The sequence below is a fragment of the Giraffa tippelskirchi genome, chromosome 2 (assembly GCF_054371585.1).
Source record: "Giraffa tippelskirchi isolate mGirTip1 chromosome 2, T2T-mGirTip1v1.2.pri, whole genome shotgun sequence".
In the NCBI taxonomy this organism is placed as follows: Eukaryota; Metazoa; Chordata; class Mammalia; order Artiodactyla; family Giraffidae; genus Giraffa; species Giraffa tippelskirchi.
Window position 1 is genome coordinate 120,411,800 of NC_137276.1, and position 105,109 is coordinate 120,516,908.

Sequence of the window (105,109 nt, forward strand, 5' to 3'; positions counted from 1 at the left end):
CTATGTGTCATGGGGGAAAAACTGACCCAGACACTCCCTCCAAGGAAACATATAATTTGAGGAGTTCCCACTAGCTCATTGGCTATCTTTTCATTATAGGTTGTCTTGGGCCAACTTTAACAAAGTCTTGGGCCAGCCTTTAACTTAGGCTTTGTCAAAGAGATGCATTTAAAATAAATGATTATGTATTTATGTATTTGGCTGTCCTGCATCTTAGTTGCAGCATATGGGATCTAGTTCCCTGACTAGGGATTGAACCTGGGCCCCCTGCATTGGGAGCACAGAGTCTTAGCCACTGGTCCACCAAGGAAGTCCCAAAGGGATGCATTTTGGAAATAATTTTACTCCTCATACTATTTTCTTATTATCTGAATTATATTCACCTATTTAAAAATTATTTTTCTATATTGACTATATTCTGAAATACAGTTTCTTATAGTGTTCCTGGAATAAGGTAGAGTATAAACAAAATATACATACAAGATCTTTGTTGTCTCACAGGAAAATGAAACAGTAGAATGATCATGATAAATTACTTGGATTAAGTAAAATTTTAATTATCCTTTGGGTATTTTCTAACATAGCTTTAAAAAAGGACTGTGCAGTTTCTATGTTTATAAAAAATTACCATTAAAGTATAATATTTGTTTCTTCAAAATATAACATTGGCATCCAAAATGTTACCAATTTTATTTAGATACATCTGTTGAAACAACTTAGACTCTGAACACTTTTGCTTTATTCATTCACTCATTTTTCATAAAGTGGTAGTACATTTACCAGTGAAAATCGGAATAGAATTTCACGAGATATTTGTTTCCAGTTCACTAAGAAATAGTGTGCATTTAATTTTTTGACTTATTTTGTGGCTCTCTATTTAATAGAGTTTAACTTTCTACAGCTTTTCTTGGGGAGTAGAAATCCGGTTTTCTTCCTCTTTCAAAATTCTTATTGGCAATGACTAAATTCCCTTGTTTGAGAGGCTTCTATTTTCGTTTTCCAAAAACACGCCCATACACAAATACAGGAAAAGGACTGGAAAGAAAGCACAACATTAGAGATGGATATCTCCATCTAGTGAGACTGCTTTCAAAATCTTTATGCTTTAGCGGTGATCACTTTGTAACACGCAGAAACATCCAATCACTACGCTGTGCACCTGGAACTAACATAGTATTGCAGGGCAAATATATGTCAACAAAATACATAAAATCTTTATACAGTTGATCCTTGAACAGCAGGTGTTCGAACTACCCAGGTCTACTTGTGCGGGGAATTTTTTTTTTTATTAGTTTATTTTCTATTTTTTAACTTTACAATATTGTATTTGTTTTGCCATACATTGACATGAATCCAACGTGGGTGTACATGTTTTCCCCTTCCAGAACCCCTCTTCCACCTCCCTCCCCATCCCATCCCTCCGGGTCATCCCGGTGCACCAGCCCTGAGCACCCTGTATCATGCATCGAATCTGGACTGGCGATTCGTTTCAGTGGTACCACCACAAACTCCTCTGTTCCCAAGTGTGTCGGATCCACAGATGCAGAACTACAGATGCTGGTCTAGAGGAACTGTGGCACCTGAGGTGTGCTGGATGCAGAGAAGCTGAAGGTAGGGAGGGGTGACTAAAAATAATACTCTCTCTCTCTCCTTTTTTTTTTCTAGTATGTGGAGGGTTGGTGCCCCTTACTCTAATTGTTTGTTCAGGGGTCAGCTATATTTTTCTGTAATCTCGCATCATTTCTACAGTGAGTTGATATGACTTTTTGGTTTTTTGCCCGCCCCTTGTGGCTTGTGGCATCTTAAGTTTTTGGAGTCATGTACGGAACCCAGGCCCTCCACAGTGAAGGTGCAGAGTCCCAACCATTGGACTGCTAGGAAATTCCCTGGTATGACTTTCGTTAGCAGGAAAAGCTAGCAAGGAAATGCACTCTGGAATACACTGCTCACTCACTCTTAGAGCTGCATGGAGGCCAATACACTGGACGTGTCTCTTATGTTTCAATCCCCTAGAGCTTTGCTGACGCTGCTGCCAGCTTTACCTGAAGCAAAAGTTTTCATTTCTTCTTTTTTTTAAAAAATAATTTTTATATATTTTATTATTTATTTATGGCTGGGCTGGGTCTTCGCTGTTGCAGGCGGGCTTTCTCTAGTTGCTGCGAGCAGGAGTCTGGTGCATCCGCTTCTCACTATGGTGGCTTCTCCTGTTGCGGAGCACAGGTTCTAGCACGCTGGGGCTGCAGTAGTTGTGACTCTCCGGCTCTAGAGCCCAGGCTCGGTAGTTGTGGCACACGGGTTTAGTTACTTCTGGGCGTGTGGGATCGAACTCGTGTCCCCTGCACTGGCAGACAGATTCTTATCCACTGCACCACCAGGAAAGTCCACAAGTTTTCATTTCTTTAGTCATCTGTTACACTAATGTACGTATATGTATCTTCTCAAAGATGATAATTTTATCTGTTCAAAATTGTATACATAAAATGTAAAATATGCATAAACACAACAAAATGATAATCCTGAGATCAGGAATAAAAGAATACAAGGATTTGTTGTACTACTGTAAGCTTTAAGTATATCAATAATTCCTTTGAAATTTACAAATGGACAGTCCTACACATTTAGAGTGTTTTCTTCTCCCTCAATTTATGCAGCATTACTATATGACAATTTTATGGCTAGAAGAGTTTAATTTTTTTCTCATATCAAACTGTAATTGATTTATAATATTTTATTATTTTCAGATGCAAAGTGACTTGGGTATATATAATCTATGCATTCATCTATATTCTTTTAAAAATTATTTTCCATTATAGGTTATTATAAGATATTGACTATAGTTCCTTGTGAAAGTGAAAGAAAGTGAAAGTGAAGTCGCTCAGTCGTGTCCTACTCTTTGCGACCCCATGGACTGTAGCCTACCACGTTCCTCTGTCCATGGAATTTTCTGGGCAAGAGTACTGGAGTGGGTTGCCATTTCCTTCTCCAGAGGATCTTCCCACCCCAGGGATTGAACCTGGGTCTCCCACATTGTAGGCAGACACTTTACTATCTGAGCCACTAGGGAAGTCAACAAATCCTTGTTGTTTAGCTATTTTATATATGGCAATGTGTATCTGTTAATCCCATACTCCTGATTTTCCCCTCTTCCCCTTCCCCTTTGGTAATCATAAATTTGTTTCTATGTCTGTGAGTTTGTTTCTGGTTTGTAAATAAGTTGATTTGTACTATTTTTTTAGATTCCACATACAAGTGATATCGTATGATATGTGTCTTTCTCTGATTTGCTTCACTTAATATGATAATCTCTAGGTCCATCCATGTTGCTTGCTGCAAATGGCATTTATTTCATTCCTTTTTATGGCTGAGTAATATTCTATTGTATATATGTACCATATCTTCTAGGTTGCTTCGTTGTCTTGGCTATTGCAAATAGTGCTACTCTGAACACTGAGGTATATGAACTTTTGAATTAGAGTTTTCATCTTTTCCAGATATATGCCCAGGAGTGGGACTGTTAGATCATGCTGCTGCTGCTGCTGCTAAGTCGCTTCAGTCATGTCCGACTCTGTGCGACCCCACAGACAGCTGCCCACCCTCCCCCGTCCCTGGGATTCTCCAGGCAAGAACACTGGAGTGGGTTGCCATTTCCTTCTCCAATGCATGAAAGGGAAAAGTGAAAGTGAAGTCGCTCAGTCGTGTCCGACTCTTGCAACCCCATGGACTGCAGCCTACCAGGTTCCTCCGTTCATGGGATTTTCCAGGCAAGAGTACTGGAGTTGGGTGCCATTGCCTTCTCCGTTAGATCATATGGTACCTCTATTTTTAGTTTTGTGTTTATTTTTTTAAAGAATCTCCATGCTGTTCTCCAGCACGAAGCGGCTGCACAAATTTACATTCCCACCCACAGTATAAGAGGGTTCCCTTTTCTCCACACTCTCTCCAGCATTTATTATTTGTGACTGGAGTGGGGTGACACCTCATTGTAGTCTCAATTAGCATTTCTCTAATAATTAGTGATGTTGAGAATCTTTCCATGTGTTTGTTGGGCATCTGTATATCTTCTTTGGTGAAATGTATATTTAGGTTTTCTGCCCGTTTTTTTTGATTGGGTTGTTTGTTTTTTGATATTGAGTTGTATGAGCTCTTTGTATATTTTGGAAATTAAGCTCTTGTTAGTTGCATTGTTAGCAAACATTTTCTCCCAGTTAGTAGGTTGTCATTTTGTTTATGGTTTCCTAGAAAAGTTTAATTTTTTTGAAGAGGTTTTTATTGTGAAAAATGAGAAAAAAATACCCTATGAATTAACAGAGTGGATTATTAAAAAAAAAAAACCAAGCTTACTTTAAACAGCCATGTGAAAAAACAGGCATTGATAAATAAAATCTATGGCATATCCCAATATACTTTGGGATGCAGATATCCGAAGTAAAATTTATCACTGTTGTTGTTTTTAACAACTGAAACCCTTAAATAACAACTGCCTTTAAAAAATTTTTTATAGAAGTTCGTTTACAATGTTGTGTTAGTTAATGGTGTATAGTAAAGTGATTTGGTTATACATATATGTTTTCTTTTTCATATTCTTTTCCATTATGGTTTATTACAGGATATTGAATAGTTCTCTATACTATACAGTGAGACCTTCTTGTTCATCTATTTTATATATAACACTTTGTATCTGCTAATCCCAAACTCCTAATTCATCCCTCCCCCACCCCCTTCACCCTTTGGTAACGTAAGTTTGTTAAAGGCAGCTTTAAAAAAAGAAGGTGGTGAATGGATTAATACCAAGGCCAACCCTCAGTCTCCCAGTAGCTCACCCACTTCCTGCGGCCCAGCACTCAGCCCTCCCTGGGACACCTCATCCTTCCACTCCTCCTGTGCCCTTCAGCCCTTCCCCATGCTTCCTCAGCAGCCTCTGAGTAGGAAAACAATATGATTTAGTCCTCACGCTGACTGATGAATAACTAGCGGCTAGATTTACTTCCTCTTGCCTCACACACTTAGCACCAAATCTGTTATTCACTGTAAGGAATGGCCCCTCCAACAGAGGACTCTCCCAAGAACAGAGAACTGAGAAGTCAGGGAAGTTCAGGAGAGGTCAGGGCTGGGCATTCCAGGCTTTAGGGTTCTCCACCTAAAGACTCTCCCCTCTGCTTTCTGCTCTTAAGTAATTTTATCACTGAGCAGAGGCTGCTGTGCTGTCCCTGCAGATTCAGCAACGTCCCTCCTGCCTCCCCTCAGAAGGGGAAAGACAGTGGTCCCATAATCCTCTGCCAGTGGGAGCCCATTATGGTTCCCCAGGGAGAGGCAACTGCCTGAGGTGTGGCAGGTGGGAGAAGAGCAGCGGCCGTCTTCGCTCACTTCTGGCAGGAGGGTGGCCTTTGGAGGATGGCAGTTGCTTGCCATTCCTGCATTGGAGTGTGAGTAACTCCTGCCACTCTCTCCCTTGGTGCTGCTGGCTTTGTGGCTTCCTGAGATACCCTCATTTTACCAAACAGCAGGGCTGTTCCTTGGCCTTCACTTTCCCAGCCTTTCAGGAGGTTGTGAAAGCAGCTGCTCCCTCCTGCTTTCTGTTTTTCTGATGGAACTCTGACTGATAAATAAGGCCTTTGGCAGACCTACTCATTCTCTGTTGTCCCCAAAGTCAGTGGTTTCATTTTCTGACCAAGAGTGCAAACCAGGGACGACTCAGGATGTGCTCCAAATTTGTAATAAAGCCTATTTCTTGGTATTCCCTCGTCATTGTATACACTTTTCTTGAGATCTCCCACACTGCCTCCCAGAAAAACACAACAGAACAAACGAAAGCACCATCGTCATTCGTTAAATGTTTTCATTTATCATAGCTGCTATTGTTGTTATTATATCTTGCTTCATACCAGAATTGTGACAAAGGGCAATTAGTTTTAGAGAGAGTGAAGAAAGGTAGGAAGGTTGCTTTAATTTTCCCCAAACCTGGCTGGAGGGGAAATTCACACATCCTTCCAGTTTATGAAACAGGCGTCGGATCTTTATTAAACTGGCCAGCAGAAGAAGGTCATCCCCGTTCAGGTATCGGAGTGCTGGAATCTCGTTAGCATTTGGCAGCTTTTCAGCAAAGAGAAAAAGAAAGGAAGCTCAGGTTCCATGTGGAAATAGTGACTGCAGAAGCAGGAGGTGGGAGGAGGCGAGAGGCAACACTAGTTAGGTGCTGGAGTCCCTTGTGAGTCTAGTTACCTATAAATCGGGGCAGTGGTATTAATTCTGATCTGAACAGGAATGAGCTGAGATGCTCTGGAGATTTGAGAGACTAGAGCAGACCAGACCAAACAGAATTTGCATACTTTCTTTCAAATGCTTACAATGTATTCAAGTCATTATAATAGCATATACTATTACAGCAGCATCTACTGAGGAGGGCACAGAAATGCTATAGTTATCCTGTCCCTGGGACACACCCAGTGTGGAGTGAGTGCTGGCCTGGAGGCTGGGAAGGCTGTGGGGAGCACCTGAGCTGGGCTTTCCAGAAGGCCCTGGGATGACTGACACTCCTTTTCTTCTCCTGAAATGTGCCCCCACCTCCAGGAGACAGCTGCACACGAACATTCCCAAGACCCTTTCTTGTCCTCTGTGCTGCCCATGTCCTCTCAGCCTTGGGTGATTCAGGCTGATGCTGTCTCCTCGAGCTGCAGGAAGGTCAAGGGTCCCAAGCCTTGCCTGGGATGTTTCTAAGGCTGAGCTTTAGGACCAGCCCAGGAGGGGCATGTAGCCTTAGAGGGGTGGGCTAAAACAAGCCCATCTGCTACCTCTTGCAAGCAGAGTGACCACTTATTTACCTGCCAGAAATGTGAGATCACATTGTCCTTCTGCATTTTCACCCCTCCCCACGTTGGAAGGAAGGGAGGGAAGAAGGAAGGAGGGATGGGGGAAAGAGGTTGAGATAGCTGTGAAGTAAAGGGTGAATCACCATTTTTAGTTTTCCTTCAATCCTACATCCCATAAAATGGGAAACATTTTCAGAGAGTAAATCAATAGGAAATAGGAAAGATTTTTTATCAGCAGGAATAATCTTAAGGAATTCCTGAAAATTGAGAAGCAGCTGGGAGCATATCCACTGAGAGACAAATGATCAAATGAAAGCACTAGTCCAGAACACACATATTCTGAGCTCAAAGTCCAGTGAATATTAGGATGGCATTTCAGGCAAAGAACATTAAGAGGGAAACATATTAATGATGTTAAATTTTTTTGTTAAAATAGAAACAAAAACCCTCAGTGATACTCTGAGTCACATAATGGACACAAAGCTGAAAGGCCAATAGCTGAGCTGGCCCAGGGGTAAAAGGTGTAACTCACCACGAAGAGAACACCTTGAATTTCCTAACCATAGAACTTCAAGACAGATAAAGCATAACCTGATAGAAATTATGGAAAAAATGGACAAATTCACAATTGTACTGGGAGATTTTCATACATGTCTCAGAAATAAACCAACAATATAAGAAGAAAAGGATATAGAGAGAAGTATGAATAGAACAATTAAACATACATTATACAATTTGTGCCAATAAACATTAAACCATTTCGGGGGTCAAATATACATGGAACAGTCATCAATTATGTCATCAACTACAAAGAAAATACCCCTGCATTCTAAATAGCAAGAAAAAATGCAAGCCATATTCCTTGATCATTTAGAAGTGAATGAGAAAAGGTAGCAAACTTAAAAAACCTTATTTGAAAGTTCACTAACTACTGAGTTGAAGAAATCAAAATAGAAATCATAAACTATATAGAAGTGAAAGAAAATAAGAGCAATATATGAGTGCCACGGTGGGGTGGGGTGCTGGGAGTTTACACAGGGTGATCAGGAAAGGACTCTGAGACCAGAACCTGAGGGAGGTGCTAAGTGGGGTATGGGGCATTTTAGGTTGAGGGAACAGCAAGTGCCTGTGGCAGTGATGTGCATGGTATTGTCCACAACAGCAAAAAGGCCATGGTGGCAGTGATGTGCATGGTATTGTCCACAACAGCAAAAAGGCCATGGTGGCTAGAGCAAAGTGGGTAGGAAAAGAGGACTACAGAGAAATATTTAAAAAAAGGAAGTCCAGATCATGTATAGTATTGTAGGTGTTTTATAGGATCTTGGCTTTTACTCTGAGTAACATTAGAAGTCACTAGATAGACCATTTTCATTAGTCGCTAGGTATTTTTTGATTTCGTCTTTGATTTCTTCAGTGATCCAATGGTTGTTTAGTAGCATATTGTTTGGCTTCCATGTTTTTTACAGTTTTTTTTTCTTGTGGTTTATCTCTAATCTCATAGCTTTGTGATTGGACAAGATGTTTGATATGCTTTCAATTTTCTTAAATTTACTGAGGCTGACTTTGTGGCCCAGCATGTGGTCAATCCTGGAAAATGTTCCCTGTGTACTTGTGAAGAATGTGTATTCTGCTGCTTTTGGATGGAATGCCCTATAAATATCAATTATGTTTTCAAAGTATCACTCTTACTATCATGATAGAATTGACTTTGCAAAGAGTGGAAATAGGGACACTTGGGAGGAGGCTATTGTAATAATTTAAACGGGGTGACAGTAATGAAGGATGCAAGGAGTGTTGAAATCTGGTGACATGTCGGTGATAGCGTTTAGAGGACTTGCAGATGAAAGATGTGGGGTTGCAAAACAGAGAAGAGGGGACCAACTCCAAAGTTTTGGGTCTGAGCAACTGAAAGAAAGGTGTTGCCATTTCCTGAGATGGAGAAGACCGAAGGTAGAACCTGCCTTCCAACGTCATTTTGCTTTGTGAAGTTTCTGATACCCTTTAGATGCCAGATGGAGATGCAGGGTTGGAATCAGAGATATGCAGGTTTAAAATTCCTGGGAGATCCACCTGGAGATCAAAGGAGGGGTTATCAGCAAGCAGATGGTATTTCAGGACAGAAAACTAATGAGATCACCTAGGGAGTTAGTACAGAGAGAGAAGAGATGAGCCCAAAGACAGGCCCTGGAGCCTTTCAGTATTTAAAAGAGGGGAGGTGAAGAAAATAGGCAAAGGAAAAAAGAGAAGGAGTAGCCCCTGAGGTGGAAGTAAAATCAAGGGAGAGTAGTTCCTGGAAGCAAGAGAGGAAATGCTTCCAGGGGGAGGGGGGTGAGAAACTCTGTGTGCCCACTGCCACTGAGAGGACATTAGATTTAGCATACAGTAACCACAGTAAAGTATGTCTAGTCAAGGCTATGGTTTTTCCAGTGGTCATGTATGGATGTGAGAGTTGGACAGTGAAGAAAGCTGAGCGCCGAAGAATTGATGCTTTTGAACTGTGGTGTTGGAGAAGACTCTTGAGAGTCCCTTGGACTGCAAGGAGATCCAATCAAACCATCCTATAAGAGATCAATCCTGGGTGTTCATTGGAAGGTCTGATGTTGAAGCTGAAACTCCAATACTTTGGGCACCTCATGCGAAGGGTTTGACTCATTGGAAAAGACCCTAATGCTGGGTAGGATTGGGGATGGGAGGAGAAGGGGACGACAGAGGATGAGATGGTTGGATGGCATCACCGACTTGATGGACATGGGTTTGGGTAGACTCCGGGAGTTGGTGATGGACAGAGAGGCCTGGCGTGCTGCAATTCATGGGGTCGCAAAGAGTCGGACACGACTGAGCGACTGAACTGAACTGAACTGAACCACAGTAAACGTGTAATACTATGCAACAAACCAAATAGACACATTTACTTGGATATCTAGACATGAAAGATATTCCATTTAACTTTTGTTAAAGTTCCATTTGTTTGTGGAAAACAAAAACAAATAGAACAAGTCTAACAGCAGAATCAGTGTTCAGTTCAGTTCAGTCGCTCAGTCGTGTCCGACTCTTTGCGACCCCATGAACCGCAGCACGCCAGGCCTCTCTGTCCATCACCAACTCCCAGAGTCTACCCAAACCCATGTCCATCGAGTCAGTTATGCCATCCAACCATCTCATTCTCTGTTGTCCCCTTCTCCTCCTGCCCCCAATCCTACCCAGCATCAGGGTCTTTTCCAATGAGTCAACCCTTCGCATGAGGTGGCCAAAGTATTGGAGTTTCAGATGCAATTTTTATTTTAAAAAAGATATATATGAATAATTTACAAATATATAAAAAAGAGAAATACACACCAAATTTTCAATGTGATTACCTTTGAGAAGAGGACTAGAATAGAAGAAAGGATGGAAGGGAATAATATCATTTTTAACTCTTTGATGAATATATTATTTGAATCTTCAAATATAACAGTGTATTCACATCACTTTTGCAATTTTAAAAAACTGAAAGGGTAATTATGAGGATGATGAGAAAAGCAAACGTTTTTAACATCAAATTCTTTCTTTTGCACCAACTCTTTTTCTGATTAAAACTCATTTTGAAGGAGAGAGGTGAGGAGAAAGAGAGCATTTTTGACATTTTTGGTAAGGATGCATTTACCATGAATGTATCGAACCAAAAAGAGGCTATATTGTAAATTTCTAACCAAGGAAGAAACTTGTTTGGATCTACCAGCTGACTGCAGTAGCTAGATCGTAGCACTGTGTGGACCCTCGATCTCTGTTGACTGAATCTGAAGTCTCACTTTTGTTTGGTGTTTATGAAATATCCCTGCCTATGTGGAATCCTGAAGTCATATTTCCACTTACTTAAATGCATAAACATTTTAGAAACTGAAGGTGTCTTTGAAGTTTGGAGCCATCTCTTCCTTGAATAATTGATGAAACAAGGTCCTCAGAGTTTAAGATACTTACGCAAAGTCACATACTATGTATGTTCTATATATAGTCACTCAGTCGTGTCGGACTCTTTATGATCCCATGGACTGCCACACGCCAGGCTTCCCTGTCCATCACCAACTCCTGGAGCTTGCTCAAACTCATATCCATCGAGTCAGTGATGCCATCCAACCATCTCATCCTCTGTTGTCCCCTTCTCCTCCTGCCTTCAATCTTTCCCAGCATCAGGGTCTTTTCCAATGAGTCAGTTCTTCTCACCAGGTGGCCCAAGTATTGGAGTTTCAGCTTCAATATCAGTCCTTCCAATGAACACCCAGGACTGATCTTTAGGATGGACTGGTTGGATCTCCTTGCAGTCCAAGGGACTCTCAAGAGTCTTCTCCAGCACCCCAGTTTGAAAGCATCAGTTCTTCAGTGCTCACCCTTCTTTATGGTCCAGTTTTCACATCCATACATGACTACTGGAAAAACCCATAGCTTTGACAAGATGGATCTCTGTCACCAAAGTAATGTCTCTGCTTTTTAATACACTAAGTTGGTCATAGCTTTTCTTCCAAGGAGCAAGTGTCTTTTAATTTCATGACTGCAGTCATCATCTGCAGTGATTTTGGAGCCCCCCAAAATAAAGTCTCTCACTGTTTCCGTTGTTTCCACATCTATTTGCCATGAAGTGATGGGACCAGATGCCATGATCTTAGTTTTCTGAATGTTGAGCTTTAAGCCAACTTTTTCACTCTCCTCTTTCACTCTCATCAAGAGGCTTGTTAGTTCTTCTTCACTTTCTGCCATAAGGGTGGTGTCATCTGCATATCTGAGGTTATTGATATTTCTCCCGGCAATCTTAATTCCAGCTTGTGCTTCATCCATCCCAGCATTTCACATGATATACTCTGCATATAAGTTAAATAGGCAGGGTGACAATATACAGCTTTGACATACTTCTTTCCTAATTTGGAACCAGTCTGTTGTTCCATGTCCAGTTCTAGCTGTTGCTTCTTGACCTGCATACAGATTTCTCAGGAGGCAGGTAAGGTGGCCTGGTGTTCCCATCTCATTAAGAATTTTCCACAGTTTGTTGTGATCCACACAGTCAAAGGCTTTGGCCACAGTCAATAAAGCAGAAGTAAATGTTTTTCTGGAACTCTCTTGCTTTTTCGATGATCCAACGGATCTTGGCAATTTGATCTCTGGTTCCCCTGCCTTGTCTAAATCCAGCTTGAATATCTGGAATTTCACAGTTCACGTATTGCTGAAGCCTGGCTTGGAGAATTTTGAGCATTACTTTGCTAGCATGTGTTGAGTCGTATGGCTCAGATGGTGAAGCGTCTGCCCGCAATGCAGGAGACCTGGGTTCAATCCCTGGGTCAGGAAGACCCCCTGGAGAAGGCAATGGCAACCCACTCCAGTACTCTTGTCTGGAAAATCCCATGAATGGAGGAGCCTGGTAGACTTTAGTCCATGGTGTTGCAGAGTTGGACATGACTGAGCAACTTCATACTTGGCTAGCATGTGAGATGAGTGCAATTGTGCAGTAGTTTGAACATTCTTTGGCATTGCCCTTCTTTGGGATTGGAATGAAAATTGACTTTTTCCAGTCCTGTGGCCACTGCTGAGTTTTCCAAATTTCCTGGCATACTGAGTGGAGCACTTTCATAGCATCATCTTTTAAGATTTGAAATAGCTCAACTGGAATTCCATCACCTCCACTACCTTTGTTCGTAGGGATGCTTCCTAAGACCCACTTGACTTCACACTCCAGGATTTCTGGCTCTAGGTGCATGATCACACCATCGTGGTTATTTGGGTCACAAAGATCTTTTTTGTATAGTTCTGTGCATTCTTGCCACCTCTTCTTAATATCTTCTGCTTCTATTAGGTTCATACCATTTCTGTCCTTTATTGAGCCCATCTTTGCATGAAATGTTCCCTTGGTATCTCTAATTTTCTCCAAGAGATCTCTAGTCTTTCCCTTTCTATTTTTTCCTCTATTTCTTTGCATTGATCACTGAGGAAGGCTTTCTTATTGCTCCTTGCTATTCTTTGGAACTCTGCATTCAAATGGGTGTATCTTTCCTTTTCTCCTTTGCCTTTCACTTCTCTTCTTTTCTCAGCTATTTGTAAGACCTCCTGAGATAACAATTTTGCCTTTTTGCATTTCTTTTTCTTGGGGATGGTCTTGATCACTGCCTCTTGTCCAATGTCACGAACCTCTGTCCATAGTTCTTCAGGCACTCTATCAGATCTAATCCCTTGAATCTGTGTATATGCATGTAATCCCTTTTATATACATGTAATTTATTTATAAACATGTAATTTTTATACATCTAATCCCTTGAATCTATACATGCTGCTGCTGCTGCTAAGACACCTCAGTAGTGTCCGACTCTGTGCGACATATTTCAGCTTTACTGAGATACAATTGACAAATTGTACATCTCTATTGGGGCTTGCTTGGGAAATTCCATGGACAGAGAAGCTTGGTGGGCTACATCCATAGGATTGCAAAAGAGTTGGACCAGGAGTTAGCAACTAAACAACAACAAACATCTCTATCGAGATATCATTTATTAAGTAGTTGGTGCCAAGAAACATGCTAAGCACTTTCTATTCTCATTGAATCATCACAGCAATCAATAATATAATGGAGGAATCTTCCCTGTTTTATAGAGGAGGGCACTGAAGTTCAAGCTCACCAACTTAGCTAAGTGGCACAGTTGAGGTTTGAAACTATGTCCTATAACCTGAAGTCTGTGTTCTTAACCATTGTGCAGTGTTGCTGGTCACTGAGAGTGTTCTTTGAGCCATGCCCTGGGTGGTGTAGAGAAATCAGTAAGAAGGACATTCTATCCTGCAGGAGCTACCATCCAGTAGGAAAGGCAGCCATGAAGGCAAGTAAGGCGCATAGTTCAATAGTTCAGCAAGCACACAATGCACAGAGATGAGTACATGGACAACCTAGAAAAGGACAGATTGACCTTGTTTGGACAAAGGGCAAGGAGGTCTGGGAAGTGTCTCTAAGGAAACAGGGCTTGTGTTGGGGGTTGAACATGGTCAGAACCCAGGTCTCCTGACTCAGCCAAAAGCTTTCAGCTAGAACACAGAGAAAAACCATACAAAATACTAAAACCAAAACCTCAAAGCTGCCCTACTCATAGAGTAGACACTCAGTAAATGTTATTTGGAATCAAGTTTGAACTAAAAAGGAATTTGAGGAGGAAGAAACAATAAGGCTGTCTCAATTCCATATGAATTCAATTCAATTCCATATAAAACTTTCACTGTTTTTTCCTTGAATTTCAAAATTCACAATGGTGCACAGTAGATTACACATGAGTATAATCTGTCAGTAATAACACTAACAAACATTATTTTACTCTTATTATTCTAAATGCTTTAAAATGTTTATAAAAATGGACCTACCTTCACTTTGGTTCCGACACTGATTCTTGCCTGTTGGCCCATTGCTAGAAAAGTGATTGAAATCTTGTCTTGTTCTAAGATGCGGATTCCAACATAATGGTTCAAAGCCAGAAACACAGGTTTAAATGAAACAAAGGGTGAGGAAGTGACGGAACTTGACCAATTCCAAGCCCTGACTCTGTTGCCAGCTTGATCTGAATATTGACCACCCAAGATATTGATGTATATCCTGAGGAGAAAGGAAATTAAAAATCATAAACAGGAACATTATAGTTCAACCTTGAAATTAGCTCTGCCACTTGCTAACCAAAGAGAGTGGCAGTTTCTACTAGCCAATAGCCTATGGCTTCCCTGATGGCTCAGCGGTAAAGAATCCACCTGCAATGCAGGGGACACAGGAGGCACGAGTTCAATCCCTGGGCCGGGAAGATTCGCTGGAGTAGGAAATGGCAACCTACTCCACTATTCTGGCCTGGAAAATCCCATGAACAGAGGATCCTGCTGGGTTACAGTCCATGGGGTCACAAAGAGTTGGACACAACTGCACACACACACGACGTGCACAATAGCATACGAATAGTGGAAAACCTCATATAATCATAGGAGCCATAATACTGTGACAGAATTCGATACTAATTTGAAGTACTGGGTGTAGTTTAAGACCTAGTGATAAACCAAAATGTGTCCAGAGGTGGAATCAGGATGATAAAGGGATCTGGAAAATGATGTGCTGGGGAGGATTAAGAGGGAGCAGGGAAGATTTAGTCTGGACATGAAAAAACACAAGCAGGCAGGCTCTGCCTGGAAGGTGGGCAAGGACTGGTGCTTAGACTTTTCCTGTGCCAGCATGGAGACCGTGAGTGTGAGCTCTAGGAAGGCTGTATTGGCCTCAGTACTGAGACTTGTTGTCTAACAGCAACTGGGGGGCCAAGACTTCTTCTAGGATATCAAGGCTGGTGTGGGTAGAAAGGGCTCAGGGAACGACTTTGAGATCACTGTGGCTGAGAAGAGCCCAGTAATGGAGTGGAAGGGGGAACTGACACCAGCCAGGCTCCCCAGTCTCTTAGAGTCACTAATGCCACACTTGACTACATTACCAACAGAAGCAGCCCTGTACCGAGATCTGGTGTCACTAGTGACTGCCATTCTAGTCCATGAGCTCCTCTGCACACTCGATCATATTCTTCCATCTCGGCTCACCATGTGTTTCTCAGGGAGAGAGGATAGGTAGGGTTCTAGGTACTTAGAAAATTGGCTTAGTTTGATAATTATTTTTTAAAATCAGATGAATCGGCCATGAGGGCCCCCTAGAGTAAGATAACTCACATCTTATTTTCCCAATTTTGAGTAGCAGCAGTAATCTAATAGCAAAAATACAAATGAGAAATTGAGGTGGTTATTTTATTGTTTCTGGGAAGGAGATTTAGTTTTATCGTGCTATGGGGGTGAAGAAAACATTTGGTTAAAATTATCTAGATAAATTGTTTATTAAATAAACTTTGAGTCCGTGCCATTTACATAGTATGCAGTGGCAAAGATTCAGGGTGTGCCTTTAAGGAACTTCAGTCCTGCAGGAGAGGTGGGCTTGCTACACAAGAGGCTATGAGGGTGTTAAGGAGCCATGTCAGGGGGCCCAGAATTCAGTTGGTGGGTAGGAAGGCTTCATTGGTACAGAAGAGGCCTAGAAGCCAGTGAATATTTGGTGACAATTAATATTGTGCCTTACCAAATAAATGTGATACAGAATTGCTGCTGCTATTGTTCAGTCATCAACTCGTGTCTGACTCTTTTGCCACCCCACAGACTAAGGCCTGCCAGGTTCCTCTGTCCATGGAGTTTTCCAGGCAAGAATACTGGAGTGGGTTGCCATTTCCTTCTCCTGGGACTCCAGAGACTCGAACGCGAGTCTCCTGCATTGGCAGGCAGATTCTTTACCACTTAGCCAGCAGGGAAGCCCCACAGAATTGCTACTGAACCCTGAAGGGTAAGTAGAAATTCTCCAATATAATTGGGGATAATGGTTCGACTACTCCTTTGAACTAAAAGGGGGCTTCCCTGGTGGCTCAGATGGTAAAGCGTCTGCCTGCAATGCAGGAGACTCGGGTTCAATCCCTGGGTCAGGGAGATCCCCTGGAGAAGGAAATGGCAACCCACTCCAGTACTCTTGCCTGGAAAATTCCATGGACAGAGGAGCCTGGTAGGCCACAGTCCATGGAGTCACAAAGAGTCAGACATGACTGAGTGACTTCACTTCACTTGAACTAAAAGTGCAATATTAATAGCTCCCTGTGTCCTAACTTTCTCAAGCAACGGCAGAGTGTTCAAACTTTTGTCAATTTATTGGCAGAGTTTCTCAAGATGAGATTGTTATACTTGTAAAGAGTTTAAAAGCAGAGAATATCTCTTTCTGAAAAACTTAAAAAGTTGAAATTGTATTTGAAATTAGAACCCAAATTTCACTTTCTCAGGCTAAATGAAATAATACAAGGTCACAGAGCATATAAATAGTAGATCAAAGGCATCAGGACCTTAATCTCTAGAGATTTTGTTTGTATATTGTTGTTAAGAATTAATTTTTAAAGAATTATATAGTTGCTCATAGGAAAAGTGTTGTTCATTGTGGCTATGGGGTGCCTTATTGTTTAGTCACTAAGTTGTATCTGACTCTTTTTGTGACCCCATGGACTGTAGTCCACCAGGCCCCTCTGTTCATGGGATTTCCCAGACAAGAATACTGGAGTGGGTTGCCATTTCCTTCTCCAATGGGATGCCTACTTGTTAGGACTATATCTCAAACAACAACAGAGTATGAGAGGTGTCTGTTGCGAATTATTTCCATTGATGAGGCCAGCATATAGGCTATAGAGAGACTGCTGGGTTTATATCTCACATCCCTAGAGTGGCCATATAATTTAACTAGAGGTTTTTTTTTTTTCTAATATTAAAATTGTACACCTCATATTTTCTTGTTGCTTATAGGAAAAATATGATGAGCTTTGTTTTATGTAACTTCCTGGGATTTTTTCACTGCATATGGGGTGACATAAATAAAAAACTTCTTTGAAATGAACATTCCTATCCTACAACCACTAATTTAAATAAATCTTCTTAAATTCATTTTTGTCTTTCTAGTTATAAGATGAATAAAATCTGGGGATCTAATGTATAGCATAGTGATTTTAATTAACACTGCAGTTATGTAGTTGAAAGTTGCTAAGACAGTGGATCTTAAATGTTCTCAACACAAAAAAGAAATGGTAATTATGTGACATGATGCAGGTGTTCGTTAGTTAATGCTAGAGAGGTAATCATTTTGCACCATATAAGTGTATCAAATCAACAACCATTGTACATTTGTAACTTACCCAGTGTATGTCAATTATATTTCAAAAAAGTTGAAAAAATAAAAGGAAAACTAAAATTTCATGAAACTTGAGAAACAAAATGACTGCAGGAGGAATCTAGAAGCCTACCAGACATTTCCATTGGGATGATAGCAGGAACTTCTACCAGAAGAATCTAGCAACGCCAGGATTGCAGGGTTAGTGGGCGTGTCTTCTTGGACTATACAAGTGAAACCATTAATCTTGTTGGGCACTCGGATGATGGCTAGGTTTCCAGATGGGTAACTGAGATCAGTTAAGGTCATTTGAGTTATTCTGATGGTCTTTGACTAGCCTGAGAATAAATTTAATTTATGAGGGAGTCCTTTGAAACTATAAAGCATTCTGAAAATGAATGGGGAGCACCGTTAATTACTAAAAAATTTTATGCTTTCTGTGTGAATAAAAATATATTTATGAGACACAAAAATCCTCACCAAAAATACCAGCAAATGGTATCTAGCAAAATATAAAAAGGATTATGCGTACAATGACAAACCAGAGTCTATCCCAGGAATGTAAGGTTGGATTATCATCTAAAAATAAATTAACGGAAACATACTAAATTGATAGAAAAAAGAGCAAAAATAGAGATGATCATTGCAATAGACACAGAAAAAGCATCTGACAAAATCCAATACCTTATCGTGATAAATGACTCAATGAACTAGGAATAGAAAGGAACCTCCTCAACCTAATAAGGCATGTCTAACAAAAACCCACAGTTAACGTCACACTTAATGATGGCAGACTAGGTGTTTTCCCCCTTAAGATCAGGAAGCAAACAAAAATGCCCACTCTCCCCACTTCCATTCAATCTCATTCTGGAGGTTCCAATCAGGAAAATATTATGGAAGAAAAAGAAATGAAGGCATCTATATTGGAAATAGAAGAAGTAAACTATCTCTAATTGCAGATAACATGCTCTTGTATACAGAAAATCCTAAGGAATCTACAAAACAATGTCATAGAACTAGCAAAAGAGTTCAGTAGGGTTGTAAACTAAAAGGTCAATATATATAAAAAAATTTGTGTTTATAAGCAGTGAACATTTTGAAGATGAAATTAAGAAAATAATTCCATTTACAATAGCATCAAAGAATAAAATATACTGAGGATAATTCACGAACTGTTAATATTCAGTCCTATCTAAACTGATTGGAAGTCCAGCAGTGAAGTAAACACAAAATTGATTCTGAATCATTTTGAAAATCAGCCTTAGTCTTCAAAGGAGTGAAAAAGAATTAAAGCCAGGGCAGGAAATAATAAGTAATGATACAAGTTGGAAAGTTATTTAAAAAATTTTTGATATAATGAAAGAAAGACCTACTCTCTTTCTCATAGGGCCTGGGGAACTAAAACTTCCTTACTCTTCTTATGCCAGGAAAGTCATTTTTCTGGGTTCTTGATGGGGTTTGACTAAACATTTAGGCAACTATGGCTAAAAATGACTTTCTCCTACAAAGTGAGGCCCTTAGTTCACCAAAAACTCCTCCTAATTTCATAGCTTTGTTTTACTTTCCCAGAGGTATTAAATGGCCTTTGTGTCAAAATAGTAAATGGCCTGGCCATCAGGCAGAAGTTCAAATGATCAATAACTTAGTGTTCCATAAAATGGCTATTGAATTTTTGTATTAAAAAACAACATACTGCTCAAGGATGTGTAAACTGGTACACATTTTCTGGGGGACAAAATCTATTAAAGCTTTTTTCTTACCCAGAATTTCTATCTCTAGGTATTTAATTCAAGGAAGTAAGTAATAAATATGCAGCAAAGTATGCACAAAGCTGTTCATTTAGCCATTGTATAAAACAGCCCCAAATTGTGAAACCACCTTTGATCAGTAATAGCGGATAGATGAAAGGAATTATAGTTCCTCCCTATGATGGAATACCATATGCATATAAAGATGGTGTAGTATCTCTGTATTTATTGCATATTATATACTCATAATGTTTATGAGTATTTATTGTCTAATATTATTATGTAAAGGGAGAAAGTTATAAAATATGAAGAACTTGTTTAAGAATTAATTTTTAAAGAATTATATAATTGCTCCTAGGAAAAAATAAGGAAAGATGTATAAACAGATGTTAATAGCTTTGCTCTGTGTGATAGGATTTGGTCATATCTATCTTTTTCCTTCATATTTTTTTATCTCTTTTTTTTAGCTTTCTTTTTGTGAAGAAATAAGCTAATGAAAATAAGCTGTTGAAAGAAAGGATACAATATTTGCGTTGTCCCATCTGGAAATGAAGTCAGAAACTTGCTCCCATGTTTGTAGTGCTTTTCAAAGAGCTCATTCGTCACGATCTACACATCACAGAAAAGAAAAAGGATGGTTATATGATGACTACAGACATCCTTTGCCTGCTGGATAGTGATACAAACCATTTCTTAATTTATATTTTTAGTCCTGCATCAGCAACAGGGGACAATCCTTAGGAATCATTAAAGATTGTCCCTAACCTGTGCAGATAACTTAATAAAATCTTTCTGGCAGGAATCTAACATTACTTATCTGTTTAAAGGGCCTGTGTTTTTTGTCTTTTTTAATTTATTTAAAAGTTTTAAAAAATTTGTTCAGTAGGGCAAGATAGAAGAGAATGCTTAGGCTTTAGTCAGGATTATATTTTAAGTAATTGTTCTCATCAAAACAGCAAACATGGTAGGTATTTTTTTTTAATTGAAGTATAGTTGATGTACAATACTATATAAGCTTCAACAGAGTGATTCACAATTTTAAAGGTTATATATCATTTATACTTATTATAAAATATGGGCTGTATTCTCTGTTTTATCCTGTATAAATATGGGCTGTATATAAAATATGGGCTGTATTATCCTTGTAGCTTATTTATTTTATACATAGTTGTTTGTACCTCTTAACCTCCTATCCCTATCTTGCCCTTCCCCACTTCCCTCTCCCCACTGAAAAATACTGGTTTGTTCTCTATGTCTGTGAGTCTGCTTTTCATTATATTCACTAGTTTATTTTCTTTTAGACTCTACATATTGGTGATACAATGCAGTATTTGTCTTCTCTGACTTATGTCACTTAGTCAAATACCCTCCATCCATGTTGCAACAAATGGCAAAACTTCATTCTTTTTTATGGCTGAGTACTATTCACATCTATCTGTGTTAGTCATTCAGTTGTGTCCAACTCTTTGCAACCTTGTGGACTGTAGCCCACCAGGCTCCTCTGTCCTTGGAATTCTCCAGGCAAGAATACAGGAGTGGGTTGCCATTCTCTTCCCCAGAGGATCTTCCCAACCTACGGACTGAACCTGTGTCTCCTGTCTTTCAAGCAGATTCTTTACCATCTGAGCCACCAGGGAAGGCCATTCATATGTATCTGTGTGTGTGTGTGTGTGTGTGTGTGTGTGTGTGTGTGTATGTTGCATCTTCTTTATCCGTTCATCTGTTGATCGACACTTAGGTTGTTTCTATGTCCTGGCTATTGGACAATAAATAATGCTGCTATGAGCGTTGTGGTGCATGTCTCTTTGAGAATCAGTGTTTTCATTTTTTCATGTATATGCTCAAGAGTGGAAGTGCTGAATCATATGGTAATTCTATTTTTAGTTTTTTGAGAAAACACCATACTGTCTTCTGTAGTGACTGCGCCTGTACATTCCCTCTAACAGTGTATAAAGATTCCCGTTTCTCCACATCCTTGCCAATATTTGTTATTTGTATTCTTTTGGATGACGCCATTCTTGACAGCTGTGCAGTGATATCTTACTGTGGTTTTAATTTGCATTTCCTTGATGATTAGTGACGTTGAGCATCTTTTAACGTGCCTGTTGGCCACCTTTATGTCTTCTTTAAAAAAAATGTCTATTCAGGTCTTATGCCAGTTTTTCAATCAAGTTTATTTTTTATTTATCTACTTTTACTTTATACACATATTGCTGTTAAAACAGAAGATAAAAAAAAGACAAACCAGCCCTAGCACAATGGAGATATCTTATATCCTGATTGTAGAGGTGATTATATAACTATCAAAATTAATGGAGCTGTACATATAAAAAAGGTGAGTTTCACTATAAGTTATACTTCAATAAAATGACTACACTCTAGTATAAGCTGTAGCATCTGGTGTCTCTTCAAGGTTGCTCTTGAAATTCATTTGAGCAAAATACTAGTGAAATATGGGAAGATGAAGAAAGAAGTACTGAGAGATATTCTGTATTATACCTCTAAGCTTAACTATTTTATTATCTAGGTAATACTCAATAGGAAAATGAATTTGTACCCAACAATGTTTTATAATGAACTAAAAATTCAGTTTAATTCTATTTCTTCCTAATCTTGAATTGTAATAAAATGGATATAAGAATTCTTAGGGCTAAACAATGAAATAATCTAAATTTTCAAGTAAATGTTGCCATTTATTTTGAAAGATAATATGTTTCTCATTTTTATGAAATACAAAATATATTCAGAGAAGCACTAACATATGCTATTTTGTTAATGGATCGTTATAACATGAACACCCATGTTATCACCATCTGGGTCAAGAAATAGAACAGTGCTAAAACTCTAGAAGTCCCCTGTGTGCTAACCCAAAGTCAGTGTTCTATAGTCTCTAAACAATATAGTTTCTTTCCCATTTTGAATTTTATGTAAATGGAATCATATAATGGGAATTTCTTATATTTTGTTTCTTTTAATCAACATTACATTTGTAAGATTCATATGTGTCCCGGTGTGTAGCCATAGTCCAATAGCTTCCATTTGTGTATAGTATTCTATTGTATGACTTCATCATTTGTTTATCCATTGTATTTTTAATGGATATCTGGGTTGTTCCCAGTTTTTGGCTTATAAATAATGATACTCTGAACACTCTTATGCATGTATGCTGGTACCCAGTTCCTCTCAGATCTTATATCCAGAGGAAGAATTGTTGAATTCCACTTTACAAAAGGATATATGTCTTTCACTTTACAAAAAACTGCCAAAATGATTTTCAAGCTGTTGTACCAATTTGCATTCCCACTAGAGGTTGAATTGTAGTGACTGTTATTCTACATCCTTTCTAACACTCAGTAGTATCAGACTTTACAATGTATTTATTTATTTATTTTGCCAGTATGATAGGTATGTACGTGCGTGTGTGTGTGTGCTTGGTCGCTCTGTCCTGTCTTGTCCGACTCTTTGTGACCCCATGGACTGTGGCCCACCAGGCTCCTCTGCCAGTGTACACTGATCTCTAACTGGTTTCTAACTGGTTTCTCTAACTGGTTTCAGTTTTCTTCTCTCAGGTTACTAATGAGGTTGAGCACCTTTTCATATGTTTATTGACCATTTGGATTTTCTCCTTGGACAAGTGGTCAAGTTTTTTTTAGTTTATTTTTTTCTATTAGGTAGACTTTTTTTCATGTTGATTTATAAAAATTCTTTATACATTTAGGATAAAAGCCCTTTGTATATCATATGTGCTATAAAATATCTCCCTTCTTGGCTTTTCTTTCAAATTTTAATTTATCAATTCCTTTATGGATACTGCTTTTTAGAATTAGTAAATCTTTCCCTAACCTGAAATAATAAAGCTGTTCGCCTATTTTTTAAAAAATCACTGTAGTTTTACATTTCACATTTAAGTCTTTAATCCACTGGAAATGAAGTATTATCCCAACTTCATTAAAAAATATGGATATCTAACTGTCCCAACACCAGGTGTTGACAAGATTTTCCTTTCTCCATTACCTTGCAGTGTCACTGCTGGCACATATCAGATGTCTTATGTGTGTGCATAAGTTTGATTCTGTATCATGGATTTTTTGTTTATCCTGCCCCCAAGCTACACCATCTTAATTACTATACTTTGTAATGTAGTTGTTGCTCAGTCGCTCAGTTGTGTCCGACTCTGTGACCCCATGGACTGTAGCACGCCAGGCTTCCCTGTCCATCACCAACTCCCAGAGCTTGCTCAAACTCATGTCCATTGAGTCGGTGATGCCATCCAACCATTTAATCCTCTGCTGCCCTCTTCTCCTCCCGCCCTCAATCTTTCCCAGCGTCAGGATCTTTTCCAGTGAGTCAGCTCTTTGCATCAAGTGGCCAAAGTATTGGAGCTTTAGCTTCAGCATCAGTCCTTTCAATGAGTATTCTGAGTTGATTTCCTTTAGGATTGACTGGTTTGATCTTCTTTCAGTCCAAGGGAAGGCACCACAGTTCAAAAGCATCAATTCTTTGGTGTTCACCCTTCTTTATAGTCCACCTCTCACATCTGTACAGTGACTACTATATGAAAGTGAAGTTGCTCAGTCGTGTCCGACTCTTTGTGAGCCCATGGACTGTAGCCCACCAGGTTCCTCCATCCATGCGATTCTCCAGGCAAGAATACTGGAGTGGGTTGCCATTTCCTTCTCCAGGGCATCTTCCCGACTCAGGGATTGAACCCTGGTCTCCCACATTGCAGGCAGACGCTTTACCCTCTGAGCCACGAGGACCTTTGACTATATGACCTTTGTGGGCAAAGTGATGTCTCTGCTTTTAATACACTGTCTAGGTTTGTCATAGCTTTTCTTCCAGGAGCAAGTGTCTTTTATTTCATGGCTGCAGTCACCATCTGCAGTGATTCTGGAGCCCAAGAAAATAAAGTCTGTCATTGTTTCCATTATTTCCCCATCTATTTGCCATAAAGTGATGGGACCGGATGCCTTGATCTTTGTTTTTTGAATGTCGAGTTTTAAGCCAGTTTTTTCACGCTCCTCTTTCACCTTCATCAAGAGACTCTTGAGTTCCTTTTTGCTTTCTGCCATTAGGGTGGTGTCATCTGCATATCTGAGGTTATTGATATTTCTCCCAGCAATCTTGATGCCAGCTTGAGCTTCATCCAGCCCAGCATTTTGCATGATGTATTCTGTATACAAGTTAAATAAACAGGCTGACAATATACAGCCTTGATGTGCTCCTATCTATTTAGCAATAGATCTCAGTATCTGATAGAGCATGTTCCCTTTCCTCCCAGTCTTCTTCTTCAAGAAAGTCTTGGTTCTTCTAAGTTTTTCATGCATGCTGTGCTAAGTCACTTCAGTCGTGTCTGACTTTTGTGATCCATGGACTGTAGCCGGCCAGACTCCTCTGTCCTTGGAATTCTCCAAGCAAGAATACTGCAGTGAGTTGCCATGCCCGCCTCCTCCAGGGAATCTTCCCAACCCAGGGATTGAATCAGTGTCTCTTACATCTTCTGCGTCTCTAATGTCTTCTGCATTGGCAGGCAGATTCTTGACCACTGGGGCACCTGGGTTTTTTATATTTCCATGTAAATCTTGTCATCAACTTTTCAAGACCTTCCTTTTCCCAACACACACAAATCTACAATCTTGTTAGAATTGAATTATAGTTGCATTAGATTAATTTGGAAAGAATGTCATCTTTAAAATATTTGATCTTCCAATCCATGAACATTAGGTCAAATTTGTTAAACAGGCTGTTCAAACATTTTATTGTATTACTGCTCTATTTTTTTTTTTTTTGGTCTAATAGTCCACTCAGTTATTGAGAGAAACAGGCTAAAGTATCTCATTATGATTATGGATTAAGTTTTCTTTTTTTCCTTTTACTTCTGTGAAATTTTGCTTTACATTTTTTGAGACTATGTTAACATGGAAAAATATTTTATAACATTATACCTTCGTGGGGGACTAAAACTTCTGTCACTATAAAGTGGTCTTCTATCTCTAGAGATGTTCTTCAGTATTTTCATGATATATCATTTTTGTTTATTTATATTTAATCTTTCTGTAACCTTATATTTTAGATATCTCTCTTGTAATCAGTATATGGTTGGATTTTTTTCCTTAAAAATTGTCTGACAGACTTTATTAACCGAAGAATTTACTCTATTTACATATACCTACTGATATTCCTTGTGTTCTATTTGTCTTCTGTTATGTATTTTTTTCCCCTTATCCTTTCTTATCTTTGGGGGATATTTAAAATAAATTATTCTTTTATTTTTTCTCTACTTCTGATAGCTGGGAAGTTATACACTCTGCTTCTGTTATTTTTCTGGCTGGCCTAGAAATTTTAGCATGCAAATTTAATTTATCAAAATCTGAGGTTAAGCTATGTATTTGTTTTCTCCCAAAGAACTTTTAAAACACTGTAACTGCATTTAGCTTTCTTCCCAAATCATATACTAATTTTTAAAACATTTTTACTCTATACTGTTTCTTGAAACTCCATATGTCATTATCATTATGATTGTTTTATCAGTCAATGTTTAGTTTTATACATACAGTGCATAATGCTTCTTCTTCTATGCAATTCTATGAGATTGCATAGAATCTCACACTATGCAACTACACAAAAAATATTCTTTAGAATTTTTTTTTAGTGAGAGGCTACTAGTTCAAAAAGATAGGACACTGAAAGATGAACTCCCCAGGTCAGTAAGTGCCCAATATGCTACTGGAGATCAGTGGAGAAATAACTCCAAAAAGATTGATGGGATGGAGCCAAAGCAAAAACGATACCCAGCTGTGGATGTGACTGGTGATAGACGCAAAGTCCGATGCTGTAAAGAGCAATATTGCATAGGAACCTGGAATGTTAGGTCCATGATTCAAGGCAAATTGGAAGTGGTCAAACAGGAGATGGCAAGAGTGAACGTTGACACTCTAGGAATCAGCAAACTAAGATGGACTGGAATGGGTGAATTTAACTCAGATGACCATTATATCTACTACTGTGGGCAAGAATCCCTTAGAAGAAATGGAGTAGCCATCATGGTCAACAAAAGAGTCCAAAAGGCAGTACTTGGATGCAATCTCAAAAACGATAGAATGATCTCTGTTCGTTTCCAAGGCAAACCACTCAATATCACAGTACTCCAAGTCTATGCCCCAACCAGCAATGCCGAAGAAGCTGAAGTTGAACGGTTCTATGAAGACCTACAAGACTTTCTAGAAGTAACACCCAAAAAAGATGTCCTTTTCATTATAGGGGACTGGAATGCAAAAGTAGGAAGTCAAGAAACACCTGGCGTAACAGGCAAATTTGGCCTTGGAGTACAGAATGAAGCAGGGCAAAGGCTAATAGAGTTTTGCCAAGAGAACGCACTGGTCATAGCAAATACCCTCTTCCAACAACACAAGAGAAGACTCTACACGTGGACATCACCAGATGGTCAACACCGAAATCAGATTGATTATATTCTTTGCAGCCAAAGATGGAGAAGCTCTATACAGTCAGCAAAAAACAAGACTGGTAGCAGCCTGTGGCTCAGATCATGAACTGCTTATTGCCAAATTCAGACTTAAATTGAAGAAAGTAGGGAAAACCGCTAGTCCATTCAGGTATGACCTCGATCAAATCCCTTATGAGTACACAGTAGAAGTGACAAATAGATTTAAGGGACTAGATCTGATAGACAGAGTGCCTGATGAACTATGGACAGAGGTTCGTGACATTGTACAGGAGACAGGGATCAAGACCATCCCCATGGAAAAGAAATGCAAAAAAGCAAAATGGCTGTCTGAGGAGGCCTTACAGATAGCTGGGAAGAGAAGAGAAGCAAAAAGCAAAGGAGAAAAGGAAAGATATTCCCATCTGAATGCAGAGTTCCAAAGAATAGCAAGGAGAGATAAGAAAGCCTTCCTCAGTGACCAATGCAAAGAAATAGAGGAAAACAACAGATTGGGAACGACAGATTGGGATCTCTTCAAGAAAATTAGAGATACCAAGGGAACATTTCATGCAAAGATGGGCTCGATAAAGGACAGAAATGTTATGGACCTAACAGAAGCAGAAGATATTAAGAAGAGGTGGCAAGAATACACAGAAGAACTATACAAAAAAGATCTTCATGACCCAGATAATCACGATGGTGTGATCACTCACCTAGAGCCAGACATCCTGGAACGTGAAGTCAAGTGGGCCTTAGAAAGCATCACTACGAACAAAGCTAGTGGAAGTGATGGAATTCCAGTTGAGCTATTTCAAATCCTGAAAGATGATGCTGTGAAAGTGCTGCACTCAATATGCCAGCAAATCTGGAAAACTCAGCAGTGGCCACAGGACTGGAAAAGGTCAGTTTTCGTTCAATCCCAAAGAAAGGCAATGCCAAAGAATGCTCAAACTACCGCACAATTGCACTCATCTCACATGCTAGTAAAGTAATGCTCAAAATTCTCCAAGCCAGGCTTCAGCAATACGTGAACCGTGAACTTCCAGATGTTCAAGCTGGTTTTAGAAAAGGCAGAGGAACCAGAGATCAAATTGCCAAATCCGCTGGATCATTGAAAAACCAAGAGAGTTCCAGAAAAACATCTATTTCTGCTTTATTGACTATGCCAAAGCCTTTGACTGTGTGGATCACAATAAACTATGGAAAATTCTGAAAGAGGTGGGAATACCAGACTATCTGACTTGCCTCTTGGGAAACCTGTATGCAGGTCAGGAAGCAACAGTTAGAACTGGACATGGAACAACAGACTGGGTCCAAATAGGAAAAGGAGTATGTCAAGGCTGTATATTGTCACCCTGCTTATTTAACTTATATGCAGAGTACATCATGAGAAACGCTGGGCTGGAAGAAACACAAGCTGGAATCAAGATTGCCGGGAGAAATATCAATAACCTCAGATATGCAGATGACACCACCCTTATGGCAGAAAGTGAAGAAGAACTAAATAGCATCCTGATGAAAGTGCAAAAGGAGAGTGAAAAAGTTGGCTTAAAGCTCAACGTTCAGAAAACTAAGATCATGGCATCTGGTCCCATCACTTCATGGCAGAATGATGGGGAAACGGTGGAAACAGTGTCAGACTTTATTTTTTTGGGCTCCAAAATCACTGCTGATGGTGATTGCAGCCATGAAATTAAAAGACGCTTACTCCGTGGAAGGAAAGTTATGGCCAACCTAGATAGCATATTTAAAAGCAGAGACATTACTTTGCCAACAAAAGTCCATCTAGTCAAGGCTATGGTTTTTCCAGTGGTCATGTATGGATGTGAGAGTTGGATGGTGAAGAAAGCTGAGCGCCGCAGAATTGATGCTTTGAACTGTGGTGTTGGAGAAGACTCTTGAGAGTCCCTTGGAGTGCAAGAAGATCCAACCAGTCCATCCTAAAGGAGATCAGTCCTGGGTGTTCATTGGAAGGACTGATGTTGAAGCTGAAACTCCAATACTTTGTCCACCTCATGTGAAGAGTTGACTCATTGGAAAAGACCCTAATGCTGGGAAGGATTAGGGGCAGGAGGAGAAGGGGATGACAGAGGATGAGATGGTTGGATGGCATCACCGACTCGATGGACATGGGTTTGGGTGGACTCCGGGAGTTGGTGATGGGCAGAGAGGCCTGGCATGCTGCAATTCATGCGGTTACAAAGAGTCGGACACTACTGAGCGACTGAACTGAACTGAACTAGTGACAAAGTCTGTTTTGCTAGACCATGTCTTTTGGGGCACATTTGCTTGAAAGATACTTTAACTGGGTGTAGGCTTCTAGATTGACCATTATTTTCTTTTAGCACACACTGAAGACATTCTGTTGGCTTCCGTTGTCACTGTTGGAAGGTTATCTGATTTCTAACTGTTCTCTTTTAAATATAAACAAAACTTATTTTTCTCTGCTTTTAGATTTTCTTTTTGTCTTTGTTGTTCTACAGTTTCACTGATGTGTCTAGAATTTTTTTGTTTCATGGAAAGGCATTTTATTTTAAATATAGCAGTGTGTACATGTCAATCCCAAACTCCCAATCTACCTAGGATTATTTTTTAATTCATCCTTCTTGGGGCTCATTAGGATTTCATAAACCCATCTATGAATGGGTCTCTTTTATCAGTTTTGGAAAATAATCATCCATTATCTCTTCAAATACTGCCTCTGTCTGATTATCTTTTTCCTCTCCTTCTGAGATTTTGAACAAATACATTTTATACCCATCATTCTATTTTCATATTATACAAACTTTTCTGTATTCTTTACCTTTTTTTGTAAAAGGTAAATTTACCCCATGGTAAATTTTGATAGGTTTTTTTCCAACCTTTCTTCCAGGTCATTAGTTTTCTCTTTAGTTGGGTCTAACCTGCATTTAACTTTCATCTTTTAAGTTTTGACTTTGCTGGTGGCTCAGATGGTAAAGCATCTGCCTACAATGCAGGAGACTCAGGTTCAATCCCTGGGTTGGGAAGATCCTCTAGAGAAGGAAATGGCAATCCACTCCAGTATTCTTGCCTGGAAAATCCCATGGACGGAGAGTGTGGTAGGCTATAGTCCATGGGGGTGCAAAATGTCGGACACGATTGAGCAACTTCACGTCACTTTTCAGCTTTTAATTTCAGTTGAATTTTTCATTTCTATAATATCTTTTTTCAAACTTGTCATGTCACTTTATAATTTTCTGTTCCCTCCATATATCTTCAAGCTGACCATTTGTTTTCATAAACATACTTAAATTACTTCAGTTTTTGAAGGCTTTGTAAGTCTTTGTAAGACTTTTCTCATTGGATACTAGTCCTCTGAGTTTTCAGTTATGGTATTGCGTTTCCTTGTGTTTTTATTACTTTTCACTGTGTGCTGGTACTTGAACTTGAAAGGTAATTTGTAGAAGTAATTTGAGGGCTGGATAAGTGACCTTCCTTCAGAAAGGATTTGGATTTGATTCTGTTAGCACCAGTTCATTGCTGTCTCTTAAATTCTAAATCACCCAGGAGAGACAAAACTGTTCTCGGGAGTTTGATTTCTAGGGATCTATTCAGGGAAACTATACTCTTTAGTTGCTCTTTGCTTTTTGTCATTATCTGAGGTTGTTGATATTTCTTCCAGCCTTCTTGGTTCCAGCTTGTGAATCATCCGGCCCAGCATTTTGCATAATATACTCTGCATATTGAAGAAGGGAATGGCAACCCATTTCAGTATTCTTATCTGGAGAATCCCATGGACAGAGGAACCTGGCATGCTACAGTCCACAGAATTCTCCAGCTCAGAATACTAGAGTGGGTAGCTGTTTCCTTCTCAAGGGGATCTTCCCAATACAGGGATTGAACCCAGGTCTTCCACACTGCAGGTGGATTCTTTATCAGCTGAGCCACCAGGGAAGCCCAAAAATACTGGAGTGGGCAGCCTATCCCTTCTCCAGCAGATCTTCCTGACCCAGGAATCAAATTGCATTGCAGGTGGATTCTATACTTATATAAAAATAAATTTATACAAAAAGATATTCAAAGCAACATTATTTAGTAAAACAAAAGAACTTTTAATAATCTGTATTTCCAATACCAGTAGAATGGTTAGATACTATATGAAAAGGCTCATAGATATTAAAATGATGTTAATGTAACCTATGGGCTTTCCTGGTGGCTCAGTGGTAAAGAATCCCCCTCCCAATGTGGGAAATGCAGGTTTGATCCCTGAGTTGGGAAGATCCTTTGGAAAAGGAAATGGCAACCCACTCCAGTATTCTTGCCTGGGAAATCCCATGGACAGAGGAGCTTGGAGGGCTACAGTCCATGAGGTTGTAAAAGTAAAACTTAGCGACTAAACAACAGCAATGTAAGCTATATAATATCATGGGAAAATTGTTGAAAATTAAGTTAAAAGTAGAAAAAATTACATATGTAATATAAGTACAGGTCTGTTAACAAAAACCTATGCTTAAAAACTCTGGAACAGTGCTGTCTAATAGAACTTTTATTGACCATAAAAGTTTTCTATAACTGCCCTGCATTATGGTTGCCATTAGTCACACACAGTTATTTAACACTTGAAATGTAGCTAGTGTGATGGAAAAGTTAAATTTAAATTTAATTTTATTTTAATTCCTTTAAATTTGGATAGCCATGTGAAATATTTGTTACCACATTGGGCAGTGCAGATCTAGACAATATTGAAATATTAATCATGATTTTGGGGATGAGGCTAAGACTTCTGGTGATTTTCTACCATTGATTTTAGGTTTCTAAAGGTTTCCAAATGTTCCTCACTATACAGTGATCACATTTTAAAGTAAAAAGGCTTTAGCCAAAATAGCCCCTCATAAGACACATGTATTGTTATACACAGGTATTGTTATAAAGTCTGCTTGCGTGCATGCTAAGTCACATTAGTCTTGTCTGACTCTTTGTGATGCTATGGACTGTAGCCCAGGCTCCTTTGTCCATGGGATTCTCTAGGCAAGAATACTGGAATGGGTTGCCATGCACTACTCCAGGGATCTTCCCAACCCAAGGATCGAACCTGTATCTCCCACAGTTCCTACATTCCTACAGTGGATTTTTTACCACTGAGCCACCAGGGAAGCCCATTATTCTAAAGTAGAAGTTAAAAGGCCAAGTCTGTACCAATTCTTTATGACTAATAGTTAAATGTGTCCTGTAACCAAGCTGCCATCTTCATTGAGACAGCTTTTATAATTTTAGGTAAAACTGGTTTTTAAAGAGTAGCAAATAAAAAAATTACAAGCTAATTACCTTTCCACATGCTATCCTAGAATCACAGCAAACAATGGATATATTTCTTTTGTCCAGTTGATAATCAATTAGTTCTTCCTTAACTGACTCTGCTTCTGGAATATCCACGGAAAGTTGATAAGAAATTGTTTTATAGTGTTTTGCATCTAATGGGATAAGAATCACACGAAAATACATATATGTTTAAAACTTTCCAAAATCTCTCTTCTAAAATGAAATTTCAAACTCTATTACAAATGCATTGATTCATCAGACACTTTTTTCCATTGGACATTTTTTTTTAATGAAAGAAGAATGAGGAGCTTCATTAAATTAAATCGAGGGGCCCTCTTTTGTTAAAAAAATGAGAACATTCTCATTTCATTGGAAGAATAAAAATGATGATTTTCATTATGTGGAATTTTTTGGCTGTAGGAAACAGTTGAATCCCAAGGAACTTTATACTATGGGTTGAGTTGAAAAAAAAAAATCTTCTCAAAGTATCTTTTCAATAACTCTGAGTTGCAGAGGAGCCTGATGCTCAGAAATATTAAAAATAAAATTTAACCCCAATTTTGCAGCCTATAAGAGAAAAGCAAGAATATAACTCTAGAACTTCTGATTCTAAAATTGATGCCCCTTCCGTTGTGCTAGTACTGTAGCTATACCAGCCAGCTGACCAATGGGGCTCATGTATAAGAAGGGAATCTGATTTATTTTTGACAGACTTTTCATATCCTAGCTTGAAACAAAATGGAATGTATGTTTTACTAAAAGAGAGACAATGAACTCAAAAGCTCTTTCTAGCTCTCTGTGCTAAGTCGCTTCAGTCATGTCTGACTCTTTGCAACCCTATGGACCACAGCCCACCAGGCTCCTCTGTCCATGGGTATTCTCCAGGCAAGAATACTGGAGTGGGCTTCCATTCCATCCTCCAGGGGATCTTCTGAATGCAAGGATTGAACCCACATCTCTTATGTCTCCCGCATTGGCCAGCGGGTTCTTTACCATTAGTGCCACCTGGGAAGCTCCAAAGTGCTCTCTGGTGGTGGTGGTTTAGTCACTAAGTTCTGTACGATTCTTGCGACCCCATGGACAGTAGCCTGCCAGGCTCCTCAGTCCATGGGATTCTCTAGGCAAGAATACTAGAGTGGGTTGCCATTTCCTTCTTCAGGGGATCTTCCCGACCAAGGAATTGAACCTGGGTCTCCTGCATTGCAGTCAGATTCTTTACCAACTGAGCTACGAGGGAAGCCAGTTGAAGTCAGTGCTCTGTACATGCTGCTAAATTATTTCAATCAATAACAGCAGTGAACTGAAGACTCAAAACTTCAAAAGCTAGGTGATAGAAAAGTGGGGTTTTCTGACTTTCAGCCATTTTGACTGAGGCATTGACCAAAATGAAAAATTTTAATATTATTTTTAGAATACATCAGTTTTTGCCCTTGGTCAAACACATGAGCTCTCCGATGTACAACTGATCTATAACATCAGCTTTGAGGAACTTACCTTCTTCAGAGAAAGTAGGCTGTTCTTTTGTTAGTATTTCATAGTGTCTGGCCATTTGTCGCTCTTGTTTTCTACAAAATTAAAAACATGATGCACAAGTCTGAAATGCATTCCAAGTTTAAAATAGTATACTATAGTGTCGTGGGAGAAGGAGGAGGTAGTGGTGAATCGCTTATAAATGACTCTGAAGCAGGACCCAGAGCCCAAATTCCAGGAGGATAATGGTCATTCATGAGCAAGAAGGAAAGACCTGAGACATGGAATCAGTGGTTATAGCCTCTGAATGTGAGTCAGCAGGCCCTGAGAAAGGGGAATACTTGCCACCAGGCCTTCATTCAACTGCAGCCACTCCAACCACTCCCTATGGTGAATTTAGAGGAAACTCTGAGAATGCAGGATTACAGGCCCCAGTTAGCTAATGGCTATAAGAAATCCAAGCCAGTCGCTTGGCTTTTCCCACCCCCACCCCGACAAACCTCATATGTGTTTCATCGGATAAAGCCTTCTCTAACTGTGAGATGCCCCGTGACCTGCAACCAGAGGATTACATTCTGAAAAAGACATTATTCAAAGGACTATCTCCAACCTGGACAGAAGGACCCTTATCAGATGACACAGATTTACATCAAGAAAACGATGATGTGCAGAGAAAAACCCATGCCCCCAAAGAGATTACAGCCACTCCTCCAAACAGATCCAGCATGAATAACTACAAAAGAGCCCCAGAGCCCCTTAATAGAACAGGGCGAGAGCTCCATGACCCCAGCTAGGTAGGGTCTATGAGTCCCATGTAAGCATGAAAGAAGTTACAGAAGACTGACCATCTGTCCCTCATTACCCCAATAAAGATTTCTTGGGCTTCATGTCTCAAGGAAAATTTGAAGTAGGAAATAGATGGGTCTCTGGACTGAACAGCTGGTGATTTTCAAACAGAGCAAAACTGAAGTTTGTCCTCAGCCAGACAAGAATGACACGTATTTCCCTTCCTCCATTGATATGGAGGGAATAAACTAATGGGGGAATTTGTAGCAGTGAAAAGGAATGTGTTTTTCTTTTTCACTCCTCTGAAAGCAAAGAAGGTAAAACAGTGAGCAGGCCTGAACATTCCTAGTTTATTTTACTTTTCAGTTCAGTTAAGTTCAGTTCAGTCCCTCAGCCGTGTCCGACTCTTTGCGACCCCATGAATAGCAGCACGCCAGGCCTCTCTGCCCATCACCAACTCCCGGAGTTTACCCAAACCCATGTCCATCGAGTCGGCGATGCCATACAGCCATCTCATCCTCTGTCGTCCCCTTCTCCTCCTGCCCCCAATCCTTCCCAGCATTAGGGTCTTTTCCAATGAGTCAACTCTTCACATGAGGTGGACAAAGTATTGGAGTTTCAGCTTCAACATCAGTCCTTCCAATGAACACCCAGGACTGATCTCCTTTAGGATGGACTGGTTGGATCTTCTTGCACTCCAAGGGACTCTCAAGAGTCTTCTCCAACACCACAGATCAAAGCATCAATTCTGCGGCGCTCAGCTTTCTTCACCATCCAACTCTCACATCCATACATGACCACTGGAAAAACCATAGCCTTCACTAGATGGACCTTTGTTGGCAAAGTAATGTCTCTGCTTTTAAATATGCTATCTAGGTTGGTCATAACCTTCCTTCCAAGGAGTAAGCGTCTTTTAATTTCATGGCTGCAATCACCATCAGCAGTGATTTTGGAGCCCAGAAAAATAAAGTCTGACACTGTTTCCACTGTTTCCCCATCTATTTCCCATGAAGTGATGGGACCAGATGCCATGATCTTAGTTTTCTGAATGTTGAGCTTTATGCCAACTTTTTCACTCTCCTCTTTCACTTTCATCAGGAGGCTATTTAGTTCTTCTTCACTTTCTGCCATAAGGGTGGTGTCATCTGCATATCTGAGGTTATTGATATTTCTCCCGGCAATCTTAATTCCAGCTTGTGTTTCTTCCAGCCCAGTGTTTCTCATGATGTACTCTGCATATAAGTTAAATAAGCAGGGTGACAATATACAGCCTTGACGTACTGCTTTTCCTATTTGGAACCAGTCTGTTGTTCCATGTCCACTTCTAACTGTTGCTTCCTGACCTGCATACAGGTTTCTCAAGAGACAGGTCAGATAGTCTGGTATTCCCATCTCTTGAATAATTTTCCATAGTTTATTGTGATCCACACAGTCAAAGGCTTTGGCATAGTCAATGAAGCAGAAATAGATGTTTTTCTGGAACTCTCTTGGTTTTTCAATGATCCAGCGGATTTGGCAATTTGATCTCTGGTTCCTCTGCCTTTTCTAAAACCAGCTTGAACATCTGGAAGTTCACGGTTCACGTATTGCTGAAGCCTGGCTTGGAGAATTTTGAGCATTACTTTACTAGCATGTGAGGTGAGTGCAATTGTGCAGTAGTTTGAGCATTCTTTGGCATTGCCTTTCTTTGGGATTGAACGAAAACTGACCTTTTCCAGTCCTGTGGCCACTGCTGAGTTTTCCAGATTTGCTGGCATATTGAGTGCAGCACTTTCACAGCATCATCTTTCAGGATTTGAAATAGCTCAACTGGAATTCCATCACCTCCACTAGCTTTGTTCGTAGTGATGCTTTCTAAGGCCCACTTGACTTCATGTTCCAGGATGTCTGGCTCTAGGTGAGTGATCACACCATCGTGATTATCTGTGTCGTGAAGATCTTTTTTGTACAGTTCTTCTGTGTATTCTTGCCACCTCTTTTTAATATCTTCTGCTTCTGTTAGGTCCATGCCATTTCTGTCCTTTATCAAGCCCATTTTGCATGAAATGTTCCTTTGGTATCTCTAATTTTCTTGAAGAGATCTCTAGTCTTTCCCATTCTGTTGTTTTCCTCTATTTCTTTGCATTGATCGCTGAGGAAGGCTTTCTTATCTCTCCTTGCTATTCTTTGGAACTCTGCATTCAGATGGGAATATCTTTCCTTTTCTCCTTTGCTTTTTGCTTCTCTTCTTTCCCCAGCTATCTGTAAGGCCTCCTCAGACAGCCATTTTGCTTTTTTGCATTTCTTTTCCATGGGGATGGTCTTGATCTCTGTCTCCTGTCCAGTGTCACGAACCTGCTCCTAATTCTGCACATCTGTAAATTTGCTTTTCTGCCCTCTAACTCTGCAGGACCTACACTTCACTCCACGCTAAACACATCCCCTATCCAGTGTTTACCTTTACAACAGCCTTTCCCTTGTAGTTACCTGTCAGAAAGAAGGCCTCAGAGCCTCCAAACTGCCAGATGCAGTTACTGGGTTACTGATGCCAGTTTATGACTGTCTTTGAAACAAAGCAAAAGGAAGAAATCTAAATCCTATATCACGTTTGTTTCCTCATCACCAACTCCTGACTGTGAGCACTTGCCTTAGGGGCACAGTTCTTGAGGCAGGAACATACTGTGTTCCCCTCTCCGCCAGTTGAGAATAAAAGCCACCATTCTATTTCTTTCAAAAAAAGAAGTATACTATAATTTTTACTGTTTGCATGCCATTCCTTATTCTTTGTATCTGTTATTACTTGTGAACCCAGTCATTTAATCAGTGCATGTGTGTTTCTACTGTACTTAGTGGACAAATTTCTCTAATATATTAATAGGAATTCCCAATTGCCCTGAGAATTTGAGATGGGTAAATTTTCTACTCTAAAATTCAGTGAGCTCACTGAGTTCCTGACACCTTCTGACTCTCATAACGTCCACCAGGAACTGCACGAGGTTTGCTTTAGCCAATTTTTGTTTCTTCACTGGGAATGCATCTACAAAATTATCTGCTTTGAAAAAATGAGGTTTGTTTTACAAAAGGATTTCTAGGGCTTCCCTGGTGGTCCAGTGGTTGAGAATCCAACTGCCAATGCAGGGGACATGAGTTCGATCCCTGGTCTGGGAAGATCCCACATGCCACGTAGCAACTAAGCCCTCAGATCACAACTACAGAGCCTACAGGACACAACGAAGTGCTTGCACTCTAGAGCCCACACTGTGCAACAAGAGAAGCCACCACAAACAGATGCCTCTGCACCACAACAAGAGAGTTGCACCCGCTTGCTACAACTAGAGAAAGCCTGAATGTAGCAACGAAAACCCAGGACAGGCGAAAATAAATAAATAAATAAATCTTTTTTAAAAAAGGCTTTCTAATTAAGTGGGCCTATCTGAGTTCCAATATCAAAGGCTCACTGTTACCTCCGCAAAGCTTTTTCTTTCGCTTTGAGTCTGTCAACTTCACTGCCGTGGGCCGCATGAGGGTCAATACTGATTAATTCAGCTTTAGAGCTCTGGATTTTTTGGTTTTCTTCATAGATGTAGTCGACCAGATTTTGGAAATAACTACAACAGGAGGTCTGAAAAACAAAGATGTTATTTTCATCTCCTCAGCCCTAGATGAAGGTAATGACAGGAGGGGAAAAAAATAAAACCCAAAATGGCTAATGGGGTTTTGGATAATAATCTATCATATTTTTGGGGGGGGGGCGGCTAACAGCTTTATTGAGGTATAATTCCCATATCATACAATTCACCCATTTAAAGTGTACAATTCAATAATTTTTAGTATATTCACAGAAGTGTGCAGTGATCACAACAATCAATTTTAGAACATGAAACCTGTACCCAGTAACAGTTACTCCTTCTCCTCTACCCCACGTGGCTGCCGCTAATCTATCTGCTGTCTGTAGATTTGCATGTTCTGTACGTTAACATAAATGGAATGTGGTGCTTTGTAACTGGCTTTTTTTCACCTAGCATAATATTTTCATTTATGTTGAAGCATGTTTAAATGCTTCACGTCTTTTTATGGCTGCATAAGATTCCATAGTATGGAAGGAGGAACAAGATGACAGAGGAGTAGGTGGACGTGGAGTACATCTCTCTCCATGGATACATCGGGAATACACCTTCAGACACAGAAGTGCATGCAGAACACCAGCTGAGAGCTGACAAGAGTACCTGACCAGTGGAAAAGAATATACAGAACCATGCAGAACTCAGTAGGACAAAGGAACTAGGGGGAAAAACAGGAGTGTTAGTAGGACTGGACCCGCCCTTGGCGGGTGGGGGAACTGAAGCAGGAGTCCAATCCCCACAGCGGGGCAATTGTCTGAGTCAGAGGAGAAATATTAAAGGCTGAGAGTGAAACAGATGATCTGTGGCAGCCTAAATGGAATCAGATTCAGACAGTCCTTGCTGCAGCCATACATACCCCAGACAGGGACACAGGTCCCCTGGAAGGCGCAACAGCTGGGAGCTGGAGTTTAGGGATTGTGGAGCAATCCCAGGGCAAGGGCTGCTATTGACTGCATAGAGACGGATTAAGGGGATGTGAGGGATGAGACTGTGATGGGAAATGCCTGTGGAGGAAAGCTGGGCAGCCATGGAAGCAAGGTGATACTGCTGAGTCATGTGTATGGGGTGGAGCCATCACCATAACCTCTCTCTCCCCACATGCCAGCATCAGCAGCTGAAAATAGAGAGGCTGGCCCATCAAACGCCTCACCACTGAACTACAGAGTAGGACCCCAGCCAGGGGCGGTCCCCTCTATGTGTCTGACATGCCTAACAATAGAGAAGGACCCCAGGCAAGGGAACCCTCTAAGTGCCTGAACAGGCAGAGCTACAGAGAAAGACTGCCCAAAGAAGCCTTCTGATTGCCACCTATAAGAGGCTTGAAAAAAGACTCTGATAGGGCCATAACTCCTGCAGTGGAGGTAGTCCGTGTCCCTGCACACTTGGCGCTGCTAGGGTCCCTGCAAGCCAAGAATATGCACCACCTTCATGCTCAACCCTCACTGGGGCAGAGCTGCCACAGGCAAAAAAATTCTTGCATCTATGCATGCAGGGTCACTTCGGTCATGTCCAATTCTTTGCAACCCTGTGGACTGTGGCCTGCCAGGCTTCTCTGTCAGGGGGGTTCTCCAGGCGAGAATACTGGAGTGTATTGGCCAATACTGGTTGCCACACCCTTCTAGAGTCCTATATTTCCTGCTGCCCTAACCACCAACTCCTCTGAGTACCTGGTGCTGCCAGAATCCCTGCTACCCAAGCAGTTGCACCACCTCCACACCTGGCCTTCACTGGGGCAGACCCAAATCCTCCAGGGCAGCCTCAGAAGCAAACCCCAGTGGACGACCCACACATTTGGAAATAAAAGCACAATTGAAACCCAGGGTAGGTGTGGTTAAGGAAGAAGACCTGAAACCTTCCCACCAACTGTACAAGCTGCAGATTAAATTCACATGATCAACTAGGCAGACTCTGTGTCTGCAGAATATATAAAAGGACATTGAGAGCTCCCACAAAAGAAAACGCACTAGTTCTGATAGCTGTGGACATTGGAGGCAAGAACTCACAGGAGTAGGACCAGATAGAATCCTAGGGAGGTGAGGTAGATTGTGACTCCCCGCGAGGGAAAGGACTCTGACAGCAGTAACTCAAGAAAAACATTTATTATTCTTATGTTTTGACTTGTTTTGCAGATTCTTTTGGATTCTTTTTTTTCTTCCCCCTCCTTCTGTTGGAGTTGTCAATTTTATTGGCACTACGAAATCTAATTAAGCTTTTGAGTTTTTTTTTTTCTCATCACATTTTTTATTGTTGTTATAAACTTCTGTCTCTTCGTGGGCTTTTGCAGTTCTGGGGAGTTTTCCTTTTTTTTTTTCTTTCTTCTTCCTTTTTTTTTTCCTTTTCTCTTTTTTAATTTTAATTTTCTTAAACCTATGATTATTTTTTCTACATTTATTCTTTTGTTTGCTTTTCCTACTGTTTTTTTCCCTTGAAGTTAATCTTTAATGTATATAAATCTTCTTTATCTACCTCTATTTATCTTTGCATATCTATTCTTTCTTTCTTTCCTTTACTCTCAACATATTTGTTAGTTTTGTTTTCATTGCTTTATTCCCAACTTGGCACTTTGATTTAGTTTTGTTTTCCAGTTTGTGCTTTAGTTAGTTCTGCTGTTAACTGGTAGATATAATTTTTGGCTTCCTTTGTTCACCAGATCAATCTGTTGTACTTTATTTTTGTTGGACTGTTTTGATTTTGCTTATGGGTGTATATTCCATTATTTTAATTATTATTTGCCTGATTTTGTAACTGCCATTTGTCTGGGGTTCATCTTTGGTTTCTCGTTTTTGCGTATTTGTTTTCATCTCACTTAATGCCATAACAAACCACTTGTGGAATCTTCGTTCCTGACCAGAGATCAAGTCCTGAGCCTTTGGAGTGGGAGCACTGACTCCAAGACCCTAGACTACCAGAGAACTAACCCTAGGGAGTATCAAATAGTGAGAACTCACACAAAGGAAACCTCTTGAATACAAGACCTGGCATCACCCAACCAACAGTAGCACCCTGTGCAGGACGCCTCATCTAAACAACAAACAAAATGAAAATTCATCAGCAGACAGGATTAGCACCGCACTCAGCCTTACCCATCACAGGGAAAAACAAAGAATAAACAAAAACTCAGCACAAATCTCACCCTATAGGAAGCTAACACAAACCACTGGAATGACCTTAGGAGGGCAGAAACCAAAAGGAACAAAGAATTCAACCTTGAGGCTTGGGAAAAGGAGACCTCAAACACAATAAGTTAAAAAAAATAATGAAAAGGCAGAGACATACTACACAAATGAAAAAACAAACTAGAAACACAGAAGTCCAAATAAATGAAGAGGAAATAGGCAAACTACCTGAAAAACAATTCAGAATAATGGTAGTAAAGATGATCAAAAACCTTGAGAACAAAATGGAGAAAATGTAAGAATCAATTAACAAAGATCTAGAAGAATTAAAGAATAAACATACAGAGACAAACAACACAATTGCTGAAGTTAAAAATACTCTAGAAGGAATCGATAGGAGAATATCTGAAGCAGAAGAACAAATTAGTGAGTTGGAAGATAAAATGGTGGAAATAACTTCTGAAGAGCTGAATAAAATAAAAAGAATGAAAAGAGCTGAGGACAGTCTCAGAGACCCCTGGAACCATATCAAATGCCCCAACATTCAAATTATAGGGGTCCTAGAAGAAGGAGAGAAAAAGAAAGGGCATGAGAAAATTTTTGAAGAGATTATTGTTGAAAATTTCCCCAACTGGAAAAGGAAATAGTCAATCAAGTCCAAGAGGCACAAAGAGTCCCATACAGGATAAACCCAAGGAGTAACATGCCAAGACACATACTAATCAAACTAACAAAGACTAAACACAAAGAATATTAAAAGCAGCAAGGGAGAAGCAACAAGTAACATACAAGGGAAACCCCATACACTTAACAGCTGATCTTTTAGCAGAAACTCTGCAGGCCAGAAGGGAATGGCAGGATATATTTAAAGTACTGAAAGGGAAAAATCTACACCCAAGATTACTTTACCTGGCAAGGATCTCATTCAAAATTGATGGAGAAATCCAAAGCTTTTCTGACAAGCAAAAGTTAAGAGAATTCAGTACCACCAAACCAGCTTTACAACAAGTGTTAAAGGGACTTATATAGTTAAGAAATACAAGAGAAGAAAAAAGATCTACAAAATCAACCCCAAACAATTAAGAAAATGGCAATAGGAACATACATATCAATAATTACTTTAAATGTAAATGGAGTAAATGCTCCAACCAAAAGATACAGAATGGCTGAATGGATAATAAAACAAGACTTATAAATATGTTGTATACAAGAAGCCCACTTCAGACCTCAAGACACATGTAGACTGAAAGTGAGAGGATGGAAAAATATATTCCATGCAAATGGGAAGCAAAAGAAAGCTGGAGTAGCAATCCTCATATCAGACAAAATAGACCTTAAAATAAAAAAGACTACAAGAGATAAGGAAGGTCACTACATACTGATCAAGGGATCAATCCAAGAGGAAGACATACCAATTGTAAATATCTACACACCCAACATAGGAGCACCTCAATACATAAGACAAACACTAACAGACATAAAAGGAGAAACTGACAGTAACACAATAATAGTAGGAGACTTTAACAACCCACTCACACCAATGGACGGATCATCAACACAGAAAATTAATAAGGAAACATGTCTTAAATAATACACTAGATGAGATGGATCTCACTGATATCTTCAGGACATTCCATCCAAATGCAGAAGAATACACCTTCTTCTCAAGTGCACATGGAACATTCTCCAGGATAGACCACATCTTGGGTCACAAATCAAACTTCAGTAAATTTAAGAAAATAGAAATTGTATCATGCATCTTCTCTGACCACAGTGCTATGAGACTAGATACCAATTACAAGAAAAAAGCTGTAAAAAACACAAACATGGAGATTAAATAATACATTTCTAGATAACCAACAGGTTACTGAAGAAATCAAAAGGGAAATCAAAAAATTCCTAGAAATAAATGAAAATGAAAACTTAGTAACTCAAAACCTATGGGATGCAGCAGAAGCAGTTCTAAGAGGGAAGTTTATAGCAATACAACTCTACCTTAAGAAACAAGAAAAACATCAAATAGACAGTCTAATTTTACACCTAAAACAACTGGAAAAAGAAGAACAAAAATCCCCAAATTAGTAGAAGGAAAGAAATCATAAAAATCAGAGCAGAAATAAGTGAAAAAGAAATGAAAGAAACAATAGTAAACATTAATAAAACTAAAAGGTGGTTGTTTGAGAAGATAAACAAAATCGACAAACCTTTAGCCAGACTCATCAAGAAAAAAAGAGAAAAGAATCAAATCAACAAAATTAGAAATGAAAAAGGACAGGTTACAACAGACAGAAATACAAATGCAGAAATACAAAGGATTATAAGAGACTATCATGAACAATTATATGGCAATAAAATGGATAACCTGGAAGAAATGGACAGATGCTTAGTAAAGTTCAATCTTCCAAGACTGATCCAGGAAGAAACAGAAATTATGAAAAACCCAGTTACAAGCACTGAAATTGAAGCTGTGATAAAAAATCTCCCAAAAAACAAAAGCCCAGGACCAGATGGCTTCACAGGAGAATTCTACCAAACATTTAAAGAGCTAGTGCTAGCCTTCTAAAACTCTTTCAAAAATTGCAGAGAAAGGAACACTTCCAAACTCATTCAGTGGGGCCACCATCACCCTGATACCAAAACCAAACAAAGACAACACAAAAAAAGAAAACTATAGGCCAATATCCCTGGTAAACATAGATGCAAAAATCCTCAACAAAATTTCAGCAAACAGAATTCAGCAACACATCAAAAAGCTCATACACCATGATCAAGTTGTGTTTATTCCATGGATGCAAGGATTCTTCAATATAAGCAAATCAATCAATGTGGTACATGATATTAACAAATCAAAAGATAAAAACCATATGATAATCTCAGTAGATGCAGAAAAAGTCTTTGACAAAATTTAGCACCTGTTTATAATGAAAACTCTTCAAAAAGTGGGCATACTTCAACCTAGTAAAGGCCATATACGATAAGCCTACAGCAAACATTATTCTCAATGGTGAAAATTTGAAAGCGTTCCCCCTAAGGTCAGGAACAAGATAAGGGTATCCATTTTCACCATTATTATTCAACACAGTCCTGGAAGTCCTAGCTACAGCAATCAGAGAAGAAAAAGAAATAAAAGGAATCCAGATTGGAAAAGAAAAAGTAAAGCTCTCAATGTTTGCAGATGACATGATACTGCACATAGAAAACCCTAAAGATAGTATCAGGAAATTACTAGCACTAATCAGTGAATTTAGCAAAGTTTCAGGATACAAAATCAATACACAGAAGTCACTTGCATTTCTATATACTAACAATGAAAAATCAGAGAGAAATTAAGAAATCAATCCCATTCACCATTGCAACAAAAAGAATTAAATATCTAGGAATAAACTTACCTGAGGAGACAAAAGAACTGTACACAGAAAATTATAAGACACTGATGAAAGAAATCAAAGAGGACAAAAACAGATGGAGAGATATTCCATGTTCCTCAGTAGGAAGAATCAATATTGTGAAAATGACTATACTACCAAACACAAGCTACAGATTCAATGTGATCCCTATCAAATTACCAAATGGCATTTTTCACAGAACTAGGGCAAAAAATTTCACAATTCATATGGAAACAGAAAAGATCCTGAATAGCCAAAGCAGTCTTGAGAAAGAAGCGTGGAGCTAGAGGAATCAACCTTCCTGACTTCAGATTATACTACAAAGCTACAGTCATCAATACAGTAATGATACTGGCACAAAAACAGAAATATAGACCAATGGAACAAGACAGAAAGCCCAGAAAAAAACCCATGCATCTATGGGTACTTTATTTTTGACAAAGGAGTCAAGAATATACAATGGGGCAGAGACAGCCTCTTCAATAAATGGTGCTGGGAGAACTGGACAGCTACATGTAAAAGAATGAAATTAGAACACCTCCTAACACCATATACAAAGATAAACTCAAAATGGATTAAAGACCTAAACATAAGACCAGAAACTATAAAACTCTTAGAGGAAAACATAGGCAGAACACTCAGTGACATAAATCAAAGCAAGATCCTCTATGACCCACCTCCTAGAGTAATGGAAATGAAAACAAAAGTAAACAAGTGGAACCTGATTAAACTTAAAAGCTTTTGCACAGCAAAGGAAACTATAAGAAAGGTGAAGACAACCCTCAGAATGGTAGAAAATGATAGCAAATGAAACAACTGACAAAGGATTAATTTCCAAAATATACAAGCAGCTCATACAATTTAATAACAGAAAAACAAATAACCCAATCAAAAAAATGGGAAAAAGACCTAAACAAACACTTCTCCAAAGAAGACATACAGATGGCTAACAAACACATGAAAAGATGCTCAACATCGCTCATTATTAAAGAAATGCAAATCAAAACTATAATGAGATATCACCTCACACTGGTCAGAATGACCCTCATCAAAAAGTCTGCAAACAATAAATGCTGGGGAGGGTGTGGAGAAAAGCAAACGCTCTTGCTCTGTTGGTGGGAATGTAAACTGATACAGCCACTATGGAAGGCAGTATGGAGATTCCTTAAAAACTAGGAATAAAACCACCATATGACCCAGGAATCCCACTCCGAGACGTATACCCTGAGGAAACCAAAATTGAAAGAGACACATGTATCCCATTGTTCATTGCAGCACTATTTACAACAGCTAGAACATGGAAGCCACCTAGATGTCCATCGACAGAGAATGGATAAAGAAGTTTTGGTACATATACACAATGGAATATTACTCAGCTGTAGGAAGGAACATCTTTGAGTCAGTTCTAATGAGGTGGATGAACCTAGAGCCTATTATACAGAGTGAAGTAAGTCAGAAAGAGAAAGACAAATATTATATTCTAACACATATATACGGAATCTAGATCTAGAAAAATGGTACTGAAGAATTTATTTACAGTGCAGCAGTGGAGAAACAGACATAGAGAACAGACTTATGGACATGGAAGAGGAGAGGAGAGGAGAGGGTGAGATGTATGGAAAGAGTAACATCGAAACTTACATTACCATATGTAAAATAGAGAGCCAACAGGAATTTGCTGTGTGGCTCAGGACACTCAAACAGGGACTCTGTATCAATCTAGAGGGGTGGGATGGGGAGGGAGATGGGAGGGAGGTTCACGAAGGAGGGGATATATGTACACCTATGGTTTATTCATGTTGAGGTTTGACAGAAAACAACAAAATTCTGTAAAGCAAATATCCTTCAATTAAAAAGTTAATAAATTTTAAAAATAAAATAAAATTAATGATCTGAAAAAAAAAGATTCCATAGTCTGCATGCTCCACATTTCTTTACACTATCTTGATGAGCATCTGGGTTGTTTTCACTTTCTAGCTGTTATGAATTATGCTGCTGTGAACATTTATATGTGTTTCTGGGTGGACATATGTTGTTAGTTTTAATGGGTATATACATAGGAATGGAATTATTTGTTGGGTTATATGGCATCTGTATGTTTAACTTTTTGAGGAACTACTGTTTAGACTTGTCCAAGGTGGCTGCATCATTTTATATTCCTCTTTAGCAATGTTTAGAATTCCAGTTTCCCTACACCCTTGCCAACAGTTGTTATTATCTGTCTTTTGGGTTATAGCCATTCAAGGGGTGTGAAATGGTATCCCATTGTGGTTATGATTTGCATTGCCCCGAGAGCTAACACATAACCCTTTTAAGAATGGCAATTCATGGAATTCCCTGGCAATCTAGTGGTTGGAATTCCAGGTTTTCACTGCGGGGGGGCCCAGGTTCAATCCCTGTTCAGGGAACTAGGGTCCTACAAGTCATGCAGTGTGGCAAAAAAAAGGTGAGGGGCGATGGAGTGGGAAGATGCAGAAGAGCATGCTGCCTATGTTTAAAGTAATGTCTAAAAATAACACTATTTCCTCAGTAAACCTGCTCTAGAACTTACATGTTCTGGCAGTTCAGAGCTGCTGTAATCAGACGAAACATCCACATTGGAGAGAAATGTTCTTAGGTCGCTCCCACAGAATTCACACTTGGGCGATACCTCCTCCTCTTCTTCCTACAGAGAGGAGAGAAAAAATGAAGATATGCCCACATGGAGGCCCAGAGCCTCTCAGAGCAGGAGAAGCCAGAGCCCTGGGTAGGGCCAGCAAATCTACACTTCAAAGAGTGTGTATGGAGAAGAGAGCTGGCCCATCATCTGCCACCACCCCGAACCTAAACCAGTCTCAGAAGACCTGAAAGGTCTGTCTGGGATTCAGGTGGAACCAGCCCTGCCCAGGGACCAGAGCAGGGACAGCTCTGTGGAAGGCAGCCCCCAAGGCCTTCCTCAAGCTCAGGCCCATCTCTGGGTGTCAGGGGAAGAAAGCTCAATACAAGCTCTTGTGTTTCAGAAAAAGGAAGGTGCTGTGTTTGCAATGCAAGAGACCTGGTTCGATCCCTGGGTCGGCAATATCCCCTGTAGAAAGGAATGGCCACCCACTCCAGTATTCTTGCCTGGAGAATTCAATGGACAAAGGAACCTGGTGGGCTATAGTCCGTGGGGTCGTAAAGAGTGGGACATGACTGCTCAGTTAACACTTCTGTTTGAAGAAAGAATTTCAGCCTGAAGAGTCTATAAAGTGACCATAAAATTTAGAAACCTGGCCAAATATAAACAGTAAATGTTGACTCATATTACATTACATGATGTATTTAATGTGTCACCATGCATTAGAATTGCTTAGTTCAATGTGCTGCACAAAATAACAGTGAACACCAACCATGTTGTTGCATCCACAGGGCATTCGTGTCAACTCCTGCACACATATCTCTGCTGCCCTGCCTCACTTGTTGGTGAATCTTATTTTCAGCAAATAAGGCTGTACATTTAGTGTGCCCCAGAAGAAGTAATCAAGGAGGTTCCAGTCTTGGGAGTGTGCAGCTCTCAGCACAAGTCCAAGTTTGGAAATAATCATACTGCCAGTCAGTCCCTTACCTCTTTGGCCAAGCAAGGTGGTATGCATCCTGTCGGAATGACTAAGGTGACCTCTCCCTTGCCCGTCGAAAGCAGACATTAATTGGTCACTTAACACTATTAAATATAGCTAACGCTCACTGTGCTTCCAGGCTTATGGGCATTGTTATAGGTTGAACTGTGTTCCCCCAAAGGCTATGTTGATCCTAACCCCTGGTACCTGTGAATGTGGCCTGACTTAGATTGGGGTTTCTGAAGATGTAATGAAGTTAAGAGGAGGTCGTTAGGGTGGGCAATAAAGCAATATGACTGGTATCCTTGGAGAAGTGGGACATTTGGACACAGACACACGCTGTGACAGCCAAGGCAGAGACTACAGTGATGCGGCCACAAGCCAAGGAATGCTGATGACTGATGCTATCACCAGAAGCTTGGAAGAGACAAGAAGGGACTCTTCCAGGTTGGACTTGTTGACACCTTGATTTTGGACTTTTAGCCTTCAGAACTGTGAGACAATACTTTTCTGTCACCATAAGCCACTTAGTTTCTGGCATTTTGTTACAGAAGCCCTAGGAAATGAACACAGCCACCCTAAGTGCTATTTCAAGTACGTGAGCTCTTAGCCTGCTTTTTTTTTTTAAAAGTAAGTTCACTGTTTGGACTTCCCTGGCAGTCCAGTTGTTAAGACTTTGCCTTCTAATGCAGGAAGTGTGGATTTCAGCCCTGGTTGGGGAACTAAGATCCCACATGCCTCTCGGCCAAAAAACCAAAACATAAAACAGAAACAATTCTATAACAAATTCAATAACAACTTCAAAAATGGTCCACATAAAAAAAAATCTTAAAAAAAAAGTATGTTCAGTATCTTTTGTGCAAATCATCATATGCCTTTTTACATCATTTATGACAGAAATAAAAAAAAATGTAAATGAAAATTACCTTGAACTTAATGCCTAAATTGGAACTCTCTTGTTTGAATGTCAGAATAGATGGTGGTCCGATGCTGGGTAATGTTCTCAGAGAGGGCTCAAAGAGTGTTATGAAGTCTTCCTTAAACTAAATTTTAAAAAGAGAGAAAGAAAAAAATGGAAGATTGAATAAGTGATTTCTACCATGAGTATGGTGTACTAGTTGGGTTGATAAATATCTCTTACCTCCAGCTCACATAAAATACTTAGTTTTGGTTCTTCTGGGTTAATTATCCATTTTGCTGAAGAAAAAAAGAGACAGATTTAGAAGGAAAGTTTACAACTTTCACGCAGTGCAGTTTGAAAACCATTTTCTGTAAAGTCCTAGCCCATCACACACACATGGACACACACACACAGAGTCTAAATGCCCTGAAACCCTACCTTCTCCACCTTCTTGCATATATTCTTTTATTTATTGGAATGTAATTGCTTTACAATGTTGTGTTAGTTTCTGCTGTATTCCTAGGGGAGCTCTTTTCTAAAGGGGTTGGACGCCGTCCAAGTTAAGGAAGGCTCCCTAAGGGCAGTTTGTCTTTGTCGGAAGGGGGGGTTGATGCCAGACATCCAGTTACCTCTTAACTTAGTTGCTAGATTTTCAGGTTCATCCTCCTTCTTTATAGAGGGCACTTCCTTCTCTGAAAAAAGAGTGTACATTTGTCAATCAGTCCTGACAAAGGAGGAAAGAAATCTCAGAGAAAAGAAACTATGCCTCTTAGGAAAGTAAGTATCCTTACTGTGTTTATCTTTTAATGTTTTTCCTTTTCCCAAATAACATTTTATCAACAGTAAGTAACAAACAGAGGAGGTGCACCACTAATAAAACACATTAAAAAATGTTTCCTGGGGCTTCCCAGGTGGCACTAGTGGTAAAGAACCTGTCTGCCAATGCAGGAGACATAAAAGATGTTTCCTTGCTGCTTTTGAGTCTCAGAATACTACATGAATGCATATTTTACTTGATTATAATCATGGTTTGCAGACCTTTTGTGTTCTGCCTTTTAAGCATACCATTCTGTCTAATTTATGACCATCATTCTGCAAAAGATTCTTCAGTGAGAGGAGTGCTGGGCTGGGGTTGAGGAGTAGTTCCCCATTCAAAACAGTGAACTAAACCACCAGGATAATTCCTTCTGCAGCTTCCAGGGCAATACTGGGAATGGGAAAGACAGCCATTAACACACAAGCCACTTGGAGTAAATGTCTAGAAGGTTAAGCAAATGAGATTGGCATGATGAAAAACCAATCAGAACAACCCACAATGGGACAGAGCTGGTGCTGAAGAAAGAGATGGTTGTCAGAGGATGAGACCCTTCCTATGTGGTGGTGGTAGTTTAGTCGCTAAGTCGTGTCTGACTCTTGCGACCCCATGGACTGTAGCCTGCCAGGCTTCTCTGTCCATGGAATTCTCCAAGCAAGAGTACCAGAGTGGGTTGCCATTTCCTTTTCCAACTTCCTATGTGGAGGATCTGAATAATTTTATTCTTTTTAAGTGGACCATTTTTTAAAGCCTTCATTGAATTTGTCACAGTATTCTTTCTGTTGTTTATGTTCTGGTTTTTTGGTAGTGAGTCATGTGGGATCTTAACTCCCTGACTAGAGATCAAACTCATATCCCCCACATTGGAAGGTGAAGTTTTAGCCCTGGACTTCCAGGGAAGCCCCTAAACAATTTAAAAGTAAGTTTTAGGCATTTTGCCCAACAGAAATGCCAGCACAGATATTTAAAAAAAAAAAGAGTGAACAAAGGTTTTCATTAAGATATTTTTTGTTATAGGGAAGAGGTCAAAACACCAAACCAAACCAAATCAAATGACCTTGAAACATCTAACAATCAGATGTATTACATAAGTCACAGTAACTGTAGGTATATAAAGGAATACTATGCAGTCATTTCAAGAAAGTAGATCAGTTGTTCCTGACATAGGAAGGTAAAAAAATTTTTTTAAATAAAAAAAGATAAAACTGCTGTTAATCACAGGAAATATAATTTTCTAGTAGACTTTTAACTGATAAACTATTAGAATTAGAAAGTCCAGCAAGAGAATCAGATACAAGATTAATACAATCAATAATTTTCCTCAGTTCAGTTCAGTTCAGTCGCTCAGTCACGTCCAACTCGTTGTGACCCCATGGACTGCAGCACGCCAGGCCTCCCTGTCCATCACCAACTCCCAGAGTTTACTCAAACTCATGTCCATTGAGTCAGTGATGCCATCCAACCATCTCATCCTCTGTCGTCCCCTTCTCCTCCTGCCTTCAATCTTTCCCAACATCAGGTTCTTTTCAAACGAGTCTATACATTAACGGTAACCAATTAGAAAATATAATAGGAAAAAAAATTCCAACTGTTACATCAATAAAAAACAACTGCAAAACACCTCAGAATAAATTAATTAGTGCTGCAAATAAGTTCTCTATTAAAAGGAACTACAAAAGAAGATATGAAAAAAATTGAAAATGTACTCTAGGCTCCTGTTGTTAAAGTAGTCAAACAAGGAAACTATTAGATGAGGTGGCTGTAATAATGCCTTGGTAGTCAACTGTTAGCAAAAGGGAAACCTAAGCCAGAGTCAAGGTTAATGCCTCAAGGTTAAGAACAGCTAACTGCAAACAGCCAACTGGGCTTTCCCAAATAACGCAACCTTAAGCAATAGCCAATCAAATAACTTCCTTGGTTTGTTCCTTCGACTTCTCTATAAAAACCTCTCCGGAGCTCTCCTCTGTGGAGTGCTCCTAGCCATATTGGGTTTGGCGCTGGCCAATTCCAATCCATATCTACTCAAATAAACTCTTAAATAAACTCTAAAGACATGGAAAATGTCTCAGTTTACCTTTTAATGCTGCAAAGCAAGATCAAAGAGTTAACTTGTCAAATTCCGCTGAAAAACTTCATGGCAATTACTTGGACTATACAGATTAATTTGGGAATAATTAACAAGTTTTCTAATAGTAGGTTTAATATTAACATACGATATTAATTCTACATCTGATTTTTATGTTAGATTGTGTTACTCCTCTGGGCAGACCCTCCAGTGACTTCAGACTTCATTCTCATTGAATAAGATCTGGTCCTCACCATCTCTCTGACCTTATTACCTAGAATTCACTTCCTTGCTCACTCCACTGCCTCCTTGTTGTAGAGGGAAGCACTTGCTCTTCCCTATGCCTGGAACACTCTTTCCCCAGAGATCATCATCACTCTCACACTTCCTTGAGGTCTGTACTCAAATACTTCAGCTTCTCAGTGAAGATTTCCCTGAGCATCCTGTGTAAACTTTCACCCATCTGTCCAACATTTCCCACCCCTCTGCCTGCTTTATTTTTCTCCTTAGCACTTACATCATCTAAGCCATTGTGCATTTACTTGCTTTGTGTATTATTTATGTCACTATCACCTTCACCTCCACCTTCCACACTTTAATAGAAGACCACTGAGACAGAGGTTTGTCTGCTTTATTCATTGCTGTGACGCTAGAATAGGAAACTGACCTATGACAGGTACTTGGTATGTGCTCAGTAAACATCTGATGAACCCATGATCCAACATACAACAAATAATAAAGTTTAAAGGAAAGGCTATTCATAATGATGACTTCTGAGGCATATACTGAGTAAGTTAAAAACTTAATGTTCCAATAATATTTTTCTTAATGGTTTGATGTTTAAAAAACAGCATGCATATGTTACTTCTATAATAAAAAATAGAGATATATATCAAAATATGATGGCAGGTTATTTCTTGATGTGAACACAGGTGCTACCATTTACTAAAGACTCAGTGCCAAGGAGTTTCAATGTTGAATCTCATTTTGATCTTCATAATTGTCCTATGAGAGAAGGATTATTATGGCCAATAGAGGAAGAAGGAGCGTCAATGAGGTTAACTGACTTGCTTAGTTGTCACAGTGTTAGTTTGTGTTGGTGCTGGGGTTTAATTCTACCTCCCCCATGCTCTTTCCAGCATGCGATCCCACCTCCCAGCAAAAGCTTCAGAACCAAACCACTCACTGGGCTTCTCCATGCTAGACAATTGTTGAAGCCAACTTTCTTCTGTTTGTATTGATACTGGAACTGTTGGATGCAGATTGTGATAGATAGCCCTGAAATTTAGACAAAATGCTTGTTTTCAGTATACCTAGAGAGTTGTTAGCAGTCCTTTTAAATCTGGTACATTTAACAATCAAATAACAAATGTCCCTAGAAGACCCTGATTTCTTTTTCTTGGAAATATTTTCTTCCATTCTTATGTCTTCAGTAAAGTCAGGCACACTGTGTTAGTGTCGTATCTGTTCTTTGCAAAGTACTCCTTTCTAAATCTTAGAGGCTCCCAAAACCATATTATTTCTCTCAGAGAGCAAATTACTACCCCTCTATCTGTGCATGTGTGTCATTATTGTTGGCGTTGGCAATGATGTTATGTGTGTTTAAACATTTATTTGAATTTAAATTAGAACATACTGTTCATTTTAAAATAGCTGTAAAATAATCAAGTCTGTTTAAAGGACTGAAGTTAAGTGCATTGTAATTAAGCATTCTGTATTCATCCCACAAGTATTGTGGAGTTTAATCAGTCAGTTAACACTGACATTATGGGAAGCAGGAATTTACTGACTAACTAAAATGACTGTTACTGGTAACAAGTAAATAGTAACTATTGCTTTTCAAGTTCCTTTGCCTCTTTGAATTTCAGGGGTTTTTTTTGTTTGTTGTTTTGCCATAATTTGCTGGCTCTTCTAAAAATATCAAACAAAAATTTCCCAAAGAGTTTAGTCAACTTTAGGACTATTACTTTTTCACCTTTTTCAGTTCTCTTATGTCTCTACCTTTCTTTTCTGAAGCTTTGTTTCTGGTATATTGTGTGTTTTAATTCTAAAATAACTGTACTGTAGTGGCTGGAGAACGACTCTGTTGCAGCCACTCCAACTAGGGGAGTCCTGTTTGTCTAACTTCCCAGGGAAACAAGTTATGAGACCAAGAGTAAAGGAACACTGAAGAAATTTTAAGATAGGCAAGAACTCAGAAATCTGATTATCCATGAGATCAATACAAAATAATTACCTGAGGAATTTTCTCCAGCAAAAAGAAGAGGAATAAAAAGAAAAAAAGCAATATGGAAATCAAGAAAGTATGGCCATTAGCCCAATTCAGAAAAATTGAAGACAACTAAAAACAACCAAGAGTTCAGAAGTTCTCCTTTTAGGAGCCGAGTTTTATGGACATAGGATTTCATTTTCTTGTATATGCATGCAGTTACAGTATTGGTTTCTTAGCAAGAAATTATGAGTATTGGTTATTGGTTTTCAACTTCTAGAATCAACTTGCACCCAAACCACTAAGATCTAATAATAATGACAAAACACACAATCACAATAAAACCTAGTAAAGTAATATGACTTTATATGATTATATTATATATTTTAATAAAATCTGTTAAATAATTTGTTGTTTATTGGAAGAGGAAAGGGTAAGAGGAAAGAAGGAAGTAGAAGTTCATTAAAGTGTTAATTTTTTAAAACAGAGTTAATAGTCACTAAAATTGATAAATCAAGAAGTACAGATTTAAATACTTTAAAGTTCTAAAGGTTAGAAAAATTAAAAATAATATAACTACTGAAAATGGAGAGGAGGGAAATGGTGTGAGTTACTTTCCTCAGCTTTCACGGTGGGAGGTCAGTAGCTATGTTAAAAATTAATAAATCAAGTAATGAAAATATGCTATTTAAATTATACTGGGAACAAAACAAACTGTTAACAGTATGTTAACTCTGGTGAGTGGAAGAGGAAACAGAGAGGGGTACAGAAATCTACAGATAGATAATAAGCCAGAGATCGGCAAAGACCCTGTCTCTATCTGCTCCAAAGTGTCAAACAGTGTAGATTAAAAATTTTTTAATATATATATTAGTTGCAAATGCCCTGGATGATCTTACTCTACCTTCCTGACATGTTCATCCCCAAAGTAAACATCATTTGCAAAAAATAAGATGAAAACTGAAACAATTTCTTACCTGTCTAAATTCATTTCAGACATTTCTTTCCTAAATGTCTGAAATATTTTAGGAAAACCTGTTGAATAAAACATGAAACAATTTAGCCATTCCATTTGAATCAATGGTTCTCAAAAGGACAATTTTGCCCCCTAGGAAACATTTAGCAATATCTAAAGACATTTTGACAATTTTTGATTGTCACAAAGCCTCGTAGGGACTAACTGGCAGAGTCAGATGTAGACAGGGATGCTGTTAAACATACTATAGTGCAGAGTACAGTCCTTCCTCCTGCTCTCAACACACTCAGCCCCAGCAAAGAATGATCCAGACCAAAATGTCAATACTGGGGGATGGACGAAATCTACTCGAAGTAACTGCTGTGCCTCCAAGTGGCTGGAGTGGTTTCAGTACAGGAAGTTAGGCACAAATGTTTACTTTGGGGGGGTGGGGGGCAGGGCTGTTTCAATAGCAGAGCATCCTTAAAGCACTACTCCTTCCTCTTCCTCGTGGCATGAGAGAGAGAGAGAGAGAGAGAGAGAGAGAGACGGGAGGACAGAATGAATATGAGAGAAGAGGACACGATCACTGAATGCAGCCGTACGTGTTATAAAGCGAGCACTCGTACAGTACTGCCTGTTTCCTGTTTTAGGAGGATGCTTCCCCTTCCTCCTAAACTGTGAACCATCACAGCCGCTCAGCCAAGACTTCAGTGTCTTTGATAGAAGGGACTGAGACAGGGGTGTATGGGAAGTGGTGAGTGTATTTGGAAACTGACACCCCCGTAGACGAAGGTTCTAGAGTAGTTGGACCAGCTCTCCCCTAGGGATCGGGAACCCTTAGAGGAAAGGGCTCGGCGTGGGGGGCGAGGGGCGGGGCGGTACTTTTTTGGGAGGAGATGCTGGAGGGGGCGCTCTCGCTGGACACCGGCGTCTGGCTCCACAACGACAGGCTCGGCGTCCTGAGCGTCAACGTTGGGCTCAGGCTGGGACTGACGACGCTGGCTAAGCGGAGGCGAGGCCAGCGTTCCTCATTGGCATCTCCGAAGTCCCAAAACTTCCAGAAATATTCCTCGCTGAACCTCCCAAAGACCTCCATCTCCTTCTCCAGGTCCGCCACCGCCTGCTGCTCCTCTTCCTCCTCTTCCTCCTCTACCTCCATCACCTCCTCTTCCTCCTCCTCCTCCTCTTCCTCCACGTCCACCTCCTGCTCCTCCTCTTCCTCCTCCTCCTGGCTCTGCTCCTTCTCGGGCTTTCCGAAGCTGCGTTGCGAGTGCATGTTGGCCGTGGCGGGCGGGAAGCAGGCTCCCCGCTATAGCACAAAGGACACCGGCGGGTCCAGGCCCGCGGGGCGCGCCGCCTTCTGTGCCTCCGTCTCCCCGGGCAACCGCCCGCAGTTCGGCCCGCGAGCCTGGAGATTAAAGTCGCAGGACCCCTCAGCCGGGAGGACTGGCGCTGGGGGGAGAGGGGCCGACTGGGAGGGTAGCCAGGACCCCTGCAGGTTCCTTTGGCATCTGCGTTCTGGACTCCAGCGGGAAATTCTAGCGGCATGCTGCGAAGTGATCCTCCTTTCTCATCTCTCAGCTCATTTGCAGCCAGTATTTAAAAAATTTTTCAATTAAAAAAAAAAAAAAAGGAGGTATAGTTGACTTAAAATATTGTATTAATTTCTAATGTACAACACGATTCGATATTTTTGGAGAACATACTCCATTTTATTATAAAATATAGGGAAGCTAGTTTTGGGAGCTGGGGAGGGAGAGTGGCTACTAGCGATGGGCACCCATAAGGCCACTTGGTATTGCTGATGCCAGGGTTTGGTTTTGGAGTGACAGGTGCTTGGTGGAGCTTATGATAAAACTTTATTTACAAAAGCTGGCACCGGTCCACCATGGTAGTTTGCTGGTTTGATTTTTCAAAACACTGCCTTAAATGTGGGCTTCCCAGATGGTGCTAGTGGTAAAGAACCTCCTGCCAATGCAAGAGACATAAGAGAGTTTCCATCCCTGGGTGGGGAAGACCCCCTGAAGGAGGTCATGGCAACCCGCTCCAGTATTCTTGTCTGGAGAATCCCATGGACAGAGGAACCTGGCAGGCTACAGTATATAGGGTCACAAAGAGTCAGACACGACTGAAACGACTTAGCATGCACACCTTAAATATTGTTTATCTTGATTAGTGAGATTTTTGATGCCACTTATATTTTGCCACCGAGGTGAGTGCCTTGCTGTCGTCTGGGTGCTGATTAATGCTTGTTCTATCCATCCATACAGGGGGTGGACAAGGCCTGAGGCATTTGGCTACCAAGACATCTCCTGTGGCTTTGTTTTCAGCTCATTGTACTTTTTATCACCGGGCTGGAAACCAACTCAGGCTTGGTTGCTCTTTGCTCCAAAGTTAGTGTTCAACAAGCAATGGTTGGTGGAAAAAGAAAGGTGCTTTGCTTGGGAAGCTGGCAATCTGGGGAGGTGGTGAACTAATGTCCTCCACACCATCTCCCAGTGAGCAGATCAGAGGGCAAGAGCTTTAGAGGAAAGCTTTAAGGATGTGTAGACAGGGGCTGTGTGCAGAGCAGCACAGTCAGCTCTTGACCACCATCTTGAAACTGGTCATGCTGTGGTTTGGTCAGTGTCATCTTGATTGTTTTAAGCATAATAACTCTCAGTTTCAGGGTGGTTTGTTGCCATTTTCTTGAAGCCAGCTCCTGGAATTGGGCGAGCCATAGATGCAGTACTGCTCAGGGTGCAGCAGCTTATATCATGGCTACAGTCTGGTCATCACGCTGTTTAGCTTTTTCCCTTTGGTGGTGGTTATAGTATCTGCAAAACAACTCAGTAATGTGTCTCAGATACTGTTATCTATGTCCTTCAGGGCAGAACTAAAGAGTCTGTGACTGCCCTACAGGTGATTTCCTGCTTAAATTGTTACCGTTTCTCTAGGCCTAATTGGTATTTTTGTCACTACATGTCTACATCCTTTCAATCATTAATTCTTGAGCCAGGCTTTTGTGACTCAGGGGAGGCTCCTAGGAGACTAAAGCCTTTTTCTACAAACAAGAAATAGGGCATGTGGAAGGGCTTTTGTACCTGGGAGAATCCTGTAGAATCCTGCTTGGTTTTGTTAGGGGAAGCACTGACTGAAACTGCCTACCCTGGCCAGGCACTATAGTAACTATTTGCACAAGCTGTTTTATGACAGGAGGTCCTGGTAAGAAACATGGAACTACTAAGCCACCACTAACCAGGAAAGTTCAGAAAAGGTCAAAAAGTGACACCACGTGTCCAGCCACCTCCCAGAATCCTTCTCACTGGCGTCCATCTTGGCTGAACAAGGCACCACCAGGAAGGATTCTGAGTCAGAATGATTGGCTAAAGACAACCCAGAAACTAATCCCATCACCATAAAACCCAAGACTGGCAGAGCATTTCTCCTGGGTTCCCTTACCCTGCTGCTCTCTGCCCGGCTGCCCTTTCCCAATAAAATCTCTTGCTTTGTCAGCACATGTGTCTCCTTGGACAATTCATTTCCGAGTGTTAGACAAGAGCCCACATTCGGACCCTGGAAGGGGTCCCCCTTCCTGCAACAGCTTCATACTTACTAAAATTTGTGTAAAATATTTGTGTACACATAAAGTGTACAGAATAATATAACGGACATCTGTTTACCTACTGCTCAGATTGCAAGTTATAACTTCACCATACAGTTCAACTTCCCTTTAAAAGCCTGTTAAGACTGACAAGGGTTCCTGGTGGAAGGAATTATGTTCTTGCTGTTTACCTTCATCTCTAATAAAGGAAGCCAACTGAGACTCTATGTGGCTGAGGACATTTAGGTGTTGTGAAAAGGGTCTGGATTGACCCTTATATTAAGTAATGACGGTTAGGCTTAGAGTCCCCTTCTGTCACCCTTATGGCAGAAAGTGAAGAAGAACTAAAGAGCCTCTTGATGAAAGTGAAAGAGGAGAGTGAAAAAGTTGGCTTAAAGCTCAACGTTCAGAAAACTAAGATCATGGCAACTGGTCCCATCACTTCATGGGAAATAGATGGGGAAACAGTGGAAACAGTGTCAGACTTTATTTTTTGGGGCTCCAGAATCACTGCTGATGGTGACTGCAGCCATGAAATTAAAAGACGCTTACTCCTTGGAAGGAAGGTTATGGCCAACCTAGGTAGCATATTTAAAAGCAGAGACACATTACTTTGCCAACAAAAGTCCGTTTAGTCAAGGCTATGGTTTTTCCAGTGGTCATGTATGGATGTGAGAGTTGGACGGTGAAGAAAGCTGAGCGCCGAAGAATTGATGCTTTTGAACTGTGGTGTTGGAGAAGACTCTTGAGAGTCCCTTGGACTGCAAGGAGATCCAATCAATCCATCCTAAAAGAGATCAATCCTGGGTGTTCATTGGAAGGTCTGATGTTGAAGCTGAAACTCCAATACTTTGGCCACCTCATGTGAAGGGTTGACTCATTGGAAAAGACCCTAATGCTGGGTAGGATTGGGGGCGGGAGGAGAAGGGGACGACAGAGGATGAGATGGTTGGATGACATCACTGACTCGATGGACATGGGTTTGGGTAGACTCCGGGAGTTGGTGATGGACAGAGAGGCCTGGCGTGCTGCAATTCATGGAGTCGCAAAGAGTCGGACACGACTGAGCGACTGAACTGAACTGAACTGAACTGTGTTCTCTGCTAAATAACCTTACATCTTTCAGCCTCAATTTCCCTTGGAGTATATTGGGAATAATAATATTTACCCCTAAGGTGTATGTGGCTTCCCTGGTGACTCAAATGGTAAAGAATCTGCCTGCAATGCAGGAGACCTGGATTCAATCCCTGGGTCAGGAAGATGCCCTGGAGAAGAGAATGGCTACCTGCTCCAGTATTCTTGCCTGGGAAGTCCCATGGACAGAAGAGCCTTTCAGGCTACAGTCCATGGCGTCACAAAGGGTCAGACACGACTGAGCGACTAAGAAAGATGTATGTGAAGACAATTAACTATGAAATGACTGCCTACAACTGTAAGGACATTTCACCCAAAGACCACCAGGAACACATATATAGTTAAATAAGTTGGGTTTATTACTGTTACAGCAAGATGTTTTAGTAAGAGAATGTTAGAAAGAATCTAATACAGTATTTTGTGTTTGGTTAGATGATTTCTGAGAGGTCTAAGGAAATGGGCTTTTGCTCTGAAGTGGATATTGTCAGAAAGTGAACTATTCTGCAACAAAGACCTGTTGTATAGCACAGGGAACTATACTCAATATTTTGCAATAACCTATAAAGGAAAAGAATATGAAAAAGAATATATATAACTGAATCGCTGTGCTGTATGTACACTTGAAACTAACACACATTATAAATCAACTAAACTTCAATTGAAAAAAGAAAGTATTCTGTGATAGGGTATTTTGTGATGGTACAGTGATCTTATTTTTGTCTACGTTTAGACAAAATTATGACGTGGCTTTGTTTTGTTTCATTTTGTCATAGTGACAGCATAAGCATGTGTCTTATTTTGTTTGGGTTGCCATTAACAGATTATCATAAACCAGGTGGCTTGTAAACAACAGAAATTTATTTCTCACAGTTCTGGAGGTTGGGAAGTCCAAGATAAAGGGGTGGCAGATTTGGTATCTGGTGAGTGCCTACTTGGGCTTCCCAGGTGGCGCTAGTGGTAAAGAACCCACCTACCAGTGCAGGAGACATAAGAGATGGGTTAGATCTCTGGGTTGGGAAGATCCCCTGGAGGAGGGCATGACAGCCCACTCCAGTATTCTTGCCTGGAAAATCCCATGGACAGAGGAGCCTGGCGGGCTGCAGTCCATGGGTTTGCACAGACTCTGACACGACTGAAGTGACTTAGCATGCACATGCATGAGAGCCCACTTCCTGGGCATGTATCTGTCCTCACATGCCAGAAGGAGAGAGGGAACTCTCTGGGCCTCTTTTTTAAGGGCACTAATCCCATTCATGAGGGTTCTGTTCTTAGGACCTAATCATTACCCAAAGGCCCCACCTCCAAGTACCATCAGATTGGAAGTTAGGTTTCAACAGATGAATTTTAAGGGGACACCAACATTCTAGTTTGTAGCCCCTTGTATGAGATTGTTATTCTTCGAGAATCTTTCTATCCAACAGGAGGACTAAATGGCCTGGCAGTGAGCAGCAGCCCAGCTTGCAATAATAGGGAGGTCTAGCTGTGAATAGCAGGTCAGTTCCCAGCAGGGACTTTCAGCCTTGAGTCTTCCAGCCCAGGGCACTTGTAAAAACAGACCTTTCAAGGGAGCAGAAAGTGAGAAGTTAAATGTCTAGAATCACTAAGCCATATCTAATTTATTTACTTTAAAAATATATAATTTGGTACAATTTCTTAGTTTTTTGGCCACTCCATGCAGCATGTGACATCTTAGTTTCCTGACCAGGGATCAAACCCATGCTCCTGCAGTGGAGGCTCAGAATCCTAACCACTGGACCACCAGGGAAGTCCCTAAGCAGTATTTTATGATTGTCAGATCAAACTAATATTTACTAAGGACTATGAGCCAGCTTTCTATTGGATGCTTGGCCAGGCACTGAGTAGGAAAGCTGTGGTCCCTGCCCTCCTTACCTGCCAGCAGTACCTGAGCATGGGGCAAGAGTTCAGTGAGCTCTCAGGCACCAGAGCAGAACAGGCAGGAGAGAGGCACAAAACTGACGTGCACTTCAGGGAGTCAGAGAGCTCATACACAGAATATTGTTGGAAGAAGTGCTCTTACAGGCTATCGAAGCAGTCGACACAGACAAGAGGACGTTTCCAAGGCTCTGGAAGGAAGAGGGAAATGTGGGTGTTTGGAGAGGAGAGTGAAAAGCATTCAAAAGCATCTCAGGGCACCTAAGGTAGGGAAGGGGGCTAGCAATGGGAAGTGTGGGTGGAGATTCAAGGTACAATTAAGATAATTGGAGTAAGAAAACAGCCCAACACTTTTCTGGGCAATGAGAGCATTTTGATGCCAGAAGGGATCCTAGAAGTCATGAAATTCAGCCGGCCACTTCTCCTTAGGGAAGTGACCTGTCTGAGGAGAGGCAAGTTGCTTTGTTTCCAGGGTCCTCAGAAAGCAGAATGGGAAACCAGGATGTGGGTTGAGGTTGGGGCTAGAAGAAAGCCCCCACCAAGGGTAAAGTGCTTCTTCTGAGCTGCCTGCCTCTAGCAAGGTTCTGTGGCTGGTATAGCATTTTCTCAATTGCATGGGAAAGTAATTTTTTTAAAGCATCCCTTATTTACAACCTTTGTTAAGGCCTTTTTGAAAATCTTCAAAACCTTTTCCTCAGACCTACTCACTCCACAAAGAATGATTTCTTACTTCCTCACAATGGAATCACTCTTTTGTTTTGGCCATTCAGAGGCCAGATGATTTTAGGCCTTTCAGCATACTGGGATGGGTTGCCATTCCCTTCTCCAGGGGATCTTCCCGATCCAGGGATGGAACCTAGGTCTCCTGCATTGAAGGCAGATTTTTTACTGTCTGAGCTACCAGGGAAGCCCTTTAGTGTTTTCCCCTCCTCTATTCCCCGCCCCTCACTGGAGTTGGGGGGCTTGGGATTTGAGAGCCAGGCACCGCCCTACCTACTTCGTGACTTGGAGCTTAATGGGCTTCAGCTCCCTTATCTGAGATTCCCAATCGGTATACTTGACATGCTATTTTGAGATAAAGTTTATTTTTGTTTTTGTTATGTTATAAATATATATTATAATTTTATTATTGAGAACTGATAGTGTATTGAATATTTCATTTTTTAAGACCACATAGTTTTTTTTAAATTGAAGTATAGTTGATTTACAATGTTGTGTAAGTTTCAGGTGTACAACAAAGTGATTAAGATATATTTATATATTTTTCTTTTGTAAATTAATTTATTTGTTTTAATTGGAGGCTAATTACTTTACAATACTGTAGTGGTTTTTGCCATACATTGACATGAATCAGCCATGGGTGTACATGTGTTCCCCATCCTGAACCCTTCTTACACCTCCCTCCCCATCCCATCCCTCAGGGTCATCCCAGTGCACTGGCCCTGAGCACCCTGTCTCATGCATTGAGCTTGGACTGGCGATCTGTTTCACATATGATAATATACATGTTTCAATGCTATTCTCTCAAATCATCTCACCCTCGCCTTCTCCCACAGAGTCCAAAAGTCTGTTCTATACATCTGTGTCTCTTTTGCTGTCTTGCATATAGGGTCATCATTACCATCTTTCTAAATTCCATATATGTGTGTTAACGTACTGTATTGGTGTTTTTCTTTCTGACTTACTTCACTCTGTATAATAGGCTCCAGTTTCTTCCACCTCATTAGAACTGATTCAAATGCATTCTTTTTAATAGCTGAGTAATATTCCATTGTGTATATGTACCACAGCTTTCTTATCCATTCATCTGCTGATGGACATCTAGGTTGCTTCCATGTCCTAGCTATTGTAAATAGTGCTGTGATGAACATTGGGGTACATGTGTCTCTTTCAATTCTGGTTTCCTCGGTGTGTATGCCCAGCAGTGGGATTGCTGGGTCATATGGCAGTTCTATTCCCAGTTTTTTAAGGTATCTCCACACTGTTCTCCATAGTGGCTGTACTAGTTTGCATTCCCACCAATAGTGTAAGAGGGTTCCCTTTTCTCCACACCCTCTCCAGCATTTATTGTTTGTAGACTTTTTGATAGCAGCCATTTTGATTTGCATTTCTCTGATAACGAGTGATGTTGAGCATCTTTTCATGTGTTTTGTTAGCCATCTGTAAGTCTTCTTTGGAGAAATGTCTGTTTAGTTCTTTGGCCCACTTTTTGATTGGGTCATTTATTTTTCTGGAATTGAGCTTCATGAGCTGCTTGTATATTTTTGAGACTAATTCTTTGTCAGTTGCTTCGTTTGCTATTATTTTCTCCCATTCTGAAGGCTGTCTTTTTACTTTGCTTATAGTTTTCTTGTTGTGCAAAAGCTTTTAAGTTTAATTAGGTCCCATTTGTTTATTTTTGCTTTTATTTCCATTACTCTGGGAGGTGGGTCATAGAGGATTCTGCTGTGATTTATGTCAGAGAGTGTTTTGCCTAAGTTTTCCTCTAGGAGTTTTATAGTTTCTGGTCTTACGTTTAGATCTTTAATCCATTTTGAATTTATTTTTGTGTATTGCATTAGACAGTGTTCTAGTTTCATTCTTTTACAAGTGGCTGACCAGTTTTCCCAGCACCACTTGTTAAAGGGATTGTCTTTTCTCCATTGTATATTCTTGCCTCCTTCGTCAGAGATAAGGTGTCCATAGGTGCGTGGATTTATCTCTGGGCTTTCTATTTTGTTCCATTGATCTATATTTATGTCTTTGTGCCAGTACCATACTGTCTTGATGACTGTGGCTTTGTAGTAAAGTCTGAAGTCAGGCAGGTTGATTCCTCCAGTTCCATTCTTCTTTCTCAAGATTGCTTTGGCTATTCTAGATATTTTGTATTTCCATATGAATTGCAAAATTATTTGTTCTAGTTCTCTGAAAAATACCATTGGTAGCTTGATAGGGATTGCATTGAATCTGTAGATTGCTTTGAGTAGTATACTCATTTTCACTATATTGATTCTTCTGATCCATGAACACAGTATATTTCTCCATCTATTTGTGTCATCTTTGATTTCTTTCATCAGTGTTTTATAGTTTTCTATATATAGGTCTTTTGTTTCTTTAGGTAGATTTATTCCTAAGTATTTTCTTCTTTTCATTGCAAGGAATTGTTTCCTTAATTTCTCTTTGTTTTCTCATTGTTAGTGTATAGGAATGCAAGGGGTTTCTGTGTGTTAATTTTATATCCTGCAACTTTACTATATTCATTGATTAGCTCTAGTATGTTTATCTATTTTATATATAGCAGTGTGTATATATTAATCCCCCAACTTCCTAATTTATCTTTCCCCTCAGCTTTCCCCTTTGGTAACCATAAGTTTGTTTTCTGTGTCTATGAGTCTGTTGTTGTTGCTGTTTAGTTGCTAAGTCATGTCTGACTCTTTTGCAACTCCAGGGACTTTAGACCTCCAGGGTCCTTTGTCCATGGGATTTCCCAGGCAAGAATACTGGAGCAGGTTGCCATTTCCTTCTCCAGGGGTTCTTTCCAACCCAGGAATTGAACTGATGTCTCCTGCACTGGGACGTAGGTTCTTTACCACTGAACCATCAGGGAAGCCCTATGAGTCTGTTACTATTTTGTAAGAAAGTTCATTTGTACTCTTTTTTTTTTTCCTCCAGATTTCAAACATATAAGCAATATCATGATTGTCTGTGTCTGACTTATGTCCCTCAGTATGACAATCTCTAGATCCACCCATGTTGCTGCAAATGGCATTATTTTATTCATTTTTATGGCTGAGTAATATTCCATTGTATATACGTACCACATCTTATTTATCCATTCATCTGTTGATGGACATTTAGGTTGCTTCCATGTAAGACCATTATAGTTTTGTTTAGGAAAAAATATTACCTCTGTTAACTATAAAATAATGTTTTACGTGTTTCCAGTGTAAGCAGATTTTTTAAAAATATTTTTTCCTGTGGAACGTTCTCTGTTGTCATTATTTGGAATTTTGTTTCCCTTTCTATTGGCCATTTTCTCTCTGAAGACTGCCATGAATACAGCCACTTTGAGAAAGTCAAGTGAGTGAATGTTTGCCCAGTGCAAACTTCTTATTTGTATACAGAATATTTCAAATGTGCTATAAGACAGTTCTCTGTTCAGGAAGAAAGTTTAGAGTCTCTGGATGCTTTTGCTAAGCATTGTTGTCATTCATAGTGGAAGAACAATAGCAAAAAACTGCAGCCTTAATGAGAGCTGATGAAGGATGTGCCTGGCATCATCAGTGTCTTGGTCCATTTAGACTGCTATAACAAAACACCATAGTCTGGGCAGCTTATAAACAACAGAGATTTCTCTCTCATAGTTCTAGAGACTGGGAAGTATAAGATCCAGGTGGTGGTAGATTTGGTGCCTGGTGAAGGCCCACTGGCTGGTTTATAAACCTCTGTCTTTTCACTCTGTCCTCAGAGAGGAAGAGCAGAAGGGGCGAGGGAGCTTTTGGAGGATCTCTTTTATTAGTGCACTAATCTCATTCATGTGGGCTTCACCCTCATGACCTAAGCACCTCCCAAAGGCCCTAATTCCTCATACTATCACACTGGGTTTTAAAATTTCAATATATAACCTTTGGAGGGGGGTATGACAAAAACATTTAGATCATAGTAATTAGCTATGAGGAGCATCTTTCTAAATGTCAGAACCCTCTCCTTTCCCACAAGCTCCTTTCAGAAGATTTTTCTGAGAGCATGTTCCTCTCAATTAGCAGCAATGCCCACTTTATCTTTCCCCTCAATGTTTTATATGGAGTGCTCTCTCTTGATTGCCATGCAACTAGCAGAGACAGCCTTGGGAAAGGGAGATGTAGCAAACGCTCTTCTTTATCAAAGTCGTTAAATCTTTCTGCTGCTTTCCCTTCCCTGACTTCATATCCCCTTATGATTTTTTATTTTTTTTCTGCAGTCAAACCCAGTTTCAACTCTTTTGCTTCCATCACTTTCAGTCCCTAAGCTTAACTCTATTTCTTGTTTCTTGTCTCTGGACTGCCCCTGCAGTTCAGAGAAGTAACTACTCTTTATCCTTGCTGAAACTTAACCACTCCAGGGTCATCCTTCCCTTTTCTGCCTCCTACAGGACTCACCATCCATCAGTTCATTCATTCATTTACGGCACTCAGGAATCATTCATTCAAAAAATACTGAGTGTGTACTATATAGCAGGGACTGTTCCCCACCCTGGGGAAGCAGCAGTACAAAAAGGCTTCTGTTCTTACTCATGGTGCTTACACTAGGGGAGGACCACTCAATAAATAATTAGTATGTCTGAAGGTCATAGTGCTATGGAGAAACTTAAAAGTGTGTGTGGGAGGGACACAGAGTTGTGGGTAGAAATAGTTGCTTTTAAGAGTGGGCCCAGAAGACCTCTGTTCTACTCAGTTCAGTTCCGTTCAGTTGCTCAGTCATGTCCGACTCTTTGTGACCCCATGGACTGCAGCATGCCAGGCCTCCCTGGTGCATCGCCAACTCCTGGAGTTTACTCAAACTCATGTCCATTGAGTCGGTGATGCCATTCAACCAGCTCATCTTCTGTCGTCCTGTTATAGATAAGGTAATATTTGAGCAGAAGCCTGAAGAAAGCCAGGGAGCTGGGTTTAGGGATCCTGGGGAGAAGTGTTGTAGAGACACAAGGGCCAGTGTGGCTGGAGCAGAGGAAGAAAGGGGTCAATAGTGTGGGGCCTTGGCTTTTACTCAGAGTGAGATGGGGAGCCACTGCAGGGCTCTGAGCAAGGCCTGGTTTACATTTGAAACTAGGCTCTGCTAGACTCAACTAGATTATTCGACTAGACTAACTAGATTATGGGAGCACAGAGGCTTAATTAGTAGGGAGACTCGACTGAAAATTATTATAATGGGCAATATGTTGGGCAGTGTGTTTGAAATGCAGCCCCAAGGGCAAAAGAAATACCACTGGGGGCACAAGTGAGTAAGGAAAGTCTCTGCCCCTGGCCAGAAGATGGGAAGGAGCTATGGCTAGCTTCCAAATAATTCTAACAGAAAATAAAATGTGACTTATACCACCACACAGGCATAAGGGAGTATCTTAGAGTTCGATGACATTACTACTGGGTAGGTACTCAGGTATGACCTGGCAGATTATTTCTAACTCAGAGCCCTAGACATTGAAAAAAGTATTAATTACACATACTCCAATTATACTTCAGTAAAGCTGGGGTGAGGGGATAGTAACACATGCTCATTGTAGCAAATCTGAAAATGCAAAAAATAAAAATGAAAGAAAGGAAGGGGAAAACCTACTCCCATTTCTAACATCCTGAAGAAAACACCATTAACATTTGAGGCATTTCCTTTACTCATCTTTCTCTGTATATTCATTTGTTTTACATCTTGTGATTATATACAATTTTATATCTTGCTTTTCTTCATTTGACATGATGTCACAGACATCCTAATCGTTTCGTTAATTTTTGCATCACATCAAGAAAATATGTCCCAGTTTATTCAATTATTTTTACATCCAGTTAGAGAATCATCCATTAAATACTTGATTTCAGTGCTTTAGGCTCTGAGGATACTCATGGGGGGTAAGACTATTGGTTGGGAGCTGCCTTGGGGAGCCTGGCCTTGCCTTCATGAAGGTTGTATTCTGGAAGGAGTTAGAGAAGGAAACTAACTAAACAGTGCTATCTGTAAGATAATACATTTATGTTGTTTTAAGTCACCAACTTTGTAGTAATTTGTTACAGCAGTAATAGGTAACCAAGATACTAAGGTCCACGTTAGGGCTCTGGTTCTGGATCTTCCTTCAGCTCTTTGCAAGGCTGGTTCCTCCTCACTCAGTTCTCTTTTTGGCCGCACTCCTGCACTCTGCAACATGCAGGATCTTAGTTCCCTGACCAGGGATCAAACCCATGCCCCCTGCAGTGAAAGTGCAGAGTCCTAACCACTGGACCGCTAGGGAATTCTCTTTGAGGTCTTAAAGGACATGTTACCTCTTCACAGAGAACTACCACTCAGGCCTCCATTACATTCTCCTCTTTTATTTTTTTGAAAGGAACCTGCCCTGCCAATGGGCTTCCCTGGTGGCTCAGCGGTAAAGAATCTGCCTGCCAAGCAGGAGACTCTGGTTGGATTTCTGGGTCAGGAAAATTCCCTGGAGAAGGAAATGGCAACTCACTCTAGTATTCTTGCCAGGGAAATCCTACAGACAGAGGAGCCTGGCACGCTACAGTCCATGGGGTTGCACAAGCGTGGGACATGACTTAGTGACTAAACAATAAAGCCCTGCCAACACGGTGACTTTAGCCCCATAAGACTCATTTCAGACTTCTGACCATGAGGGAATATTGCTGCTGCTGCCGCTAAGTCGCTTTAGTCGTGTCCGACTCTGTGCGACCCCGTAGACGGCAGCCCACCAGGCTCCCCCGTCCCTGGGATTCGCCAGGCAAGAACACTGAAGTGGGTCGCCATTTCCTTCTTCAATGCATGAAAGTGAAAAGGGAAAGTGAAGTCGCTCAGTCGTGTCCGACTCTTCGCGACCCGGTGGACTTCAGCCTACCAGGCTCCTCCGTCCATGGGATTTTCCAGGCAAGAGTACTGAAGAACTGGCAAAGGAGGGGAAGCAGTTGGAGGACCAGGTTAAATTCACTGTCTTAATTGCCTATGGCTGCTAATACTGCAGCCTGTTTAAAGGCGGCTTAAGCAACATGAACTTATTTTCTCCCAGTTTTAGAGGCTAGAAATTCATGACCAAGGGACCAGCAAATTTTCTTTCTGGCTGCTTTCTTGCTGTGTCCTCAGAGGCTTTGCCTTGGTGCATGATCACTTGCGGGTGGGGGTGGGGGTGTGTGGAGTGAGTTCTCTGGTGTCTCTTCTTGGAAGAACAGTAATCCTATCAGATCAGAACCCCTGCCCCCAAGACCTCATTTAACCCTAATTTCTTAGCTGGACCCATCTCCACATAGAGGCACCCTTGGCGTCAGGGCTTCAACATATGAATTTTGAGGAAATGAAAACATTCAGTCCATAATACCCACCTTGAGGAAAACAAAAGAGCTAAGGTTTCCAGTGAGCCATTGTGGCAGGGTGGTGACCAAGAAGCAGAAGCAAATTTCATGAAGTAAACACATTAGAACAAGTTTTAATGACCAAACATTAGCTAAAATATGTATAATTAATATAAACTTCTCCATAAATGGTGTGAAAGTGGTCACACTCATTGCCTTTCCCAAGTTAATCACTTAAGCCCTTACCTGCCTGGTTGGCACAATCTCAACCGCAAAGGCCACTGCCCTGAGTTTTCCAGAGATAATAGTTCACATCCTGGTTGCTAAGTGCACCTTGCTTGGTTTTACAAACTTATAGCTCTTATCCCATTCTGTTCCTATCATAGCTGCTCCAGACTGGACCCCACTATCCACCACCTCTTAGACCCGAACCACTGACTGCCTTCCCTCTTAGGCTCTGCCTTTGAGAGAGGAGCTTTCCCCTTAAACATCCTGAGCATGAAGAATCTGAAATTGGGGTGTGCCTTTTCCCACAGACACTCTAGCTTCTTGTTCTTCTGGCCAGGTCAGCATTTCACAGAGACACTCTTAGGAATTCCCAGATGCCCTACACAGGCCTTTAGGGAATCTGGTCCGTTGAACACTAAAGTGGCTGCAAATTCCTCCCCTCCCTGGCTTCACTGTTACGGTAACTTTGAAGCTTCTTCCCTTAAGTGGTTGGAGTCCATTTCCCCCCTCCTTGAAGTTGGTTCTGGTCATGTGATTGGCTGTGGCCAATGAGTGTTTGCAAACATGACATATGTGGAAGTACTTACGCAATTCCGCTTTGGGAGGCTTACCTGTTTGCTACTGGGAACGCCAAAGCCCTCAGGTGCTGAAGCCTGGGTTAAGCTGCTGGGGGATGCTAGCCCCCTTTGAGCCAGGCGGAGCAGTTGCAGCAGAGAGTCCTGCACCACTAGTCAGCCAGCCAGCTACTGTGAATGAGCGCCCCAGCCCACCCACCGGCTGACCACAGGGATGAACCAGCGGGCCTGGATCAGAACCGCACAGCTGAACTCCAGAACTGCAAATGAAGTAAAATGGTGAGTGTTCTGTTTTGTTTTTAAAGTCACTACCTTTGTAAGTGGTTTGTTGTTTGGCACAGGTGACTGAGTTTAAAGCAATTTTTTGTTCTAGCCTAGAGAGTGCAGTAGCTGAGACTTATCTAAAGAAATGAACAAACATGCGTTTGACACCTCTCAGGTATGGCAGGTAGCTCTCCAGATACAGATGGAGATTAACACACGTACACACATACATGGGGCTTCCTGAGTGGCTCTAGTGGTAAAGAACCCGCCTGCCAATGGAGGAGATGCAAGAGATGCCAGTTCAATCCCTGGGTCAGGCAAATTCTCCCGGAGGAGGAAATGGCAATCCACTCCAGTATTCTTGCCTGGAGAACCACATGAATGGAGGAACCTGGCAGGTTACAGTCCATAGAATCACAGAGTAGGACAGGACTGAAGCGACTTAGCACACACTCACACATACAGGCAGGAAAAGACTTTTTGTTTTTTAATGTTAAAAACAAATTCCTCTAGGGAGCGGGAATGAAGGAGGGATGGAAGGAGTGAAGAAGTCCTTTAACTTTAGCTGTATGTATACCTGTATGTAGATAGTTTGCAACAAATATGTACTTACAGTATTACCTGAGTTATTTTGAAAAGTGAATAAATACCCATATCATGCTGAGGAACTTTCATGATGTCCCTAAGTTGTGGCCTGGAGGACTAATTCCCCTTTCCTCTCAGCCATACCCCTGTGGAGTATCCCTTCCCTCAGGAGGTGAGGGGAAATGTGCCTAAACATGGCTTAATATGGGAGGCCTCAGAGCAGCTGGAAAGCTACCTGCTCCCCTTTCACCACCACCACCCCCATTTCCACTGGTGGGAGTAGGATGAGAGGCAGGTATGGGTGGCAGAGAGAAGGTGGGGGAAAGGCATGGAGGAGGGGGAAGTAGAAATGTGTTCTGCTATTTCCAGATGCAAAGAAGTAACCTCAGGTCTTGGGGGCAGTGCTGAGGGCCTTCTTCTGATCTGTCCCAGCATCCCATTTGTTGACCCAGAAGCTCCTTCCAAACCTCACTGGATGGCTCAGTGGAAAAGTTGTGGGAGCTTAAATTTCGAATGCAGACCAGAAAATTTGCAAACAGATGGGGTCTCAGCTTCCCAAGACAAAAGAAAAAAGTGGGGTTTGTTTAGGAAATGAACATGGCTGAGCAGAGAGGAAAATCTGATAGCTGAGTTTCTGTACTAGGGTTGAGTTTGATATGGAAACTTTATGAAAGGTCACATTTCCCCTGGTTTAATTTCATGAGTAATGGTGGCTAGGGATCATTGAGATATCTTTGTTCTGCTTCCTTGTGAAGCACCCATTTCATGGGGTTTTCATGAGGATGATCTTTCAAAGCTTCTCGCCATAATCGGGGTTCGGCACAGCACATGGTTTCCTAATTCTAGAATTTCAATTGGGAAATTATATGGAATATAGAATATACATTACAAAATCTTCTCTGTCCTTAATATTTTAATATTTTTGAATTGAAACTTTCAGTCTTTTGTCTCCTTTAACATTGTAAGCATAGTTATTTTTAAGCCTATGTCTGATAGCTCCAATATCTAGAATCCTCTAGGTCTGCTTCTGTCATCTCTTTTTCTGCTCATTTGTTGTCATTGTTCCTATAATCTTGTCACTTGTTTTTTGTTTTTTTTTTTATTTGAGTACCAGACTTCCCTGGTGGCTCAGATGGTAAAGAATCTTCCTGTAATGTGGGAGATGCTGGTTTGATCCCTGGCTCAGGAAGATCCCTTGGAAAGGGGAATGGCTGTCCACTCCAATATTCTTGCCTGGAGACTCCCATGGACAGAGGAACCTGGCGGGCTACAGTCCATAGGGTTGCAAAGAGTTGGACTTGACTGAAGAGACTTAGCACGCATGCAGACATTGTTATTTGAAAATATCGTAGGAGTTAATTTGGAGGTTTTAGGATTACGTTGTCTGTTTCTGGAGAGGAATTCCATTTGCTGTAGGAAGGAACCTAGGAAAGCTTGTAATCCAGGATCACCTTAATCCAGTTTCAGTGATTACCATGATTTAATGCTTCCCTGGTGGCTCAGATGGTAAAGAATTCGGCTGCAATGTGGGAGACCTGGGTTCAGTCCCTGGGTTGGGAAGATCCCCCGGAGGAGGGCATGGCAACCCAATCCAGTATCCTTGCCTGAAGAATCTCCATGGACAGAGGAGCCTGGTGGGCTACAGTCCACGGAGTCACAAAGAGTCAGACACGACTGAGCGACTAAGCACACACTGTGATTTAATCTAGATTGCATCTCTACACGGAGAAGGCAATGGCACCCCACTCCAGTACTCTTGCCTGGAAAATCCCATGGATGGAGGAGCCTGGTAGGCTACCGTCCATGGGGTCGCTAAGAGTCGGACACGACTGAGCGACTTCACTTTCACTTTTCCCTTTCATGCACTGGAGAAGGAAACGGCAACCCACTCCAGTATTCTTGCCTGGAGAATCCCGGGGATGGCGGAGCCTGGTAGGCTGCCGTCTATGGGGTCGCACAGAGTCGGACACGACTGAAGCGACTTAGCAGCAGCAGCAGCAGCAGCATCTCTACAAGGATTATTCTATTTCCACTTCGCCCTGTGGTTTGCATGTAGCCTTCAGGGTCTCAGCCTCAAGTGTGGGCATTCCCAGCACCTCTCTCCCAGACTTGGTGGGCTTGGACTCTTTTTTTTTCCCCTTAGCCCATTCAAGGCTCAAAAATCTTGCTCTGCCTCTCAGTTGCCTCTTCTAGAGTTGGCAAGTGCCCAGGAAAACAGCAAATCCAAATTCGTCTCTTTGGATTTCCCCATTCTCCACTTTCCTAGCTTAGTTATTTTAACTGCCTTGTTAGCTCTTCAATGCCTTTAAGTAGATTTTTTAAAATTAATTGCATCTGGCTTTCATAGAGGTCCTCAGTGGGAAAGTTGGTCCAAGTTTCACTAGCCCATCATTAGTTAAAGTAGAAGTCCTTTATGTAAAGTGGCAACTCTTTTGAATGGAAATATATATAAAAGGTGGATGTGTGGGAACAAAGGCATGAAATCTCAGCCTTAGGAAAGGAAAAAGGCTTATAGCTCTAGAAAGGAAGCTCTGCCCTCTAAAGAAGATACAGGCCAGGTTATGACAAAAAGAAGTATAGTTCAAACAAACTCACAGTGTGTTTATTTCTCTCTCACATAAAAGTCCAGAAGAAGGTAGGTTAGGTTCTTGAGGCAGCTCTGATTGAGGAACGTCTAAGGACTCAGGTTATGTCTGTCCTGTTGCTCCACCACAGAGCAATGTGGTCCTCATCCTTGTAGCCAGATATTAGCATTCCTGGTAATATCCATGCTGATTGGATATTAGCATTCCAGTTGGAGAGGAGGGGAGAAAGAAGAGGAAGGCAACCAGATTCGTTTGTTTTTTAAAGCTATAATCTGGAGGTTGTATGCATCACTTGCATTCATATACTCTTGGTCCAAACTAATTATCTGCAGAACCATATCTAGAAGCAAGAGAAGATTGACTATGTAGTTTCCCACTTGTATTAGAAGAAGAGAGAAGGGTGGAATGGATCCTGAACAGTTAATAGTCTCCATCATGGGCCCTAGTTAAGAGAGGTAGAGAATAACATCTCACACTCAGGATGGGCTGATGGGACAAACAGAGATGCCAGTATGACCTCACACAAAAATAGGGGTACCTGATATTTCTGTTTTAAGGGGAGATGAGTTTGAGTGATGGTTGTTAGAGTCGAGCAGGCATCAGAATTGTCTAAAAGGCTTGTTAAAATACAGCTTGCCTGGTAGTGTCTCCCAGGGACTACCTATATTCATTTATAGGCTTCATTTTTGAGAGTTTCGGTTGTGTGGGTCTAGGGTCGATCTGAGAATTTTCATTTCTAGCGATTATCTGCATGATGCTGATGTTACTGGTCCAGAGAACAAACTTTGAGAACACTATACTTTGTGCTAAACTAGCTTGGATCTGCTTTGTTTCTGAAACTTGATGAAATAGGGTGCGTATAACTAAAATAATATAATTGAGCACTATATTTTTAGTTTTAAAGTTTTGAAATCCTTTACCATGGTACTCCCGAGGGGATTATTCAGTCTAGACTAGGTAAACTCCTTAACATAGGTGAGCAGAACCACTTTACTCTTGATTTCCTGATACTTTCTCTCTCCCTGCTGATTCTGATAGAATATCCTGGAAAGTCCCTTAAAGCTCTTCACTTGGAGCATCTCTGATAATCAGATTTCACTGTGTGTTTACTTCACTAAGATATGTGCAGCATATTTTAATTTAATTATTTAATAAATAAAAATTTTAAAGCTTTTAATTTGCTTTTTAATGAAAATTTTATGTATTACAGGTCTTGCTTCTTCAGGACAAAATGAAATACAATTTATTTAGTTACTTTCTCCCCTTTTAAAAAATTAGGGAAGGTTGTATTTACTAAGCGAGGGACCTGGATTTCCATTTACTATTTATGGAATAGAATTAAGGGAATTCCCTGGCAGTCCAGTGGTTAGGACTCAGTGCTTTCATTGCCAGACCCGGGTTCATTCCCTGGTCAGGGAACCAAGATCCCAAAAACCCTGTGGTGTGGAAAAAAAAAAAAATGGAATTGAAAACAAAGACAGATCAATTTGAAAATAATTACGTTTCCTGAGGAAATTACCAAAGGGATGGAATGGATGAAATTCATTTATAGGCTTCATTTTTGATTATGGATATCCACCACTTAGCTAAACTTTGGGTTGTTTTATTTTGAATTCCAAGTGGCATTCAGCAGGCAGGTGGGGAAAAGAGAGAGGGATGACCTTTAACCCTGCAGTATGGCAGTTGACCCTGAGCAGAACATTAGGGGACACAACTGGGAAAATGAGAAGGAGCCCAGGTGTGAAGAGAATAAGAAATGTGGGAAGTAATGCTGAGGAAAGAGCTGCTATTCAGGTCAACTCCCAAGCAGCATGTGGCTCATCCAGGGCAGTTCTCACTTTCTCAAATCTAATATAGTGGAAACCTAACATGGCAGAAACAAACTGGAGGTACAGTTTGAAAGAAAATTTGGTAGAGATCCTTATATCAGGTTCAGATCTAGGTTACCACAGTTATTCTGTCAGAAATCCAGGCAAAGACCCTGAATGGGGAGAAAAAGCAAGAGACCCATGTAGAAGAATGTCAGGCAGGACTATGGCCACCACCCAACAGCCTCTCTGAAACATTCAGGTGTTTAGATTTTATGTGGAGAAGTAACTGTCAGTCCAAACTCCGCTAGTTTTATGGGCAAGCATGTAGAGAGTGTCAGAGCAGTTTCTTGACAGTTAGATGCTGTTTCAGAGACTGTCTGAGCAGACCAAGTGATTCTACCTGGGGCTGAGGTTTTTGGATACCCCAGCTGAATCTGGAAGGTGCTTTCTTTAAAGCTACTTATTCAAAATGTCTTAAATAAATGGAAGATCTCAAATCCTAAGACTCAAGAGTCTTCTCCTCTGAGAAGTGGTGCCTCTTAAACACCTTTCTCAGAGTCTGGGGTTATGGTTCCAATAGGATCAATGCAAAAACCTGTTGTTGCTTTGCATCTCAGTATTTAGCTGACAGGTGGGGAAAAGAGAGAGGGGTGACTTTTAATCCTGAAGTATGGCTGATGCTGAAAAAAAACAGAGACATTACTTTGCTGACAAAAATCTGCCTAGTCAAAGCTATGGTTTTTCCAGTAGTCATGTATGGATGTGAGAGTTGGACTATAAAGAGAGCTGAGTGCCTAAGAATTTATGCTTTTGAACTGTGGTGTTGGAGAAGATTGTTGAGAGTCCCTTGGACTGCAAGGAGATCCAACCAGTCCATCCTAAAGGAAATCAGTCTTGAATATTCATTGGAAGGACTGATGTTGAAGCTGAAACTCCAATAGTTTGGCCACCTGATGCTAAGAACTGACTCATTGGAAAACCCTGATGCTGGGAAAGACTGAAGGCAGGAGGAGAAGGGGACAACGGAGGCTAAGATGGTTGGATGGCTTCATCGAGTCGATGCACATGATTTTGAGCAAGCTCCAGGAGTTGGTGATGGACAGGGAAGCCTGGCGTGCTACAGTCCATGGGGTCACAAAGAGTCAGACACAACTGAGTGACTGAACTGAACTGAGCTGAACTGATGGCAGCTGACCCTGAATATAGGGTCAGTATTTACTTCACTAACCTGATGGAGGAACTTGAACTTGAAAGATGGCTGTGGAGAGTAGTAAGTATTTTTTCCAAATATATATATATCTTTTATTGAATGTTCTTTTAAAATTATTATTAAAGTACACATTCTGACCTCTGCAGGAAACTCCCCTTTTGTCCAGCCTTCCTCCACTTCTTGAGTAGTGACTCACCCCCAAGGGAAATCCCTGTCTTGATATCTAACAGTATTGACTAGTTTTGTCAGTTTTTACCCTTTATATAAGTAGAACATATATTCTTTTCTATCTGGCTTCTTTTGTTTTTATCACTGTGTATAGTTATGGATTGTATATTCTCATTGCTGTATAGTATTCATTGCCTGAATATACCAGTCTATTTATTGATTATTCTGTTGATGGATTTTGGGATAACTTGCCAATTTAAGGCCATTATGAGTCATGCTGCTGTGAATTTTCTAGTTTACGACTTTTGGTGAGCACGTGTTCACATTCTTTTGGTACTTCTCTTTTTAGTTAATTTTTATTGGAGTATAGTTGATTTACAGTGTTGTGTTATTACAGTTTCTGTTGTACAGCAAAGTTAACCCGTTATACATAGACATATTAATATATCTACTCTTTTTTAGATTCTGTTCCCAAATAGGTCATTGCAGAGTATTGAGTTCTCTGTGCTATATAGTAGATTTCTTACTAGTTATCGATTTTATATATAGTAGTCTGTATATGTCAATCCCAGTCTCCCAATTTATGTAAAAATAGTTTACCATTGCCAACATCCTCTTTGAGTCAGGAATTGTATGGTAGATGCTGTGAAGAATTAAAACAGAGCAATTGGCAAAGCTCAGGTGAGGAGTAAAGACAGTTAATGTGACTTTGGAATACTGCATTGGCAAAGGGACTCTATCCAAACCTCAGCCCTTCCCATGTATTCTTTTATTTAATCCTCCCAATGGAAGTTCCATTTTCTCTCCATTTTACAGATAAGCAAACTGAGGCATAAAGGCTAAATATCTTGCCCCAAGCCACATGGACAGCAGGTGGAAAAACCAGAATTGAACCCAAGCTCTAGATGCCAGACCACTGGGGTTGTCACTCAACTCTCTCGCTTTTCTACACCGTCATCCTCCCATCTCTTCTAGTCGGGTGGATTCTTTTCATTCACATGTAAATATGCCTCATCTTGCCACCTTAAAGTCAACTCTTTCTTGACTCACTGCTCTTGTCAGCTGCCTCCCCGTCTTCTGCCCTTTATTTCCATAGTTCTTGAAGGACTTGTCTACTTGCATTGTCTGTTTCCTCACCTCCCACACACCCCTCACTTCATTCCAGCCTGGCTTCACTTCCTACCACCCAGCCAGCCATGTTAGATCTTGCTAAGGTCTTCAGTGATCTTTGCAGCTAAATCCAATGTGTGTCACATTGTACGTGTTGGTGGTTTCCAGTATTGTCACTCTCTCTGCCAAACTCTCTCATCTCTTGACTTGAATAGTTTTCCCGTTTCTCATCCTACCAGTTGACTGTCTCCTCAGCCTGCCTCTTCTGCTGACCAATCCTCATCTGTATGATCTTTAAATATTGCAGTGACACATGCCTCATCCCTGGGTTCCCTTTTAACTCCATACTTTTTTCCTTAATAATCTGTTCTCATACCCAAGACCACATTTACCACGAACCTGACCATCCCACATATGTACCTTTAGCTTGATCTTTCCTCTGAGTTCTAAACTTTCATATCAAACTGCCAACTCCACCTCTCCACCTGGTGTTTCTTGGGCACTTTGTAGATTCTTGGGAATAAACTCATGATCTTCCCATCCCCAACCTGCTCCTTCCCTGGAGTTTCCATGATCTAGTCTATGGCCCCATCAGCTGTCCCAACTGCAGAGTCAACCTTGACGTCTTCCACTTCCTAGCCCCTGGATTTAATCATTCACCAAGTTTCTTTAAAATATCTCCCAATTTTCTCTCAAGTCTCTCTACCATTTCCAGCCCTAGACTCAAGTTACCTTTCTCTCTGGCCTGGAATAGTTTAATTCACTTCCTGAAAGGTCTTCTTTTATTCCTTCTTTGTAGCCCTTGCAGCGAGAGTGATCATTGGAAAGCCTATCCTATATAGTCCTAATACCTGCTCCCCGACTTAAGACCCTTTAAACAGTGACTTCTTATTGTTCTTGTGGACAAGGTCAGAACTCTGAACACTAGTTGTAACTCCTTGCGTGACTGAGCATTGTAATGGCTTGCTTCCCCAGCCTCCGCTCACCTTCGAACTTTCAGTTGCCATTCCTGCTCAGCCGCTCCCTTTCCACCCTTCCCACGACACAGCCCCCGCTTCCTACAACAGTGAACCTGCCCTGCAGATCTCCACTCAAACTTCCCTTCCTCTGAGAAGCCTTCCCTGAGCCCTCAGATGAAGTCAGGACCCTCTGATACATGTCTCACAGCCTCTGTTACCGCTCTTTCACAGAGCTTTTTGTGACTGTAATGATTTCATTGTGTAAAGAGTTGCTTAGTTGTCCCTTCTGATAGAAACTTCCCCCATGTGGCTGTCCACCCCATTCCCAGCGCCTCAAATAGCCTCGTCCCTCTAACAGGGGCTCAAATAAAAGAATAAATGAATGACTTGCCATTTTCAGAATTTTCAGCTCCATCTCCTCTGATTATTTTTTACTCATATTTTATCTGAGGCGTTTAGACTGTTAATAAAAGTAAAACTAGATTATATTAATTGGGCTTATGTGGCTACTGTATTACTAGTATCAGAAAAGTGAAATTAGCCTTCAGAGACACACAAAACAAAACCACAACGAGATACTACTTTACATTCACTAAGATGGCGGTAGAAAAAAAGACTTGTTGGGAAGAATATGGAGAAACTGAACTCTCATATGCACTTACAGGAGCGCAGAATGGTGCAGCCACATTGGAAAACAGTCTGGCAGTTCCATGGTATGTTAAACGTGGAGTCACCATATAACCCAGAAATTCCACTCCTAGGTGTACGCTCAAGAGAAATGAAAATGTATGTTCACATAAAAACTTGTACATGAATATTCATATCAGCGTTATTCATAGCAGTCAAAGAGTGGAAACAATCTGTGTTCATAAACTAAATGGATAATTAAAATGTGGCATATCTGAGCAATGAAATATTATGTGGCAATAAAAAGAAATACAGTATTTATACATGCGATAGTGTGGATGAACTTCGAAAACACTATGCCCAGTGAAAGAAGTCAGTCACAGAGGACCCTGTGATTCCATTTTTATGAAACGTAGAATAAGCTACATAGGCAGACCTGTAGAGATCGATAGTAGATTCAGTAGGATTTGGGGAAACGGGGAGTGACTCCGTTGTTTCTTTAAGGAATGATGAAAACGATCTAAAATTAATTGTGTTGCACGTCTCTGTGAACATATTAATAAAAAACATTGAATTGTACCTTTTAAGGGGGTGAATTATATGGGATGTGAGTTATATCTCTATAAAGCTGCTAAAAAGAAAAAGATGGTTTACTTTTAAGGGTGAACTGAAAGCACACCACCCAGATGTTATTAACAATCTAACAACAGCGTGAAACACTGACTCTGCCATCTCCATGTTTATTCCAGTGTCTTTGCTCTGCATACCGTGTTTGTACATGTTCTGATGTACAAACTGATGTTCTCAGTACATCTGGTAGTTCTCAGTTTTGATGGGACATTTTATGTCTGTCCCCTCCCTTCAATTCACGGCACTTCATGAGCTCAGAGCAGCTAATAGTTCTCCCCTCTTAGGATTATTGTGAGGATTACATGGACTAATATATACAATGCACTTAGGATTGTGCCCAGCACATGGGAAGTGTACAATAAATATTTTTATTATTATCCCAACCAAAAATTAGCAAATTTTATGTGGTTAAAGGAAATGCAGAACTGTGGCTTATGTTTTGCAATTTAAGTGTCAGTTATTTGAGTACTTTTGACAGTTCTGTCACATGTCCAATACACTTATTTTTTCCTCTGAGGAGTTGAAGGGCACAGACCTATCTCTCTACTCCATCCCAACCCTATTACAACAGAGTGCAATAATGTATATGAACACTAGGGGGCAACATACAATTGCAGTTAAAAATCACACTTGCAATTCAGACCTTAAGAAAGTGTCAAAGGAAAGGGAAATGTTTTCCTTTAATATAATACTTTATGGTATTCTTCTGTAGGAGGAAAAGATTATTACTGTATCAGAGGGGTGTTGCTTCCAGAATGATGGCTTCAGCATTAGTCAGATTCTACCTGTGTGTGTGTGTGTGTGTGTGTGTTTGTGTTAGTTGCTTAGTCGTGTCTGACTCTTTGTGACCCCATGGACTGTAGCCCGCCGGGCTTCTCTATCCATGGGATTTTCCAGGCAAGAATACTGGAGTGGGTTGCCATTTCCTTCTCCAGGGGAATCTTCCCAACCAAGGAATCGAATCCAGGTCTCCTGCATTGCAGGCAGATTCTTTACTCTCTGAGCTATATACGTCTGCATAAAAAGGATATATAACCATTTCCTCACACGCTACAAACTCTGTATACATGTGAGAACACATAGCTTTTCTTGTTAGGTGGTCCTGCGGATGGGAAGTGTTTGAGCTGCCTTTCAAAGCACTTTAACATAATATCTTGTCTCTGGGAGACCTAGATGTCCTTCAAATCCTAGGCTTCCCTGAAATTGCTGATGAGTTTCTGTTGAGATATATGTGCCCCCACTTGAAATTAGTCCCCCAGGGGCAGGGACCATAGCCCGTCTTCATCTTTGTGTCCCCAGAAGTTTGCAGTACCCGACATGTCCCAGTGAAGTTGGGTAAGTGTCTACTGGACCAGAGTGCTCTGTGAGCTGAAGCTGGAAAAAGAGGGAAATTAGGACCACCTTGAGTGTGAGCAATAAGACAACCCCAGTGAAGTTTCTTTAATTATTTTTCCTAAGGAAAAAAAAAGAGTTCAGTTTCAGACTTCCCTGGTGGTCCAGTGATTAAGATTTTGTGCTTCCAATGTAGGGGGTGCAGTTTCAACTCCTGGGTGGGGATCTAAGATCCCACATACATCGCGGTGTGACCAAAAAGGAAAAAAAAAGCAGTTCATGGTTATAAGGAAAAAGCAGCAAAAAGAACACTTAAATTGCTCATCATCTCATCTACCCAAACATGGGTATACCACAAATTCCTTTTACCTTGTGTCAAAGCATAAAATATAAATATGTGTGAGTATGTATATATATATATATGTACACACATATATATATGTATATAGTGTTTACATTTATGGCATAGAACATGGTATTCCATTACATGATGGTATTATCTTTATTTAATCCCCACCTGCCTTTGGGAATTCAGGCTATTTCTAAATTTTTGCTCTTTTAAAGAGTGGCCCGGTGAATAACCTTGTAGCAAAATCTTACCCCACATTTTTTATTAGTTCCTTAGGATAAATTCCCAGAAGCAGAATTGCTGGGTGATGGGTAATTTACATTGTCACCCACAGTGACAGTGCCCTTGATCAGGTGAAAAGTTTTAATTAAACATCACACGGAATTCTATAATCTTGTCTCAGTAGTGTCATCACCACTCAAAACATTTAGTGAGCTCTGTGTTTGGTGACCCAGGCTATGACTCACACAAGAAAATAAATCTTAATTTCTCATCTTGCCTTTGATCTTGGACTACTCAGGAAAATCTAATTCATCACAAAAAAACAAAGAAAGTTACCCTGGAGGATACTCGTGTACATGTGCCACCAGAGTCAGGAGGTAAGAACAGAAACACTTCCTATGGTGGAGTAGGGGGCACATTAGAGCATAAGTGTTAGGGGCCCCTCAGGCCAACTTTCGTTGTACGTGTCCTGATAGAATTACTCAAAAGTCATGTCATTGCACCTCATGTACTCTCCATGTGTCTCTCTCTTGATGCTTTTCCAATTTGAAGGGTTTTTTTACCTATTATTTTTCTAATTTTTTTTTTTTTTAATTTGGGTGGAGTCATCTGAAGACCCCTTATGGGTTACAACAAAGTGCTTTGAAAACCTTAACCAGTTTTTTTCCTTAAAGGTTCCCAAGCTTCTCTTTCTCTAGGTCTTAAAGATATACATAAATAAGGAACTAAGCGGTTCAAAATGTTTTTATAGGGATTTCTTCATGGAAGGTAGAGAGAAACAGTAGCACCCAACTGGGGCTTAGTCTTTCTTTCTTTTTTTTTTTTTTAGATTTATCTTTTTGGCTGTGCTGTGCAGCGTGCGGAATCTTAGTTCCCTGACCAGGGATCAAACTTGTGCCCCCTGCAATGACAATGCCATGTCTCAACCACTAGGCCACCAGGGAAGTCTCTGGGACTTAGTGTTTCTATATGGAGGGGTTTTCTTGCTTGCTCCTTAGAAGAAAAGCTATGACCAACCTAGACAGCGTATTAAAAAGCAGAGACATTATTTTGCTAACAAAAGTCCATTTAGTCAAAGCTATGGTTTTTCCAGTAGTCATGTATGGATGTGAGAATTGGACCATAAAGAAGGCTGAGCACCAAAGAACTGATGCTTTGGAACTGTGGTATTGGAGAAGACTCTTGTGAATCCCTTGGACTGCAAGGAGATCCAACCAGTCAATCCTAAAGGAAATCAGTCCTGAATATTCATTGGAAGGACTGATGCTGAAGCTGAAACTCCGATACTTTGGTGACCTGATGTGAAGAACTGACTCATTTGAAAAGACCCCGATGCTGGGCAAGATTGAAGGCAGGAGGAGAAGGGAACGACAGAGGGTGAGATGGTTGGATGGCATCACCAATTCGATGCACATGAGTTTGAGCAAGCTCCAGGAGTTGGTGATGGACAGGGAAGCCTGGCGTGCTGCAGTCCATGGGGTCGCAAAGAGTTGGACACGACTGAGTGACTTAATTGAACTGAACTGATGGAGGGGTTTAGACATGGCTCTTAACTGATGCACTGATTTTTACTATGATTATATACTTAGTTGGTGAAGTCTTGGGGAAGAGCTATTATTTTATGGAGGGAGCAGGCTGAAACTAACTCAGGCCAACCATTGTTGCTGCCATGTATGTTACTGTATTGCATAGAACTCCTCAGTGGCTCTTGGCAGCCTACCAAGTAAAGCTGTGATGCTTGGGCTGATGTTCAGGGTCCTCTGCGACATAACTTCCACCCTGTTTCTCCAGCTTAACATCTCCTACTCCTTGTGCAGCCCTGTGTGGATGCTCTTCATCTTTCGGCCCACCTCCTTTCTCCAGCTGCTGCCATGGTAGCCAGCTTTGTGCACATGTGACCCGGAAACTCTCACTGCAGCTGTGCGGAGAATCGTTCACATGTCCCTGACTCTGCAGTATGGACACACTGGTCTCCTGGTTGCCTTCTGGGCATGCAAGGGACTGACGGTCAGTGGGGCAGCCTCTGATAAGTGGGGATGGGAACCGGAGGGTGAAGAGCCCCCTTCCTGTCAGCTGGGTGAGTCTCAGGTCCTTCCACACGACTCCTCAGAAGTCCCCACAGGACTGTGCTTCAGATGGCCACAGCAGTGCCCGGCTGCGAGCCCACCTCCATCCTTGGGCTGGTCTTCCCTCCTTGTCTGTTTGCCTTCCCCAGTCCTCACCCCCATTCCCTGGGATCATTTCCCCAAATACACGGCATTGAAGCCTCTTCTCATGCTTTACTTGCTGGTGGGAATGACAGTCTCATTCTATTTTCTGATCAGGTTCCTTGCTCTTGTCTCTTCATTTCTTTAATAGTCACATAGGGAGCATCTAGAATGTTCCTCATCTAGAGAATGGCCCCCAGTACAAAAAGGAATCAGGCCCAGGCTTCCTCCTGAGGCGACAGAACAACTGGTCTGGTTTGGGGCATCTGAGGTTTTCTCCAGAATGTCTTTTTAAGGAAGGAATTTGCTGGGAAACAGTGGTGGAAGATGTTCTGTTTTGTTTTTGTAACAAGATGTTTTTGTATACAAGATGGCCGAGAGAGCGGTGCAGGCAGAGAAGTAGGGTGGTGAACATGGTCTGTTTGGGGACTGGAAAGTTGAGGGAGACTGGAGTGGAGAGTGTCTGGAATGTGCACCTGCCCACAAGGTCAGAGAGGGCCCTGAGTGGCTCCTTACATGTTGCTTACCCAGTCTGGCCTTCTGTTCTAGGTGGCCCTAGCCGGGCTGTGGCTGCTGACCAGGTGTGGGTGCTGGCAGGCATGGCCTTGGCACAGGCCTCAGTCTGAGTCTCTGGGTACAGGAGCCCTGGGCAGCTGAGTCTCGCCTCACCCAGGCCATCCTGCCCCACGGCCACTCTCTGGAACAGCTGGCAGGCCCAGGAGGGCATGTCCTTCACCCTTGTTGAGCGCCCCAGAGCACGCTGTGCAATCTCCTGCTTATGTGTGTTTCTGTTTTCTTTGCTCTGAAGCAGTCCTGCTAGGGGGGTCTTTATGCTGAGCCCATCCCGCTGTGGTCACCATGCTGCTCCTGGCTCAGGGACAGGCCAGTGACTTTACAGTGGGGCAGGGTGACTGGTAGCTGCCCCATCAAGTGGACCCTGTCTTGGGGACTTGAAATTAAAAGACACACAGAGACGGCAGCAGACAGAAGCAGTGAGGACGAGACAAGGCGAGCAGAGGGAAGCAGGGTTGCTGATGGTGGGACGAGCAGAGAGATGGTGGTTGAGTCCCAATGATGCGGCCGTACTAGGACCTGTGAGACAGTGAAGGATCCCCGGAGGGCCCTGGAGGCCTCTTTGTTTCTGAACTAAACCCCAACCCTCACCCCCACTCTGATCTCCTGCCCCTCCAAAGGCCAGTTCACCTGGAGGTCAAAGGACAAGGCAGTTAGGAGGATACAAAACCCAGAGGTCAGCCTCCCAGGGCCCAGGGCAGGTGGTGAAGGGCAGGAGCAGAGGTACAGCCCTTGGAGCCTGTCTAGCACCCGTGCTGGCTGAGGTGGCTGTGACTGTTAGGACAGTAAATGCCTGTCACTTAAAGACTTGGCAGGTCTCCATTCCTTGCAAGCAGAGCAGCCCAACCCAGCACAGTGGGGAGGGCCACTTGGTGTCCTGGTTCCCAGAACGTCCTCCTGCGTGCCCACAGAGGGCCAGTACTTGTCGTCAAGGCCTCTGTTGGGCCGTGGCTAAAGGAACCCCAGAGACACATCAGGCCTTCTTAGTTAAATCGTGAGCTGTTTGATTCACTATGTAGCTATACTTAGGAATGAAGACTCTCACAGTGACTCTTTGTATTTATCTACCAAAGTTTATTCTGTCAAATCAAAAAGAACACTCTGAGAACCCTTCCACCCCAGAAGTTTAAAAAAAGAGATAAAAAAAAGAAGCATACACCAGCTCTCTCAGGGCAGCTGGCCTCCTGCAGGAAGCAGCTGAAACTCCAGGAGACGAGTGCAGAAAAGCAACTTTAGGTTCAGAATGCTGAGTCATACAGAGCAGGTGTTGGCTGCTGTGGAGGCGATTAGGGAAGAAAATTGCTGTGGTGCATGTGTGTGAGAGAGAGAGAGAGAGAATATTTACGAGGAGGAGGTGTGGACTGGAAGGCGGTGCCCAGCTTGGATCAGGGAGGAGGCCAGGCTCAGACCAGACTCCTCGCTGGGGCCCTTGTTTACTCAGCCAATTGTGCCAGACCCCGGGCTTCCCCGAGCTCACTGTTGTAACATACCTGTGGTGTCACCCCTGTTGTCCAGATGAGGACCCTGGGGCTCCAAGTTCCCAAAGCCAGCAAAAGAGTATGTTAAGCTATGGAAGTGACAGTCACTCAGTTGTGTCTAACTCTTTGTGATCCCATGGACTGTAGCCCCCCCAGGCTTCTCTGTCCATAGTATTCTCCAGGAAAGAATACTGGAGTGGGTTGCCATTCCCTTCTCCAGGGGATCTTCCTGACCCAGGGATTAAACCTGGGTCTCCTGCATTGCAGGCAGATTCTTAACCATCTGAGCCACAGGGGAAGCCCTAAGAGCCGCAGGGGAAGCCCTAGTATATGGATGTTGGTTGATATTGTCAGGGTTAAAGTGAAGCAACAAACACATCTGTCACAATTTCACTAGTTCATCTACTTCATCAAGGATATGAGTGACTTTTTTGCCGAACTGGGTAGGAGTTTTAGAATCCTGGGAAAATATTTCCTCATTTTTTTGTTCTATTTGCAATGTAATGGATCCCAAATGTGCCACACTTTTAAGTGAATGCTGCACTTAAAAGAGAAGGCAATGGCACCCCACTCCAGTACTCTTGCCTGGAAAATCCCATGGATGGAGGAGCCTGGTAGGCTGCAGTCCATGGGGTCACTAAGAGTCAGACACGACTGAGCAACTTCACTTTTACTTTTCCCTTTCATGCACTGGAGAAGGAAATGGCAACCCACTCCAGTATTCTTGCCTGGAGAATCCCAGGGACGGCGGAGCCTGGTGGGCTGCCGTCTATGAGGTCGCACAGAGTCGGACATGACTGAAGCGACTTAGCAGTAGCAGCAGCAGCAGCACTATTAACACTTTATCCTTCACTTTCTTAGGTCTAGATAACAAGACAATAAATAAAACCCCAGTTTGTAGCATTTGCCATTTTCTGTGGTGTAAATATTCCTACTATAGCACATTTCAAATTGCCGACACAACACTGCTGAGAGTGATGCAGATTTGGGAATAGAAAGGAAGAGCACGCCTTTTATAGTATTTTCACCATACAGATACAGTAGATGTAAATAACCAGAATGGCCTAGACAGTACTTAGATGTAGCAAAATAATTGGGAATGTGTGTTTAATACTTTTGTGTTTAATATAATTTATTAAATTACAAATTGCTGTAAGTTAGTTTTTGATAAGAGCTGTGTTTATCACCTGGGTCTCCAGATTCTTCAGAAATTCTCTCACCACTGGTGTGTGTCAGCTCCAGAACATCAGATTGTAGCCTTATCTTAAAACTCGGCAAGCCGCATATGTACCATGTGGAGCCAACATCCTGAATCATTTCTGCTATTTTCAGATGTACACACACCACCATGCCCCACCTCAGTGGAATAGCAGAGTTTGTCTCTCCCCTTACTTCTCTAACTTCGTGTCCTGTACTTTCCTTCTCACTGACTCTGCTGCCTAGATATTCCCCGAACACACTGGTCATGTCCACCTCAGGGCTTCAGCACTTGCTATTTTCCTGGCCTCGAATCTTCTTCCTCCAGCAGTCTGCATGGTTCATTCCCCTACCTCCTTCAGATCTTTGTTCAAATGTCACCTTCTCAGTGAGGTTTTCCCTGCCCACCTTGCTTACAACTGCAGCCCCTCCTTTCTATTCCCCTGCTGACCATCTCTCTTCCTTGCTTTATTTTTCTCCCTAGTGTCAATTACTTTTAATGTATCACACTGTACAAAATCCTCCTATTTATTCATTTTCTTTATTGCCTCTTTTCATCCATGAGGATGTAAGCAGTTCAAAGGCTACATTTTTTTTGCACATTTTGCTGGATCCTATGTGTATAGAACAGTGCCTAGCACAGGATAGGTGGTCAATATATATTGTTGTGTAAATAAATGATTGAACAGTAGTTGCCCAGTAAATATGTACTGAATAAACAGATGAATGTTGCCTCAAGTTCTGAAGGCATCAGATTACCAGGGGAGGATTTTAAAACTGTATGTTTGTGTGTGTGTGTGTATGAGAGCTTTATTGAGATGTAATTCACATACCATAGTGTTCACCCATTTGATGCTTACAATTTAATGGCTTTTAAAAATTATTTATTAATTGATTTATTACTATTTATTGATGATTTATTGGTTAATTATTTGTTTATTGAGCAACTGAACAGCAACAACAAATTGATTCCTTCCACTGTATGGATTCGATTTTGGGCTGTGCTGGATCTGTGTTGCTGCATGTGGGCTTTCTTTAGTTGCATCAAGGAGGTGTTACTCTTCACGGCAGTGCAAAGGCTTTTCACTGTGGTGGCTTCTCTTGTTGCGGAGCACAGGTTCTAGGGTACGTGGGTTTCAGTAGTTGTGGCATGTGGGCTTGGTTGCCTCCCAGCACATGACATCTTTTTGGATCAGGGGTCGAATCCATGTCCCCTGCACTGGCAGGCAGATTCCTAACTACTGGACCACCAGGGAAGTCCAGACAATTCAGTGGTTTTTTTTTTTAATGTTTTCAGAGTTGTGTGAGCATCAATGATACCAATTTTAGAGCATTTCTATCACTCCAAAAAGAGCGTGATGCCCATTAGTAGTCACTCTCCATTGCCTCCAAATCCCCCCAGCCCTAAGCAACCATTAATTTACCTCCTGTCTTGGTAGACTTGACTGTTCTGTACAGTTCATACATATGGACTTGTATAACGGGTGACCTTTCATATTTGGCTTCTTTCACTTAACATGGTGTGTTCAAGGTTCATCTATGTTATGGCATATATTAATACTGCTTTATATTGGTGAATAATATTCCACTATATGGATCTATCAAGTTTTATTTATTCATTTGTCAGTTGATGTATGTTTAGGTTTGTTCCATCTATTGGGGGCCATGATAGATAATGCGACTGTGAACATTCATGTACAAGTTTTTGTGTGGGTATATGTTTTCATTTCTGTTAGATATATACCTAGAAATAGAACTGTTGGGTCCTATGACACTCTAAGTCTAATATTTTAGAGAACTACCCATCATCTATGTAGATTTCCAATTTCTTCACATCCTCAGCAATTCTTGTTAGTATCTGTTGGTTCTATTATAGCCATATTAGGAGGTATGAAGTCATTTATTAATTTGGTTTGCACTTCTTTTTTCTAAACGAAGTATACTTGATTTACAATATTGTGTTAGTTTTAGATAGATGTACAACAGTGTCTTGGCTACTGTAAATAGCGCTGGTTTACATTTCGTTGGTGACTGACGATGCTGAGCATCTTTTCATGTGCTTATTGGCTGTTTGAATGTCTTCTCTGGAGACATGACTTTGCCAGTTTTTAAATTTGGGTTGCCTTTTTGTCGAGTTGTAAGAATTCTTTATATATTTTTCACACTAGACTCTTATTAGATATATCATTTACAAAAATTTTTGTGCACTATTTTTCGCTGTCTTCTTGATGGGTGTTCTTTAAAGCACAAATGTTTTAATTTTGATGATGCCTTATTTACCTCAGTTTGCTTTTGTGTCGTGTGCTTTTGCTGTCACATCCAAAAACAGTCACTTAACCCAAGATTATAATGATTTACATATAGGTTTTCTTCTGAGAGTTTTATAATTTTTGCTCTTACATTTAGGTCTTTGATTCATCTTGAGTTAACTTTAACGCATGGTGTGAGGTAGGGATCCAACTTAATTCTTTTGCATGTACATATCCAATGGTCCCAGCACAATTTGTTGAAAAAACTATTTTCACCCACTGAATTGTCTTGGCATCCTTGTCTAAAACAAGGGGAGATTTTAAGTCAGATTTTTGTGATTAGGTTTATTTATTTGTGATTTATTTTCCTGGAAGCATTGAGAAGTTCTAGTTAAAGTCTATTTACGTAGAAGGCAGGAAATGCTTTCAAATTATTTCAAGAATAAAGAGAATGTTCTTAATGCCTAGACTGTGATTTTTTCAAAATGTTTTACCTTTTTTTCTTTTTGAAATTGAGATATGATTACATACAATATTTTATTAGTTTTAGGTATACAAAGGAATGTTTCAGTATTGCAAAATGACCACTGAAATAGCTCTATTTAACATTTGTCACCATACATGGTTATAAAACTTTTTTTCTTGTAACGAGAACTTTTAAGATTTACTCTCTTAGTAACTTTCCTGTATGTAATACAGTATTATTAACTATGTACTTCCCAAGTGGCTCAGTGGTAAAGAATCTGCCTGCCAACCAGGAGACTTGAGTTTGACCCCTGGGTCAGGAAGATCCCTTGGAGAAAGAAATGGCAACCCACTCTAGTATTCTTGCCTGGAAGATCCCATGGACACAGGAGCCTGGGCTACAGTCCATGCTACAGTCGCAAAAGAGTCGGACACTACTTAGCTAGTAAACAACAACAACAGTTGTAATTGTTATTAATAACTATTGTCACTATGCTATAGATTGCTTTCCCATGACTTATGTTGTAACTTTTGACCCCCTTCACCCATTTTGCCTACCCTCAACTCCTTTCTCTGGCAACCGCAGATCTGTTCTCTGAACCTATGAGCTTTTAAAATTTTTGTTTTCATTTTTAGATTCCACATTATAAATGAGATCATGCACTTGGCTTTGTCTGTCTGACTTATTTCATTTTGCATAATACCCTCCAGATCTGTCCATGTTGTCACAAATCTCAAAATTTCACCCCTTATCATGGCTGAATAATATTCCATCGTGTATATGTACCACTTCTTTTTCATCCATTCATTGATCAGTGGACATTTAGGTCATTTCCATGTCTTGGCTAGTCTAACAATACTGCAATAAGCGTTAGACAGTGATCTTGAATTATTATTTTCTACTAAAAGAAACCAAGGTCCCTTGGAGACATAATGATTCTAGGTTGAGGGCAGGAAAACCTTGGAATAGCAAAGACTGCTATCTATGATCATGTCAAAAGGACTCAGAAACCAAGCTACATAAGCATTCATCAGGTTAAGATGGAATGGTATGATTATCAGTAAGAATAATAACTACAGTGGACTGAAATGCATTAAAAATGTTTAAATCCATGATTCATAGTGATGTTTTAAAAATATTTCTTCACTGGTTACTTTTGGAGGATGCCAAGAAATCACCTCATTATTTTGTAAATTGATGGAGGAAAATAAGTATTTATCTTACCTTGCCCTTCTAAAGTTTACCTTATGGTAACCAAATAGTTGAAAAGAAGAAGTTTCTGTAGAAGTTCCCCAGCTACTGAAGGAATGATAGGTTCGGAATGTCATTCTGTAATCCCTAATAAATGAATATGGGCCATCAGTGGCTGATAATATCATCTAAATAGAGAAAGAGAAAGGGGAGGGAGAAAGGAAAAGGAGGAGAGAAGGAAAAGATTGTTTTGTCCTTCCTACTATGGAAGTACACAATACCCCCATACCTATGAAACAGGTTAAAAAATAAAACAGAACTTCCCTGGTGGTACAGGGGATAAGAGTCCGCCTGCCAACGCAGGGGACACTGGTTCAATTCCTGGTCCAGGAGCAACTGAGCCCATGTGCCACAACTACTGCACCTGAGTGCTGCAACTGCTGAACCCCCTGCACCTAGAGCCTGTGCTCTGCGACAGGGCAAGCCACTGCAATGAGAAGCCTGTGCACGGCAGCAAAGAGCAGCCCCTACTCACCACAACCAGAGAAAGCCCGAGTGTAGCAACACAACCCAGCGTAGCCAGAATGAAAGAACGAAAGAAAGCCAGCTAGCTTCCCTGGTGGTAAAGAATCCACCTGCCAATGCAGAAGACATGGATTCAATCTCTGATCCAGAAAGATCCCACATGCTGAAGAGCTGCTAAGCCTGTGTGCCACAACTGCTGAACCTCTGCTCCGCAGTTTGTGACTCACAACCGCTGATCCCATGTGCCGCAACACCCCACACCCTAAAGCTTGTGCTCCACAAGAGAAGCCACCACAATGAGAAACCCATGGACTGCAATGAAGAGTAGCCCCCACTCACTGTGCAACTATATAAAAAGTCTGAGCAGCAATGAAGACCCAGCACAGTCAAAAATAAATACATGCATTAATAAATTAAATAGGAATCTAATCAAGACTCTTGTCCTAACTACTCATTGAAAGAAAATACAGGAAGCAGAGGAGTATGTTAAATGATATTCTGGGGATATAATGAAACTATAGGAAACTCTGTTGTAGGAAGCCTGGGTTTCTGAATGAATAATTTCATGGAAAGAAAAGAGATGGAAGGAGAATCTATAGATTCTATAGGTTAAGAGATGTAACCATTTCATCAGTTCAGTGTAAGACTCTAACATGGATCTCGATTCAAGTAAAGGATCCCAATTCAGAGTATACATGGACCAGAGAAACATGTACATTGATTGGATATTTGATTATATTAAGAAGTTATCACTAATTTTTATACGCATGATAGCAGTATTGTCATATACTCTAAAGCCATTGTCTTATACTTTAAAGTCCTAGTTTCTCTACACTGAAATATATACATACACACACACACACACACACATACACACACACACACACATATATATATATATATATAGAGAGAGAGAGAGAGATGAAATGATATAATGCCTGGGATTTGATTGGAAAAATCTACATGTGGATTCAGGTGAGGATATAGATGAAGTAATATTGGCCAATAGTTGATAACTATTGAAGTTGGTGATGGGTTATTATTTACCCTGCCTTCTTTTGATAATTTACATAATAAAAGGTTTTGAATAAAAAGAAACCCAGCTTCCTCCACCTCTCTGGGCCTGCTGATGCCCATTCCCTCATCCTGGCACAGCCCCACTGGGATCCCAGGGCCGTGGGACGACAGGGCCTGCCACTGGCTGTCTTCCACAAGAGAATCTGGTGGATTGAGCTCAGCCAGTGAACAGCCGGCCTTGGGTCACATCAGCTGTGGCTTGCTTTGTGACCTTGTGTGTGTGTGTGTGTGTGTGTGAATTATTGGGGGTTCGCATGGAGATTTCCAGGAACTATGGGCTAGGAAAGTCTCTTGAAGATTTCATTGTGGGCAGGGTTGGCCATGAAGTTTAGCTATGGATGGATTTGAGAAAGGAGAGACCAGAATTAGGAGACCAGACGGGACACTGTTGAACTCAACAGATTTTCACTAGGCACCTTCTCCATGTGTGGCCTTGGGTTAGGCACGGGGGATGCAGGGATGAAGGAAATGTGAGAGATGGAGAACTGTACAAAGGGGATGGTGAGGTGGTCCAGGCTGGATCCAGGCACTGAGTGGGTTGGGATTGGTCAGGGAGAGGAGGCCCCTCTTTCCTTTCACATCCACCCTACAGCATCAGCACTGTCCTGTCCACCTCTCAAAGCCCATTGCACACATTCCTCCAGGAAGCATTTTCTGACCTCCCACCCCCTTTGAGCTCCACAGCAGTTTTTATATCTTCTTACTTTAGTTTGTGTTATAATGACATAGTTTATGTAGTTGTGTCTTTTGTGTTATTGTAATATACATCTTCATCTTTTGCTTTCAGGTTTCTGCTGGGCTGCAGAGTGCATATCTCAGCCACATCTGTAGGCTGGCTGGTCTGTTGGAAGGGCTCGAGTCCTGGGTTTGAATTCCATTTTCACCACTTGCAAACTGTGTGACTTTGAGCCAAATCCCTTAGCCTCTCTGAGCTTCTTTTTTCTTTGTTAATGGGAATGATACTACTCACCTCAAAGTGTTTTAGGATTAAATTCTATTAGGGATGTAAAAGCACAGGACTGGGCACAGATCAATTGGCTGATGTGTCTTAACTGAGCAGAAATGTTAGGCCTTGAAGGGTGAGAGGCATTAGCATAGCTGGAAAGACAAGAAAGGTCAGGGAAAGTGAAATGCCTACCCAGCAGTATGCCTCCCTCCGGGAACAGGTGAGAGGGTGGGTTGGCTAGGCAGAGGGTCAGCACTTATGTCACTCTGGATGGGACATCTTTTCCTGTTGCCACAGAAGCCACTGTAATTCTAGAACTCGGGTAGCCCCATGTGCTTGTCTGGTGTAATGGAAACTCTGCCCTCTGAGCTGCACTGTGCCCCTTACTTGATATCATTGTCCCAGCCACTGGTAACTCGAGCAGGACATGGCACTTGGCTCTCAGGGAAGTACAGTTTGACAGTCTCCTCAGTGGCATTCCACAGCCAACCCCTCTGTTCTGCCTGAGTCCAGTATTCTCTTGGGGGTGAGGGTTGTGACACCACATTCTCTAGGATTTCCCCCCACTTAAAAAAAAACCACTTTTTAATTTATTTGGCTGTGCCGGGTCTTAGTTGCAGCACCCAGGATCTTCGATCTTCATTGCAGCACTCAGTCAGGATCTTTAGTTGCAGCATGTGGGATCTAGTTCCCTGACCAGGGATTGAACCCGGGCCCCCTGCATTAGGAGCATGGAGTCTTAGCCACTGGACCACCAGGGAAGTCTCAGGATTTCCCCCAACTTTGACAGCCGCTCCTGAAAGTCTCCTTTCCCTTCTCTGGTTCCTCACGTCACCTCCGCAAGGTTGGCAGTTCTGGGACACAGGACTGAGTCACTCCCGCATTTCCATGCATATCGCTCCCCAGGTCTTCTCCCCCCACCCCACAGCTCAGATACCCTACAGATGCTGATGGCCCCAAGTGCTCCCTCCAGCCTGGCCTCCCTCACAACTCCAGACTCAGATAAACATCTGTCTGCTTGCTGCCTTCAACCACGAGTCTCTCTCTGGCTTTCTCCCCTGAACCAGCCCTTTCCTGTCTCTTTCATCTCAGTAAATGGAACATAGTTACTCAGGGTAAACACCTAGGAGTGGCCACCTTTGGCTCTTTCCTTTTTCTTATTCCTATAACCACTCCTCCACCCCGTCTCCCCATCCAATCCTTTAGTAACGCCTGTTGACTCTCCCTTTAAAACACAGTCCCCAGGTGCCCCCTTCTCTTTAGCTCTCCCATTCTTGTCCAGGCCAAAGTCATGTTGCCCCTGAACTAATGCAGTAGCTTCCTGAATGCTTCATTCCTTCCTGGATGCATCCACTACACACATGTTTCTTCACTAAGCAGCTCGAGCTAGTTTTAAAAATCTAAATCATGCCATTTACACTCCTTCTTAAAATTCTTCAGTGGCTTCCTCTTGCTGGAAAGAAATCCAGTCCCCTAGCTTTGGCCTCTGAGGGTAGGATCTAGCTTCCCACAGACCTCCTCCTCAAACCACTTCCCTGCATCCACTGGGCTCCTGCTGGCTGATCCAGCCTCAGGCCTTTTGCACCTGCCATTCTCTTCTTGTTAAGATGCTTTCCTCCAGGTGACTTCGCATGCATTTGCATCCCTTGGCCACTCCATCTAAGGTAGCCATCTGGTCATTTTTAGCATATTACTCCATTCCTGTTCTCTGTAGCATGATTCTGATATTTTCTTGTTTGGTTTCAGATCTGTTTGTCTCCCCCAGTTGCGTGTACACTCCATGAGAACAGGCACCAGGCCGGTTTTGTGCATGGCTATGACCTCAAGACCCCGCACAGGGCCCACCACACCCTAGGTGCTCTCAGGTCTGGAATTTGATTCTGCCCCGCTTACAAGCTAATGAGTTAGCCTTTGACTCTTGCATGGGTTCTGGCAGGAGACATGAAACTTGGAGGTTGGAGATGAAGGACTTTATTCCTCTCAAGACAGCAAGCAGCGCGTGTGTGCCAGGTTCCCCTTGCTCTTCGTTCTCATGAGGGAGACAGGACCCGGGCCAGATGGTGAGAGCATGCACGATGAGCTTGGGCTCCGGGTGAAGGGCACAGCTTGGGGGAATTCATGACTCTGACAGTCAGCAGTGTGCAAGCCTGTTCTTCCTCTGAAGGGAGACATTACCTCATCCCTCAAGGTTTCTTGCTGATGACACAACCCTGAGAAATGGGTGAAGAGCCGTCAGGCCTTGTGTGCCTGGCACACCCAGCTAGGTGTGTAGCAGCATTAGTCCCATGGAGGAATGTGTAAATATTTGTGGAATGAATGAATGAAAGAAACCTAGTCTAGTGACCGGGTGCCACTGCTGATGGACTCAGCTGGCGTCAGTTCCTGCCTGGATCCCTGCCCCTCACTTACTCTGGGCTTCCCTTCTACCACTGTTCTTCTCAGCCCTCACCACGCCTCACTCCTGCCTGCATTCACGGAGGGTGAATGTTTGCTGGGACCGATAGCATCTTCTGCTACCGCCCCAGTCAGATACTATCTTTTTCTGCTTGGTGGGTGGGGATTCCCCCCAGTGTCTGTGGCTGGCAGTCGCCCCAGAATCTGCGCTGCCCCACCCCCACAGCACACTGCTGTTCAGTGGCCCAACTTTGGCCCTGTCCACATGACGTGAGGTGTGTTAACGACCGGTGCTCTGATGGCACTTTCTGTTACATACTGGGTGTGTAAGAGGTGTGGCTAGGCGTGTATAAGGTGTGGCTACTCATGCTTCTCATCCTAGAAAGTACTCTGTGAAATGGCATTACATTGCCCTTTCCCATAATCCACAGTCTAGACTTACAGATTTAGAAAGTTCAGATTTCTAAATTTTTGAACTTGAATCCAGGCAGTGTCCAGGGTTGACATAATTTAGTGATGTTGACTGACCAGTAGAGAGCTCTCAGAGAGTGAAGAAATATTTGAAAAGCAATTAATTTAATTAACAGAAAGGCCTGTGATAGTTGGAACATTGACAGTAGTATTCCCCAACATTCTTACACTGTATGTAAACTCCATGGGAAGTTAAATTCTATTCAGAAGTGGTCTGGCAGGCACAGAATTAGACACCACTCAAGGAAGAGCTGGCTAGGGAGGGTTAATGGCATCCTGCTTTGAAAGCCTAATGTATCTGTCTTCATTTAGAGACAGTCCTGGGAATTTCTTGGTGGTCCAGGGGTTAGGACTCTGTACTTTCACTGTTGAGGGTGTGGGTTCAACCCCTGGTCGGAGAACTAAGATCCCACATGCCTTGAGACCAAAAAATACATAAATTAATTGAAAAACATTAAAAAAAAATTCCTGCTAACGAGCCTTATCGTTACCCCAAAGAGTTCTTATTATGAGCCAATTGTTGTCTCTTGGATTCTTTTTAATATTTCTAGGGTTGACAATTCTCCCTTTTTGATCAACGCATTTTTTTTCTTTCTTTGGGTTTCAGTTCCAATTTTTTTTCTGTTCTTTTACTACGTAACTAACACGTAAATACACATTGTTGTAAAAGACCCAAGCAACACATTCATTTCTAGAGACAAAGCACACGAAAGTTCTCTGTCACATCCCTCTGCCATCCCCTCTCCTGTCCCACTTTCAGTGGGACACCATGGAAGTAAATGACCCGGAATACGAAAAGAATCAGACAGGAAGACCTCAATATGTGTAAGTGACTATTTCTGAGAGAGGAGTTTGTTAGTGATTTATGTTTATCTTTACATTTTACTGTTTTCTTAAAATAATAATTCATTGTTTCTATAAGAAGAAAAAAATGGTTTTCTAAGAAAAAGCGGAAAAGAGCTTAGCCTCTGGAATCCCACAGACATGGATCTGAATGCCGGCTGTACGCCCCCTCGCCCCATGTGCACACGCTACTTTTCCTCCTGGAACCTCAGTTTCCTCATCTGTAAAAAATGGGTATAACACCCCCTTCCCTCCCTTACGAGGTTGTTATGAATAAAGTATGTGAAAGCACCTGACACATGGTCATCACTCATTACATCAGCTTCCTCCCAAGGAAAAGAAAAGGCATGTTGCCCTGGGACCCCTTTGCAAGTCATGTCTAATTTTACACGTGAAAGGTTCCAGAGCTGAAAAGTTGTGAAGATACTGTGTGTGCACACATGTAGGTGTGTGTGGGAAGAAAAGGAAATAAAAGAATAAAGCTCTTAAAACGATGCAAACTATGGGAGTGTACTTAATACCGCTGAATTGGGCACTTAAAAATGGTTGGAATGGTAATTTGATGTTAACTAATTTTACCATAGCACAACATGTTTTTTTAAAAAACTGCTAAAAGAAGAGTGAGAACACCTTTCTTTCTTATACCCTTTGAACCCCAGACTTTCTCAGGTAAAGATGCAAAGCCACGTTTTGTGTTTTCTTACAGAATTGCAGTCAAAGGAACTCTTTTTACCTGTGTTAATTCTACTGTTCCAGTAAATACAGATAAACATGCAGTATGGAAAGTGTTTTTTGTAAGTTTCAAAAAACACACAACAAACACAACTCAGTGATTATAGGTCTTTGACCACTGGCACAAGCCGTTTCTCCAATCAGGGTAGCCATCTGGAATGGAGGGGGAAGGGAACAGAGTGGGACTAGAGGTACGAGCTGGTGCAAGGGGGTGAAGTGGCTGGAACCTGTGGAAAAGGAGACCGCCTTTGCTCTTTTCCCCTTGGATCTCACTTCCAACCTCTTCTGCATCTTTTCATTGTTGTTGTTGTTCAGTCACTAAGTTGTGTCTGATTCTGTGACCCCATGGTCTGCAGCATGCCAGGCTTCCCTGTCCTTCACTGTCTCCTGGAGTTTGCTCAGATTCATGCCCATTGAGTCGATGATGCCATCCAACCATCTCATCCTCTTCACCCTCTTCTTCTTCTGCCTTCAGTCTTTCCCAGCATCAAGGTCTTCTCCAGTGAGTCTGCTCTTCATATCAGGTGGCCAAAGAATTGGAGCTTCAGCTTCAGCATCAGTCTTTCCAATGAATATTCGGGGTTGATTTCCTTTAGAATTGACTGGTTTGATCTTGCTGTCCAAGGGACTCTCAAGAGTCTTCTCCAGCACCACTGTTCGAAAGCATTGATTCTTTGGTGCTCAGCCTTTTCATCTTAGTCTTAATGAATGTTCTTTCAATACATTGGCTCCATACTTGGAGAATATGCTGGGGAAGAATTGCAGTGTGCCAGCTTTTTACTCCTGGGACAGCCATCTGCTGCTGCCCTGGGGTGCTCTGACTTGGGCAGTCAGGGTAGCTGCCAGTTATTAGGGTCCTACTACACCCAAGTGCCAACATTCCATCCTCCTTACTTTGCTGGTATTTCTCACAGTGACCCCCTAAGGTGGGCTTTATTACCTCCATTTTATAAATGTGGAAACTAAGATCCAAGCAGACTAGTGTTTTGCCTAAAGCATCACTGCTAATAAGTGGCAGAATCAAGGATCCGAATCTTGACCTGTTTAATCTCTCTAGTCCACACACTTCTCATCATGCTTAGTAGGTCACTTCACTTGTTTTAACTGTAGTATAAAAACAAGGGGAAAAGAAATGAAGGCCATGTAGTTGGGCTAGATTGGTAGTTCTCAGCTCTGGCTGCATGTTGGACTCTGTTGGGAAGACTGAGAAAGAACATAGAAGCATAGCCCTACTACTGCCAGGGGTTCCAGTTCAGGTCCTAACATGTTAAAACTCCCCTGGTGATTCTAAAGGGCAAGTGGGTTGAGAACCCCTAATCTACACCAGTGCTTCACAAACTGGAACTGCATTCAGTCCACTTGGGTCTGTGTTAAAATGCAGGTTCTGATCCAGCAAGTCTGGGTGTGCCTGAGATGCTACACTTCTATGCCACCCGGGATGCTCCCGGGTGGTGCCAATGCTGTGGGTCCATGGACCACACTTTGAATAGTCAGCGTCTGAATGATCTCTAGGACTCTGTCCCCTTCTGACATGTTGTGACCGTAGAGAAAGAAGTTCTAAAGCACAGGCGTTCTGTTGTGTTTCCACCAAGCTTCCTGCATCCCTATTTCCTGTCATCTCCATCTGTATTTCTGTTGATGGTCAAAATATGTATAGGCTAAATGCCAACATGATGGACCATGGTGGAGAAGCATGGACTAGGCCTGGGGTCATATTCCAGTTCTGTAGCTTGCCAGCTGTGTGAGTTCAGGCAAGCTACTTAATCTCTCTGCGTCTTAATTTCCTCAACTCCAAATTGAGGATAGTAAACCTGTATTGCACTGGGACATGGGGAGGATTAAATAGGTTAATATAGACCAAGCACTTTGTACCAACAGGTGCCCAACAAATGGCAACTGCTGTTATCTTGGTGGACTTTCCAGGCTGATCTAATCTGATAGAGCTCCCTGCGAGTCAGGGGAACCTTGATCTCTGTCCTCTGCACAAAGCGGAGTCCGCCTTTGATCTCAGTGTCAGGTGACACTGTGACATAAGCCATCTCAAGGCGCAGGACTTCGGGGCCAGTGTCCTTGCCTAGAGAATGACGGGCCAGAGAAACCCTTGCTTCCTCTCTTCTCCCCCTGTTTGATTATCTCCCCATCTCTGTTCCCTGCCTACCTGTAGAAATTCCCTGGGGTTTTTTGTTATTAAAAACAGAGAAGGTTAGCTCTTAAGGTATGGGTTCTTACATGCTGCTCTGAGACTAATCGTTAGGAGTAATTTATTCAGTTCAGTTCAGTCGCTCAGTCGTGTCCGACTCTCTGCGACCCCATGAATTGCAGCACGCCAGGCCTCTCTGTCCATCACCAACTCCCGGAGTCTACCCAAACCCATGTTCATCGAGTCGGTGATGCCATCCAACCATCTCATCCTCTGTATTTTATTCAGTCAGTATTAATAGATGCCCAGGTGCGGGGGATACCAGGGACAAACAAAACCTTCACAATCTCTTTCACCCTAGAATTTGTCAAGGGGTTGGGGGCAGATGTTGAACAAATAAAATATCCACTTGCCATTGTGGAAAGTGGTGTGAAGGGAAAGAACAAGGCTTCCTGGAGAGAAAATACTGCCAAGTTTGTGGCACCATCAATTTTGACAAAAGCCTTGTGATTGCCTGTGTGTAGACTGGGCTGGAGCAGGACAGGTGGGAGGCAGGCCAAGCTGTTAGGAGCTCTGATAGTGGTTCAGGCCCAGGTGGTGGCAGTGGAGTGGGAAGAAGTTGGTGGAATCACGACTAGGGGCAAATTTCTTTCATTTGCCTTAAGTATCATAAAATGTCAGTTTGTAGATGGAATAGTTTTATAGTTTTTCCCCTTTTATTCAACACAGATGAGCTTCCCTTGGGGCTCAGCTGGTAAAGAATCCGCCTGCAATGCTGGAGACCTGGGTTCAATCCCTGGGTTGGGAAGATCCCCTGGAGAAGGGAAAGGCTCCCCACTCCAGTATTCTGGCCTGGAGAATTCCATGGGCTGTATAGTCCATGGGGTCACAGAGTCGGACACGACTGAGTGACTTTCACATTCAATACAGAAGACACCATGTTATCACCATGGAAAATTCTAACTAGTTTTTTTATTTTTTATTTTTTAGGCTAGTGACTTCCTTTCTGTATGTCTCCATTCATCTATTCATTCTGTAAAATAGTGATAGTGGTAGCAGGTGTTGGTGTCAGCAGGGTCTAACATTCTTTCTTGCCCTGTCTTTTGGAGACTCCAAGACAAATGTATTCACAAATAAGAATTTTTTTTTAAAGGTTTTATTTATTTTTATTTTGGCGGCGCTGTATCTTCCTGGTGACGTGAGGGCTTCTCTTGTTGCAGAGCAGGGCTCAGGAGCACACAGGCTCTCTAATTGTGGCTTAAGGACTCAGTAGTTGCCCCTCAGCATGTGGGATCTTAGCTCCCCGACCATGGATGGAACCCTTGTCCCCTGCATCAGAAGGCAAATTCTTGACCACTGGACCACCAGAAAAAGTCCTCACAAATTATAAGCTTCAAATAAGGAGCAGAGCAGAAAGTTTAATACTGAGGGTGGTGAGATTTCCTGTTCTTGAAAACTTTTGGCTCCCTTTCTTTGGGGCCAGCACAGGTCAGTGAAATTATAATCATACTTCAAACACAGAATGCATGAATCAGGAAAAGTCAAGGCCACAGGCCCCTCAAGCCAGAACGACAAAGTAAAGCTGATTTCAATGCCCAAGTCCCATCCCTGGCTCTAAACCGTGGGAACAGAGAAGCGGCTAGAGCATGACTCACCTGCTAACTCTGAATGACACACGCTGGATCAATTATCCCTGAACCATGGCATCCAGAGCCCTGCTGGAATGACTTACCCACCTCAACTTTAAATATAAGTAGCACAGCTGTCTCACAAAATTAGTACTAGAGCAAAAACATTTAGAAAATGAAACTTCAAGTGTTGCAGATCAGGATATTTGGGACCAGAGAGGTCACCTCATGGACCTAAGGTCACACTGCCAGCTACTTGGCAAGCCCCGGGAGCCTGAAGTCAGGGACAAGGAGAATTCCCTTGGAATGGTATTTTACAGAAAGTGCAGGACTCTGCTGCTGAGACAAGTTCAGCTCAGTCGCTCAGTCATGTCTGACTCTGAAACCCCACGGACAGCAGCACTTCAGGCTTCCCTGTCCATCACCAAGACCTGGAGCTTGCTCTGACTCATGTCCATTGAGTCGGTGATGCCATCCAACCATCTCATCCTCTGTCGTTCCCTTCTCCTTCTGCCTTCAATCTTTCCCAGCACTGGGTCTTTTCCAGTGAGTCAGCTCTTCACATCAGGTGGCCAAAGTATTGGAGTTTCAGCTTCAGCATCAGTCCTTCAATGAATATTCAGGACTGATTTCCTTTAGGATGGACTGGTTGGATCTCCTTGCAGCCCAAGGGACTCTCAAGAGTCTTCTCCAACACCACAGTTCAAAAGCATCAATTCTTCAGTTCTCAGCTTTCTTTACAGTCCAACTCTCATATCCATACATGACTACTAGAAAAACCATAGCCTTGACTAGACAGACCTTTGTCAGCAAAGTAATATCTGTGCTTTTTAATATGCTCTCTAGGTTGGTCATAGCTTTTCTTCCAAGGAGCAAGCATCTTTTAATGTCATGGCTGCAGTCACTATCTGCAGTGATTTTGGAGCCCAAGAAAATAAAGTCTGTTACTGTTTCCATTGTTTCCCCATCTATTTGCCATGAAGTGATGGGACTCAATGCCATGATTTCCGAATGTTGAGTTTTAAGCCAGCTTTTTCACTCTCCTCTTTCACTTTCATTAGGAGGCTCTTTACTTCTCTTCTCTTTCTGCCATAAGAGTGGTATCATCTGCATATCTGAGGTTATTGATGTTTCTCCTGGCAATTTTGATTCCAGTTTGTGCTTCATCCAGCCCGGCATTGTACATGATGTACTCTGCATAGAAATAAGCAGGGTGACAATATACAGCCTTGACATACTGCTTTCCCAGTTTGGAACCAGTCTGTTGTTCCATGTTCAAACTGTTGCTTCCTGATATGCATACAGATTTCTCAGGAGGCAGATAAGGTGGTCTGGTATTCCCATCTCTTTCAGAATTTTCCACAGTTTGTTGTTATCCACACAGTCAAAGGCTTTGGCATAGTCAATAAAGCAGAAATAGATGTCTTTCTGGAATTCTCTTGCTTTTTCTATGATCCAACAAATGTTGGCCATTTGATCTCTGGTTCCTCTGCCTTTGCTAAATCCAGCTTGAATATCTGAAAGTTCATGGTTCACGTACTGTTGAAGCCAGGCTTGGAGAATTTTGGGCATTACTTTACTAGTATGTGAGATGAGTGCAATTGTGTGGTAGTTTGAACATTCTTTGGCATTACCCTTCTTTGGGATGAGACAAAGTGCATGCTGAGACAAGTGTGTATGTTCTAAGTCACTCAGTCATGTCTGACTCTCTGTGACCCCATGGACTGTAGCCTATCAGGCTCCTCTGCCCATGGGATTCTCCAGGCAAGAATACTGGAGTGGGTTGCCGTGCCCTCTTCCTGACCCAGGGATTGAACCTGCGTTTCTATATCTCCTACATTGGCAGGCGGGTTCTTTACCACCAGTGCCACGTGGGAAGCCCCGCTGTTTGAGGGTGGAGTTTCAGCTTCTACTTGGGTGTGTTCCATGATGTAATGATGGTTCCATGGCCTCTTCTCAGTTTTCTCATGATTTGCACTGGATGGTTTGCTGTGAGGATCCCATCCTCTCAATCCTCTAAATCTTAAGAATCCAGGGAAACCAAGGCCAGTTCCTCCTCTTGAAAAAGTTGAGAACCCGTGATCTCAATTGGTTAGTTTAAAAACAATTTTTTTTAAAAAACAGAGAATAATGTTAATACTAATATAACATATACCAAGTTCTTGCATCCCAGAATTAATGAGTATTAACATTTCCTTTAAGGTATATTAGAATTTTTTTTTTCTTTAGAATAGCTCAGGCACTGTAAGATACAGGCTGAATCTACCATCTTGCTTGATCAGCCATTTCTATCAAATTAGAATACAGAACTAGCATGGGAAAGACACAGTTTTGTTTTTTTTTTTTTTAATATGGTACACAGGTGGATCATGAGATGAGTTTTGACAAATGCTTATCACTGTGTTTAAGAAATTAATTAACTAATTTTTGGCTGTGCTGGGTCTGTCTTGCTGTGTTCAGGCTTTCGCTCGCTCTGGCAAGCAGGGGCTACTCTCTAGCTGTGTGCTCGGGCTTCTCATTGCGGTGGCTTCTCTTGTTGCAGAGCACAGGCTCTAGACGCAGGGGGTTTAGTAGTTGTATCACATGGGCTTATTAGCTGTGGCTCGAGGTCCTTAGAGCATGTAGACTTTAGTAGTTGTGTCACGAGGACTCAGTAGTTGTGGCACATGGGCTTAGTTGCTCCGCAGCATGTGGAATCTTCCCAGACCAGGGATCTGTGCCACCAGGGAAATCCTATCACATACTTTAAATTGCATTTTACAATTGGAACTAAAAAGAAAGATTTTAATTTACACAATGGTTCGCTGTTTTTCACTTCCTCTTAAAACAGGTAATAACCTGGGGATTTTTGTTTGTTTTCTGGCA

The 105,109-nt window shown here is 41.5% G+C and overlaps 1 protein-coding gene across 4 annotated transcripts; it reads right to left on the reverse strand.

Annotated features, from left to right (window-relative positions):
• Positions 1-539: 539 nt before the first annotated feature.
• ERICH6 (glutamate rich 6) lies at positions 540-56,229 on the reverse strand. 4 transcript variants are annotated; one of them, XM_081570429.1, is made up of 14 exons: positions 55,745-56,229; positions 54,882-54,939; positions 52,882-52,973; positions 49,446-49,508; positions 49,057-49,112; positions 48,842-48,958; positions 46,892-47,005; positions 37,680-37,837; positions 33,475-33,545; positions 31,987-32,132; positions 19,780-19,865; positions 17,642-17,797; positions 14,169-14,397; positions 540-1,035 (listed from the first exon to the last, which is right to left on the reverse strand). In XM_081570429.1, exons 1-14 carry the CDS (start codon positions 56,136-56,138, stop codon positions 949-951), a joined length of 1,827 nt encoding a protein of 608 aa, XP_081426555.1. In that variant the 5' UTR covers positions 56,139-56,229; the 3' UTR covers positions 540-948. The 4 variants fall into 4 exon arrangements, with proteins under 4 accessions (XP_081426555.1, XP_081426554.1, XP_081426553.1 ...); XM_081570428.1 differs by lacking the exon at positions 540-1,035 and adding an exon at positions 5,823-6,090 and having other exon boundaries at positions 31,987-32,081; XM_081570427.1 differs by lacking the exon at positions 540-1,035 and adding an exon at positions 5,823-6,090.
• Between the last annotated feature and the right edge of the window lie 48,880 nt (positions 56,230-105,109).

Bases quoted from the DNA above. Each gene is read 5' to 3' on its own strand.
- ERICH6 (XM_081570427.1), bottom strand. From the start codon at position 56,138: ATGCACTCGCAACGCAGCTTCGGAAAGCCCGAGAAGGAGCAGAGCCAG. The intron at 37,838-46,891 runs GTAAGTTCTAGA...TTTGTTTTTCAG, and splicing joins GCTCTGAACTGCCAGAACAT to ACCTCCTGTTGTAGTTATTT. The intron at 33,546-37,679 runs GTAACAGTGAGC...TTAATTTTGTAG, and splicing joins AAAGAAAAAGCTTTGCGGAG to AAAACAAGAGCGACAAATGG.